This window comes from Sarcophilus harrisii, chromosome 1 (genome assembly GCF_902635505.1).
Source record: "Sarcophilus harrisii chromosome 1, mSarHar1.11, whole genome shotgun sequence".
In the NCBI taxonomy this organism is placed as follows: Eukaryota; Metazoa; Chordata; class Mammalia; order Dasyuromorphia; family Dasyuridae; genus Sarcophilus; species Sarcophilus harrisii.
In genome coordinates this window covers 462,611,611-462,755,789 of record NC_045426.1, presented here as the reverse complement: position 1 = coordinate 462,755,789, position 144,179 = coordinate 462,611,611, and positions in this window count along the sequence as shown.

Here is a 144,179-nt window from a genome sequence, read left to right as displayed (position 1 = left end):
TCCTTAAGCTTTACTCCCTTCATTGCATTCTATAATCTAGTGACATTGGCTTTTTTCCTGTTCCTCAAATACCATACTCCATCTATCTATTTTCACTGACCATCCCTCATGTATTTCATTTCTACCCACTTCTTCATGACACTTCAAATCCCACTTTCTACAAGAGACCTTTTCCACCCCTCCTGTTTTCACTGGCAGTTGTTTGTATGTTGTTTCTCCCTGTAGAATATAAGTTCCTTGAAGGCAGGGATCATGTTAATTGCCTTTTCTTGTATCTCTAACAGAAAACACCATGGCTGGCACCTACTAAGGGACTTAATAAATGCTGACTGACTTACTGTTATCTTAATCTTGTCTCCTTATCCAGTAATCCTGTTCCTGTACAAGGACTGGCAGTCCCTGCTCATCTTATCTCCTTCAATTTCAAAAGCTTATCTGGGAGAAAAACACCATTTGTTCTTTTAAGTTGTCCCCTTTGACTTTAATTCCCTTTTCTGAATCCTATGGTGTTCTTTTCCTACCCAATATTGTGGCAGCTAATTTCTAAGTCTTTATTTTCCTCATCTATTTGAGAAAATACTCTGACTTGCCAAACCTCCAGACCATTCTCGTTAATATGTGTACATATGATTGGACAGAAACTAAACTACAGAGTACACAGCCTGAACTATACTCTAATTTGTACTCTCATAAAAGGAACACATGGCTTTCTCCAGAATGTAACTTTTGGAAAAACATTCAAACAGAACATAAAAAGGTTGTTTTGTTTTGTTTTAACAAGTTATCAAGTGATTTCTCCACAGAGTTATTTTGAGTAGTCTCTTATTCAATGGACACATTAAAATCAACAACCCAATATATGGATTATAAAGATACAGTTTTTTTCCATTTTGGTTAGGTAACATACTTTGAACAGCATTGGTAAGTAAGGATATGAAATAGTCCCAAGCAACCCTTTAAAATAGGAGAAATGGAAAATTGGGGGAATTCTATAGAACAATGGCTTTATTTCAAGTATTTCAAAAATGAACAAAAAATACTTTATTTTATTCATTTCCAGTAAAATTACTTGTAAAATTAATTTTAAAATATAAATTAGTAAAAATGGAAAGAAATGATGCCATTTTGCTGAAGCTAAAAAAAATCATAGAATCCTAGTTTATCAGAGAAAGGACCTCAACTGTTGATTAGTAGGGTTCATTCCAGAACAAATAACACACACATACACACACACACACACACACACACACACATTTCCTTTGTTCTATAATTTTTACAATGCAGCAAAATTCCATTACATTCACATTCCAATATTGTTTAATTTAATTTCCAATTTCTATGTATATTTTCTTTTTGCGGTTCAGTTATTTTGGATCATTCATGACTCCAATTGGGATTTTCTTGACAAAGATACTAGAGTGGTTTGCTATTCTCTTCTTCAGTGGAGGAAACTGAGTCAGACAGGGTTAAATGACTTGTCCATGGTCGCACAGCTAGTAACAGGTCACATTTGAACTCTGGTTCTGACTCCAGCCTTGGTTCTCTGTCCATTGCACCATTTAGCTTTTTTGTAGCTCTTTACTTTTACAAATAACGCTATTGTAAATATTGTGGTATAATTCTGGCAGTGGTATTACTTTTTTTTTTTTTTTGCATTTCCTCAACTATGTTATTTCATAAATATTTGTTGATTGATTTATAGTTAATAAGTTATGGTTAATCATGTTTTAGAATGTTTAGAATAATCCAGAACTTCACAACCTTTATATTAGTATTCCTAATTCCTATTTTCTCACAATCTCTCCAAAATAGTTGATTCTCACAATAAAGAAGCCAGTAGAAAAACTACTTTTAATTGTCACAAGGAATGATTGAACCAAAAACCATTTATTAAGCATTCACCATGGGCTGAACATTGTGCTAAGTGCTGGGGAAAAAAAGAACAGTAAAAATATTCCCTTAAGACACATATATTCTAATGGAATGGAAGGAAGAAAGGAATAAAAGAAAGAAAGAAGCATTTAATAAGAACTTACTATATGTTAGGCACTGTGGTAGCCATTTAAAAAATACCTACTTTGTGAAAACAACCTTGGGAACTAGATGCCATTGTTATCTCCATTTTAGAGTTGGGAAAATTGAGGTAAATAGAGGTTAAGTAATTTGCTTAGCTTTATATAGCTATTAAATCTTATAGCATGTAAATAACAAGGTATGTACAAAATAAATGGGAATTTATTTCAGCGGAGCAGACATTAGCAGTGAGGGGAACTGAAAAATTTTCCTTACAGAAGGTAATATTTGAGCTGAGACTAGAAGAAAGCCAGGGAAAACAAGAAGTGAAGGTAAGGAAAGAGAGAATAAATATGTAAAAGTTATCTTTGAAGGAATCTGTGAATGAATGAAAAAATATTTAATGAGCACTTATTGTATACAAAGCAGTGTTTTTGAATATGAATTAAAGGAATCCCTTTCCAATAAAGATTTTACAGAATAAATTTTCACAAAGTTCTCAAAAGGCATCTTGTGAAAAACAACAACAACAACCACCAAGAACCTTTAAACAACATTGACTTCTAAACATGTTGCATCTGACTGAATCCTACAAAACTTGCTCTTGTACCTTTGGCAGGTGATTCCCTGCCTTCCCCTTTCATTAAGATCTATAACTTCTTTGGTTTGGCAAATTCCAGTTGAGGAAATGCATACAAGCAGCTATTCTGCAACTTAGAATTTGAGAACACTAGTTCTCAAAGGGTACAACATGAGTCCTTATTATGTCATACATTTCACTAGGTATGTTGTGGAATTTTGGACATTAACTCTTAGAAATAAAAAAAAAAAACAAAGAATGTTTGTTTGATGCAAATTTTATTTACCCAGTATTCTGGTATGCTATATGTAGTCATCATAAAATAAATATTTAGCTTTTACACACATGTATAATCTCAAAGCACATTAGACCTTATGCTCCCAAAGAACTCACCAATAATAGCTGCTGTTATTTGAAAAGAAATTGACTACAAATCTCTCAACTCTCCCTTAGTGATATCAGCTTAAATGTTCAATGTGCTACATGTAGTTCCTTAGAGCAAAGTGTATCCTGCCATGATGTTTTTTTCCATTGGTTTGTAGAGTTGCTTACGACACTGAGAAGTAACATGCTTTTCTCTGGCTTACATAACTATTATGTGTCTCAGAGGTGAATCTTGAATTCCAGTTCTTCCCAACCAAAGGTGACTCATCAGTCATACCATGCTGTTTCTCATAACAGACAATATCACTTGAAAAGAACAAAATCACTGTAAAAATACATGACTATAAGAACTAGCATGAGTATGACAGCCAATATATCACCATGGAGACAAAGCTATTGGAATATAACTGAATGTATATATATATATATATATATATATATATATATATATATATATATGTACCTATAAAGTTAGAAAAAATTTACTTATGCAAAAGAAGAAAGTATTTATATTCTATAGGACTATTTAAAGTTAGGACAAATATAGGGAAGCATATGCATGTATCTATCTGGTCGTATTACTCATTTGCTTTAAACCCTTCAATAGTACCCCATTATCTGCTAGATAAAGTTTAGATCCCTTTGCTCGGCAAATAGGATCTTCATAATTTTGGTACTTCTCTGATTTTTCTAGCTTAATCTCCTCTTAATGCATTCCATGAAATCTATTTTCCAGACAAATTAGATCACTCTTTATTCCTTGTATCTACTCTTCAATTTCTCACCTATGTGCCCTTGATCATACTGGTCCCCATGCCTGTAATGCCTTCTATCCAAGCTTCAGAAACAAATGTAAATGTCTTCCACATTAGAAAGCTTCTTTTAATTTTGCTAATCAGTAATTGCCTTCCCTATGCACCCCTCAACCTTAGACCTCATGTAACATTTTGTTTTCACCTCTCCTTTACTGGATTTCCCTATGTGATATTGAGCAAATCACTGTACATCATTGGAGCACATTTTATTGCTCTGTAAAGTGAGGAAGTTTAATTAGATGATAAGAAAATTCTCTTCCAGTTTTACATTGTTTCAATCCTCTTTAGCACTATCAAATACTATGTGACTTTCAGTAAATTACTTAACTTTAATATCTTTAATTCAATTAATCAAAGTTATTAAGTTCTTCCAATGGATGAGGTATCATGGTTCATACAAGGAATTGTACTTGTTTTATGTAAGGTGTGATGGAGGGGATAGAGATGGCAACCAATGAAATCTCATTGGTTTGCCTTACTTGTTTGAAGTATAAAAACACAGAAAATGAGTAGTTAGTATCTAAGATTTTAGCAGAATTCTCATTGCTCTGGGAGAACACCGTTGTGACATAGAGTTGCTAATTTCAGAATGAATGTGGAAATGGGGAGGGTAGACATTTTACCTGAATTATTCAATTTTTTTAGTTTTGGGAATTATATATATTTTTCTTTGTCATTAGCATGGTGATGTTGTCTTCCTCATGTAGCATGAGGGATGTTGTTGTGTGTCTCAAAGGAAGGTTCAATAGATGTCCCCTTCCAGGAGGGGAAGCAGGAGGTTAGGAACAGAAGCTTGACCACTTTGCTCTCCTTAGAGAGAGGTGATATTGGACTAAAATTATATTTATCTTCTCCTATAAATATAATTAGTATAGGGGTTGTGGTTTTCAGATTGAGCTAAAGTTCTGATTTTTGTTCATTAATGGGAAAAGGACTCCAAGTTTTATAACCTATTGACTGTCTATCCACCAAATAATAGTTCTACAATGAACATATAAAGGAGATAGAAAAGAAACTCATTTATTGAAGTCAATAGAAAAACAAAAACCAAATAAAGTATATGTAGAATAATATGTACTATACAGAACGAAGGAATTCTCCTAATGGCAGCAAAGTAACTAAGCTCAACCACAACATTCCCAAATCCCACTCAAAGGGTAATTCCCTAAAAGTTTAGCAAACTGAGAATAAGGACATGATGGAGACTGGCAGATTCTCCACTATCAGCTCCTTATCAAAGTCCTTTTCTTCAGCAACCTGAAATACTATTGACATCTTCCATTATCTCTAATGAAGTTGGAGTCTAGGAGCTCTAAAATGACTGAAAAGACTTGGAAAAATTGCTAATACCAAGAGACAGAAGAGAGACTGGAGTTCTCCTTTATCCCATTCTCAAACAAATATGCACTTTCCTACCTGTAGTTATGGGATATTGATCTCCACTAAAGAAGACAGAGTCCCATCTTTGGAGTTATAATAGTAGCTATTCTGCAAATATCTTATTTCACTATAACAACGAACCTGAATCATAAGGCTGGCCTGAGTTAGGCCTGTCCTATAATAATATATAAGGACAGAATTGAAAAACGGTTCATGTTCTCAAGTAGCTTCTTTGAATATTTAGCTATAAAATGGTGGTGATGAGATATCAAATCTACATAAAAGCAGAATCCTGGGTCACTCATTTTTCTTGAGATTCTTTCTGGCTTTATGAGTAATTATTTACCACATTACATATTATCATTACAAATTACAATTGTAAATTATACTTTATAAAAATAATTATATATTATAAATAATTATAAATTGTACTTTTTGGTATATGTGTCAATTTTCCTAAACTATCTAAGGGGAGATATATATATACTGTCTAGATTTCTTTTTTATAAGCCTAATGATCTTCCACAGGATATACTTTTTTCAATGACTATTTGAATTCAATTCAGCTATCTATTGCAAATGTGTTGTAACACATGCAATGCACAAGATGACTTCTAGTTTGTCTCACCTTCATGAGAAAGTATAAAAAAGAATTTATTAAATGATGCTAATTCAGTTGCTCCAGTGTGATCTAATAATTAAAATGGGATTTTATAAGCATAGCAATAAAAAAAATCAAGTGAAAATATATAAAGATTTGTTTTGCATATTGCGAGACAGACTGGTACATAAAATAATTTCCTTTATGGATATGTCAGTCATGAATGCATCCATTCATTAGGATACCATCATAATTATGTACTCAGGGGTTCATGCTGTGAGACTACCTGACAGGTAAGAGGATCTTCTTTTAGCAGTCTAATAACTTTTATTATTTAATAGATTCATAGGTCATTAGAGCTCTAATGGACTCACAATTCAATTCAATTCAATGCATCTTTATTAAGTGCCTAATAAAAATAATGACTAACATTTATATGACAGTAAAAAATTTGCAAAGTACTTTACATGCACTATCTCATTTGATCCTTAAAATATTCCTGGTAGGTTTTACAAATGAAGAAACTGAGTATATAGAAAGCTTCAGTATTAAATTTCATCTTATTACATTTAACACAATGTTTTAGCTAAGGGAGGTCCCTCTAAGGGAACTCAGAAAAAAAAAAAAAAAACGTCTCGTCTCAACTATCTTGGCTCTATCCTCAGCTTTCCCCTTTTTTTGCCATGTATCAGAGTTTTAATATATTTAGAGTATGTGTTTGTATTTCAATCTATCATATAACTGGAATGACCTCCATCTTCGTTCTTTAGGCATTTGATCTAAGATACTTATGAAGACACATTTCCACATAGACTTTAATTTGAATAGTAAAATAATGGAAATGATTTAAAGTCTCATTTCTAAAATATATAGAGAATTTACTCAAATTTATAAGAATTCAAGCCATTCTCCAACTGACAAATGGTCAAAGAATATGAACAGACAATTTTCAGATGAAGAAATTGAAGCCATTTTAGTCATATGAAAAAATTCTCTGAATAATTATTGATCAGAGAAATTAAGACAACTCTGAGGTACCATTACACACCAGTCAGATTGCTAAAATGACAGGAAAAGATAATGACAAATGTTGATGGGGATGTGGAAAAACTGGGACACTAATACACTGGTGGAGTTGTGAATGGACCCAACCATTCTGGAGAACAATTTGGAACTATGCCCAAAGGATTATCAAACTGTGCATAACCTTTAACCCAGCAGTATTTCTAGTGAGCTTATATCCCAAAGAGATCTTAAAGGAGGGAAAGGGACCCACATGTGAAAAAATGTTTGTGGCAGCCCTTTTTGTAATTTCAAGAACTGGAAACTGAATGGATGCCCATCAGTTGGAGAATGGTTGCATAAGTTATGGTATATAAATGTTATGTATTCTTCTTCTTCTATAAGAACAATTAGTAGGATGATTTCAAAGAGACCAGGAGAGAGCAACATGGACTAGTGCTAAGTGGAGTGAAGAGAACCAGGAGATTATTATGCAAGTCAATAGCAAGATTATACAATGATCAATTCTGATGGACATGTTTTTTTTCAACAATGAAATGATTCAGGCCAGTTCCAATGATCTTGTGATGAAGAGAGCCATATGCAACCAGACAAAAGACTGTGGGAAGTGAGTATGGATCACAACACAGTATTTTCACTTTTTTTGTTATTTGCTTGCATTTTCTTTCTTTTTTTTTTTTTTCAGTTTTTCCTTTTTGATCTGATTTTTCTTGTGCACCATTATAATTGTGGAACTATGTATAGAAGAATTGCCCATATTTAACATAGAGTACTTTCCATCTAGGGGAGGGAATGGAGGGAAAGAGTTTGGAACCCATCGTTTTGCAAAGATGAATGTTGAAAATTATATATGCATATGTTTTGAAAATAAAAAGCTTTAATAAAAAAGAAAATAAAAGAATAAATAAATACTTCTATATATTTGTACAATAAATGTTAAATTTAATAAGAATGAAAACCAAATTTAAAAAGTGAGTGCTGAAACCTTATTAAACAATCATAACCAGACTGATTTCAGAAAAACCGAGAAAGACTTACATGAATTGATGCTGAGTAAAACCAGCAGAATCAGGAGAATGTTGCACATAGTAACAGCAAACTTGTGTGAAGATTAATTATGATAGATTTAGCTCTTCTCAGGAATAAATTGATTAAAGAGAGTTCCAATAGACTTATGATGTGAATTGACATCTGCAGCTAAAGAAAAACTATGGAGACTGAATGCCGATCAAAGCATATTGTTTTCATCTTTGTTTTCCTTTCTAGTGATTTTTCTCTTTTGTTCTGATTTTTCTTTTATCATATGAATAATATGGAAATATATTTAAAATGATTTCACATGTATAAACTGTATCATATTGTTTGCTATCTTGGAGAGGAGGGAGGTAAAGAGAGGAGTGAGAAAAAAAATTGAAACTTACAAAAAATATTGTTAAAAACTATATTTAATTGGAAAAAACACTATTAAGTGGGAAAAAAAAATGAAATTTATTTCCTTTCCCTCACCCCTTTGGTAATGGCTGAGTTTGTTCAACCAAAATCTTTTATGACAACATCTCTATAGTAGATCAGTATTCATGGGTAAGATACAGGAATTCCTAGAAATATCTGGCCTCTTTTTTATTTATTTAATTTATTTAATTTAATGTTTACTATGTGCCAAGCACTATGTTAAGTTGGCATGGAGTATGTAACCAGGATGTTGTTGGATCTGTTTTCATTTTCAGGTAGCCCCACATACACTTCCCTATTTAATAGCATCAGCACTAGCAAGGTAGGCAGAAAGAAATGGCACTGAGTTCATAAGCACATTGGCATTTTCTGAATCCAACTACTGATATCAGAGTTGAGTCTTTGAAATCTTCTCATCATTGGCTTTCTTCAACAATCAAACACACATGCATAAGTTTTATGCTTTGTGTTAGTGGGGCACTAATATTTTAAATTTAACTCTAATATGACATTAAATCATTAATGACTATTCTTTAAGTTCAGATATACAACTGATTCATCTATTCATCCATCAAGACAAGAATAGCATCAGAATCTTTGTCAAATGCTTGAATAAAATCTATGTAAACTTCATCTACTTCTGATCTACCATTTTTAATGCTTTGAAAAAAGAAAATGGCATCAATTTAACATATCCTGTAGTTGATGAAGGATATGAATACTGCATATTTTTAAAATATTCACTTATTATCCCTTTGATATATTCTAAAATTTTACCAGCAAGTGAAATCATATTCACTGACAGATACTTTTAGGTTTATATTTTCTTCTTTTTTTTGAGAACTCTGGCAAGAATTCTCTTCTGTTGTCTCTCACTCATCCTTTTATGTGATCAGAGATTATAAACGGTGGTTCAGCAATGAACTTTGTCAGTTGTTTTAATATCTTAGCAGGTAGTTCATCTGGAATTAGTGACTTGAATTCATTAAAGGGCCTCAGAGTATTCTCTTATAATTTCCTTATTTATTTTGACTATTATTTCTCAATGAGCCATTATTATGCCATTTTCCCCATGGTAAATGACATTCTTCTTTCTCAAGATAATAAGCAAAATAAAAGTTGAAAAGCATCACTTTTGTAGGTTATATATTATCATCCTACCATCCTTCTTGTGCAGCTACCTTATTCTGCCTTTTATCTGACCCTTTCTCCCAATATTACTTAACCATCCCCTCCTCCAATTACTTTTGTTATCCTCAGTTTTCTCTTTAGTCTAAGTTTATTCTGAACTTTTATGTTCCAGACAGTATTCTTTAAAAAGATATTTTACACAAGTATTTATTATATTTTAATTTTCCTTTTTTTTGATCCTGTAATAAACTTTATTTTTTTTATTTTTTTATTTTTTTATTTTTTTATTTAATAGCCTTTTATTTACAGGATATATACATGGGTAACTCTACAGCATTAACAATTGCCAAACCTCTTGTTCCAATTTTTCACCTCTTACCCCCCCACCCCCTCCCCTAGATGGCAGGATGACCAGTAGATGTTAAATATATTAAAATAGAACTTAGATACACAATAAGTATACATGACCAAAACATTATTTTGCTGTACAAAAAGAATCAGGCTCTGAATTATTGTACAATTAGCTTGTGAAGGAAATCAAAGATACAGGTGTGCATAAATATAGGGATTGGGAATTTAATGTAATGGTTTTTAGTCATCTCCCAGAGTTCTTTTTCTGGGCATAGCTAGTTCAGTTCATTACTGCTCCATTAGAAATGATTTGGTTGATCTCGTTGCTGAGGATGGCCTGATCCATCAGAACTGGTCATCATCTAGTATTGTTGTTGAAGTATATAATGATCTCCTGGTCCTGCTCATTTCACTCAGCATCAGTTCGTGTAAGTCTCTCCAGGCCTTTCTGAAATCATCCTGTTGGTCATTTCTTACAGAACAGTAATATTCCATAATTTTCATATACCACAATTTATTCAGCCATTCTCCAACTGATGGACATCCATTCAGTTTCCAGTTTCTAGCCACTACAAAAAGGGCTGCCACAAACATTCGTGCACATACAGGTCCCTTTCCCTTCTTTGTAATCTCTTTGGGATATAATCCCAGTAGTAACACTGCTGGATCAAAGGGTATCTGTAATAAACTTTAAAAAATTCATGTTGGTTTATGGGTTTCTTATGCTTCCATAGGAACCTCCTTGGCTGCCTTTTCCCTTTTTCTTCCTTTTCTTCCTCACTGTAATTATTTTTCTTTGAATTATCAGAGTTTCTTTGTAGTGCCTTTTACATACTTTCTTCGCTGACTTCTCTCAAAGAATGTCATGTCATTGGATGCTGTTTATACTTTTTATAAACCCTTTAAAATTTACTTCTCCAAAATCTAAGGTGCAAGACATTCTCCTGATTTTCTAATCCTTCTCTGTCATACATTCTAAGATGGAATGGTCACTTCTTAAAGTTTTCATTATTTTTACCTTTAGCAAGCAGTGCCTCATTGGAAAATGAGTGTTAAATCTGAAATATAAATTCACTCTATGGATTCCTTCACATTTTTTGAATGACAACATTATAATTAATGTAAGTAAAAACATTCTAGTCATTCTGCTTTTTGAACATAGAAAGAGAGTCTGAGATGTGGGATGACCAAGCCCTTTCAAGACTATTCATGAAGTTTTGATATTCATTTGTAACCTAACTCCCACCTGTGATTCCAAAAAGTTGAAACATGTGCAGTAGTCACACTCTGGTAAAACCATCTCAGGAGTTGGGGTAAACCAGGTTGAGGTTAATTGACATCTCAAATCCATAAGTTGTGTGTGTGTGTGTGTGTGGGGGGGTTCTACCCCAGCAAGGTAAAGACTTCCTTTAGGTAGATTGGGCAAGTGTGGATAATTTGTTACAATGGCCATGTAGGGTGCAAAAGCAGGTACCATTGAGTACTCAAAGCTTGGTCAAACATCAAAGATGCCAAGATTATCCACCTTCCTGGTCCATTGTTGGTTATCTTGAGTTCTGTCTTGTCACTAGACTTTGATGTTTCTGGAAAACAATGAAGCTGATGACTTGCTTCACTTAATTCAATTCATATGCAATTTAGTTCCCCAAGATGTCATTATTCCTTTTTAAAAATGAAGGATGAAAACAGAATAGAATTACAATGGTGATAGTAATGGTAGTAGCGGTAGTGGAGGGTGGTGGTGGTGGTAATTGTAGTAGTAGTAGTAAAAATAATAACTGTACATTCATCAAAACCATAAGAATAGCATCAATATTTGTTAAATGCTTAAATAAAAGTTACATAAATTCTATAACAATCCTCTGATCTATCATTTTAACACCTCAAAAATAAAATGGCATTAGTATAACAAATTATATAGTAAAGCATAATCCAGGGGTCCTCAAACTTTTTAAATAGGGGGCCAGTTCACTGTCCCTCAGACTGTTGGAGGGCTGGACTATAGTAAAAACAAAAACTTTGTTTTGTGGGCCTTTAAATAAAGAAACTTCATAGCCCTGGGTGAGGGGGATAAATGTCCTCAGCTGCTGCATCTGGCCCCCCAGGCTGTAGTTTGAGGACCCCTGACATAATCTTTATATATTACTAGTATAACATAACTTTATAACAATGATTAATTTTGTAATTCTCATAATGATTTGAATATATAGATGCTTTTATTATACCCATTTTATAGATGAGGAAACTGAGGCTTAGGAAGGATAAGTGATTTTCCCTGAATCATAAAGATAGTAAAGTATCTGAAGCCATATTTGAACTCAGGTCTTCTTGATTCCACATTGACTATGCCATCTAAGTGTCAATTAAGGAAAAGACAGATGGCTAAAAAAATCATCATATCACAATCAAGTCACATCCCATATTAGGAGATGATTCTTTTTAAATAGAGCTACCTAAACCTTGAATAATTAACCTACATCATTTCATCAATTTTATACTCAATGATGTTCTGATATGACCTGCCAGATCATCTGCTTCATTGATATTACCATTGATAATCCAGGATCATCTTTCTATATCTTGAAGAAACAAAATGGAAGATGGCTTCAAAGCCAAATACTAGGGGCTATTAAACTGATCCAGAAACTCTAGGGATTGGGTTGGAGTGATGGGGAGAGTGGTATTTAATGCTCACAAATACCTGAGGGAAGTGGAAATTTCAGAGACTAGATTGGAGGTGATCAAGTAGGTGAAGCAGCTTAGAAGAGGAATATGAAGGACCAGTATCTAGTCTAATACTTGCTCAGCATGATCCCTATGCTATGGGTCCTTCCTTCAGAACTTCTAATTGATGTTATGAGGGTCTTAAAATGACAGAAGGCAAATCATTCTGGATAAATTTTTATGTTGAGTGTTTTTATGTTGAATGTTAATAAATGAGGCATCAGCTGTATGGTGAAGATATATAATATTTAGAAATTATAAAATATTATCCTTAGCAATGATAGAATTCCACATTATTAGAATAGAAAAAATCTAGATATCATCTAGTTCAATCACTTCCATTTAGATCATAAGATTGAGAGCAAGAAAATTTTGTGTAGTGATTTGCTTAACATCCAATAATAATATGGCAGTTAAGCTGACACTCAAACCTGGGTCCTGATTCCTAACCTGAGGCTTCTTCTATGTTTCCTTTTATGATTACCAAAGATATACATTCTACACTTATAACTTAATTTAATAATTTATATTTGTGACTTTACTTTATTCATATGAATGAGAGAGTCCCCTCTTGAACCAGGTATTTAAACCTCAGTTCTTGAATGGAAAAATTGAGAAATCCTTCAAAATGAAGAGCAAACCTGGGAGATTATGTTGTATACATATTACAAAAGAGGAAAACCACTACACAGAATGGAGATGCAATAAACCCAAGATTTTCATAATTGTTTCTAAACTAAAAATAAAGACTTAAAATATGATACCTAGGCGCTCTCTCTCTCTCTCTCTCTCTCTTTCTCTCTCTCTCTCTTTCTCTCATTTTGTCTCTCTGTCTGTATCTCAGCCTGCAATTATTTATGAAAGTTATGCCATTAATGATGAGTTTGTTATGAAGCAGTCTAGAGCAATCACTACATCTGAATCAAATGTGGTCATTTTGCCTCATGTTTTAAAGGAGGGGAACTGAGGCTCACTTTTGGGCAGGTCACTACACTTGTCTGGTCTTAGTTTCCATCTTCTGTGAAATGAAGATGTTGGACAAAATTCTAGGCTTTAAGTGTTTGATAGGTACTTACAGTGTACTCTTGGGCAAATACTTCATTTCTCTGCCCTCAGTTCCACACCTAAAAAAATGGAATTGTACTAAATGAATTGTAGCTTGTATATATATTATTGGTACATAGTTGTTCATATATTATCTCTGAAATTGAATTGTGGATTACTTGAGGGTAGGAACTTAAAAAAAAATTCTTTATATCTCTAGCTCAGTCATTTTCCAGTCATGTCTGACTCTTCATGTTGACAAAGATACTAGAATAGTTTGCCATTTCCTACTCTAGCTCATTTTACAGATGAGAAATTGGGGCAGAGTTAAATGACTTGGCCAGAGTAATACAACTAGTAAGTGTCTGAGGCTAGACTTGAATTTAGGAATATGAATCTTCCTTATTCTAGATCCAACACTTACAGATAAGAATACACCATGCTGCTTGGCAAGACTCAGAAATCTTGCATAAAAAGGTACTAGAATAGGGGAAGATCCTTAGTAGCAACTTTTTGCTAAATACAACAAAGAATTATTTCAATGACATATTTTACTAAAACAAACAAACAAACAGACAAACAACCCTTCCTCCCCCCCCACCCCCCTGCAATCTTACTTTTCAGGCTAAACCATATTCAGTTAGGCAGAGAAATTTTTTTAAAAAATGATAAAAGTAGGATTTTTTTCTACAAGTTCTCCCTTTACTTTTCTTGATTTCCACCTTTGCTTGAATCACAATTCTTTGAACCTTGATCTCTGCTACCAGTTTAAATCAACCCCAAAGGTTGTTAGCTGATAATCGTTTAAGGAATTATTCTAATCAAAGGTATTTACATTTGAATAGCAAATTCTTAGAGACCTCACAGTCATTTGGAAAAGTATAGGAAAAATATATTAGGAACAGATAGATTGTAAAATGAATACTATTGGGCTTGAAGTCAAGAAGACTTGAATTTAAATATGTTCTCAGAGAATAGATAATGTGACTCTAGGCAAATCATTTGATCTCTACCTCAGTTTCCTCATCTGCAAAATGGGGAAGAAGACTTGAATTTAAATACATTCTCAGAGAACAGATAATGTGACTCTAGGCAAGTCATTTGATCTTTACCTCAGTTTCCTCATCTGCAAAAGGGGATAATAATAGAACCTACTTCCAGGGATTATTGTGAGTATCAAATAAGATAATATTTGGAAAGTACTAGCTACCCAGCACATTCATAGGTACTTAACAAATGCTTATTCTCCATTATAAATCATATTAAAATTATTTACTTGTAAAGCTAGCTTGGCTATTAGAAAATGACTGTATGTGAATTTGTGTATCATGCCTTTGTGCCTCCCTAAGGTGGGGGCTTGATGTCAGGAGCTGGCTCATTTTCCACCTTTCTATTTTTGATGCCAAGAATAAGGTATCATGTATTGTAAGTGTTGAAGGAGTATTAGTTAAATTGATTTAGAATTAATATCATTTTAGACACAGAATAAGCATGACTAAGAGCATTGAGCTTTCAGGAGCCTTATTCCAAAGCCCTGAACAATCTTACACTTTCATGGCCAGGGGATATATTGTCAGATTTCTGATTATAGCCATGCTATAGGCTACTTTTACAAAGTTATATGGTAATTGCAATAGATGATTGCCAACCTCTCCATATGTAAGCGTGTGAAGAAGGAAGCCCAGAGGGCTGAGTCATTCATTTATAAAGCAGCTCTGTTAAAAATATCCAAGGGGAAATCTGGTTTTTCCCCTCTGTTGTAACCTGGACTGTAACTGAAGACCAGTGTATATCCCAATATGCATGTCATAGGAAAAACAAATCATCTAACAAAATAAAGGCATGCCTTAGTAGAAGAATGAATAGACCAAAGGGGAAATGAAGAGAGACATTTGAAGAGAAAACAATCAAGACAAGCTGATATTTTCCACAAAAGAAAAATTTCCCTATGCGTAAGAAAGAGGAATGAGAAAAATTTGGATTGACAAAGTCTTGGGCCAATATACTTGAAACCCCCAAAAGAATCAATATCCCAAATAGAGAGTACTTCAAGAGTTTCAACATAAGGTAGTAACTCAGCCGAATATAGATGGAAGCAAAACTGAGATGTATGTTCTACATAAGACTCAGAGTATTAAAAAAAAACAAACTATCCTATAAATATGTCAGACATGATATCTGGAACTGGATTCAAAATACAGTGGTGTAGCAAATGTTATCACTTAGACTCAGAGGCTAATTTGCAAATGATCTTTTGAAGTCATTGAGTCAGCTCCACCACAACTGCATTTTTTATAGACAAGGAAAAGATGGTACTGAGAAGTTAAGCTATTTGCCTAAAGTCATACAGAAAGCAAGTGGTAGAGCCAGGGTTCAAATTAAGTCTTCTGACTTCAACTCTAGCATCCTTTGTATACACTCTCCATATCATGGGATCTCAGAGTTATACCTCCATTGCTTAGTGAATGGTTAATAGAGACAGTTATATAAATGCTAGCTAGTATTGCCAAAAGTTATTTAATATTAATGATATTAACACTGAAGAATATTAATGAATAAATATTAATCATAAATGATATTGAAATCATATTTAAAAATAAGTATCATTTTAGCTAGTATTTATTTAATATATTATATTAAAGTTCTAATCAATGGAGATTCAATGGTACATATAGTGTGAGATCCAATAATATGTATAATGTGGGATGTGGATACATGCCACATATAATATACACACACATATGCATACATATGTATATATGTGTTTTTATATATTCCACAATACCTAGCACAGTATATGGCACACAATAGGTGATTAATAAAAGCTTATTGATTAATGGATTTATATGATAACAAAAAGTTTAGAATGTCTTTTCCTCCTCCTTCTCTTCTTTCTTCTCTTTCTCTTCTTCCTCCTCTACCTCCTCCTTCTCTTTCTTCCTCTTCCTCCTCACTCTTCCTCTTCCTCTTCCTCCGCCTCCTCCTTTTTCTTCTTGTGCTTGTTCTTTTTTGATCTATTTATTGCCTTCTATGATCATAGAAAATTATCATTGGAAGAAGATCTAATTTATAGATGGTAATTTTCAGGTAATTGAGGAGAAAACTGAAACCAAACAAATAATAATAGCATATTTATAGCTCTTCAAGGAAGGAGAGTTGCTTATCATAGATAGGTGAGAGAGAGTCAGGATCTTAGAGTATAGGCTAGGAACGAGTTGAACTTTCTCAATGTTGCTGTTAAACACCTTTAAAATAATTTTGAAGTCAAATTTTGAAGAATCAGAGTCAACAAAAGTTTGGAGGGAAACTTTTTTCCAGCCTGAGACAATTTAAGGATACTCACAGGAGAGGTCTGTAACACTGAGGTGGATGTAGGCCCAGAATATGACAAGAACATAAGCAGGTGGTCTTGGAGGTATAGTAGCTACAGCAGCATTTTAGAAATGCTTATTTGAGAGATATTAAAAGAACTGTATAAGTCGTCAGAAAGGGATTATAGGGGTCTTTTTGCTCCAGCTGGTACTGTTAACCAATTCTGTTGCCCATAAACAGTGTGGATCACAGTTCTAGCACCAAAAGGAGCAATGGTACTTGTGGCTGCAAGGGAACAGGGCCCTTTCTGGATAAAAATCAGAGCATGGATCAGGAGAGCAGTGACCACACTTCTCCCACAATAATACTACCTTGTAAAGACTGAAAACTTGCAAACTCTTAGAACTTATTCTGAAAACAGCAGCACAACAAACCCCTAGGTGAGCAGAGCCCAATTTTAACATAAAATTCAAAGTAAAAAATAACCTAAGCAAAAGGAGCAAGCAACAGAAAAGAAACTTGGTCATAAAAAGCTGCTATGGCATGAGGAACATCATAACATAAATTTAGAGGAAGATAGCAGTGTTAATTGGACCCAAGTCCAAAAAGAATTCCTGGAACACTTAAAAAAGAAGAGTTATGAGGAAAAAATGGGAAAAGAAATGAGAGTGATGCAAGTGAATTATGAAAAGAGAATTAAAGCTTGGTAATGAAGATACAGGAGCAACTAGGGAGTGCAGTGGATAGATTGCTGAGCTTAGGAAGACATCTTCCTGACTTCAAATATGGCTTTAGACATTAGGTATGTGATCTAGCCAAGTCACTTAACTCTGTTTACCTTGAGAGGAATGAGTTTGAAAAGGAAATGATAAACCTTTTCAGTATCTGTACCAAGAAATCCCCAAATGAGGCAACAAAGGGTCAGACAAAACCGAAAAACAATTCAATAATAATGACAACAAAAGAACCACAAAACAGAGAAAACACCTTTAAAAACGTAATTGGCTTACTGGTAAATGAAGTCCAAAAATTCGTTGAAGGAAAGTACTCCTTTATAAGCAGAATAGACCAAATAGAAAAAAAAAAGTATAAAAACTTATTGAAGAAAAGAGGTTTTTTTTTTTCCTTTTTGCTTTTTTTGCTGATGCAATTGAGGTAAAGTGCTTTGCTCAGGGTCACACAGCTAGGAAATGTTAAAGAAAAAAATCTTAAAAAACAGAATTGATAAAATGGAAAAAGAGATACAAAATTTCATTGAAGAAAATAATTCCTTAAAAATTAGAAGCTAATAACTACATGAGATTTAACATGTAATAAAACAATAAAACAAAGTTGAAAGAATTAAAAATAATAGAAGAAAATGTGAAATATCTTATTAGAAAATTCATTGGCTTGGAAAATAGTTCAAGGAGAGATAATTAAGAATTATTAAATTACTTGAAAGCTTTTTTTTTTTTTTCTGAGAGCCTTGGCATCATATTATAAGAAATCATTAAGGAAAATTGTCCCAGTGTCTTAGATCCAAAGCGTAAAATAAAAATGGAAAAAAACCTACCAATTACCTCCTGAAAAAGATTGCAAAATGAAAACTCCCGGGAATATTATAATCAAATTCCAGAGCTCCCAGGTCAAGGAGAAAATATTGCAAGCAACCAGGTAGAAAAGATTCAAATATAAACCCCAGTCATGATGACACAAGATTTATCAGTTTCCACATTGAAGGAGTGAAAGTTTGGGATTTGGTATTCTGGAGGGTAATAAAGGAGAGGTACAATAAAGAATAATATAGGAAAACTAATATAAGACTTAAGAGAAAAATAGATATTTAATAAATAGAGAACTTACAAGAATTACTTGACCAGAAAACCAGGGCTCAATAGAAAAGCTGACATTCAAACAAAAGACTCAAGAAAATCATAAAAGGTAAACATTAAAGAGAAATCATAAGGGACTCAGGAGAGTTAAACTGTTTATATTTCTATATGGGAAAAATATTCATGTAATTCCTAAGAACTTTATCATTATTAGGGCAGTTAAAAGAAGTGTATAGATAGAAGGGCATGAGTATGAGGCAATTATGTTGAAATGATCTTCAAAAAATAATGTAGGAGAAAGGAGGAGGAAAAAACTGGGAGAAGGGGAAAATGAGAATATAGGATGAGACTAATTTTCTTACATAAAGAAGGAGCACAAAGAATATCTTTTATAGTGGAGGGGAAGATGAGGAGTGGTGGGGGTCAATGCTTGAACCTCACTCATTCTTATTGGAATTGGTTCAGAGGGAAGAATACACACATCTGTTATATGTAAATACATGCATATGCGTGTATATCTATTTACAAGTGTGTGTTTCTACCCAGTTATCTCTTCCATGTCATGGGGATTAGAGACATGGAATTCTGTTGATCTGGAAATCTATGTAAAATTTCTGGGCCTTCCCTTCATACCAGAGAAGAAGTCTTAATTATTATGATATTAAAAGATAAAATGTGTTGATATTATACAATGCTATCCATATATTTTGTATGTTTCTGAGTTTCTAAACTTTTTCTGTGTTGTCTGATAGTTTTTACATGTTATCTGTGGTTTTTGAAAAACTCCCTAAAAATTTCCATTTAATCTCTTATGATGACATGTGATATATTGAAACAGTGATGGAGAAAGTCATGATGTGGAAGAGATAATTGTATATACTCAGTTGGGTATAGAAATCTATTGACAGGGAAGTGGAAAAGAGCCATGAGAGGCAGATCATAAGTGGAATAAGAAGGAGGGCAGTTTTGGGGAGGCAGCAGTCAGAAGTAATATAGCTTTTAGGGGAGGGCCAGAAGTGGGGGGAAATGGGATGGAGAGAAATACACAGTTCGTGATCCTAACTGAATGTGAATGAGATGAGCTAGCCCATAGAATGGAAACAGATAGCCAATAAATAGGAAACTAGAGTCCAATATAATGTGTACAAGAGACACAACTGGAACTGAAAAACACATAGAGTTGAAAAAAAGGGCAGGAGCAGTGTCTAATATGCTTCAGCTGAGGTGAACAAGTCATGGGTGACAATCATGACCTTAGTCAAAGCAAAAGCAAAAATAGGCTCAATTGAAAAAGATAATCAGGGAAACTACATTTTGTTAAAAGTTATCATAGACAATAAAATAATATAAAAAATACAGCAAGTTTCTTTGATAAAGGCCTCATTCCAAAAATACATAGGGAACTGATTTAAATTTATAAAAATAAGAACTATTGCCTAATTGATAAATGGTCAAAAATTATGAACAGGCATTTTTCAGAAGAAGAAATCAAAGCTATCTCTAGTTAAATGAAAAAATATTCAAAATCACTATTAATTAGAGGAAGACAAATGAAAACAACTTTCAAGTACCACCTCTCATCTATCAGAAATGGAAAAATGCTGGAGGGAATGAAGGGAAATAGATATATAAATAACTTGGTAGAAGAGCAAACTGGACCAAGCTCAAAGGACTATAAAACTGTATATACATTTTGATTCAGCTACACCACTATTAGGTCAATACTCCAAAGAGATCAAAGAAAAAAGGGGAATTTTTTTTCTTTGTGATGACATAGAATTAGAAATCAAGGGAGAAAGCCAATTAGCTGGTTCCTGAAGTCAGGAGGACCAGAGTTCAAAACTGGTCTCATACACTTAACACTTCCTGGCTATGTGACCCTGGGCAAGTCACATAACCCTAATTGCCTCAGGAAAAAAAAAAAAAAAAAGAAATCAAGGGGATGCTCATGAGTTCCAGAATGGCTGAAGAAGCCATTGAAGAAGACTGGGATGGAGTACTATTGTTCCATAAGAAGTGATAAGTGGGGAGGTGGTTTCAGAAAAAAACCCAAACAAACAAACAAACAAAAACTTCTACATGTGCTGATGCAAAGTGAAGGGAGAAAAATCAAGAAGTCATTGTGCACAGTAAAAACAATGTTTTCCTTCCTTCCTTCTTTCCTTCCTTCCTTCCTTCCTTCATTCCTTCCTTTCTTCCTTCCTTCTTTCTTTCACTCAGAGAGTCAAATTTAGAATTAAAGTTTATTTCTATTATTTCTTGTCTTTTAAATTTATTTTTAAATATGGCTCTTACAAAGCTATAGAATTGTCATTGATCAGAGGTTCCAGAAAATAAGACTAGATTCTTGTTCCATGCACACTTAATCGGTAAAAGAAATCTAGTAAAAATGAACAATAGGGAAAGCATTAAAGGGAAGAAGATACCCAGGTTAACATGAAGTTTGGAATTTTCTCTAAAGCTAGATGGTATACTAGGAAAAACTAGGTGGTATACTCTTATTGGGAAACAAGTTTTTTGCCTAAATAAAAATCACTCATATTTTTATTGTTCTTTAAGCTCTTTTTTTTCAAAATATAATTCAAGTATGGCTATCTCCATTTTATAAGTGAGGAAATGAATGCTTTGAGAGGTCAAGCTCCTGGTAATAAGCTACTGAGTGTCTGAAATAGAACTGGAACTCTTTTGGAGGAAGTATAATTATCTACTATTCTACTGAATATAATTGTAGTTTTGTTTCTGTTTTGTTTTGCTTTGTCCTATGCAAAAAGTCTGTATTTTATTAACCTTATCTCCCCCAAATCTGACTCATGGAATAATACTACTGAAAGTATGTTAGGGCCATTTCTTCTAGTTGAGAGGTTTCTGAGGTGAATAAAACCTGTCATGTGATGTGAAAATTTGTTTAAAAACTTAAAACTTTCCTTAGGTAAGAAGTCAGAGGAAGATTCTCAACTGTTGTCGAATCCTTGATGACCCATTCCCTTCCAATAATTATTGGTTAACCATCTAAATGTAATCCAATCTGTTTCTTGACTTAATTTATCTATAGAGATTGTTTGATGAGATTTATTTCTTTGTGAGATATATGAGATTATTCCTCTATTTAACTAAGTTTGTCCAATTTTTATAACTGTGAAGGAAGTATGTTAACTTATGGCCTGAGAGGAATGTTCACGATTGCAATGTGTAAAAGAATTATTTCCCTGTCACTTTGATATAATTTTGCCTATAAGAAGTCTGGGGGAAAGAGGGTTGGGGGAGACAAGAATAAGTAAAGCATAATCCAGGGTTATTAGGATGGCAGGAAATACAGATTTAGTAATTCTAACTGTAAATGTGAATGGGATGAACTCCCCCATAAAGAGGAGGCAGATAGCAGACTATCAAAAGTCAGAACCCTACAATATGTTGTTTACAAGAAACACATTTAAAGCAGGGGGATACATATAGAGTAAAGGTAAAAGGCTGGAGCAAAATCTATTATGCTTCAGGTGAAGTCAAAAAAGCAGGGGTAGCCATCCTTATCTCAGATCAAGCAAAAGTAAAAATTGATCTAATTAAAAGAGATAAGGAAGGAAACTACATCCTGCTAAAGGGTAGCATAAACAACGAAGCAATATCAATATTAAACATATATGCACCAAGTGGTATGGCACTCAACTTCCTAAAGGAGAAGTTAAGAGAGTTGCAAGAAGAAATAGACAACAAAACTGTAATAGTAGGAGATCTCAACCTTGCACTCTCAGAATTAGACAAATCAAACCACAAAACAAATAAGAAAGAAATTAAAGAAGTAAATAGAATATTAGAAAAATTAGGTATGTTGGATCTTTGGAGAAAATTGAATGGAGATAGAAGGGAATATACTTTCTTCTCAGCAGTTCATGGAACCTATTCAAAAATTGACCATATATTAGGACATAAAGACCTCAAAATTAAATGCAAGAAAGCAGAAATAGTAAATGCTTTCTTTTCAGATCATGATGCAATAAAAACTACATTCAACAAAAAGTTAGGGGGAAATAGACCAAAAAGTAATTGGAAACTAAACAATCTCATCTTAAAGAATGATTGGGTGAAGCAGCAAATTATAGATACAATTAATAATTTCACTCAAGATAATGACAATGATGAGACATCATACCAAAATTTGTGGGATGCAGCCAAAGCGGTAATAAGAGGGAATTTTATATCCTTAGAGGCTTACTTGAATAAAACAGAGAAAGAAAAGATTAATGAATTGGGCTTGCAACTAAAAAAACTAAAAAAAGACCAAATTAAAAACCCCCAATCAAATACTAAATTGGAAATTCTAAAATTAAAAGGAGAAATTAAAAATATTGAAAGTAAAAAAACTATTGAACTAATTAATAAAACTAAGAGTTGGTTCTATGAAAAAGCCAATAAAATAGATAAGCCTTTGGTAAATCTGATTAGAAAAAGGAGGGAGGAAAATGAAATTAGTAGTCTTAAAAATGAAAAGGGAGAACTTTCCACCAATGAAGAGGAAATTAGAGAAATAATAAGGAGTTATTTTGCTCAACTTTATGCCAATAAATTTGATAACCTAAGTGAAATGGATGACTACCTCCAAAAATATAGACTTCCCAGACTAACAGAGGAGGAAGTAAATTGCTTGAATAGTCCCATTTCAGAAAAAGAAATAGAACAGGCAATTAAACAACTCCCTAAGAAAAAATCCCCAGGACCAGATGGATTTACATGTGAATTTTACCAAACATTTAAAGAACAATTGGCCCCAATGCTATATAAATTATTTGATAAAATAGGGAATGAAGGAGTCCTACCAAATTCCTTCTATGACACAGACATGGTACTGATACCTAAACCAGGTAGGCTGAAAACAGAGAAAGAAAATTATAGACCAATCTCCCTAATGAATATTGATGCTAAAATCTTCAATAAGATATTAGCAAAAAGACTACAGAAAATCATCTCCAAGATAATACACTATGATCAAGTAGGATTTATACCAGGAATGCAGGGCTGGTTCAATATTAGGAAAACTATCAATATAATTGGCCATGTTAATAACCAAATTAACAAAAACCATATGATCATCTCAATAGATGCAGAAAAAGCATTTGATAAAATCCAAGTTGAGTTGATAAAAACACTTGAGAGTATAGGAATAAATGGACTTTTCCTTAAAATAATCAGCAGCATCTATTTAAAACCATCAGTAAGCATCATATGTAATGGAGACAAACTGCAACCATTCCCAATAAGATCTGGAGTGAAACAAGGTTGCCCACTATCACCGTTACTATTTAATATTGTATTAGAAACGCTAGCTATAGCAATAAGAGCTGAGAAAGAGATTAAAGGAATAAGAATAGGCAATGAGGAAGCCAAATTATCACTCTTTGCCGATGACATGATGGTATACTTAGAGAACCCCAGAGATTCTGCTAAAAAGTTATTAGAAATAATCCACAACTTTAGCAAAGTTGCTGGTTATAAAATAAACCCACATAAGTCATCAGCATTCTTATATATCACTAACAAAATCCAACAGTCAGAGTTACAAAGAGAAATTCCATTTAAAGTAACTACTGATAATATAAAATATTTAGGAATCTATCTGCCAAGGGAAAATCAGAAACTTTATGAGCAAAATTACAGACCACTTTTCACACAAATTAAGTCTGATCTAACCAATTGGAAAAATATTAAATGCTCTTGGATAGGGCGAGCAAATATAATAAAGATGACAATATTACCTAAACTAATCTATTTATTTAGCGCTATACCAATCAGACTCCCAAAAAACTATTTTAATGACCTAGAAAAAATAACAACAAAGTTCATATGGAAAAACAAAAGGTCAAGAATTTCAAGGGAATTAATGAAAAAAAAATCAAATGAAGGTGGCTTAGCGGTACCAGATCTAAAATTATATTATAGAGCAGCAGTTACCAAAACTATTTGGTATTGGCTAAGGAATAGATTAGTTGATCAGTGGAATAGATTAGGTTCAAGGGATAAAACAGTCAACAAATATAGCAACCTAGTCTTTGACAAACCCAAAGATCCCAGCTTTTGGGATAAGAACTTACTGTTTGATAAAAATTGCTGGGAAAATTGGAAACTAATATGGCAGAAACTAGGCATTGATCCATACTTAACGCCGTACACCAAGATAAGGTCAAAATGGGTTCATGACCTAGGCATAAAGAATGAAATTATTAATAAATTAGAGGAACATAGGATAGTTTACCTCTCAGACCTGTGGAAGGGGAAGGTCTTTATGACCAAAGCAGAACTAGAGATCATTACTGATCACAAAATAGAAAATTTCGATTATACCAAACTGAAAAGTTTTTGTACAAACAAAACTAATGCAGACAAGATTAGAAGGGAAGCAATAAACTGGGAAAATATTTTTACAGTCAAAGGTTCTGATAAAGGCCTCATTTCCAAAATATATAGAGAATTAACTCTAATTTATAAAAAATCAAGCCATTCTCCAATTGAAAAATGGTCAAAGGATATGAACAGACAATTCTCAGATGAAGAAATTGAAACTATTTCTAGTCATATGAAAAGATGCTCCAAGTCATTATTAATCAGAGAAATGCAAATTAAGACAACTCTAAGATACCACTACACACCTGTCAGATTGGCTAAGATGACAGGAAAAAATAATGATGATTGTTGGAGGGGATGCGGGAAAACTGGGACATTGATGCATTGTTGGTGGAGTTGTGAACGAATCCAACCATTTTGGAGAGTAGTTTGGAACTATGCTCAAAAAGTTATCAAACTGTGCATACCCTTTGATCCAGCAGTGTTACTACTGGGATTATATCCCAAAGAGATTATAAAGAAGGGAAAGGGACCTGTATGTGCACGAATGTTTGTGGCAGCCCTTTTTGTAGTGGCTAAAAACTGGAAACTGAATGGATGTCCATCAGTTGGAGAATGGCTGAATAAATTGTGGTATATGAATATTATGGAATATTACTGTTCTGTAAGAAATGACCAACAGGATGATTTCAGAAAGGCCTGGAGAGACTTACATGAACTGATGCTGAGTGAAATGAGCAGGACCAGGAGATCATTATATACTTCAACAACAATACTATATGATGACCAGTTCTGATGGACCAGGCCATCCTCAGCAATGAGATCAACCAAATCATTTCCAATGGAGCAGTAATGAACTGAACTAACTATGCCCAGAAAAAGAACTCTGGGAGATGACTAAAAACCATTACATTGAATTCCCAATCCCTATATTTATGCACACCTGCATTTTTGATTTCCTTCACAAGCTAATTGTACAATATTTCAGAGTCTGATTCTTTTTGTACAGCAAAATAACATTTTGGTCATGTATACTTATTGTGTATCTAATTTATATTTTAATATATTTAACATCTATTGGTCATCCTGCCATCTAGGGGAGGGGGTGGGGGGGTAAGAGGTAAAACATTGGAACAAGAGGTTTGGCAATTGTTAATGCTGTAAAGTTACCCATGCATATATCCTGTAAATAAAAGGTATTAAATAAAAACCAAAAAAAAAAAAAAAGTCTGGTTAGAATCCTAATGATAAAGTTTTCTCTGAAATCTGAACCTGTGCTTGAGCACAGTAATAAAAGGAAAGTTTTTCCCTTTAGAATTTTTGCATTATGATAAATATATTTTGGCAGCAGCAGTAGAATTGCTGAAACTCAGGCCTTGATACATTAACAGATTTACTTTGGAATGTAAATACTCAAAAATTAAAAAAAAAAGTTTTGAAAGTTTTTACATGTAATTGAGAAAAAATAAAATATTTAAGAAACTAGAAATATATTTTGCATGATTGCATATGGATATTTGATATCAAATTGCTGACTCAGGGTCTGGGGAGAGAAAGGAAGGGGAGAGAGAATTTGCAAGTCAAAATTAAAAAACAAAGTTCAAATAGCAAATAGCAGAGTCAAGATTCACATTCAAGTCCCCTGCTTCTAAATCTGATACTCTTTGCACAACATCTTCAGTTTACTGTGCTTTAAATGCTAATGAATTTGCTTTTTGTATACCTTGCTGTTTCCTACACTTTTCCCCTTTTACTTTTAAGAATATTATTTTCCATTCCTGGATGCAATCTCCTACTTGTACCTTTTACAATCCATAACTTCCTTCAAAGACTAATTTATTATTTGCATACCAGAAGTCTTTTCTGACCCTCTTCTTAATAAATGTTTTCTCCCTCCTCTGATGAGCCTTGAGATTAAGAAGCATTAAAAAAAAATTATATCCCTAGAACAAAGGGATACTGACTTATATATAGAAAACATTAATGACAGTTGATTAGATTGGATTCAGGATCCATTTTCCCATCCATGTCCCATTAGTCTTGTTTAACCTATTTAGCCCTGAAAGCAAAGCAGAACGATATGAAATAGTTGTGCAAATGGTTAAGTAAGCCTCGGATCGCTAACAGAGTGGGAGCCTCAGTAATATAGTGTGGATACCTAGTAATTGATTTAGAATTAAAGAATCTGGACTCAACTCTTGCTTCTGTCACTTCCTATGTGGGTTTGAGTTTTCTTAATGGAAAAATGAAGGGGGTTTCACTAGATGACCCCTAAGGTCCCTTCCTGTCTAAATCTAAATCTAATAACCATTGTTTTACTGGGTCATATGAGAATTGATTGAAGGACTTGGGGATGTTGGCCAAGAGAAGACCTAGGGGAAATAAAATTGATTTGAAAGATTCTAAATGAATGGCTATCTCATGGTAAACAGTAAGTTACTTCCCTCCTTATCACTTATTGCTTCTTCTCTCATATCTGTCTACCTCACCCTTCTCTCACAAATGTTCTACCACACATTTTGCTGCTCATTCTCCTAGACCCTGTACTTGATAACTAATCGTATTCCCTTCATCTTAGACTTCTTCCTCTTGTCATCCTTCTATCTTCAAATACTCATGGAAATGTGTATTTCTGATTATTCTTTTCAATACTTATCATACTTGCTTTTACACCAATATTTCCAAATACCTTAGTGACTCAATTACTTAGTCTACCTAATTCTGCCTCTTAGAATTCCTGATTTCTGTCAAGACTGAGGTAAAAGTTTCTCCTATATGAAGTCTTTCATAACTGTCCCCTCTCCCATCAGCTGCTAGTACTTTCACCTCTAAGACTGCCTTGTTTCTGTTTTGTATAGATTTTGTATATGTCTTTAAATATATATTGTTTTTCCCCATTATAAAGTAATTTTCCTGAGGGCAAGAATTATTTCTCCCTGTCTTAATGTCTGTAGTATCTACCTTAGTGCTTTTGTTGTTATTCAATCATGTTTGACTCTTTGTGAGTCCACTTGGGGTTTTCTTGGTAAAGATTCTAGAGTGGTTTGTCATTTTCTTCTCTGGGTCATTTTATAGATGAGGTAACTAAGGTAAAAATAATTAAGTGGGTTGCCCAGGCTCTGAGGCCAGATTTAAACTGAATTTTCTGAGTCTTAAGAAGAAACTCTTAAACTGAGTCTTCCTAACTTCAGGTCCAATGCTCTATTCATTGTGTCACCTAACTATCCTATAGTAGTACTTATTTATTGACTAATAATAACTTATTTATTGGAAGAATGATAAGTTTTATTTTTTCACTATTTCTGTGATTTATGATGGAATTCTCCCCTTTCCCTCCACCCTACCCTTAAAGATAGGGTATTCAGAATTGTTTTCATTTTCCTTGCTTATGTACTAGGTAAAGTCATTTGTAGTATTAACCCTTTTCTCCTTCCTCTAAGCTTTTTATTTATTTATTTATCCATCTGTTATTTCCTTTGTTGGTTTGTTTATTTATTTATTTAGTTATTCCGGGAAAGGAAGGAAAGTCTGAATTCCAGCCATCTCTGTAAAAGCTATAGCTATTTGTAGACATCTCTTGACATTGTGCTCAAGGTTATTCTCATTGGTGAATCATCAGGCATTATTTCTTATGGAAATTCCATGGGTATAATTTCAATGTGAGCTCACAATGTGAGTATGAGAAAGTGGAAGAAAATGTAATGGTGGTTTTAACTTTCCCTTAATCTATCTTTTAAGAAAATTGAGAGATAAAAGAACAAATAAAATTAAGTGGTTGAGATATGGCACTTTGGATACATTAGTTAAATTACCATCATCTATTCTGTATAAATCTAGTATAAACTTATTTATTTACATATTGTCTCTCTCCATTCTCCTCACCATTAGAATTATAAAGCCCTTGATGTCAGAGACTAGTTTCTGCATTTTTGTGTGTGTGTGTGTGTATTCTTCAGGATTAGCACAGTGCTTGGCACATAGGGATATCTATATCTATCTATATCTATCTATATATACATATACATACACATACATATATATTTCTTTTAAAAACTGATTACCTCAGTTGATTGTTATAAGAATTCTGAGAGAGTACAAGCATTATTTTATCTTTATTTTTTAAATGAAAGGACTAGGATAAATGAAAACACCTAGATAGATTAGTAGATCTCCAGAGTTGGAGTCATCAAGATCTGACGCCAGACACTTCCTAGCTGTGTGACATTAGTCATTTAACCTCTCTCAATCTTAGTTTTTTCACCTATAAATCTGGGAGAATAATAGTATTCATCTCCCAAGATTGTTGTGAAAATATAATATTATTTATAAATTGCTTTGTGAGTATTAAACCATTATATAAACACTAGATATTATTATTAATCTACTCTACTTTTTTATATTCCGGTCAATTAAATTGTCAAAGATTGTGGAAGTGGGGAGTGTCAGAGGCAGCATTTAAATTCAGGTCTTCTAGTTCTATCTATTGTTTTTCTGTTAAACCAAATAAGTCATATAATTAGCAGATTGTGATACTAGATTTGGAATCTAGGCTTTTTTCTCCTAATTCCAAGTCCATTATCTTTTCCGAATGCATCATGCTACTTCTATAAGCAAGGATAAGTTAATTAAATTCAATGAACACTTATTAAATGTCTAATATGTTGAATATATGATACAAATAGAGATGTGATACCATGCTCGCTCTTTAAGTGATTACATTCTGTTAGGGAGAAATGTTCACACAGATGACTACAGAGAGAGTGAGATACACAAGAAGTCCAGACAGTGTTAAAGAAAATTTAAGGAGAGACCATTCTTAGCAAGAAAGTTAGGGAAGATTTCATGGAGGGGATGCCATCTAAGCATTGTATTAAAGTAAGGGAGAACTTGAATAAGCAGGGGAGGTTAAGAGGAGTCCATTCCAGACATCCCACCCCAGTAAATAACATAAGCAGAAGCACTGAGAAAGGGGTGGGGGCAGGGCTATGTGAACTAAGAATGGATGAAAGGAGAGTAGGATAGTTTAGTTGTGAAATAGTTTGTAAAGCTGAGTAGTATGAGACAAAGCTGGAAATAAAAGCTGAAACCAGATTGTAGAGGGCTTTGTATTCCAGCCTAAGGAGTTTATAATTTATTTGGTAGACAATGGGGAGTTCCTGAAGATTTCTGAGGAAAGGAATGACATAGTCTGATTAGAACTTTGGAAAGATTGTGTGAGCAAAAATATAAGGGATTAGAAAAGGGATAGAAAGGTGGAAGGAAAAGAAATACAGTTCCAACAATTGAGAGAAGAGGGATGAGAGCAATGGAATTAGAGTCAAAAGATCTTAATTAAAATCCAATTTTTGCTACTTTCTGTGGACCTTAATTTTCTCATCAGTAATGTGAGGTGTTAGGCTTGCTATTCTTTTGGGCCCATTTTAACTTGAAATTCTGTGATCCTGTAAACCTAATGGAAAGAACTTGTCACAGGATATGGTGGGAGGGAAAAGGCAGAGATAAATATTAATTGATGGTTTTGAGCCTGGTTGTGAAGAAGATAATATCATACATGGAAATAGAAAAGTTATGCAGAGGATCAGTTTTGTGTTAAAAGAAAAACAAAGCAGAACATTTACTTTTGAACATATCAGATTTGAGGTGGCCACAACCAAAAACATCTGTGTATGGAGAGTTACACTGATCATTTATGAGTATTAAAAAAAAAATAGTGTTCATGTTTACCAGTGGTGTGGATGGTGACATGCTGATCCAATTTTTAGATATTTAGCTGAAAGGAAAAGTTAACATAATGAGTGATAGAATCAGGGTCTAAAAAGGTCTTGATGAATTGGGACATTGGATGAGGTTTAAAAAGTTAACATTTAGTAGAGAAAAATGTAAAGTCACATATTATTTTAAAAAAATTCTTAAAATTTAAAGATGCAATTTAAGGAAGTGGAAAGTATGGCTAGATTGCATTTCATATGCAAAATATATGTGCATCAGAGGTTTTCACATTTATTTTGAGTTAACAATGTGATATGACAATCAAAAAAGATAATATGATTTACTGAACTGTGAGATAAAATGCTTGAAATGAGAAAGTTGATCATCAGAATGTACTCAGTCAGTGTTATAACATATCTAGAATAGTTTGTCTAGTTTTAGGTATCACCTTTTAAGAAAACCAGAAATATGCAACATTTTGACAAGAATAATAGTAAGATTAAAGATCATGCTGTAGAAGGGTTAGTTAAAGGAGTTAGGAATATTTATCTTAGATAAAAAGTCTTGGTAGGGGAGGCATTACATCTGACCAGGTATTTGAAGAGTAATCATGTAGTAGAGAGAGTGCGTCCATTTTGCTGGGTGCAAAGTGAATAATTAGGTGAAATTAGCAGAAATGTCAGAAAAAAAACAGCTTAGTATGGTTCATGGACAAAATTCCCAAGAATTACAATTGTCTAAAAGCACAGTGATACTAAACAAAGTAGCATGAGATCACAGATATAGAAGTAGAAAGGATTTTTGATGTCTTCAGATTAAACTCTTTCATTTTATAGAAGAAGAAACTGGAGTACTGAGGTTAAGTGATTTGCTTAAGATCACACAAATAATAAGTGGCAGAATCTTGATTCAGAGTTAAGTTCTTGACCCCAGTTCTCCACTATATCGTGCTAGCTCTATGGTGGAAAGACAACAACAACAACAGCAACAACAAACATTTGTATTGTGATTTAAGGTTTGCAAAATACTTTCCACATATTATTTCATTTGATCCTCACAACAACCTTATAAGGTAAATATTAGTATTATTTCTACTTTATAGATAAAGAGACAGTTATCTGAGACGGTCACAGTAACTTGACCCAGATCAACTAGCAGTCAGAGAAAAGATTCAAATTCAGATCCCTGCTGGATCCAAGTTCAGTGCTTTCCTCACTATATTCCCTTCCTTGTTGATGAATGTTCAATACATAGGATGATAAATTTAGAGCTGAAAAGGAACTTAGAAGCCATTTGATTCAACTTTATTTTTTTTTCTAAACAGATTTGGTAACTGAGGTCCAAGAGAACTTGGACAAGTTCTTGTCCAAGAAGTAGATGATAGATGAGGGATTTGATTTGAAGTCTTCCCAATTCAAATTCAGTGTTCTTCATCTACTCCTCAGTATACTACATTGAAAGCAGAATTGTGGTTGTGGTAAAGATTTCAATTCAGGTCTGGGTTTGGACAAAGGCATTTGAAGTCCCTTCTAGCTCTGAGATTCTGTGGGAATATAATAGAAAGTGAACCATCTGGGGGGGTGGTGAGTATGATGGGATAACAGTGAGAGCCCTCTTGAGGTTTGGCACACAGTCAGCAAGGCTTTGTGGTTTTCTTTAGCAACATGCAGCTACTTAGGAATAGGAGTTGAGGTTTGTGTTACCTGGTAAGTTGGACAAGTTCTGTGTTTAAGATATTGTACCAGGAAGGAAGATAAACTGCCTGTCATGATAGATTAGCCAGTGAATATAATAAAATAATAGAGCTGGTTCAGAATCTGAAAGGGTCTGGAAGGTCATCTAGTCCAGTCATGTACATTTATTTTATAATAAGAAAACTGAAACCAAGAGAGGTTAAATAATTTGCTCAAAATCATATAAATTTTGCATTTCAAGTCTGACACCTGTGCTTATTGTACCACAACATGGAGTTACACTTTTCTTTTACAGTTACGAATATCCAATTAGAGAGCTATCAGTTATTTGAGCCTATAATTTTTCTCCATTGTTGGTTAGTTAGTTAGAATGTAAAAATTTTTTTGAAGTTAGATCCTATTTTGAAATTTTCTTTGTATGTTCAGTTAGTTCTTACATAGTAAGTATTTAGTAGTGTTTGTTGGTTGATTTTTAAAAATTTACTCAAATAGATATTGTCTTTGATTCAGATGATCTTTTCAAATAAAGATCCCCTATCATCAGATCTCCTATCATCCACTGATAAGAGTATATCGATGCCCAAAATGAGTAGGCATGATTAGATCATAATCATTGATCATCATCATTATTATTTTTCCTATAAGACTCTGGAATATTTTCTGTGAAAGCCTTATATTGTTACTACCAAAAGAACATTCACATTTTCACCTGATCATTTAACAGTCCAAACACTGCATCAACACTCATCTAGCTTCAAGGTTTGTGTACTCAAAAAGTTAAGTAGCCTATAAGCACTGCTTGGGGGCTTTCCACTTGGGGTTTTCCTTCACTTATAGGAAAAGAGAGACAGATTTTCAATGTTGTATTTCTACAGCCTAATACATAACATTAAGAGTGGATCTGGAGAGGATGTACTTTGTAGCCCTCCAAGAAGCCACAGACAAACACATTATCCCTTAGAGGAAGAGACAGAGCTGAGGGATAATGTTTAGTTTAACCAGAGTTTTGATGATATCTTTTAAGTCTAGTTTTCACTAAAATGCTAATGTCAACCATTGTGGCAGATTTGAGTCAAGCTGGGTACATAGTGTCAAGTCATAGTGGAGAAAAAATTGGCAAAAATGATTTCCAATATGAAGTCTTTGCATCCATGGGTGCAGATGCTATGTCTCCTGGGAGACTCAAGGAATTAGCTGAATTTACTTCAATTCCATTGCTAGAATTTTTGCAGAATTATCTAATTTGAGTGACATTCTAAAGAAGAAAAAGGGTAAGACCTGGTCTTTAAAATGAGGATAAAGCAAAAATCTAAAAAAAAAAAAATAAAAGCTGAGCAATTGGCTTGATGAGTATAAATAATTCAATGCAATTACAATACTCTGGCTCTGGCCTTTAGTGCTGAAGGGGTTTTCCTTGGGAGAAAAAACACTGTTTATCAATGTTTTAGCAAGGAGAGGTTGTGGATAGGTGGGTCATCTAGTACTGTAGTCTTTTTCATTCTCAGTCAATTTTTAAAATTCTCAGACCAGACTATCTAATTCCCATTACATCTAGCTATTCCTATAACTGCCCCCCCATGTCCAAATAAATACCAAACAAAGCAAAAACATCTTGATCAAGTGGGCAGAGGATGAACAGAAAATTCAATAAATATTTGTTAAGTGCCTACTATGTGCTAGGCACTGTGATGGACTTTGATAATACGAAAATATAGAAGAAAGACTTCTTTCTCAAAAAGGAAACAGGGTTGAGCATCACTTTGGATCATGGATTACTCAACATGAATTCACAAGAACTGGAGTCATAGGACCTAAAACTAAATTCTGGTTCTGTCATTTATATGACCTTAAGCAAGCTCCATAATCTCTTCAGGCCACAGTTAATTTCTGTATTAATTCAGGAAAACTGGGTCAGTTAACTTCAAAGTCGTTTTCTAGTGAGTGCTCTATGGCTCAATAAATGCCCTGGTTAGGTTAAAAAAGTGAACAAAAATAAAAAAAAAAACATTTTTAAAAAAGCTTTTGATGCTTACAATATGATGGAAGCCATCATAGCATAGTAAAAAATGCTTGACTTTGGACTGGTAACACTTACATTCAAATCCCAGTTCTAGGAGTCAGGAAGTGTGAAACAGAATAGCTTTTTCTTTTTTTAAACCAGCTTTTTTTTCCTAGCAGTTTTTATCAAATAAAAGTTCTATGTCAGTAATTAGCAACCTTGGTTCCATTTGTTCCTCAGATGAATTTTGTCTAGTTCAATATGGCTACTCTTGGATTATTTGATTGGCATGGGACTAAAGCTGTTAAAGAATCATCTCTATTGACATGATGTTTGTTGATGATTTATTGTTCCCATTTAATTATTTCAGTCATGCCTGACTCTTCCTGACCCTATTTTAGTTTTTCTTGGAAAAGGTACTAGAGTGGCTTGTCATTTCCTTCTCCAACTCATTTTAGAGATGAGGAAACTGGCAAATAGAGTAAAGTGATATGCTAATGGTCATATAGGCAGTAAACTATATTTGAACTCTCTTCCTAAATCCAGCCTCACTGCTCTTTCTATTGTGCTATCTAGCTGTCTTGTTGTTGATTAAATTCACAATAAAACAGAAAGCTAATAGATAAATAAGTGCACAAGAGAGGCACTCACAGACTTATGGCAGTATACTGCAGCAAGAAGAAGAATCTCAGTTCTGCCACTTATTTTCCTGTAATATTATGAATAGGTCAATGTAATAGAATGGATAGAATGCTGGATTTGAAATTACAAAGTCTTGGGTTCAAATTCTCTCTCAGATACTTTGAACAACTTTTTTTCCTTTTCTCAAGTTCAGTTTCCTTATCTGTAATATGAAATTAATCAAAGGGTTGTTGAGAAGATAAAATGGGATATTTATAAAGCACTTTGTAAACTATAAGTTTATAATAATAATCATTATTGATCATTATCAATAAAGAAAAATCAGTTATTAATTAACTGTCAGTTTTAATAAAAATAAACTCTTGAGAAGGCATAAATCAATTAATGTATTAAAAGTAATGAAAACATTTCAAATATTTTAAGCTAAATAAATACATTAACAAACAAGTTTTACTAAATTACCTGTGTGTCAAATACTATGTATTAAGTGCTAGGAATGCAAACACTCAAAAATGAAACATTTCCTAAATCCTTAATATTACTAGTCCACAACATGCTGATCTAATTTTCTTGTATATTCAAGATCACCAGTCACTTAGACCAGAAACCATAGTCATGAACCATACTCATAAAAAGGTTACTTGTGGTCATAGAGTTTTGATTAATATAATGTTTGTAGAAGACTTTGGGATATTGAATGAAAGGAAGAAGGGACAAACCAAAAAAGAAATATAGTGAGGAAACTTGATCTTAGTATTGTCTTAGAGGGAGAATCAACTCCAAATTGAAAACATTTGAGTTTTAATGAAAGGATGATCTTCATATAACAACAGTATATTTTTGCTTGGATAATTGGAAATATAAGAAGAGAGTGCATATATTCCATATGTTCCTTGTTAGGCTACAACTGAAAAACCAAGCACAATTATTTTGTGGCTAAGGATTTCAACTCAGCACAAGTTATAATGCATCTTTAAAACTGTCTGCTTGCTTGGAAAGCTAACATATTCTAGGGTACAGTCTCGGGTACAATATTGAATCTTAAAACTCCCAGGGGGCAAAGCTTAACTGTCTGTAGATATAAAGTTCCCACTTGTTCAGATTTGTTGTTCTACAGGAATTCAGTGATTTTGTAGCCAATTCCCATAGGCAACAGAAATTTTTTGTGGTCTCCATTTTAGGGTATTAGCATAGATAGGGTTGCTAATAATGGGTTAAAGTTAAGAGCAAACAACTTTATATTGTTTCAGAGAGGTAATAAACTCTGATACATTTTAATGACTAGCTTCTTTAAATATGACAGATTTTAGGACAGCTTAGAATATAGATTTTTAAGTGACTTGATAATTAAAACTAAAGTTGAGTTTAAATTATGAAATATTCTCCCATCATAGGCTCTCATCATTATAAGTGTGGTTGAAAGAATTTTGTTTTGGAAAGCAAAATTCTTTACGTCTTTAGTTTATCATGGCAAGTATAGATATGTAAACAAGGTTATGAAAATAAATTCATAACTTATAAATGGAACTTAGCTAAACAATAGAATATTTCTCTTTACTATACTAAATCACGTGCTTTAGAGTCATCTACTTAAATAACAGATAAGATAATCATAGAATATTTGGCAATATTAGACTAAAAATTAATTTGGAGAGAGAAAGCCAAGAACTTAGCATTATGTCCTGAGATGGTTGTCAGTCATGGGCCACCAAATGAGGTCATGAAGAGTTGGACATAATTAAAGACTACTGAATAACAATAACTATGGTTTTCCAAAGCTTCTTATGTATGGCGTTGAGCTTGCAGAATGACGGTTTGGTTGTGGAGATTATTAGGAAAAGAAGCACAATTTAATTATACATTTCTAAGCTAGATTCTATAAATATTAACAAGGGAAAAATGCAAATTTATTGAACAGCTGCAGTTCATTGACTATCATGACATAGATAGCTATCTTCAAGTTTTGGAAGAACTGTAATTTGGAAATGGGATGAAATTTGTCCTATCAAGAAAGAAGAATTAGGAGCAATTGGTGTGAGTTGTAAAGATGAAAATTTAAACTTTGATGAAAGGGAAAATTCTTCCTATTTAAGATGTTTAAAATGGAACTATCTGCTCTAGATGGTCATAGTTTTCACTTAAGTAGAGTTCTTTATGCAAAGTTTTGATTACTACATGTATATTATAGCTGATATCCTTCGGTTGAACTAAATCATCTCTGAGGATACCTTCCAACTTAGAAATAATGTGATTCCAAATCACAAACTCCAAAATATGGTTTAGAAAGTTCTTGACAAGTTTCTTCTTCCATTCTTTGACCTCTTGACATCTTTCTCTTTCTCTTCCTCTTCCTCTGCCTACTTCACTTTTTTTTTTTCCTAGTGGGGTCTCCATTTTAACTTTTTTGTCATGTCTCTATTGTCCTTAAAACTCTTAAACTCTTCCTTTTCCTGTTTTTTCTTTATGATTCTGAATTTTTTCCTATGATTGAAGATTCAATAGAGCCTACTTTTTCTCAGTTTTTTTCCTGACTTTGTTCATTTGTTTTTCATTTGTGTCTAACTCTTTGTCGTCACAAAGAGTTTCTCCAGCTCATTTTATATATTGGGAAATGGAAGCAAACAGAATTATATTACTTGGTTAGGGTCCCAATCTAATAAATGTCTGAGACCAGATTTGAATTCATGTCTTCCTAACCTGTCTGGCTTTCTATCCTCACTAGATAAAAGGAAACCTAAAAACCAGATCACATTGAACTAGTATTATTCTTCATACCACATATTCATTTCCTGAATATGTGTCATATATGCACACATATGAACACACACAAGTACATACATATATACATATAAATAAGTATACACACATATAATCTTATTTAGATAATTAGTTTCAAGGCATATTATATTAAAAAGGCATGTATTTTATTATTTAGCCAAATTTCTTCTGTAAATTTTGTCTATTTTAATTATCTTCTTATGTATTTATAATTACCCTTATATCTAAAGACATAAAGTAACATAAAGTTACCAAAACAATATTCTTTAGACTATACCCATAATAATTATAGAACATGGGGGGAGTGAGGTAGATAATTACTAATTTAAACTCAGGTTTGGATTCATTTGTCAAAGTACCTAAAAACTTATAATCTTGAGTATGCAAAATTTTATAGTTCCTTCAAGCTCCTGGCAATTATTTGGTGCAGTTGATAGAGTACTGTGCCTGGAGTCCGAAAGAGTTGGACATTACTCAAGACTACTGAACAACAATAACAACAAGAATATCGATATTCTAGCTCTACTAGGATCATTGCCAGCAACCAGAAAATCAGCTCAATTCGGCCTATATCCATGACTACCTTCAGCCATAGAAGGCCCCATCCCTGTATCAGCATTACTCCACTCTAGCACCATGGTTGTTGCAGGCATCTTCCTACTAATCTGATTTAACCCCATTATACAAAACAACCAAACAAGCTCTTTGTAGAAAAAACCTGTCTTTTGCTCATCTTTGTATCTTTCACAGTACCTTATATATAAGAAGCCCTAAGTTAATATCAATATTTGTTAAATGAATGACTAAAGTTATTGTCTTAGATTATATTGCTGTTAAATTTGTATACTACACACGTGTATATATGTATATACACATACATATACACATAAAATGTATATATGTATACATTATAGCCCTCATAAGAATATTGAGTCATTTAATATATGTATTATGTAGGATATGGTATATATATATGGAATATTTATGTATTTCATTGGGTGTAAATATACACATACACACACACACACATATATATATGTACATGTGTATGTTATAAAATTATATGCCGAAGGTTATATAATCTAGATAAATCACTTTAATTTAGTTAACAAATACTTTGGATTTACTATGTATAAGACTATGTGGATGATACAAAGAAGAATTAAATGCAGGCCCTTTCCTCAGAGTTTAAAATCTATGAGACAATTAGCTACATTCAAAAATAACTAGATTACAAATATAAAATATAATCAGTTGGTGTCAAGTCAGCTAGTCCTAGAGGGATGGGAAGGAAATATAGCTGGAGGGAAGAATTAGGAGGTGGAGGTAGAATTAATAATATCTGACAGGAAAAAGAAAACATTTATTGGGGGGGGGGGAGTAGTAATCTTTGCCTGAATCTTAAAGATCCCTGGAAGTATCGACAGGAGAAGTCATTTGAAGCTAACGGGAGCCTTTAAATACTATGCTAAAGTTTTTGAATTTCATTCTGTAAGTATTGTATGCTTTTTTTTCTGAGGGAAGGTGTCACAGTTATCATTTTAGCTCTAGCATCTTGAATTTATAAGATACTTGACAAATGTTATTTGTTGAATTTCAATAGATAATAGGGAATCATTGAAAATGTTTGAGCAGAAGGACACAGATGAATGATTCTTTGAAGATTTCTCTCTCTGATGGCAATTAATATTATAATGTAAAGAACACTAAATTTAAAATTAGATGATTTACAAAGGATATAAATAGACATTTTTCAAAAGATGAAATTAAAGCCATCTATAGTCATATAAAAATGCTCTAAATAACTATTTACTAGAGAAATTCAGATTAAAACAACTCTGAGGTACCACCTCATACTTATTAGATTGGTAAAATGACAGGAAAAGATAATAATATATGTGGGATGGGATATGGGAACACTGGAACACTAATGCTTTGTTGGTGGAGTTACAAACTGATCCAGCCATTTTGGAGAGTAATTTGGAACTATGCCCAAAGGATTATCAAACTGTGTATACGCTTTGATCCAGCAGTGCCACTACTGGTACTATATCCCAAAGAGATTATAAAAGAGGGAGAAGGACCCACTATATTTATAGCAGTTCTTTTTGTGGTGTCAAAGAATTGTAAAATGAGTAGATGCCCATCAATTGGTGAATGATTGACTAAGTTACAGTATATGAAAGTAATGGAATATTATTGTTCTATAAGAAATAATGAACAGGCTAATTTTAGAAAAGCCAAGAAATATTTACATGAAGTAATTAATGCTGAATGAAGCAAACAGAACCAGGAAAACATTATACATAGCAAGAATATTGTATGATGATCATCTATGATAGACTCAATCTTTCTTAGCAATTTGGTGATTGATCTAAGGCAATCCCAGTAAACTTTGGATGGAAAATGCCATCCACATCTAAAAAGAGATCTATAGAGACGGGATGTGAATCAATGCACACTGTTTTCAGTTTTTTTTTCTTTTTTTTTTCTTTCTCATGTTTTTTTTTTCTTTTGTTCTAATTTTTCTTTCCCAATTTGACTCATATGGACATATATAAAAATGAATGTACACGTATAACTTAAAATGTTTTAAATTGAATTAAAAAAAATAGATGACTTATGATTTGCTCCTTATTCTGCTACATCTGTGTCCATGTAAAAACTATTTAATCTCTCTGAGCTTTAGTCTCTTCATCTTTAAAATGAGAGGATTGTACTAAATAAGCTTTAGGTTTAATTATAGCTCTAAGGCCTATGATCTTTTTAAATTTAATACATATTTTTAAGCACTTACATAGTAACAAGGTATTTTGCTAGATGTTAGGAATAGATGAAAAAAAAAACCATAATACATGACCTTAAGTTAACAAAGTTACATTTCATTAAGATCCTTCATACAGCAAAATATTTATAGTCACATTGTTAGTGTTAGCAAAGAATTGGAAAGAAAATAGATACCCATTGATTGGGAAATAATTAGGCAAATTTTGGTAAATGAATATAATGAATATTACTGTGTTGTAAAAATGATTAATATAAAAATAAGAGAAGCATTGGAAGACATAAATTAATAGAAAGAAACAGGAAAACAATATACACAGTTGCAACAATATAAATGGAAAAAACAATAACAAAAAATTGAATTCTTTGAAATCATAAACATCAATCTTAGTTTCCCCAAATACATTAAAAAATGTGCCTCCCTTTTTTCATTGTGCAAGTGAAGATATAATGGATTATAAAACAATGCATATAATGTCAGACTTAGCTAATTTGTTGCTTAGTTTTGTTGAACTGTTCTACTCCCTCCCCTTTTTTATTCTTTGAAATAAGAGCTAGCTCTATTGTACAGGGAAGATATATTTGGAAATATAAAAACAGAACATATGAATAAAAAAAGATTTATATTTCAAAAATTTGACAGTTCAGCAATCTCACTGGTATGGGCTTTTCCTTGTCTATTATGTATCACAATGTATCAATAATTCCTCATCCTGCTTGTTGTTCAATTGTATCTAACTTCGTGACCCTATGGTCATGCTGGGTTCTTCTATTATCTACTATTTCTTTTAACTTAAAATTCATGTAGACTGTTTCCACAACACTATTTATCTTATCCTTTGCTAGCCTCCTTTTTTTTCTTTTAATTTTTACCAACATCATGCATTTTTCAATGAGTCCTGTTTTCTCATTTTGTGGCCAAAGAACTTAAACTTCAGCTTTAATATTTGACCTTCCAATGCATAGTCTGAATAAATTTCTTTTAAATTTTCTGATTTGATCACTTTGATATCCTAAGGACTCTCGAAAGTCTTCTCCAGAAACACAATTTGAAAATGTCAATTCAAATTTCCTTGTAGTCCAACTCTTATAGCCATACGTGGGTACTCAAAAACACCATAAGTTTGACTGTGTGGTCCTTTGTCAGTAAAATGATGTCTCTACTTTTTAGTATTGTGTGGAGATTTGTCAGAATTTTCCTTCCAAAGAGGAAGTGACTTTTAATTTCATGTCTGTAATCACTGTCTGAAGTGATCTTTGAATTCAAGAATATGAAATCTGACAGTTCGCATTTCTTCCTTTATTTGCCAGTAAGTGATGGAACCAGTAGCGAAGATTTTAGTTTTCTTTTAATGTTAAGCTTCAAGACAGCTTTTACACTCTCCTCTTTCACCCCCATCAAGAGACTTAATTCTTTTTCACTTTCTGTCATCAAACTGGTATCAGTTGCATATCAGAGATTGTTGTATTTCTCCTGTCAACCTTTATTCCAGCTTTTGAATCATCCAGCCTAGTATTTCTCATAATGTACTCTTTATATAAGTGAAATCAATAAGATGATAATATAAGCCTTGTAGAATTCCTTTCCCAATCTTGAACCAATCAGTTGCTCCATGCTCAATTCTAACTGTTCTTTCTTGGCCTGAATGCAGGTTTCTTAGGAGACAAATAAGATGATCTGGTATTCCTATTTTTTTTTTTTGAGGACTTGCAACATTTTGTTGTGATCTACACAGTCAAAAACTTTAGTGCAGTCAATGAAGCAGAAGTAGATTTTTTGGGAGGAACTCCCTTGCTTTCTCCATAATTCAATGAATGTTGGCAATTAGTATTCCTACCTCTTTCAAAACTTGCCTGCTCTTTTGGTAATTTTCAACCAGGTTTGGAAGAGGGAGATAATGAGTTCTATTTGTGTATAAAACTGTGTAGTTCCAGGAGTTCTAAAACTGAAGTTCATGAATTTGTTTAAAAATATTTCAATCAATATTTTTAAATATAATTTTGGTTCTTTTTACAATCCTATGTATTTTATTTTATGCATTTAAAAATACAATTCTGTCACAACATAGCATTTTCACTTTTTGTTGCTGTTCGCTTGCTTTTGTTTTCTTACTCATTTTCTTTCCTTTTTGATTTGATTTTTCTTGTGCAGCAAGATAATTGTATAACTATGCTTACATATATTGCATTCAACATGTATTTTAACATGTATAACATATATTAGTTACTTGCCATCTAGGGGAGTGGGTGAGAGAAAGGAGAGAAAATTTGGAGCACAAGGTTTTGCAGAGATCAATGTTGAAAAATTGTCCATGCATATGTTTTGAAAATAGAAAGTTTTACTTAAAAAAAATACTTATGGAAAAAGTTCATAGGCTTCATCAAGTTGCCAGTGATTCCATGACAAATAATATTAAGATCATCTGTTCTAGTCCAAGCTCCTCATTTTACATATAAAGAAATTGAGACTTGAATAATTTATTCAACTTGTCTTAAGTCTTCAGATTTAAGTATAAACACCAAGATTTGAATTCAGGTCATCTGAGTCCAGATTCTGTAATCTTACTACTATTCTAGATTTATAGAAATTATTGGATATATTGAGCTTGGGATGCTGATGAACTGTTCAAATAGAGATATCCAGTAGCCAGTTTATGATTCAGGACTGGAGCTTAGTCTAGAGAGGTCATGAGTAAGTATACAAATTTTGGTGTCATCTGAATAAAAGTAAAAATTTACCCCATGGGGTAGATGAGACACACACACACACACACACACACACACACACACACACACAGAGAGAGAGAGGAGAGGCAGAGAGTGAGAGAATGTATGTGAGAGACAGAGACAGAGATAGAGAGACAGAGACACACACAGACACACACACAGAGACTGAAGCACAGAGAGAGAGATAGAGAGAGACAGAGACAAAGACAGAGAGACAGAGACAGAGACACTGAGAGAGAAAGATAGAGGGAGACAGAAGCAGAGACAGACAGACAAACATTCAGATAGGAGAATATATACAGAAGAGAGTCCTAGACAGGCCCCTAAGGACATCAGGGGGCAGATTATGGATGATAATCCAGGGAAAGAGACTGAACAGTATCAGTTAGATACTTAAAAGGAGAACTAGAAGAAAATGGAATCAGGACAAACCAGTAAGAACACAGTATCCAGAAAGAGTGTTCAACATCATCAAAAGAAATGCAGGTCAAGAAGCCAAGGTCATTAAATTGAACAATGAAAGATAATTAGTAATCCTGGAGACAACAATTTCCTTTATGTAGAACACATTTCCAGGCAGTGTAAAGTAGGTGAGGGAAGCTAAGGAAACAGTAATGCCTTAACCTATGTATACTTGAGAATATAGCCATTGCTTGAGAATTTTAGGTCAGAGAATAAAGATTAGAAGTGGTAGAGATATTTGAAATCTAGAAAGCCTTTTGTCCTAGGACATTGGTATTATTGTCTAGGATTTTAATGCTGAAAATCCCAAGGAAAAAGAAAAAAAAAGGTATTGAATTCTTTAGAGAAGGAACAATTCAAAACACATTTTCCTATTTCAGGGAGTAGGGAAAGAAAAAAATTCTTTTTAGATGCCCCCATTCCAGCAATTGCTTTTCCTCTGGGCCAACTCCCACTTCCTTCTGTGATTTTTTTTTAAAGTACTGAATCTGATAGAATGTGAGACTCTCAATACCTCATGCTTCCTAATTTAAACCTTGCATATATCTCTGAGTAATGGTAGTTACATGTCTAGGTATGAATTCTATGAATATTATATGGGCTAATAAATCCAGTGGAAAACACATTTTAAAAACAAATTTTCTCATAGAAATATTTCACATGGTCACAATGTCCTAGTATCACTTTCTTTTTTAACCTCAAACACCTGGTAGTGAGATTTATTGATACATAAACTTAATAAGCTGCTAATTGAGTAATTATTGATAGAAAGAAATTTTCTTAAAAGTCATATTAACAATTGGCAGAGAGGGAAAAACATAGAAGGCAGCATCTTAACTTGGTTTAGAGCATTACCTTAAAAATGTAAAGAGTTAATCTTATCAGACTACACATAGCTGAATTTATAAAAGATAAAATCACAAAGGAGTAATGCACAGTTACTTGTTACATATTCTTCCCATTACAACTGACAGGTTCATTAATCATACAGTGTATTTTACTATTAGAAGCTATAAAGGAGATCAAATCTCTTGTAATTTTTCTTCTTCTCTTTCATTTGATAAGTGTGTTGTTTCAGTGTGCAGATAAAATATAGTGTCAGTCACAAACAGTCCCTAGAGATTTTCATTTCTCCTGCAAGAAATTTGCAATGTAAAAATTCCACAGAACATGCATCATTTCCCCTCCTCTTGACCGCTAGATTAAGTAAAATGTCTGTGTTTGGGTATTCAGCAGAGTGGTCATCCAGAAGAAGTAGTAGTGTAGATGAACAACGCTGAGATAATAGTGATATTGCTTACTGCATGTTGAAAGCATTAACTATGAATACCTCTATTCATAACACAACATAACATTGATTCATAATTAAAGTTCATGTAAATTATACAGAAAGCTGACAGAATTCATAAGCTGTTCTGGGGCGAGGTGGCAAATTTTACAGTTTGTCACGGATTGCCAACGAAGCACTTGAAAGCCCAAATGAAATACAGGAATATTTGCCAATAAATAAGGGCTGTGGGATAATCGCTTTTCAGTGAGTGCAATGAAGGAGGATGTTGAAAAGACCCCATTATCTACATTGGAAACAAAAGAGTTCATGCAGTTTCCAAAGAGTCTGGAGGTGGAGAATCAGCAGAATGGGGGAGCAGAGAAAGTAAAAGCAATGGAACATAATTAAATTGTAGATTTTAATTAGGAAAGGAACAAGAGAAGAAAGAAAAAGAGATTTTTCTCCCTTCCCTAACCTACAGAGGGAAAGGTCTACCAATGAGAATATTCCCTAGAGATATTATATTTTGATTAAAAAAACACTGAAAAACTATAAACTGTAAAGAAAACTCCTCCTTGGTTCTTCATCTGGGTGATTTGTATGATATGGATGCATTAGAATATATACAAGACTTCATTTTTGGTATGGTCTCAATGTTCCTTTCCAACCTAAGTATTCTAAATATAAACAGTAAAAACAAACAAAACAAAACAAAACAAAACAAAACAAAAACAAACAAACAAAAAAAACTTGCCCTGGCACAAAACAGCTGATGAAATATTCTGGGCTTGTATTCCATTATTTTCCCTTAAGACCAAGGAGAATCAAGAAATGTAACAAAATCTTGATTAAAGTGCAAAAAAATGTGTGCAGTCCCTTGCATGTAGAATGCATTTCAAGTCAAGCTTGTCTAGTGAATGGCCTTTCAAGTCCATCAAATATTGCTTTGTCTCTGGCAGAGGTTGAAGAATAGGCTCAGTGGAGTGGACCCCACAAAAACAATACAGTTTGGTCATATGTGCTCAGAAGCTATATGGTAGATGATACACTGGTAAAACAATGTACTAAGCCTTGACTCACATTTGTTTTCAATCCATCTATTCATTGAATGAAATGACAAATAGAGAAATTATGCAGTAAAACTGATGAGAAGGAATCTCTTCTCCTGTCCCCACTGTAGTGTTTGCTTATATATTTTCAGTACTTTTTTTTGTAATAGCAAAGAATTGGTACCAAAGTAGATATCCATTGATTGGGGAATGGTTAAAAGAAATATGATACATGAATGTAATTGGGATATTATTGTGCTATAAGAAATGATGATTTTGGAAAAGGAAGATATATATATACCAGTTTATATATAAATATATGAACTAATATAGAGAAAAAAAAACTTTCCTAGAGAACTTGATATACTGATTAAAACCATATCCAACTCAAGAGAGAAAAAAGATGATATGGTAAAAATTAAGCTCAGGTGAAGGCAGGTACTAATTTTAAAAAAAAAAATCTTTATTTCCCTAGGGTTTAGAATAGTTCTTTGCACATGGTAGATGCTTAAGAAATGTTTGTTGAATAATCTCGACTCTGTGCCTGTATAATCATAAAAGTTACTGATATACCTATTTAAAGAGATATATATGTATGTATATGCATATATGTGCATATATAAACATTTAAATATTTGTATACATACACATACATATGTATGTATGCATGTATTTCAATCAATTCAGAAAGCATTAATCCCCTAATTAGGTAAAAAGCATTTTTAAGGAGAAGAAGAATTAGCAACTTCTGAGGGTACCAGATTATGTATGGTGCCTCTTGGACTGATACACATTTCTCTCAGTCTGATCTTACATGATTTACTCAGTTACACAAAGAGTTAAACACGGAAGATTAGTTTAAAACTGCAACTCTATGTGAATCACATGAATCACATGATTCATCTGTTCCTATTCACAGAAATCTGAAGCTCTTGCCTCAGGTCAAACTATCATTGAAACTTTGTTCTTTGAGTATGACTTCAGTGCAAATGCTTGTATTCTTGTTGGAACATTTTTGCTTCTGTTACTCCTTGGAAATTGAAATAAAAAAAAAAATGAAGCATTGTTAAAGTTCGGTGATTCTTCAGAATTTAAGATTCCTCCAGGGAACCAATGATCTGTTGAATCATGTGTGTCATGTTGAATGTAAAAATAAAATGGATTTGTTCTACATACATTTTTTTATACAATACTAGTATGCAAATATGGAGATCTAGTTCAGGTAGCAAAGATACTTTTGGATGAATGTATGATTAGGGGAATAAGAGGGGATCTCTAAGGAAAAGATAAAAGACCTATTTCAAATGAATGTCAACCACTTTTCCCCTTACTTCTTTTATGCTCATTTAAAGCTGAACCTGTGGTTTAGAGTGAGACAAAAGGTGCAGGGTAAGACAAATATCATCTTTTGGCTGAGGAGAAAATTGCTTTAATTTGCCACATAAGGAAAGAACATTTTGATTTTTTAATTTAAGCTTAATTTAAAACACAGAATGTTGGAGCTGGAAGCAAATCTAGAAATGATTTCACACCCCCTTAGTTTGGAGTTAAAAGTCATCAAACCTAAATGATTTGTCTAAGGTCACATGTTAAACAAATGTTGCAGGGCTGGTACTAGAACCTGGTTCACCATCTTCAGTTTTATTAAGCGAGCACTCAGATTACTTTCACACTTGATGTTTTGAGTTTTTCAGTATTTTTTGCTTTTTAAAATTGCCCTCCAATAGTCATTTTGACTATAGCACTGTTATTTCTATAAAATAACTTACAGCACTTTTCATGTATCGGTGCAATTCAACAAAAGTTGAATTGAATCAGATTTAGGCTAAAATTATGTCAAATTGAAATAATTCAAGTGAATTTGATTAACTTTACTTAAATCTATTTTCTCCAGTCTTTTTCTGTGAAATAGGCAAAAAAAACGCCAACAAAAACCATTCATCCATCTTATCTATCCAGCAATAATATTGATTTAAAGATAGTGCTGGTCTTGTTAATGGTAACAGTAAGTATTTTTATAGAGCTTTAAGGTCTGCATTGTACAAATATTCTGAAATTTTATTTTTACAACAACTATGCAAGATAGATGGTATTATTATACTCTATTTTAAAATTGAGGAAATTGACGCTCATAAGATTAAGTTATTTGTCCAGGGTCACATAGTAAGTATCTAATTCAGATTTGAACTCAGGAGTCCAAGTCGAGCATTTTACCTACTGTGCCACTTAGTTGAACTTGGAGCTAGGAGTCATCTGAGTTCCAACCTCAGCTTTGGAAATGTCTATGTTATAGGACTCTAGGACAGTCATCTGAGTAATTTAAATTTATGTTTTCTCATATCTAAGATGGGGATAATCAAAGCGTTAATACTTCCCTTACGCAAATGTCATGAGGGTCAAAAGGGTTAATTTATGTAAAATATTTTGTCAACTTTAGATTGCTATACACCTATTGCCCATTATCATTTGTTTCTTGTCTTTCAGTAAGTACTCTGCTATTTAATCATTTAATTTCTATTACCCACCCAATAATGTCTGAAGTTTTTGGAGCAGCTAAGCAAAACTGTAATATCTTTTCTTCAGAGAGCCAGTGAAAATATGTAGCTACAATTTAGCAAATACATTTAGTTCAGTTTTCATTGCAAGTGAAACTATGCCAAGTAATGATTCTCACTCTTCATTTATAAAGAATACACCTTCAAAGAATTCATTTGAAGAAGTTTGAAAAGAATCTAGATTAACTAATAAATTAAGTCCCAACCCTTAACATTTCTAGTTTTGGGAGCTGTTCTTTTAATCGATCCATGAAAGGGGTTACCAAAAGGTGATGATCTGAGCACAGAGACATCTGTGACATGAAGGGGTCAAAAATTTATATTATAATAACAGATGAATATAAATAGTTTAATTAGAATATGTCTATGTAATCAATACCATCAACAGAAAAGAGGGGAGGGGAAAGGATTTTAGATTACAGGATAGTAAATAAGTGGTTTGACTGATTTTTGAGGGCTCTGAATTTACTGTTAGTTTAAAACCTCAGTTTTAGTACATTATCTTTACCTTCCTCATATGTTACTTTCCTCTGGATGTCTTGCTATTATTTCAGATTCAACATAACTAGAATGAAATTTGTTTTCTCCACTTAAAGCAGCTACCTATTCTGATTTCTCTATTGCAGCCAAAAGCACCATCATTTTCCTCACTAGCCAGCTTCAAACCCTTGAAGGACTGTCATTTCCTTCATTCTGCATATCAAATGTTACTAAATCCTATTGATTTTTTCCTTCTAAATGTTTCTTGGCTTCACTCCCTCTTATCCATTTTCATTGCCTCACTGTAGCCTAGGTTTTATTGGCTCATGTTTGAATTATTTCAACAGTCCCCTGGTTTATTTCTGACCTTTCCCCCACTCTGGTATATTCTGCATATTGCTGCCTGACCAAACTTCCTTTTTTCAATTCAATAAATTTGGTTTAATGTCTGTTATATGCAATGCATTGTGCAAAGGATTGGGGATACAAAGAAAAAAAAACAAAAAAAACAACTGCCCCATATCTCAAGAAGCTAACCTTCTGCTGGGACAACCTGTTGTTAAGATGATTAAAATTTACCAACCAATTCAGAACCTAATAACTTTTACCTATCAACTTCCAGGACATTCTCTTTCCTTCCTTAATGAGTTCTGTCTCTCTCTGTCTTCCTTCCTTCCTCCCACTCTCTGTGTCTGTCTGTCTGTCTGTGTCTTCTTCCTTTCCCCCTCCTCCCTGTCTCTCTCCCCATTCTCTTCCCCCTCCTCTGTCTCTTCTCCCTCTCTCCCTCCCTCTCTCCTTCTCTGTCTCTCTCTGTCTTTGTCTCTGTCTCTATCTGTCTGTCTGTCTTTCTCTGTCTCTCTCTGTCTCTGTCTCTCTATCTCTGGTCTCTCTCTCCCCTATCTTGTTTCTATTTAGTTATTAACATGGTTTCTCTCAAATTAGAATGTGACCTTCTTGAAGGCAAGGACTTTTTCCCCCCTTTGTATCCTCAGGACTTAGCACTGATTAAATGCCTATTTAGTGACTTGACTTGAAGATTTAGGATGTCTCATGTATGCCAAAAAATGAATGCTACATAATTTGAGTGGGAGACAATAGTACGAGATAGAGAGTGAAGAGAGAAGGCTCTCCAGGTAGCCTATCCAAAATTACAAAACAAGAGTGAAATGTTGAAGTCTGGAAAGATCTTGAAGACCTCACAATTAGATTTATACTTTTTCCCTAACCTTCTGATCCCTGTCGTTGGTAAGAACAGTACAGCATACATAGTAAGTAGTGAGTGCTTATTATATTGTTCTTTGATTGATAGTACCAGGCATTTTTTTGAATGCACAAATGTTTAATGAATCAAGTTAAGAGACTGTTGTATTTCCTTGTAGAACTGAATGGCATAATTATTATATAGTAAAATTATATAGATAAATTATTAATTTATAAACAAATAATAAATTATATATATTATGTAGTCAAATTAAAGCATTTAGTCAGAGGCTCTCCAAGGTCTCTTCCAGTTTGAAATTCTATGGTCCATGGACATATATGGATACTTCCTTTCTAAGGATGCTTCTAAGGATGATAGGGTACTCCCTTCCTAAACACTGAGCCATAATGTAACAAAAATAAAGTACTGTGTTAATAAAGTCTAAGGTTCTGCTAGGCAGTGTTGGCAATAAGAAACTTAATTTGTGTTACTGGATTATTGGCTTATAGTAAGTGAAATGTCCATTTGACTAAGAATTTCTCCATTTATTTGATAATTCTTAAGATATAGTAAAGTGATTTAAATTTGTAGAGATAAATTGTTTAAGAGAATGAAGCACAAAAAAGCAATGAAGATCATGAAGGGGGTAAAAAAATATATAGCATAAAGCTGAAAATGTCTTTAATACTTTGCTAAGTCTAAAAACATTGTTTTCTGACCCCAAATAGAAATAGGAAGCAGTGAAAACATGGAAATAAAAGTGATCAAACAGGCAACAGTTCCTGTCTAAAGCAATTCTACTCAAATTGACCATCATTAATTAAGTTATTAATATGCCATTACTATGCTAGATGCTTGCATTAGAAAGGCAAAAAATGAAACAGTTCTTGCCCTTAAGATCCTTCCTTTTTCCTTCCTTCTTTCCTTCCTTCCTTCCTTCCTCCCTTCCTTCCTTCCTTCCTTCCTTCCTTCCTTCCTTCCTTCCTTCCTTCCTTCCTTCCTTCCTTCCTTCCTTCCTTCCTTCCTTCCTTCCCTCCCTCCCTCTTTCTCTCCCTTCCTCCCTCTCAGGCTGATAGCAAGTAGAAACCAGCTGTGAGTAGTTCCTGAATTTCTATCCTGGGAGAGATAGAGAACTCTGTCTTTAAAAAAGGAAGAAAGAAATTGGTCTTTTTGGTTGTTCCAAATCTTGCAAATATCACTTCTAGCCAACTCTCTCCAAACGTGAGCATAGGTGAGCACCTATGAGCAAATAGTAACAACTATCAGACTTACTGAAATAATTTGCTTCTGTCAAGACTGATTGCTAAAGATGTTGAAGTGGGAAAGAAATATAAAGTTATTTTAAAACTAAAGATGGAAAAAAGATTGGCCTAAGCCTGAATAACATATGGCAGAACACATTTTTGAACTACATATTGCTAGGCTAAAATATATCCTTCTCCACCCTTAGTTTTTCTTTCCTTTAGTTATGCTGGTAGAAGTTCCAAATATGTAAATCTAAGCAATAAGCTTTAGAAAGGTTATGGATTTTTATGAATGATAAAACCAGGTTAGGGATTCCACATTCATTGATAACAGTTGTCTGCCCTCTAGCATTGTTAGTCTCCTTTCAAATCTTGGACTACTGGACTGAAGGAACTTTTATTTGAAAATAAGCATCAGTTTCTATGAAAAGAATTAACTTTTTCAAGGCCTCAGAGTAGCATTTGATAGCTCTCCTTGTGCAGAGCATTAAGGTAGGGTTCAGAGACATCTGAGTCAAATGTTTCTGCTCTTGTTATGATTATAGACCCCTTGCTCCAGTTTATCCTCTCCTCAGATATGATTGTTTTTAAATGGGAAGGAACTTCCCAGGCTAGAGTTGTGTTTCTAAGAAACTGAACTAATCTCCTTACCCTAGGGCTGTTTTTTTTTTTTTTTTTTTTAATGGAGTTCTACAACCTTGTTTTTCTCTTTCGCATAAACCCCAAAGGAGGAGCCAGAAAAACCAGATAGAAAGAACAAGTTTACTTTTCCATTTAATATAATTTAGTTCTAACAAGTGAAAAGGATACTAAAGTATTCATGGGGGATTTTTCAAAATACAGCACAAGAAAAATAAGAGTATGTCAGAAGACAATATTTATTTCCAAAAATATAAAAAAGAATGACTGACTAAAAGGAACTGCTATGACATTACTTATTGTAATGTCTAGAGGCTATTAACTCTGACACCAGTCAACTATAATAACATGGCTAATTTTATTATATAGCCTTTGAAAAGCTTGAGAGTCTTAAAGCCCAAATGATTTATACAACAGCTGTAAAGATTTAACTTGACCTCTAGCTAGTATAGCAGATTTCCTAGTGTTTGGCCTGTCTAGTTATGGTTGGGGCTTTTGACCTCTCTTGTTGACACTTTCCCAGTGGTACCCCACGGCTTCTAAAATAGACTGAACTGCTGGGATTTACTTATAGAATATTCTTGGAGAAACATATTTGAATGTCATATGCAAGGGAAAACAAAACAACCAAAGTAGGCAAAACACCACAATGGCACCACAATGGATTTTTTTTTTTTTAAATGGTAAACACTTAATGTAGAAACATGATTTTGGCACCTCTATTCAAGGACATGTTGGTGACCATCATTCTAGCAGCTCCCTGAATTAGCCAAAGCAACTGGTTATTGACAGCTTGCTCCAGTGTGCTGGGGGTTTGAGATGAATCCAGCAGTTACTTTGACTGCTTGCCCAGGAAATTAAAACTTTTTTAACATCCTGAAACAAAGGTGGGTTTCTAAAGAGAAATCTGATTGATCCTTAATCTTAGGTATCTTGATTGCTTTTCATCTGTCAGGTCCATTGGTTCATTTAAAAATTACCTAATAGCTTAGCATGAAACACAGATACTGGTATTTTTAATAATATAGGCACATGTCTATAAAATTTTCAAAATAAGTAGTGAACTCAATTAATATTGTCCAAATGTCAGTCAAGCATCAGAAGTTAAGATTTGTGTAATTAGATGACTTAATTGGGACAAATAGTGGTTAATTGATTTGCCCAGGGACATATAGCTAATAAGTGTTTGAAACGGGATTTTAACTTGTCTTCCTGGCACCAAATATGGTATTCTACTTACTGAGTCACCTGGCTGCCAAATATACAAATAGGCTGTACATATACATACAACAGTTATCTCATGTGATACTTAGGGCTACTATAACCTACCTTAAAATATGTGCTGTCTTCCATTCCCACCAGATAGTACAAATTACTAAAACTATGGGCCCAGAGGTCTCAGCAGGGTCTCTGTGAAGTATTCACAAGGAGTCTTTCTAGTACATATGTATGAGCCACTAACCTACATATCTTCAAATAGTTGGGAAAAAGAAAACCCTCACTGATGAGGTTTTCATAAATTATTTTTAAAATTAAAAAGCATTTATTTTATCTACCTTTCATCTCTCCCTCCTCCAAAAAAAAACCGTGTCCATTGATTAGATAATAGCTAAACAAATTGTGTTATACAAATGTAATTAAAAAAAAATTATAGAGTCCTAAGAAATGGCATTGTGGTATTGATCTCTGTAAGAATTGAGAAGACCCGGTTTAAAGTTCTGCCTCTGACACATACTAGCTGTGTAGCCTGCAGGAGTCTCTCAGTGCTTTAGGGAACTCTTTAAAAGTATAAATTGGAGTGAAGGTGTTGATCTTTGGTGGAGCTAATTTTTTCATTTGGAATATTCTATGCTAATGAAATCACAGACCTTGTTAAAAAGCAAAACCAAACCAAATCACCACTACTTAGGATTTAAAGAAACATGGGAATACTTGTATAAACTGATGCAAAATAGAGAAAGCAAATCTGGGACTAACTCTTTTTAGAATACTAAATCCTTTCTAAGGTTAGCCCACCAGTCAATGGCATAATCCCTTGCCAAATTCCTTTTTTTTTTCTTTGAGGAATTTAGCCATTCTTATGAAGTCAAATGTTCATTAGGAATTTGCCATACCTTTGTGGCATCTTCTTCAATAATAACATCTTCCCCCTGGTTAATTGTGAGTTATACTAGGGAATTTAGCTCTTGACATCTCTCTTATTGATTGCTAAAACCCCATATGGATTTAGTTCATTCTTAGCAGTATAATAAAATCTTTGCCTCTTGGAAAACAAAAGAAAGCAAAACTAGGAGAATGACATACGTAATGATTATAATAGTATAAACCAGGAGACCTCTAAAAGAAAGTCAGATTCTCAGTAATTGTAGAGATCAGTTCTGCTCTTGGAGAAATGACGATGAATTAATGTAATTCAAAAGTTTTCAATAGAAAGAAGGGTTACAATAATTTTAGAATGTTATATACAGTTCATAAAGGGTCACTATGAAGGCTGAGTTTCATATAAAGAAGCCCTCATTTGGTCTTAGTTATTGTGATGGTGGTAGAGATACTTGACAAATATATCACTGACAAATATATGTGGTGTCTAAACAGCATAAAGTGAGGAAAAGAGTTGTTGGTAGTAATGTTTAATTTGATTGATATAGACAGCTAATCAAAATCTTTCCAGTCCCCAAATCCAATTTATTCTCCCAATTGATAATCTGTACTAATTAAAATGATCTGAGCACCATCAACATTTTCCTTCTCCTGCCGGCAGCTCAACTATCTGACATTTTTGTTCTAGACTTGTTCAGCCATGATACAGCCCATTAAGAGATGCATAATTATTAACTATTCATGTGAGAGAAAAGCCTAAAGTCTGAACAAATCTATAGTATTTTATTGTGTGATAAAGCTGATACTTTCTTTTTGTATCCTGAATAAGAAGCAAATCATAAACAAACCAAAAGGGCAATAGTGATTATTCAGTAACTGAGTATTGTATGGGCCTTTACTTTTTATTAGTTTCATTTAAATATACCAAGAAAATGTCCTTTTCATAAGAACATCTGGCTACCATCTTCCAGACCAAAGAGATTCCAGTAGGAAGATTCCAAATAGAATGAGTTGTTTGTACCATTTCGTATTCTTATTATAATTATTGTTCCCCCCTTCTCCTTTTGCCATTTTTGACAGAAGAAAAAAACAGCAGAAATTATCTATGGAATATAGTAAACTATTCTGTTTTTGCTTTTCTATAGTGTCTATTTTTATTGACTGGCTTATTCCACTGTTCTCCTAAGTTACCAGTGCTGTTAAAAGAGAAGAAAAATGACTGTCCAATCAAATGGTAGAGTATTAAAAAAGGTCAGAATAGTGCAGTTGGCTGCTGACTTTCACAGCATGGAGGGTGTATGAATGTGTGTGTCTCTTTCAGTGTTCATGTGTATGTGTGTTTTAAAGAATGTGAAAACCTGTTCTTGTGAAAAATATGGCAATGAGAACAGAAAATGTCAGATGAAGAAACTATTCATGTGTCAGAGATTGTGACAGGAAAGAAAACAGAGTACATTTTATCCTTTTATTATTTTGGCTGAGTAATTTCACTGCTTGGATGCTAAACTTGACACTTTTGAAACTGGTTTGTGTGTGTGTATTAATGTGTATATGTATCTGTATATATATGTGGGTGTGTGTGTGAGAGAGAGAGAAAGAGAGAGAGAAAGAGAGAGAGAGAGAGAGAAAGAGAGAGAGAGAGAGAGAGAGAGAGAGAGAGAGAGAGAGAGAGAGAGAGAGAGAGAGAGAGAGAGAGAGAGAGAGACTGAGAGAGACTGAGAGAGTAAAAAGAATTAGTTCCTATGTGACCATTTAAGGAAAGGAAAGCCAAATAACTTGGCTCCTTTGTACTACCAAATGAGTGGAACTGAACTACAGGTTGGACAAGATTGCTCTAGAGACCAAGTAGGGAACTTGTCTTTGGGAGGTGACATTTGAATAATTAAGTTATTTTTGGAGTCTATAATTCCAGAAGAATCTTTGCTATATCAATACAGAAAATTATTTTTCTAAGCCTATGAAAGCCAATAAGTAGATCATGCAAAAGACAAAAGGTTCTCTTTGCTTAGTCAAATGTACTTCAATTGGACTGATGATTTTACTAAAATGATGTCAGTCATTCAATAATATTAATTAAGTGCTTAATATGTTTCAGACATTGTACTAAGAACTGGGAATAGAAAGAAAAGCAAAAGTACGCCCTGCCCTCAAAGAGCTCACATTTATCTAGTTGGGAGAAGGCATGAAAAAAAATGCACATATATAACAGGATAAATAACTAAACCTAGTTCTTGTGGGCATGTGCAGGATACTACTGATATAATTCACCATGTAAAAGAGGGAAAATAGATGTGATAACATAGTAGAAATACCTTGGAGAAAGTTGAACCATGTATAGACATTCGGTGGCTAATTGGGGTCTGCTAACCATGTTATAAAGAAGTACATTTTATATTAGTTGGGGGTGCATTCAAAAGGTACTTTTCTGTTTTTACATCCTTTAGTTTATATCCTTCTATTGTCGGTATTTCAGTAAGAGAAGTAATGCTGTAAGTAGAGGCCTTAGACCCTTTGTAGCTGAGGATGGCATGTAACCTGTCATCATTGGTTTTGTTCCTTTGTTTGCTTCGGACACTGTTGCTGTCCCCCACATGTAGCATAAGAGTCTCTTTGTGTGGCTTAAAAGGAGACAGAGTAGATAGCTCTAGCTTCTTTTCTTTCCTCTTTTTCCAAAGGAGACTTTAATTTCTTCCAGAAGGGGAAGCAGGATATTAGCTTAGGAGCTTGGCCACTCTACTGTTTTTTTGGAAGAGGGTATATGGGACAGAATTCACACATACACACATATACACACACACACACACACATATATATATATATATATATATATATATATATATACACATATATTCACATATAACTATGTATGTATGTGTATATACACATATAAAGATAATTGGTCTAAGGAATGTGCTTTTCAGATTCAATCTAAGTTCCAATTACTGTTCATTAATTTTGCAAGGAAAGAGGATCCTGAGTTTTATATTCAAGGCTCAACTCTCTTCCTATCAAATATTAGTTTCAATGAACACATTTAAGAAGCAACAGAAACCCATTTATTTAAGTCAAATAACAACAGCAACAACAAAAAATAACAGAGAAATTATACGTAGGATAACATATATTAGACAATTCAGGGTGAAGCGGGTCTCCCATTGGGAGAAAGGTAACTTAGTTATAACCAAGAGAGCATCCTAGATCTTGTTTTCTTTTCAGAGTCTTTTGCTTTAGCAATCTGAAATGGAATTGGCATCTTCAATCTTTTGTCCTGAAGCTGGAAGCCACAAGCATCTAAAATGACCACAAAGTTGGAAGAGACTGGAGAAACTCAAAGGTAATCTCAAGTTCCAAAAGGATTCCCACCCTTTATGCAGTCAAGGGACATTGATCTCCACCAAAGTCGAAAGAGTCCCTTAACAATGGGCTTTGGGACTTGGTTTATATTTCTTTTGCTATAGGTTAATAGAGTTGAGGTTATGACACCTTATGAGTTGTGAAAGATTAGGAAAGAGAGCCACTCAAAGTTCAGAAGTCCCTAAGTTGTCAAGTTTTGTAGCCAGCCTAGCAGTGATGTCTTAAGGAGTCATCTTTGGAATCCAGCCCAGCAGCAGATGAAATGAAGACTCATCCAGCAATGATACTGTATTTGGCTATATGCTTGGTTACAAAAAAAACTGCATTAAGTTTAGTGCATTCTCCTCAGAGAGCAAAGTGGTAGAAGGGAGACTGTATCTTTGAAGTTTTAACAAAAAATACTTGTACTTTTATTGCTTTATCTTCAAAATAAATATCAATTTGTAAAAGCTTATTGATGTTAAATGGAACTGACTTGCAGGTTATTGTTGATTAACAGTGGAATTGGGTAGAAAACATTTAGAATGAGGTCTCAAGCTGATAGCATCAGAGAATTAGATGCACTATTTTTAGCTATAAAATCCCAAAACAGAGATGTAATTAGTTTTGCCCTGAGAAAGTGAGATCAGAGGATTACTGGACAGCACATCCAATACTATACTACTCAATAAGTTTTTATTAAATACATATTAAGTCAGGCACTATGCTAAGTGTTGGAGATACTATTAATAATAAAAAAATAGAAGGTCCTTGTACTTAAGGAACTTAAGATCTAAAGGTGGAGGCCAGACACAAAAAGAAGCATGGAAGAGGAGGGAATAGGATACCAGGGTTTACCTGATAAGAAGCATCTTGTTCTATAAAGTTGAAACCAGGCAGGGCTGCAGATATAAAGAAGAGTGAGCTAAGACTAGTTTCTGCCCTCTGTAAAGGACAGTAGTGAGAATTTGGTACTCTGCCTCCACTAACCTTCTAATTAGAGAGGAGAAGAGAGTGGGAGAGATAGTATCAATCAAGGTTTGAATTAGCAGCCTGGGGTGAGTTTAGAAATGATAAACTTATCTTGGAAGTACCATCTTATTCCATAGAGTTGAGACCAGGAAGGGCTTCAGGGACTTCATTAACAGTGGAGAGACTAGAGAAATCAGAATAGACTTCCTAATGAGAGTGGAAATGAACTGAATCTTGAAGTCAGTCAAGAAATGGGAGTTAGGAGAACTTTTGAGGTGCAGAGGACCAACAGTGAAAAGATAGGGAGTTGAGAACTTTAATAAGATCAAGTATTGTTCGATTGTGGAATTTGTGATGGGAACAAAGTGTAAAAAGACTAGAACATCAGGCAGAAGGCAGATTAAGATTGGGTCTTTAAAAGCCCAATGGAAGATTTTATACAGATGATTCCTAACAATTATTTTACATAGTGCCTTGCCCAAACTCACATACTTAGGATACTTTAACACATTTTTAAAAAATTCTGTTTTTCATAATGAGAATCAGGAGGCTTTGGAATTTTGCTTTCACTTTTCTGATGTTGGGATTTCTAGGGGAGTCAGATGCTTATCTAAGCATAGCTCCTTCTCAGGGTCTTCTAAAAAGACTGGTTACTGTATTCAACTTGTTTTCTTTCTCAGTAAAGTAGAAAAGCAGCAAAGTCTCAGTTCAGTTCAGCAAACATTTTTAAAATGTAAGTATATAAGAACTATACTTGTTACAATACTGCATGCTGCATAAGGTTTGGTCCCTGGAGTCATGGAGCTCAGGATAAGAATATGACACATATCCAAATCTTATAATACAAAAAATGCATAATAAAAGCACAAACAAGATAGAGACAAATACTTTATGAGATCGAAAGGACAAAAGACCATTATTGATCCCTATGAGGAAACTGGAGTTTTAGAAAGGGAAAAGAATATAAACTATAGATAGAAACTTGATCTGTGATGGGGTATTTTTTTTTTCAGGCACAAAGAATTCTGTAAGAAAAACATAAAGTTTATTCAAATTAAGTTTAGGAGATCATGATTTTAAATAAGTTTAGAACTGATTTCTTCCTCCCCTCCCTCCCCCAGCCTCTGCTACCCCAGTCTTGTGATTTAATTGATAAAAGACATTTCGAACAAATGCAGCTTGTATACACTTGTGTAATATGAAGTTCTGAAGAGTTCTCTACCAAATATTTGTTAGGAATGGGATGTAAACCTAGAAATTCCTGATTGAATATAGCTCACTATTCAGTACAGCAGGCTATCCTAGAAAATATAAAATGGGGGTAAATTAAATGATTAAATAGAAAGTGTAATGGTGATGTTTCTAAATATTATTACAAGGATATTTAATAATTTGAATATTTAACATTTAATAATCTGAACATTTAGTATTTAATAATCTGAACAAATGAAATAAAAATATTTAATGAACACCTAATTTTTTGTAAGCAAACATCTCCAGAATGTGACAAATTAACTTTCTCCATGGTTTTCTTGATTTTTCATCTCTCTTCACACCGACACACAAACACACACACACACACACACACACACACATACATACATGGCTAGAAGTAGGACAGTTGACTTAGAACCATAGCAGAAGAGAGAAAACAATTGGATTGGACTATTCATATTTAAGCAAAAAGGCCTGCAATTCTTTTTATATATATTAAGCTTCTAAAATTCTTACTACCACCTAGATAAAGTAGATAAAACTTATCTTTAACTCTTCCTCTGTCTACACATACTTTAGGGACACCATTTTGTCAATTTTCTTTTCAAATTTGTGTTTAATATTCATTTTAATTTAATTTAATTTAATTTCTATTAAAAATGTTGAAGGGATAGGAGGAATGAGCAGATTTCTCCCCCACCCCCATCCCATATCCACTCTCTATGCAAGGCATTGAAAAGATTGTATGCATGTAGTTTTTTCAAAGAATGTAAAGAATAGAGCTGTGGTATTATGCCATACTAGAATTTATGGTTCTTATTAGCATTATACATTTTGGAGGCTAATCAACCGCAGATTGAGAATTTCGAACTTCAAAAGAGTAAAGGTTTGATGGATTATTTGAGATCTATGCTTCTAACTATGTATTTTGAATAGGGTACAAAGTACTTATTATCCGTAGTACAATTTATCCCTACTAGAAAATTGGGGGTTGAATTCCATTTGTGGAAAGAACCTTAAATTTTGAGGTAGAATCTTAGCTCTAAGTATAAACTTCAGTTCCAGAATGGTTTTCCATATGCTATATTGGTATTTATGTTGCATGATGTTTTATGTGTAAAAATAGCAAATTCTAAAAGTTCTGGAACACACAGATTTGGGGAAAAAAGAAACCACTAAATTTCAGCTTAAATTGTTGCATGCATCACATTTCTAAGCTGATCATCGTTGTACATGCAAGGATAACGACAGGGTTTATAGATATAGAGTACAGAAAATATCTTAGAAGTAATCCAAACTAAATCTCTTCTCTTACAGATGAGTAAACTGAGTTCCCATGACTTGCCCTAAGTCATACTCATGAGTAACAGTGTTAGATTTTGAAGTGAATATCTCTGATTCCAGATCCAGAACATTTTTCAATGTACCATGAGAACTATATGATTTTTTTTTTTTAGTCTCTGAAACCTTGATAGCTGGCATCATGCTCTAGCATGTAAAGAAGGCAAAGAGAGGAAGGAAGATTCTAATGAACATGGTAGAGCTCATTCTAAGGCAAAAAGGCATAATTAATGCATGAGGGCTAGGACCAGTTGTAGTGTTCATGGTGATGTTTCTGGGACTTCTGGAGACATTTTCTCTGTTCCTCTCCATAAGACTATATATTTCCACTGCCCATTGCTAGTTCCTGAAATTTTCTGCTTTAGGAAATTGGGAAAAAGGATTTATTTCTTTATAAATGCAAAAGTGTCATAGAAAATAACACTTAAAGTTTATCAGATTCTTTCCAGAAAGGAAGATTTCATAGTGGGTAAGCATAAAGCATGAGACAACCTCTGACCTTAGGCAGAATGATAAACTCAGGTTATTTGAGACTAATCCTATCTATTTTGTTATTTTGAAGGAAGGCTACCCTCTGAATCCAGCAGACTTAATTCAACTGCTAAATTTGTTCTGCTATTATATCTGCTTTATATTTGCTTTCACTACTTAATTTTCTTTTTCATTTGTGTCTCACATATTCTTTATGCCTAAACTTCCCACATGAAGCTATCCATATTTTTTATTTGTAACTATTAGCTTTAACAACTTGTTGGAATTTTCCCTTCTCATTAATTGGCCCAGAAAGAATCAACAACTACTGACTTATAAAATAGGAAATCTGATATATGCTTTTATTTTTTATTTTCATTTTCCCTGTTGCAAATGGAAACGACATCTTTTACTTCAACTTTATTAATGGTTGAAAATAGTATTTATATTTGCAATGGATGTTCTAATCCAAGCCACTTTAATCCAACTAAAATTTATTGAGTGCTGACAGTGTCCATGTCTATGTTTTAGGTACATGAAAAAGTAGACAATTTTATTTACCTCTACAAGAGGAAACTGTGAGCCATTCCCATTTATATGCAACTTTTTCTGGTGTCCTGGTTTCATTTATAGCAAGACTATTAAGATTAATATGATTCAGTTTCTCCAGAATTGTGATCACTTGTTGTTTACTGGAAAAACACCTCACATATATAATATCAGTGGTTAAATTAATGTTTTTAACATGGTTTAAAAATGGTATGATTTTGAAGACCATATGCTGCTATCTTTTTTCAATCCAGTCCAATTAAGCATATATTATAGCAAGGCATTATGCTAGGGTAATAAAAGACAAAGTTTATACCCTTTCATTCTATACTCATCTCTACAGGATAGAAAGGGGCTGCACAGCACTGAGGGTCTTTCTCCGTGTGTGTGTGTGTGTGTATGTGTGTATGCATCTATCTATCTATGTACCTACCTACGTACGTACCTACCTACCAACCTACCTATCTCTTCTGTTTGTTTGTTTGTTTGTTTATTTTTGAGTTGCCTTATCCCAAGAGTTCAGCTTATTGGTGAAGAGCCTCTCCACATTTGATCAGGATGGACCTCTGAAAGCAAACTCAGTTTATTTCCAAATCCTTAGTCAAAGCCTTTCTAGGATGCTAAAACTGGTCAGAACTTAGGTCTTCCTGACAAAGCATTCAATAAACTTAGGTTACTTCCAAGGTATTAGAGTAGGAGTTCAGCCCAGGGTCAGGAGGATGGGGTGGGAATTTTAAAATTATTTTAAAGTACTTTTAAAATACTTGGTAAATATCTCAATATGATTGGTTTCAATTCTAATCCTATAAAATTTATAATTTTATGCTTTTAAAAACATTATTCTAAAAAGGAACCTTTATTAGACTCCTAAGAGGTCCAGGACAGAGGAAAAAGGACAAATATTCCTTCATTAGAGGATTACTTTGTTGATGTTTTTTTTGTAAACATGTTACATTTCTTCACATATGCTAGAAGATCACTATGGACTTGTGCCATCTGGATTGACTCAGAGGGCAAAGATTCAAGCTTTGATTCTTTTTAAAGGTATTCCAGGTAGTCTCTGCTCATATTGATTTGACTTAGTGGAGAGCACAAAAAAGGTTCATCCATGTGGAATCAGGGTCCTTCATACTTAGAAAATGTGTTAAGCCATGCATCACACCTTGCCTGCCGTTCTGCCATTTTAGTCAGATTTGTTTCCATTTGAGAGGCTGGGGTGGGGCCAGGTAGACATCCCAACTAAGTAGTATATCATTCTTTTCTATTTTTGTCAAATTTTCAATCTATACTTTAGCTAAGAAAACTTTTTTTTTAAACTGTTGAATGGCCTTTGAATAACTCATTTCATTCTAACATGAACCTAAACTAAAATGATACTGACCTGAATCAGGCTCTCCTATTGTTGTATATGTGTATGCATATGTGCATATGTATATGCACATGTATGTTTATGTATGCATGTATAATCTAACAACTATTTATTAAGCTTTCACTTTAATATATGTTATACTAGACTTTGAGATGCAAATTTAAAAAAAAATGTAACAAATCCTGTTTGCAATGAACTTTAATTGAAGGAGATAAGTAAAATTTAAATATATAGAGAATATAAACAAATGCAAGTGTTGGTATTTATTAATTTTTAATCTTTTTATTTTTATTTGGACCTGTGATTTCATCAGTGTGTACCTTGACAATTTATCTATAATTCAGAGTCTTAGAAAGTTGTCTGGGGTACTGATTGTTTAAATGACTTGCCCACGGATAGACAATTAGTACATGTCAGTTGTTGTTTAGTCATTTTAGTCCTGTCTGATTCTTTGGCATCTTGTGGGATTTTCTGGATAAAGAAGTGGATTGCCATTTCCTTCTTCAGTTCATTTTACAGATGGGGAAATTGAGGCAAACAGGATTAAGTAAATGGCCCAGGGTCATATAGTTAATAAATATCTAAGGCTAGATTTGAATTCAGGTCTTCCTGAAACTAGGCCTAGGACTCCCTCCATTGTACCATCTAGCTGCCCTTTTCATTTCAGAGGCATTACTTAAACCTGGGTCTAACTGACTCCAAAGATATTCAAAGTGTGTTCATTACACTGTGTTGCTTCTCCATTATTGGTGAATCATTGTTAAATATAATTCAAATTAAGACATCTTGTATACTTGGAATGAAAAAAAAAATGAAGTGATGGTTATAGGAGAAATGGGGCATCACCTTTCTGTGTTGGGGGGGGCACAGGATACAAATGAGCAGATTTATGCTATTATCTTCTGAAATCAGCAAAACACTAATAATGTACTTTGGAGATGTATAAGGAGCAAGAATCCCTCTACACACTTTCCGGGTTAATCAGTCAATAAGCATTTATTTAGAATTTATGTACAAGGCAATTTGCTAAGCATTAAAGATACAAAGGAAGGCAAAAGGAAACTCTTTGCTCTTATGGAGATCACAATTGAATCTAGGTTATCAATAGATATGACACAGATGCCCTCTTGGCTGTACAGTGGCTAGATGCAGAATTCCTTCACATATGTCTAGAGTCATGGAATCATTTGACAGGGATTCATGCATTAGGTGAGAGTTGAACTGTATGACCTTAAGATCCTTTCTATCTCTCAAGATAGTACAATTTAACCTCAGAGGCCATTTATTCCAGCCTTTCTCCCCATGAAGAAAGTGGATAGATGCTAGACTTAGAGTCAAATTAAGCTGAATTTCTGTCTGTCTCTGCTTCTCTCTGTATCTGTCTATCTGTCTCTATTTCTGCTTCTGTCTCTTCTGTCTCTTTCTCTCTCTATATATACATGTATGTATACATGTACATATATTTTTCACTAACTAATTATGTGATTAGGGACAAATCATTTAAACTCTCAGAGCATTACTTTTCTCATTTGTAAAGTTGGAATAGCAATACGACAGGATGTACCTCACACTGTATTTTTATTATTCCCAGTAAAGTGTAGCTTTGTACTGAGACCTTTCTTGGCTATTAGGGGAGAGAACTGATTCTTCTATAAATGACTCTTCCTTTGCTCTGTAAGACTATTGTGAATGGTAATATACTCCATTTAGAATCCTTCAAGTAAAAATGTATCTATAGAAACTTATGTGTTTTTTTTTTGTGTGTGTGTGTGTGTGTGTGTGTGTGTGTAAAGGAGTTAAATGATTTGGCCAGGATCACACAGCTAGTGTTAAGTATCTGTGGTCAGATTTGAACTCAGGTAGAATTTGGTCTAGTCCCTTTCTATTCTATATAATTAGAATGTCCTAGAAATCCCATCCAAGAGAACTTAATGCTTTGGTATTTAAAGGGGCCTATAATCTCATCAATGCTAGTTAGTATTTCTGTCACAAGTCATGATTGCAGTCCATCTATTTTTGTTTCTTATTCTGTGAAATCCTCACCTGTGTTCTCTTGTTGATTCTTTACTGAGAATATATTCAACATGCTGGCAAGTTTCCTTTCATAGTTAGGTGATGCAGAGAATAGCATACTGGCCCTGGAGTTAGGAAAACCTGAATTCACATCCAGCCTCAGATACCTGCTAGCTATGTGACATTGGGTAAGTCATTTAACTTCTGTCTGTCTCAATTTTTGCATCTGCAAATGGGGATAATAGCATTGACATAATGGGGTTGGTGTGAGCATAAAATGAGATAATATTTGAAAAGCACTTTATCCTTAAAACATTATCTAAAGGCTCACAATTATTATTGCTAGCTATTATTAATATTTTTTATGTTTATCGATGTTATTGTTGTTGTTATTATTATTATTAATGGTACCAGTGTAGCATTCAGTTTGTCTTTTGATCCTGCTATATGAATGGTCTACCTCTTTTTCTTTGATTATACATTTCCTTGATGATAACCTTATGCCATTTTGAATAATCAGAGATCTCCTGGAGAAAACTTTCTAATATTGTGACCATCTGTATAACATCACCTACAAACAGGAGCACCTACAGAACTATGTCATCTGTAAAAGAATTCTTCTTTCATTTGGACCTTGTGTAGGATAGCTTCAATGACAGAAGAGTATACTTTTGGTGAGCATCTGTATTTCTGGTTCATGCTTCACTTAATTTTAATAAGCAGGACTATTGAACACAATTACTTCTGTGGTAGCATTTATTAAAGAAACTGCTATGATTTTAACATATTAATGAGAGGTTCTTTGTTGAAGGAGGTCCTAGAAAACTGTGTTTTGTTCCAGCTACAAGATCTAATCTGTGAAAAATACCATTGAAGTTGAGTAATCATATATTAATAGCCTAGAAGTTATTGTAATTCATTCATAACTTTGGATTCTAACCAACCAAGACAATCAAGGCTACTGTGGAACAAAAAAAAAAAAACATTTAATATGGATTCAGTCATATTTCTTTGACAAAACTTTAAATATTTTAGAATTATGAAACAATAGGATGTGAGAATTGGAGGTGTCCTTATGCACCAACTTCTTCATTTAGACATATTAGAACTCATGCTTAGAGAGGTTCAATGATGTATCCAAGGTCACATACCTTGTTAGTGACAGAGCTGGGGGCTAAACTCAGGTATTCCATACCAGAAATTACCTTCTAATGGAAATAGTTTCTGAAAAACTCTGTTAATGAGGTAGGAAGTTGAAGGTCTTTAGGTTTTACCAGGGTAACTTAGTTGAAAACCCAATAGTTAGCTAAAATATTTTTATGGAAATTAATTTAAGCAATTTCTATGTGACAAACGTTTTTTACAAAATATCTATTTTGGACAAGGCACTGTGCCAACCACTGTAGACACAAAGATGGACATAACACATCTATTCACAGGTCACTAACCTCTGAAAGTTAAAATCTGATTCTTTTTCCATTATGGAAGGATATACTAAAATTATTTTTAAAATAATGGAAATAACAAGCAATGTAGATGGATTTTTGCCAAATATGTAGAAGTATGGGGAAAATGATATTACATTTATACTTTCTATTTGAATCTTCTATCCAGAGTGGATGGAATTCATTTGTTCTTAGTTGTCTCTAATATCTAAAATATTCTGGTGCCTCTATCCCCTGAGTTTTTTTTTTCTTCCCCTAATTTTCATATTGCTATAAAATTATAATCTGACAATTTTTAGGAAAAAAACTTATCCATAGTAAAATAGTTTTAAAATTCAATTCAGTGATAAAATTCTGTTGTACAGCCTTGCTGGCTGCTCTTCTTGGAAATTCTGATGCCTGAGGCTTTCCAGTCCTTGAGGTTAATCCCAAATTCTGAACTGTTAAATTTATCCATTCTCCAGCTCAGTGGCCTAACTCTTCCTCATTGGTATCAGTGACAATGATGTCACAAGCACCCTATCGAGTTTGACAGCTCCTTTATTTAATACCATTCTTAAAGTATATATTCCTTTTCCACCTTTAAAAATATCCTGTAAAAAGACACATTCAGGTTGTCAGCATTAGCCTCTTCTTCCTCTTCCTCATCATTGAGTCATCTAGTGTAACATTATTTTTTAAAAAAAATAAATGATGAATCTGAAAAACAGAAAGTAACTTGCCCAAGGATATAAGCTTAGTAAGGAGAAGAGTCAGGATTCAAAGAGAAGTCCTCCAATTTACAATCCAAGGCATTTTTCCATTGCTCTAATTTATTAACAACAAAGCAAATGTTATTTAGTGACTACTCTGTGAGGAGAGCATTAGGATGGTTGGTGTCCAGGATTCTAAAGTTCAAATACTATTTTGTCTTTCATGGACCTGGTGGTCTAATAGAAAGGTAAGATACCAATAGAAGTAGATCTAATGTACAGTATTGGATAATAAATGTCCAGGAATGATAAACTAAAGTGCTTGGGACTTCTTAGGGGAAATATGGTCCATGGGAATTGGTAATGGTTCATGGTTTTCTGCTAGCCATTATAAACAGAAAATTACATGGGTCTAATCCCTGAAGTCATTTACCAATTTATCACTAAATATAGATGCTTTGCTAGGGGTAGAGTTAATAGAGAGAATGAATCCATGGATGGAGAAAAGTAGGGTATTTAAAGTAAACATATATTAGAATAATGGGGTCCAAAGTGGATTTTAATAAAATATTTGCTTTTAAATGTTTTTAAATTAAATGTTTCCCTATTACATGTCAAAAAAATTTAAATGTCACTAAAACCATTTTATTTAAAATTTTCCCCCTCCAAATCTCCTTACTCCTTGAGAAGAAAAGAAATTTGATATTGTTAATTATGCATATGAAGTACTACAAAACATATTGCTATATTAGTCATGTTGTAAAAGAAACATACAAAAATATCAAAAAATGAAGATTAAAAATGTTTCAGTGTGCAGAGTTCAACAATTCTTTCTTTGAAAGTAGATAGCATTTTTCATCATTGGTTCTTTTTTTAAATTAAAAGAAATTTTTTTTTTTCATCATTGGTTCTTTAGACTATCCTGGATCATTGTCTTGATCAGAGTAGTTAAGTTTTCACTGTTGATCATCCTTAAAATAATGTTGCTATTACTGTGTACAATGTTCTGTTTTTCCAGAAAGTGCTCCTGATTGATGCCACTTTAGCCCCAGTCTTTTTTTTTTTTTTTTTGGCAGTCTCTCAATACTTATTTGATCTGATATAATGCTTGAGAAAGGGTTATAGAATTTTGTAGTTAGAAAGTATTTCTGAGGGCAACTAGTATAATCCCTTCTGTTATGGGCACAAAATGGAATGTCTTAGAGTGAGCTAACTTGTTCAAGATCACACAACTAATTAATAGCAAAATTTGGACTAGAATCCAGGAATTCAAGGGAGTCTTGCACTTCCCCATTCTAGTACAGCAATAATAGCAACAGCAGTAGCAGCAACAATAGTTTGCATTTATATAGTGCTTTATTATTTCTCAATGACAGTAATCGCTAATTTTTTTTTTGTAAATGCCATTTACTTTTTTTGGTATAAACACAAATAAAATTTTACATCATTGAAGGTAGAGACAGAGTCTCCTCACAGCATCTAGTCTAGGATTTATGCATTGGAATATTCAGAAAAAGTTCATTTTCCTACAGATGGCAAGAAGAGACAGACAATTCTCTTTTCTTCCATGCAGGAAGGCCTTATGGAAGAGAACAATCTGAGGAACTATTTAAAAGATAAGAGAAATGGCTTGGTAGGCAGAAGATAGGGAAGAAGGGAAGGCATGTGGTACTAATTTGGAAAGGTCTGAAGATAGGGATGGCATAGGTTGGCAAAGGATGATTTGAGTAAGTGTACAGGAGATGACTAGACAAAAAGATTGAGGAGGAGGAAGTAGAGGAGAAATAAGGGAAGTGTCCTTCAGTTAAAGGGTTCGAAGTGACTCAATCAAAATGAAAATCAGAGAGGCATCTTTGATAGTGAGGAGAGACTCAATAGGGACTGTCGTAGAAAACAGCATGACTGAAGATGGGGTTTCTGGCAAGAAGGACATATAGTTTATACATGAGATTAGTGGCTGGAATAGGACAGACATGTTCAGTAAACAAGGGAGAGGGTGGACATAACACAATTTAGAATTGGAGTCTGGAGATCTACCAATTGCAGTTTTTGTTCTTTGAGAAGTCAAAGCAAAGTTTTGTTGATGAGGAAGAGAATTCGTTAAGACATTCCTTCACCTTTTAGAATCCTTAGGCAAGACTTTCTACATGAACCTTTTCTTGATCCTGCCTAGTGTTTTTCTCCCACTGCTCTCACAAATTATCTTGTTTTTATTTTACAAAAACATAAATACACATATACTCACATATATGTTATCTGTCTAGACAGAATGTAAGTTCTTTGAGGGCAGGGGCTATGTCTTTCCATTAGCAGAATCTCTCACAATGTCTGATGTTTTCCACTTCCTGTAATAATCAACAGGTAGGAGAAAGTTTCAAGTTTGGATCTCATATTTTTTTGTCCTTCATATTTTAATGATGCTATATCTAGACCTGCAAGCTACCATTTTCAAATGGCAGTGACAGGAATTGAACTCAGAAAATATTATATATTTCATTATTAAAATAAATCAAATCCTCTTGGTCAACAAGATTTGGTGAATGCTATTATTATTTTTAAATTCCCCTCACCTGCTTTAATTGTGAAACCTGCTTTTAAGGGTTATTTTTCAGTTCCAGGCATTCAGTGAAAAGGGTTACTCATCAAAGCCAAACCCATCAAGCCACTAGCTCTAAAAATACTTCTGGTTTCTGTCAGTTTATTTTCTGCTATTTTCACAATTAGTGGTCCTGCCTGAAAACTAACTGCCAACATGCAAATCCTAGCCAAGAGCTGATGGAAATTTGAGACTGTGTTAAGCTGTAGAAGGTCTAAGAGCAATATTATTCATGCATTATTTGAAATATTTAAACAAATGTGAGTCAAAAAGGGAAAAAAATGAAATCTCATTATAAAAAATGAACGACTGCTTTCCACCCTTTATATAATAGAGCCTTGATCTCCATTTACATACCATTTGTAATATTAATATTATTGTAGTGAAATAAATCATATCCTTCATATCCTTCACTTTTACATTTTTAATTACATTTTACTGCATTTGTTCTTTTGTTTATAGTTAACTAATAAAATATTTATTACATCTTACATATATGATGGTGTTTCTGTATTTTAATCAGATTTTACACATAATCTTTTCTCCCTCTTTTAGTATCTTTTTTATGACCCTACACACCACAGGATGTTGTTTTGTAGAAAACCTCATTATTTTTTAATGCAGGGCTATTTATTAATGTATTGTGTATATAACACACTATGCATTTCTTTGAATTGATGAATACATTTACATCCACTTGAGAATAAGAATTCCCTTAAGGGCCAATCTCACATTTCTCAAGCTGTGCTGCCAGAAGCCTATCCTGATTATTTTTCTTGTTTGGTTGAAAAGTGGAAAGAGAAAAGAAGGAAGAGAAAAAGAGAAAGAGAAAAGAATAAAGAGAGGTGGAATAAATAGGGGCCTTTTTATTTTTTCATAAGGTTTCTAAGAAGCCTTTGTACTGAAGTATAAAATTACAGCTTCATTTCAGAACTCAATTTGTAAATGTATGCTAATTCATTTACCTTTTGCAAATTTGATATGAACTTTATGTGGACCCAATGAACTATTGTTTTCTTGGGTTATTTTATTTTGTAATTGTCTGAACTGCTTCTGACTCCACAATGCGATATTTCAATGTTAGATCCTGATGGAATGAAGAATAAATAATACTAATAAATACTGTAACTGATACTCTGTGCTGAATATAAGTTCATAGCTGTGAAAAACAAAATAACTTTCCTAATTTAAAATATTAGGTACTAACAATTAGCCTGACTCTTCAGTTTATAATTGGAGAGTTTGTTTAAATCTGTCAAAGGACATTCTATGGCTTTAATTATCAATCAATCAAAAACCATTTTATTGTGGGTTTACTATGTGGCAAGCACTAGAAATAGAAAGACAATGAAAATGATAATAATAATAGTTTATTTTTTTGTAGAGTTGTAAAGGAGAAAATTACATTTTTGCATTTGAACTTCTTAACAACTTCACAAGGAAAATAGTACTGGTACTATTATGTCCATTTTATGGATGAGGAAATTGAGGTTTTTATATAAGTGGCTTTTCCAAGGTTAATTAATTAGTCCCTAGATACTTTAAGTTCAGGATAAGGCAAACAATAGACATTTTCAGATTATAATAGTGCTAATTATACTTTTCCTGAGAATCATTCAGGAATCAAGAAGACATAATTAAAAAAAAATCAGAACCAGTAGCTCTTGTAGTCAGAACTCCTTGTTTGTCTCTGTCTTCTATAATAGCTTCTTGTGAATCTTTAAAGAAACAGCCTCAGAGAATGAGGAGGGTATCTATAGGTCAGTAGTACCAGATTCTCTTCCAACTTTCCTGTGACTACTTTTAGTCACAAATACTGAATAACACATGAGCCTGGGTGTCATTCTGGCAATTAGTGAAGTCTAGTCTGTAACTCGTCTCTCCCCATTCTCCATTGTTCAATTTTTTTTTTTTGGACTTTCTACCTCTTCACTTTTTGTTTCCTGTTTCTGCATAATTAAATTCTTAATATGCCCACTACTACTGGAACACTTTATTCTAATTCTTTGGAGATTTAGTGGGAATTAGAGCAGAACTTGGATAAAGCTCATTACAAAATTTAGTTGGTTGGTTGGTCTTCAAACTTTGTTCTCAGAGAGGATCAAAATGATATCACTATGTTGGAGTCAAGGTACAGTCTGGTCTACTATGGCTGATCAGACCAATATGAGTTTAGAAGGCTCTATTACAGGTTGAGCACAAATAGTGTGTATAAACATTTGGAGTGGAGATGTCTCCAAATTTGTTCATCTCATGTTTCTTTTGAGTTATTGTAATTCTGCTTTGGTCATAAAGCATAGCACTTTCTTTGACACAGACAAATCATACTGAGTAATTCTTTGCCTGTGTCTCTCATCAAGCAATCAAATCCAAACTTCTCCAGAGAACTTGAAAGTCTCATTGTGCCACTTCTTTGACCTATATGTGAGTGCTTGCATTTTGTGAGTTCATAAAAACAATCTTTTCAGTAAGTGTACATTTAATATTTGAACAATGTGGCCAGCCCATTAGACCTGCTCTCTTTGCAATAGCAGTAAACTGCTAAATACTTGACAGTTTAGTTGGAGAAAGTACCTCAGTGTCTGGTACCTTATCATACCAGATGATTTTCAGAATCTTCTTTAAGACAATTTAAATAGAAGCTATTCAGTTTACTAAAATGGCACTGGTAAACTGTTCAGGTATCACATATAACAATGCGATCAACACAATGGTTCTATAGACCATTAATTTGATAGGTAGTCTAGTAGCTCTTCTCTCCCACTCTTTCCCTTGCAGCCTCCCAAACATTGAGCTAGCTCTGGTAGTATGTGTATTAATCTTATCATCTGTGTACAACCATAGAAAAGATACTGCTAAGACAAGTGATCATATGCACAGCATTCAATATTTCTCTATTTGTTTAAAACCAATGATTCCACATATAGATGGTGTGGTCTGGCTGTGAAGAACCTGTATTTTCATGGTGTTAAATGTTAGGTTAAAATTAGCACAAGAAGTAGAGAATTGATCTTATACTTTGCTGCATCTCAACTTCAAAAGTAGTACTGAGTGCACAATCTTCTATGAACAACAAAAAAAAAAAATCATGCCAAATCTTATTTCATTTTAGTCTTGGAGTGTAGTCTTTTCAAGTTAAATAATTTATTGTCAGTGCAGTAGTTGACATTGATGCCATTTTAGTCCTTTTTGAAGGCATCTGACAACATTGTTTAAAACATCATTCTAAAAAGCATGGGGACAAGCACATACTCTTGCTTCATTCCACTGGTGACTGGGAAAGTGTGAGAGCATTCTTCACCATCCAGCATCTGGGCAAACATGCCATAATGAAACAAAATTTTACACAGCTAGTAAATGGAAAAAAGGAGCTTTAAAATAAGATTTCTAGCTCCAATTCTGATCCTCTACCCACTGCTAGTACTGTCTCTTAACAAGATGACATCCTGTCTTAAAGTGAGGTTTTTTTTTTTTTTTCCCTAAAAGTCTACTACAATTCTTCTTGAGGTCTATTCTTGCCATTTGGAAAGGATGCAAATCATCATATTGCTATTTATGAACAAGAAATCTATTGAACTCTTTCAATAAAAAATCCTTTCATTTTTCTGAAAAATTTTTAGTAGTTTTCAAGCTCAATATGAATCAATAGTGTGATGTAGCAGCTCAAAAATAAATGTAATTTTGGAAGGGAGGCTTCCAAGGACTGAGGACAAGATTATAACTTGTTGGTTTTCATTTGGAATTTCTGTTCAGTTTTAGGCATCCTAATTTTTAAAAAAAGGATAATTGATAAGTTAGAAAACATCCAAAATCATTTTGGATGGAAAGCCTTAAAGATTGCTCTAGTAATGAGGAACTGAACATATTTAATCTGAAGAAGAAAAGACATAAGAAGATTGTAGCTGTTTTTAATTATTTTAAGGAATGTTATGTGGAAGAAGAATTAGCTATGTACCATGTGTACCCTGCCCCTCATCTCTAACCTATGCCTTGCCTTCCACCAGGAGAGAAATAGGGTAAGTTGCAAGACGAGAAAATTAAGAGAAAACAAAATCTTTCTAACAATTAGAACTGTCCCCCCAAAAAGATAATGGATTCTCTCTCTTAGAAAATTCTTCAAGAACAGTCTGGATTACAGCTCATTGTTGTTTTTCCTGGGGATCTCTTTCAAGTGTGAGTGAAATTAGATGATTAAGGAAATCCCCCAAGCTCTCAACTTTTATAGTTCTATAATTTTGCATAAAACATCCTCCTTGATATAGTTGAACACCTTAGGGCCAGGGATTTGTGGTCTAAAGAAGACATACAGTAGCTGCTAACTTTTATAAGGCTTATGAGTTAAGAATGATTTTAAAAATTGTTTTTGGCTTATGAGCCATACATAAAAAGATAATGGGCAGGATTTGGCGCATGGAATATATAGTTTATCCATCCTAATTTTAGGGGAGCATGCTTTCCTGTTGCATGTTTTGCTTCCTTTTAATATATAAAAAATCAATTGGAAATTATATTCTGAGTAATTTCAGTCATGGAGTTTAATGAGATTTTAAAATATGTATGGAAGGCATCTTGTTTGAAAGCTTCTAAGATTGTATTTTGGGATTATCTAATAATAGATGTAGGAGATCTAATATTCTTTTAATTGTGTGATTGTGAAGATGTAGAATTTGAAGCTAATTGTTTTGAGCCTTGTTACTCTACAGGACTTCTTTGATGATAGAAGAAATTGACCTAACTGAAAAATATAAAGGATGAATACCATATATTTCCCAAACTATGACATGAAGTTGTATGGACTACATATACTTCAGATGAACATTGAGCTTGAATCAGATTTGGATAGAAAATGGCTGGGTTATATTTAATAAACTATACAGACTTACACTACAGTAAAAAGATTATATAAAATACCCAATCCAAGCTTCTTACTGTTGAAAAAAAAAACACAGTTTCAAAATTTTATTTGTAATTTTTGCCTTTTATATAGATATAACTATATCTATTCCAATTCCTACTCAGAATATTTTCTTGCAAGAAATATTACAAAGGAAAAGGAAAAAATACAATTCATTAAAATCAGTGCATTAACTGCATCTTTCAGAATGTAAGATATTTACTCATAGTTCTCGTCATCTACAATTACAAAAAAGCTATAGTGTCTTTATTCTGAGCTAGACAGATTATTATAATCATAAAATATTCTATATAAACTTTTTTTCAATTATTATGGTTATAGTTGTGGATTGAGCACTGGGCTTGCAGGCAGGAAGATCCAAGTACAATTTTGGCCTCAGACACTTATTGTGTGATCCTGGGCAAATCATTTAATCTATGCCTGACTCAGTTTTCTCATCTGTAAAACATGGAATGTAAAATAATATCTATTTTTCAGGGTTGTTGGTACACTCAAATGAAATAATAATTGCAAAGTGCTTAGAAAATTGTTTGACACATTTTGTTGATGTTTTTGAGTTAGTTCAATTGTATCCAACTTTTTGGAATGCCATTTGGGATTTTCTTGGCAAAGATACTGGATTTGTTTGTCACTTCCTTCTCCAGATCATTTGACAGATAACAAACCTGAGGCAAACAAGGTGAAGTCACTTATCCAGGGTCCAAGTGTGTGAGGATAGATTTGAATTGTGTGAGGGAGAAAAGATGAGTCTTCTTGATACCAAGCCCAATGCTCTTTCCTCTGTGCCACCTAGCAGGCTTTTTATAAATCTGAGCTACTAATACTATTATTGTTAGCACAATACCTAGAATATAATAAGTACTTAATAGATGTTTTCTTATACAATCATTTATTCTTCCTATATTTCTCCAAATCCTTCATATTTTTAATTTTTATGGTACAAAAATATTCCATTTGTTTCTAAAAATTTAAAAAAACAACAAAAGGAAGTCCTACAAAGATCTTTGAAGTATTTTTAGAAAGACAAGATTAAGAATGAAGTATGTAGGAATTGAATACCCATCCTGATTTAACAGATCTATCCAAGTATTGCAAAATGAGTTTAGTACAGATAGAGCCTGATCACATGCAATACTAGCTATTTTCATTTTATTTGACTATGACATTTTTAGCTTTTCTCTTCTTCCTTTATGAACTCTTTGTCATAACTGCAAAAATATTTAGGGATTGTAGCTTTGCTGAATTCAGGTATTAACTAAATCATTAGCTGAGACTGGGCACAAACCAAACATACTCTTAGTAGAGAACTGATAAGCTGGAGGAAAATAGTATTGAGGAGTGGTTTGGGTTTGCCCTGGTGCAGGAAATTTAGTATTCTTCCTATTTCTTTTATCTTTACCTAAACTAAGATTTTTGGAGGTAGATTCTTCAGTGCCTAACTACATATGATTGCACACAGTAGTAAGTCTCTGGGGCATAAAGATTATTGAGGATCTAAGGTTTTGAATTGTCAGCTACTAATCACCAAAAGATGCATATAAGAAATTAAAATAAACTGTTATTTTGTTTTTTTCTGGATATATTCTCTCATTATTTGAGGATAGACAAAATGAAATAAAAAATTAAATATCTTAGAGTTTTAAATATTCCTGAAGAAAAAGAGGCACTTGGAGAGAGTGGAAAAAAATAGCACTATTCTTTTTTTTTTCCTTTTCATTTCTTAGCTAGACAACCCTCAATTAAGGATTTAATATTAGTATATCTGAGTTTCTTTTATAATGGCTTACCATATTCTAAATGTTTCTCTGTTTACTAGAAATAGGAAACATCTTGGCATAGTATGAATTGTATGCTGAGCATGCTATTTATTGTTTGACCTCAAACTTAAATGCAAAAGAAAATTTAAAATACACATAGGTGCCTGTTTATTCAGCAGAGTGAATATTAAACTCTCTCTCTCTCTCTCTCTCTCTCTCTCTCTCTCTCTCTCTCTCTCTCTCTTTAAAAACTGTATTTGTGGGAAAGGATGCTTGTCTCCTCACCAAGAGATGCAGGACTTGAAAATCTCTAAATTTTTTTAATGAACAGAATTCTCATTGATGCACAAGGCCTTTATGTAGACTATAGACAGGACCTCTGCTGCAGTTAGAGAAACACATGTTATTCTCTTACAGCCATAGGCGATATTTCAAGTGAGCTATAACTAGGCAGGGATAATGTTCTTGCACCAATATCTTAGGGAAGTTTCCATGTATCAGCAGTTTCTCAGTATGCTCTGTCGGCATATCAGTGGTTTAGAAATACAGTTACAACTTCAGCATGGAAGACACTCATCATCCTACTGGCACCTTAGGGCCAAAGCAATTTAAACATAGTTTTAGAAAATAGGGGCTGAGATGCATCTGAGAACAAGTGGCCATGGAATTCTAGAAATATATAATGGTTCCAGAAGACTGTACAAGACTGTGGCCCCAAATATGTTAATATGATGTATGTTATTTTATACCACAATGACCTTACTTTTTTGACTTCTACTTTGTAAATGAGGTTCCATTTTATAAAATAATTTTAAATCCACTATATCATTTAATTCTCACATTTAATCCTATTTTATGAAGAGGGTTTAGGATATCTATTCTACAGATGAGAAAACTGAGAGTTTAACTGAGCTAATAAGTAGTGAAACTGGAATGAACTCTTGTCTGTTATCTTTTTTTTTTTTCATTTTGTTACATTGTCTTAACAATCTTGAAGGAAAGGGATGACAAGCTTGGATAATCCATTTTAAGAGGGCTCTTTTAAGTCAGCAAGCAACAAAAGAAGATATAAAATTGGAAAGAGGTAAAGGTATGGGATATAGAATTTACTCTTGGCTTAGTAACAATCCTGCCAAGAAAGTAATTGATTCTAATGTATTCTATAGCTCAGAGTATATACCTGTAGATAATATTTTAAGTCAAAAGAATAAATTTAGTGGAAGGAATTACAGACATTATGTCAAGTTTTGAAGAAGACATTTTAGATAAATATTTTTTAAAAAAATATCTTTAACTAGGACACTGATACATTGTTGGTGGAATTGCGAATACGTCCAGCCATTCTGGAGAGTAATTTGGAACTATGCTCAAAAAGCTATCAAACTGTGCATACCCTTTGACCCAGCAGTGTTACTACTGGACTTATATCCCAAAGAGATTTTAAAGAAGGGGAAGGGACCTTTATGTGCAACAATGTTTGTGGCAGCCCTCCTTGTAGTGGCCAGAAACTGCAAACTGAGTGGATGCCCATCAATTGGAGAATGGTTGAATAAACTGTGGTATATGAATATTATGGAATATTATTGTTCAGTAAGAAATGACCAACAGTATGATTTCAGAAAGGTCTAGAGAGACTTACATGAACTGATGTTGAGTGAAATGAGCAGGACCAGAAGATCGTTATATACTTCAACAACAATACTACATGATCATCAATTCTGATGGACATGGCCCTCTTCAACAATGAAATGAAACAAATCAGTTCCAATAGAGCAGTAATGAACTGAACCAGCTACATCCAGGGAAAGAACTCTGGGAGATGACTATGAACCACTACATAGAATTCCCAATCCCTCTATTTTTGTCCGCCTGCATTTTTGATTTCCTTCACAGGCTAATTGTACGCTATTTCAAAGTCTGACTCTTTTTATACAGCAAAATAACCTATTGGACATGTATACATATATTGTATTTAACTTATACTTTAACATATTTAATATGTATTGGTCAACCTGCCATCTGGGGGAAGGGGTGGGGAGAAGGCAGGAAAACGTTAGAACAAAAGGATTTGCAACTGTCATTGCTGAAAAATTACCTATGTATATATCTTGTAAATAAAAAGCTATAATAAAAAATATCTTTGAAATCACACTATGCCAAGATCTTTGTCCTTCATCCTGTGATGGATAACTTTTCTCCTTGGCATTGAATGGAAACAACCTAATAACCTTAGCAAACTCATCTTGACACTGTGCAACTATAATCATTCCCCCAACAGAAAGAATATTGAATTTCAGAGTTCTTGGGTTCAGATCTAGCATCTGAAACACATTAGATGGGTCACTTGGGAAAATCATCTAATTGTCCTATGCCTCGATGTTTTCATCTCTAATATATTAGGATAAGAGTAGATGTCCTTTGAGTTCTCTTCCAGCTCTAAATTCATGTTCCTAGGATTCATGTGGGAAATGTTGAAGAATATCTTCCTTCCTTCCTCCTCTTCATCTATCCCACAATAGCAATGCAAAGTATAAACACAAACTAAAATAAAGATAGTCCTTGCCCTCAATGAGCTTACATTCTAATGAGGAAAAATCAACACACAAAATAGACAGAGAGAAAAGGGAAGAGAAAGAGTCACACAAAACATAGTGTTGAAATCTTGAAAACTTAGAAGTGAAACTAGGAAAAAAAAGTTGGATGGCTAAGTACCCTCTCTAAATTGGAACAACCAGGAGGAACTCAGTATTAAGTGGATGGGGTTGACAGGATGGAGGGATTTCAGGGTGAGAAGGTGACAAATGATGAAGAATATTCCCAAATAGTAGCTATGATGGCAAATTCTAGAAAGGCAGAAGTAGAGCCAGGAGACAAAAGAAAGCAAACAAATAAACAAGCAAATCAACAAATAAAAATTAGATAGTTGGAATAGTGCTAGTTGGATAGAATGTTAGACCTTGAATCAGAAAGATTACTTCAAATCCAGCTTCATTATTTACTAGAAGTATAACCCCACCAAAGTGACAACCTTTTCCTCAATTTCTTTACCATAGCATCTACCTCCCAGGGTCATTGTGAGGATAAAATGAGAATCATTTGCAAAATATTTTGCACACTATAAGGTGCTATATGTTTTCCAGTCATTATTATTATATAAAATAACATGTTTTAATAAAATTAAAACAATTTTATTAAAGCATTCTATTTTTGTCTAAATAGTATTTAAAAGAAGGAGAGAAAAAGGAAGAATTCATTTGAACTTTGAAAAAATTTAGTCCATTCAAGTGATGGTATGTTTAGACAAAACTTTTCTTTTCCTGACATTATTTTTTTAACTACAGAAAATGAAAGATAATTACTTTTGAAGATCAAAAGAACAATGACATTTGCCAAATAGTCTTATTTCAAAATTTAATGGGAATATTTTAATAATGTTGCTTACCAGCCCTTGGGCTATTAACATCAATGACCATCCCTTTAATCCACTGTCCCCATTTGAACTACCTATACTGTATGACAGCTATCTTTCTCAACAATTCAAATAAACTAATGTCTTTGTAATTATGCAAAAGATATTCTGAAGCAGAAGATATATTTAACTTGATGAGGAATCCAATTTTTTTTCACTTTCCAAATTGACTGAGTATGGCACTTATCTGATTGTAGCAAAGCTAACCAAAGGGTTAAAACTTCAAACAACTCTTTTCATGTATATGACAACAACAATCAGCTTGACTTTTTAATTTTTGAAATACATAAAAGACAGTGATGTTTTATAATTTGAAAAGCTATGTGTTTATACAGGTTGGATTAAGCCTGAAGCAGACTAGGTAATAATAATAATGGTAACAATGATAATTATTATTATAATAATGATGATGTAGTGGGCTATCTGACTCAATGTTTTGTGGAAGCTTAGTTCTCACTTTGGAATGAAATAAGACACTTTTGGGTCAACTAAAAGAAGCTAATTTAGTCATAAAATAGAAAGAATACTCAAAAAAGGATACAGTAGTATTTAGCTCTTGGTAAGTGGCATCTCTTGTTTACAGAAGGGAAACTCATCTGTTTATTGGAAAAGAGTGTAACTGACTCTGCCTAGAGCACATCTGCCAAGTCTGAAGGGACAGACTCCACAAAGGCAGGTATTTTTATGCCTTTAGGTAACCAGGAAGCCAATGCAATAGTGCCTGAGGCCATCAGGAAACTTGTCAACAGTTAGACAACTTTAGCTTTAGTCCCCTTTGCTAATCAAGATTTAGAGACAATTTTCTTGGCTGTTAGGAAAAGAACTTGCTTAGTCCATGTGGAGTATAGAATAAGGGAACAGTGACCTATCAATAAAAATAATGGTAATAAAAGTAAAATAACTTGTCTGTTTAAAGATTTACAAAGAGCTTTTCTTGCCATAAGCTTATAAGTAGATAGCAAAAACATTAATAATATTACATTTTTTCAGAAAAGGATTCCATGGTTCAGAAAGAATACATTCATTAGTTTAGGTTTTGAAGTTCGGATTCAAATTCAAATTCTGACTTCTCTTCCAGTTGTTTTCTTACTATACTATCCCACCTTACACTGTAGCTATTTAGAGAGACTCATCAACAGATAGCTGATTACAAGGTTCTGATATTTTGAAGGGATGGAAGAGCAATTTAGGAAACTACCTAATGAGGGCTATAATATGAATTGATGAAGGAATTACTCCTTTTGTTGAAATTCCAGATACTGGAAAAAAGCACATTGAAATATAAATGGGTACAGGCTATGGGCATTTGGAATTTGCCTTTGGGAATATAGATCATACTCTATAATAGAGTTGTTTTATTCTAGGACTTAAGGGACAGCTCAGGCTGGGGATTTGTAAAAAAAAGTTCTTTACAATTCTTTCAGTTCTATCAGAGTGGTCTGATCACTGCACCTCTGACTAGCTCTGCCCATTACTTACCTGGGTTTGGATATGAACAATATCTATAGTTGGAGTTGCAGTTTCTACTTGTCAGCTAGAAAATTCTGTAAATTCAATATATAGAGGCTTTTTTTTGGGGGGGGGTTTAGGAGTCTGCCCATGATTTTTTTCTGTACAACTTTCACAGTGGGCTGTGGGCTGGAATAAAGACCTAACTCTGCTTCTGGTTCTAGAGCTCAACAAATGCTGCTTTCTTCTGAACTTTCTCTTTACTCAGAAGAAGACCAAGGCCTACAACTACTTGTCACCCTATATACCACCCTTAGGTATGGGTCTCCTCCACAATGAAATGTGACTTGGAATTGTGTAGCAAGCAACAGAATTACTAATTAGTCCTTGATTCTATATCCTGCATAAAGCTAGACCTCTTTGTGTGAATCTGGGACCTTTTGCTGTTCTGTTACATGATGAAGGTCATTTTTCATTTGCTGTACTAGGACTCTGTGCAATGTGCTCCTGGCAACCCACCAATCACAGTATTTGTAGACCTCTTTTTTAGTCTCTCTCTGCCAACCTAAGCTGGAAAAACAACTCAGTGATTTTTTCCCCCTATATTTCCCGATAATGATTTAGATGTGTGTTTGATATTTGTGGAGGAGTTGTGATGTGGAGGTGTACTGTACTACTTATTACAGCTATGTTAGGTCCTAATCCATTTATTCAAAGACTGAGCTGCATTAATTGGTGAATAAGCAAAAACTGCTAGCCCATTATATTATTTCCCTAGATCTTGTTTTAAATCCTACCCACGCATCTATTGTCATCTACCTTCTTGCCATTTGCCCTAAAGATTAAGTATGTACTCCATTTCTGTTGATGTCCTTTACATTTCTTGTTTTAGGAAAAATCATCATATTAGCTTAGGTTAGAATCCCAATGTTAACTCAATGGAATTGATAGAAATGGTGCTTATGTGCTTGGGTTTACACCTTTGGAGTTTACACCTTTAAGAGTTTACACATTAGAGCTCTCACCTTTAAGAGAGTTTACACATTAGAGATCACACATTGGAGTTCACAAGTACAGGAGATTCACAAAAGTTAACTTTGCAACTTTGTGAATTCACACCTCCCATAATCCCACTCTTGGAAGAAGAGTCAACCTTTGAGTTTACACTTCTAAAAGAGCATAAAAGGAGCTGAGTTAGTGAACTGAGTTCAGTTTGGGAGACTGACAAACTAGAGACTGCAGTCGGGCAGAACAAAGGATTTGGAGGAGTAGAACCAAGATTCAGAGAGAGCTGGAGGCAAAAGACTAGTAACAAGAGCTCTCGGAACCAAGGAAAGCTTACTGGGATATTTTGGAAGAAAAAAAAATAAAAAACTGGATTTTAACTCCTGGTTGCATTTGAGGTGATTATTACTCTGAACTGAAAGTAAGACTGCCTCCAGAAAACCTTCCCAAGAAACCTGCTCCTAGAGAACCATCATATTTTAGAAAAGAAGAGACCACCACAGCATTACCTTTCCTTTTGGAATAGGGCATATTAATCTACTGCTTGATGACTCCATTCATCACTCCTTTGATTTCTCAGATCAAAGCTATATTCATCTTTGCTACTATTCTCATATTGATATTTCTTTCAATTAGAATTTAAGTTCCTTAAGGATAGGGGCTTTATTCCTTGTATATTTAGTACTTAAAATTTAGTACACTCAGTGCCTGGAGTATAGTAGTCATGCAATAAGTGCTTTTCATTCTTTTATTCATTTAAGGGGAAGTTTTGGAGCAATAAAAGTCAAAATTATTGATAGATCAAAAACTATTCCAAGGAATAAAATGAAAGTATTCATTCAATCCATACCTCAGTATTTCATTTTTAGGACATAGTGAATAAAGCATTATAGATGTAGAATTTAAAAATAAATTTAAAAATTACATATGCAAATGATTAACTAAATTGGGAAACACAATTTCATGATAAATTACAGTTGAAAATCTCAATTATGTACTAAAATAGATTATGTAGTTCATTAGTTTCACTCTCCTTGCTTTGGTGAGATTCCAGAGGTTCACCTCTCTATCAAGGTACCAAAGTCCTTATCTAGTAAGAGGAAAGAAATACCTTACTCCACTTACATCCTGGATCAGCAGCTTCAGTGGTCATAAGCAAAGCAGTTCTGTCACTTTTACAAGCTGATATTCCACTGAGTGAAAAAATCTGAGCTGATTATGAAAGGAGACATTTTTTTTCTCCTGCATCATGGTAAGAAACAGGATGAGAGGTTGAGAGACAGTATCATTTAAGACCTTCTAAAAGAAGATGACAAATTAAATTCATTGTATCGTTAATTTTTTATTTGCTCAAGGGATACAATTTATAGAAGAATTTCCAAGGAGCTCGACTTGTAGTTGTTAGGTACATATGTTATTTAGATGTAAAGGACATATAGGGAATGGTTAGAATATAAATCCTTAATTTTATTGCTCTGAAGGTTTGTTCTGCGATTGAGCTAATGTCCTTAAGATCAGTCTGTGGTTATTTGACCATAAGTTATTTCTGAGGCTTATTTTAAGGGAGAAATCCCAGGGAGAACAGACTGCTTTCAAATAAATCATTGCAAATTATGTATGTAAATGTATTGACTAAATTTGGACACACAATTAGATGAAGTATAATCCATCAAGGCTTCCAGAAGTGTCGGTGAGTTACTTAGGAGAAAGAAAACTCAAGAAAAGATCTTATGTCTTTATCTACATTTTGCATTCTAACTATGCTTTTCCTCTGAGAAGCTCCAGATCTTCATGAAGACAAAACAAATCAAAAATAACAATCAACTCCTTCTGGAGAACATCTGGGAAGGGAGATATTAATAGTAGTAGGTTAGGTAGAAATTTGGAAGGAAAGTCAAGAGAGAAAAATTTAAAAAGCTGTTTTATGGTATATTATTATTCCTTATCAGTTTTCTTTCTTGCTCTTGTCAGTTTTCCAAAGTGTTGTGATTTCTTCAGATTAAAAAAAAGTTCTTATTATAGGGAGACTTTTGCTGGCCTGAAGTTATACACTGACTCAAAATAAAAAGATAAAGCAAAGGATGATTATGATGCGCTGAACTACATTATTTAAGACTTTAGGAATAACCCTCAGAAACCTTGGTTAAATTTTAATGTAGAAATTCTTGAGTTTGGCAGGTTTCTCAAATTATTGAACCCCAAAGGCATTTGCAAAATATTTCTCTTTCAATTTTAAACCCCAATGAAGGAAAATACATTATAATTTCATATCCCTTTGATTAACTTAAAATTATTTAATAAGAACTATTGGATAAGAATTCATAAAAATATGAAATTAACAGATGTTATCATGGCAAGAAGTGCTGCTATGCAAGCATAATTTTGTAAATGAATGTTTCCAACAAAAGTACATATTTCTCTAGATTATTTCATTATTTCAATATCTTTAATAGGTTAATATACTCAAACATATTGTCAGAGCAGTCTCAAGAATAATATACTAATGGGAATACATAGATAGTTGAGGGAGATAGGAAGAATTTAGAAATCTAGAAGTGATGCTGAATGCCTTTGTGCAAACTTTCTTAAACTGTGGATTGTAACTCTATATGGAGTCACAACTGAATGTGGGGATTACAAAATTATAATTTATTATTAATAAATGTTAGATTTACATACTTGTTTTATATACTTATATATCAGGGTGCTTTCTCTAGACCAATTTATTTTTTTTTTTACTTTTATTTTTTCCACTTAAAACAAATTTTCACATTCTTTTAAAATTTTTTTTGAGTTCCAAATTCTGTCCCTTGAGAAAGCAAGGAATTTGATATAGATTATACATATGTACACATGCAAAACATATTTATATATTAACCATGTGGCAAAAGAAAATACAGCCCTCATCCCACCCCTGCTCCCCCCAAAAAATAAAGGAAGAAAAAGGGAGCAAAACAATTCTTTAATCTGCATTCAGACTCTATCAGTTCTTTCTCTGGAAGTGGATAGCATTTTTCATAAGTCTTTCAGGATTATCTTGGATCATTGTATTGTTGAATGTTGCTAAATCATTCATAGTTGACCATCTTATCTATCATATTGCTGTTATTATGTACAACATTCTGATTTTGCTCACTTCACCTTTCATCAGTTCAAAAAGTCTTTTCCAGTTTTTCAAAAAACATCTTGTTCATCATTTCTTTTTAGCACAAAAGTATTTCATCACAGTCCTATATCATAACTTTTCCAGGTATCTGCCAATTGATGGGCATCCCCTCAATTTTCAATTCTTTGCTGCCACTGAAAGAGATATTATTGAATTACTATATATTGTATAAATAGATACTTTTCCTTTTTTGATCTATTTGAGATACTAACCTAGCAGAAGTGTTGTTGGGTCACAGTTTGATAGTCCTTTGAGTATAGTTCCAAATTGCTCTCTAAAATGGTTGAGTCAGTTCACAACTTCACCAGTAATGTATTCATGTCCCAATTTTCTCATATCTCCTCCAATATTTGTATTTTCTGTGATTAAATTAGTCAATCTGACACACGTGAGGCAGTATTTAGAAATGTTTTGATTTGCATTTTTTAATCAATAATAATTTAGAACATTTTTTATGACTATAGAAAACTTTGATTTCTTCATCTGAAAACTATATGTTTATATCCTTTAACCAAATATCAATCAGGGAATGACTTGCATTCTTATAAATGTGACACTGTTTGTTATATATTTAATAAATGAGGCTTTTCAGTGATCAGCAAAACCATTTGGTATTGGCTAAGAAATAGAATAGCTGATCAGTGGAGCAGGTTAAATTCCCAGGACAAAATAATCAATGACTATAAGTAATGTAGTGTTTGAGAAACCCAAAGATCCCGGTTTTTGGATTAGGAACTCATTCTTTGACAAAAATTCCTGGGAGAACTGGAAACTATTATTCCAGAAACAAGGTATTGACCCACAGATAATACTATATATCAAGAGAAGGTCAAAATGGGTTCATGATCTAGACATAAAGAATGATATTTTAAACAAATTAGAAGAATATAGGATAGTTTACCTCTCAGATCTCTGGAGGAGAAAGGAATTTGTGACAAAAAAAGAACCAGATAACATTATTGATTACAAAATAGATAATTTTTATTATATTAAATTAAAAAGTTTTTATATAAACAAAACTAATGCAGACAAGATTAGAAGAGAAGCAATAAACTGGTAAAATATCTTTACATTCAAAGGTTCTGATAAAGGCCTCATTTCTAAAATATATAGAGAATTGACTCAAATTTGTAATAGTTCAAGCCATTTTCCAATTGATAAATGGTTAAAGGATATGAACAGACCAATGAAGAAATAGAAACCATTTCTAATCATATAAAAAGTGCTCTAAATCACTATTGATCTGAGAAATGAAAATTTAGTCAATTCTGAGATACCACTACATACCTCTCAGATTGGCTTGGATGACAGAAAAAGAGAATAACAAATGCTGGAGAGGATATGGGAAAACTGGGACACTAATACAGTTTTGGTGGAATTGTGAACTGATCCAACCATTCTAGAGAACAATTTGGAACTATGCTCAAAGGATTATCAAACTCTCCATAACCTTTGATTAAGCAATGTTTCTCCTGGGTTTATATCCCAAAGATATCTTAAATGAAGGAAAAGGACCAACATGTGCAAAAATGTTTGTGGCAGGCCTTTTTGTAGTGGCAAAATACTGGAAACTTGAGTGGATACTCCTCAGTTGGAGAATGATTGAATAAGTTATGGTATATGAATAGTATGGAATATTATTGTTCTATAAGAAACAATCAGCAGTATGATTTCAGAGAGGCCTGGTGAAACCTACATGAACTGATGCTGAATAAAGTGAGCAGAACCAGAGGATCATTATACATGGCAATAGCAAAATTATATGATAATCAGTTCTAATGGTCATGGCTCCTCTCAGCAATGGGATGATTCAGGCCATTTCCAATGATCTTGTGATGATGAGAGCCATCTACACTCAGAGAGTGGGAACTGAGTCTGAATCATAACACAGCATTTTCACTTTTTTGTTGTTGTTGTTGTTGTTTGCTTGAATTTTATTTTCTTTCTCATTTCTTTTTTCTTTTTGTTGTGATTTCGCTTGTGCAGCAAGATAATTGTATAAATATGCATGCCTATATTGGATCTACATATATTTTTTATCATGTTTTACACATATTGTATTACTTGCTATCTAGGGAAAGGAGTAAGGGTGGGGGGAGTGTCATAAAAGATTTTGCAAGGGGTCAATGTTGAAAAATTATTTTTATATATGTTTTGAAAATAGATGTTTTAAAAGAGAAAAAAAGAAATGAGGCTTTTATCAGATAAATTTATTGTAAAGAATTTTCCTCAGTTTTCTGATCTAGGCAGCATTTGGGCTTTATTTGTGCAAAGCCTTATTAATTTGATGTGATCAAAATTTCCCATTTTATTTCCCATAATACTCTATATCTTGTGTTGTCATAAGGGCTTCCATTATCTATAAATCCAACAGGTAAGATATTCCATGCTCATCTAATTTGCTCATGATATCACTCTTTATATCTAAACCATGTATCCATTTTGACCTTATCTTGGTATATGGTGTAAGGTGTTAAACCAAATATTTTTCTGAATTTCTTAATTCTGACTTCCTAGACTATCAAGAAAAAAAAAGTGCAAAGGGCTGCTCTTTTCATAGGACAAACATCTAATGTTAGAAGGATTCTGAGAGACCATTTAGTTTAATGGTCTGATTTTATAGACAATTAATTTGAGAACCTGGAAAGTTAAGTAACTTTGCCAATATAATACTGCTATCAAGTGCCAGGGGAAATATTTGAACCCAGGACCTAGGAGCAAGCATATTTTCTATTCTATTATGTTTAGATATCCTTAAGAGTGAAATATTAAGTTACATTTAGGACCTTTATAAGAATCATAAAACTTATCTACTTTTCCAAAGCTAGCCAAGGATATATTTATTATGTTTAACCACTTTTACCACACCCACATTCTTTGAAATTGGCCAGGGACCAACCCTGAAGCTAAGCAGGTCAATCTTCTCAGAATCTCTTCTTTCTGGATTTTGCTCAGGTAAACAAGAGGCCGTTGAGGAGACTGGACTGGAATGGAACTTTAGAAATTGGACTAGAAAGGAATTTCAGATCCCAAGAAGGTGGGAGAATTAGAACTAATAGCTCATTGAACTACAATTATAACTTCTGTTGACATTTAGTTATCTATGTAACTCATAAGTGGTGATGTGGCATATTAGACAGAAGGTTGGTCTTGGAGTGAGAAAGATCTGGATTCAGAAGTTGTCTTTGCCATTTATAAATTTTGTGACCGTGGACAAGTCCCTCAACCTCTCACTTGTCTAGTCAACTCTCTAAGACTACTAGAAAAGTTGACCTCTGTCCATGCAGGGAGTTTTGCACACCAATGATATCACATATTCTATCTATATAGAGGAAAAGAAAACAGCTCAAAATATCTGAAATGATCTAAAAATATCTGAGTGAACTTAAATTTTCTAGTACTTATACTTAAATTTGTTAAATCTGAATCTCGTGAATGTCTATTTAATTTAAACTATTATTACATTGTTTACTTAACCATTTGTAACACCTCACAAATCTCTCAGTATATAGAAAAAGAAAATGTGTCCTAGAGATTGCAACTTGCCTAAGGACATGCAGACATAGATTGGGATTTGAACCAATGTCTTCAAATTTCAAATTCAGTGTTCTTTGTATTTTATCATACTGCAAATAAAATAAAGACTTTTTTTTCTTTATTAATTGTAAGAAGGTTATTGAAGGATTTTCTTTTTGAAGGAGAGGAAGTACCCTGTTGGTTAAAGTAAGAGTGGAGGAGGTCATGGTGTAAGGTTTGTGGGCTTCTATTTATAGTATAACCATTACCTCAGTGACCAAGTCTTTAACTTCTCTATCAGTTTTCAGGGTAAAATATTAAAATAGTCATTTCATGGAAAATTTAAAGAGATAATTAAAAATGTTAGTGAAGCACATTAAGATTCTGAATGAGTCCTCTGATGAGGACTCACACCATTACTTCAGGGTAGAGTAGATAGAACATTGGTCTTGAAGTCAGAAAACTTGGGTTCCAAGTGTGATTCTTTTCAGTTACTACCTGAGTGATTTTGGTATAGGCCTTTTCTTCTCAGGATTTCAGCTTCCTCATTTCTAAAAAAGAATAGTGAAAACTATTCTACCTATCTTATAGAGCTGTTGTAAATAAAAGATCCTTCTAGAATGAATTATCTGCTTAAATGTTACCCATAAATTAAAAATAAAATAAATAAAATAAAAATAGATTCTATTTGTTAGTAGTCAAGACTTATTGTTCCTTTGCAAAGCTAAAATAAGCAGCAGGAAATCCCTTAAAATTAAATACTTTCTTAACCTCTTTTTTGAAGAGACAATAATTTTACAATAGTATATTATATCAGAGGTTGCTATGAACACTTGAAGGGTTTGCAAAGTAATTTCAAAGATGTCTTAAATCATTATGTAAGTCTCCCTTATTTTGTCCATATATATGTCTTTCTTTCCTATTAAATTATAAGTTTTTTGAGAGCAGTCTATATTATTTCACACTATCCCCAGCACCTAACATTATAATTTGATACCTGAGTTTCAGAGAATTAATATGATTTCTTCTTTTCCTTGTTAGAAATTTAATATTAAAATGTTTGCAGAAAGACTTTTTATGGGGGGGCTTGTGAAGAGAAAAAATTACTTATCTAAAATAATGAATTGGAATATAGTACTTTAAAAAATGTGATTCCTAGATTATTCTGTTCTTTTTTCTGTCACCCTGCCATCATCATTGCCAAAGTGGGAAGAATAGGGTGGCAAATTGTATTTTTATCTACTTCATATATCCTCATGTCCAAAATAATACATTATATATTGTTCATTATGGAGATTTGCGCCTATGTATTTAAGTTAGGTGGTCCTTGGATAATAGACATAATCTGAGGCCATGCCCATATTTGAAGATTGCCTTCCTTGGTGAAGCCTATCTACATTGCATGTTCTGGTTTCTCTTTTGAGCCTTCAGAATCTCCTTAGTACAATTTAGTATTACTACTATGAATTTTGGAATTTATGCTATCTATATAATTGTTGAAAGTCTTTAATTCACATGATATGCATGATTTAAAAAAATAATAATCATACAAATCTTGTGATGGCAAGGTAGGGAAAATTTATTTTTATTCACATTTCTCTCTCAAATCTCAAAAACAAAAATATGAATCATTAAAGCTTAAATACAAGTTAAGAAGGCAGAAACACAAGGTAAAAACATCAGGAAATAATATTAAATAATTTAAATACTAAGAGCTCTCATTATTTCCACCAATTTACCCATTCCATACCAGGTATAGGCAGTACATTCTTTCATGCTTATAATTTAGGATTATTCAGTCCTTTGCTAGTAATAACATAGGCATGGCTTCTCTTACCTATAAAGTGCTGGCAGACATTAATTTTACATAGTCATGAGAATGAAAAAGAAGATCAAATGGATGGGGAGGAGTGGAAGAAACAAAGAGGACAAGTGACAAAGAGCAAGATAGTGCATAATCTGCTTGAGGGAAATGAGCTTTCATGCCTTTTGGGAAAAAATGACTAGAAAATCAGCTGGAACAAATATTTAATCTCTAGAATTTATTCTGAGTGAGGACCCTGGTTGTGTCCTTTTATATGCCTCAATGAGAAAAGACTGGGGTATCAAATTAGGTGGAAATCCAAAATGCAAGGAAAGAAGGAAAAGATGAAAGCATAAGAAGAGAAATCAGAGAAAAATTATTGGGAATACAAGAAGGCTGGTTTCCAAGAATATCAAATAACAAAAAAAAATTCATAAAGACTGAAAGAAGAATGACCAAAAATTCAAGGAGGCCAGAATAAATTGAACAAGGATTGTATTATGAAGGAAAATGCAACAGAATTCCACAATTAATGATAAAATCCTGTAGAACTCCAAGAGCTCTGAAACAATCATAAGAAATTCAAGAATGGTTTCCATTAAAATTAAAATCTTAAGAGAAAAAATATATATATTTACTTTGGGAATAATATGTTTCAATGTGGAAATAATTTTGTTGTTGAGGCAATTGGGGTTAAGTGACTTGCCTAGGGTCACACAACTAGGAAGTGTTAAGTGTCTGAGGCCACATTTGAACTCAGGTCTTCCTGAGTTCAGGGCTAGTGCTCTATCCATTGTGCCACCTAGATGCCCTGGAATTATTTTTTTAAAAGAGTATAGCATATAGAAAATATGGGAGGGAGTATATGTAAAGAAATAGATCATTTGATGGAAAGAATGCCAGTTTTAGAATACAAAAACAGAAAGGGGAAAATTACCTGAAGAGAAATAAAAAGCATAAAAAAATGCATGTATTATACACACATCAAAGTAACTGACCTTTGAAAATGGGATATGCCAAAAAAAAATAAGGCAAATTAGTTTCATGGAAAAAATGAGAACCGTCAAAAATCTTGACTAATATACTCTAGAAGACAATTTAAGACAACTTTTTAGAACTCTCGAATACAGACAAATCAGAGACTGTTTGAATCCACAAATTGGTGCTAAAGGGAAACTTTGAAATTTATGATATGTAGTAGATTAAGTCCATGATTTCAATGACAGAAAAAGAAATTTTGCAAACATTGATAGAAAAAAAATTCACAAATGGAGGAATAACAATTCAAATAAGTTAGAATTACTCTGAAGCCACAAGAAACAGAAAATGAGAATGGAACAATATCTTCAAAGTGCAAATAACTAAAAAAATAAACATTTTTAAAGCTGAGACTAATTATCTATTAAAAATGTGGAATTCTAAAAAAGAAAAATATCTGAGGATTTCCTGAAAAACCACCACCACCTCAAGAACAACATCAAAACAAATTGGGGACTGGGAGATTATTTGATTTTCAAATATATCACAAAATATTTAAGGTAAATAAGCATAATTGCCAATGATTGGTTAAGTAATGAAATAAAATATCTCATGTTTATAGAATATTATTATTATTATTTAAAAATTTAATTATAAAATAAAAAGAAAGATCTTCAAAGGACAAAATATTCTTAGAATTTTTTTTTCTTAGTTCTTAGTTCTTAGAGAGAGCTTCAAGAACCAGAAGATGGAAAAGAGGGCAAATTAAATCATGGACAAGATTCCAATATTACGGTTGAGTTTTTTTTTTTTATTGGAGAACCATTGGAGTAGAATATTGTTTGAATGGAGAGAGGGGAAATTAGAGACAGAAGGGAGTTGGAGATGCTCCTCATTACAATCTATAGAAGAACAGAGAAAAAATAGAAATAATTTTAATTGCTTAATGCATGAGGGATATGGGAGAAAAGGATAAAATTATGAATGGACGTATTGGAATGGTAGAAGTGAAAAAAAAAAAGGAAACTTATCCTGGAAGGGGAAGAGTAATCGTAAAAACATTCTCATTGTGAGAGGAGTATATGTGTATGGTAAGAGATCTAGATCTTTCAATGGGTTTTATGAGAAGAATTTGCACCTTGGGAAAGGACTATAATTTTAAGGATTACTTCATACAAGAGGAGAAGTGACCTGAGTTTTCCAAGGTAGATAGCCAGCATACAGTAGAAACAGAGAGCCAGAGACAGGACAACCCAGATTTCATAATGGTGAGTGAACATAGTAATACCACAGTATAGAACAGGGATCACTAGATATGGGAGGAAGAAAGGATAAATGAAAAAATGAATATAATATATTACTAAAAGGAATCTATTTTTAAAAGATTAAAATTGATCAAACAAAATGTTGAATTTAATGACATTTCACCTGCATTGTATCAAAATGGCCAATGAGCTTTCTCTAATGGAATAGTAATTATAACAGTAAAAGATAGAATCTATGAACTATGATCTGTATTCTTTGTTCTGTTAACTCTCCACACTAAACTCATATTCCAGGCTATAGAAATCTGCCTTTTTATTTATCCATTTGGTTAAATTACCTATATTAAATAATCCTGGATAAGGCTTGCACTACTTTGATCTCTGTTTTGATAAGTTTTCTGTTACTTTGTTTGCTGACATAACTTTAATCTACTATTTGGATTGGTTTTTATCTGTACTGCCTCAGATAAGTTATCAATACTGTGCTTTTTTTTTTCCTGATGCAAGTCCTTATATTTTTCACAGATTAGGAAAGGACATTTTTGTCTAACATCACTATGTCTTTGTGTGATATGTCCCTCCATTTTTGTATTTTCAGGAGGGTATAAGAAAATAGAGCTACTGGCAAGGGTCTTACCTATATTGCATCAAGAGAGTGCTATCCAGCAATCACATATAACTATCCTTCAGCAGCACTTGGCCCATCTAATTAACAAAAATGACCAGTTGGCAACTGAGAATTATCCTCTCTAGGGTATGATCATATCCCCATGAGCCGAAAACAAGTGGCTTTGAGGCCAAGTGGAGACAAGCCAAATCCCTTTAGTCATCATAATGAGCCCAGTAGAATTTTTTCTGGTCAGTCGACTGAGCCAAAATGATTTTTGTTGTCTTCCAACTGGCAGAATGTTCAACATTTTGGTCTATAAAATATCTGATGGAGAATAGCTCCTCCCAATGGGCCATTTGAAACAGTTTTGTATAAGAATTCTATTATGTTTTTGATAAATTGTCTATGAGAAGAGGATGCCAACTAGTAAATTAATAAACTGTCATAAGGGATGTGGATTAATCCTGTAATAGAATACTTTCTTGTAGACCTCAGCTTAGACCTTCTTAATAAACCTACTAATATTTTTTAATTGTTTTTTTAATTTATTTTTTATTTTTAATAGTTTTTTATTTACAAGTTATATGCGTGGGTAATTTTACAGCTTTGACAATTGCCAAACCTTTTGTTCCAATTTTCCCCCTACTTCCCCCCACCCCCTCCCCTAGATGGCAGGATGACCAGTAGATGATAAGTATATTAAAGTCATAAATTAAATACAAAATAAGTATACATGACCAAACCATTATTTTGCTGCACAAAAAGAATCAGACTCTGAAATATTGTACAATTAGCCTGTGTAGGCAATCCAAAATGCTGACAGATAAAAAATATAGGGATTGGGAATTCAGTGTAATGGTTCTTAGTCATCTCCCAGAGTTCTTTCGCTGCGTGTAGCTGGTTCAGTTCATTACTGCTCCATTGGAACTGATTTGATTCATCTCATTGCTGAAGGTGGCCAGGTCCATCAGAAATGATCATCATATAGTATTGTTGTTGAAGTATATAATGATCTCCTGGCCTTGCTCGTTTCACTCAGCATCAGTTTGTGTAAGTCTCTTCAGACCCTTCTGAAATCATCCTGTTGGTCATTTCTTACTGAACAATAATATTTCATAATATTCATATACCACAATTTATTCAGCCATTCTCCAATTGATGGGCATCTACTCAGTTTCCAGTTTCTGGCCACTACAAAGAGGGCTGCCACAAACATTCGTGCACATACAGGTCCCTTTCCCTTTATGATCTCTTTGAGCTATAAGCCCAGTAGTAACACTGCTGGATCAAAGGGTATGTATAGTTTGATAACTTTTTGAGCATAGTTCCAAATTGCTCTCCAGAATGGTTGGATGTATTCACAATTCCACCAACAATGTATTAGTGTCCCTGTTTTCCCACATCCTCTCCAACATTCCACATTATCTTTCCCTGTCATTCTAGCCAGTCTGACAGGTGTGCAGTGGTATCTCAGAGTTGTCTTAATTTGCATTTCTCTGATTAATAATGACTTGGAGCATCTTTTCATATGGCTAGAAATAGTTTCAATTTCTTCATCTGAGAATTGTCTATTCATATCCTTTGACCATTTATCAATTGGAGAATGGCTTGATTTCTTATAGAGTCAATTCTCTATATATTTTGGAAATGAGTCTTTTATCAGAACCTTTGATTGTAAAAATGTTTTCCCAGTTTATTGCTTCCCTTCTAATCTTGTCTGCATTAGTTTTGTTTGTACAAAAACACTTTTCAATTTGATATAATCAAATTTTTTCTATTTTGTGATCAGTAATGACCTCTAGTTCTTTTTTTGGTCATAAATTCTTTCCTTTTCCACAGGTCTGAGAGGTAAACTATCCTGTGTTCCTCTAATTTATTTATAATCTCATTCTTTATGCCTAAGTCATGAACCCATTTTGACCTTATCTTTGTGTACAGTGTTAAGTGTGGGTCAATGCCTAGTTTCTGCCATACTACTTCCCAATTTTCCCAGCAATTTTTGTCAAACATTAAGTTTTTATCCCAAAAGCTGGGGTCTCTGGGTTTGTCAAACACTAGATTGCTATAGTTATTGACTGTTTTGTCCTTTGAATCTTTACCACTGATCAACTAATCTATTTCTTAGCCAATACCAAATGGTTTTGGTAACTGCTGCTTTATAATATCATTTTAGATCTGCTACAGCTAGGCCACCTTCATTTTTTTTTTCATTAATTTCCTTGAAATTCTTTGTGAAGACGGTGTATTTTAAAATCAGCCAGAGTCAGGAATTCAGGTTAGGGGAAAATCGTCAATCTTTATTCTCAGTGAAGAAAGAGCGGAGGTGAAAGAGAATGGGCAATAGCAATGTGTGCAGCTGAGTCAAGAAGCTAGCTAGACCAGCAGCCACACGACCAGCAGCTACCAGCATAGAACCGAGGCCAATCTCTCCCAGCCTCTCTTCCTGTTTCTCTGCCTCCCCCCACCAAAATTGTCATTTCCTATACAACACATCAGTACTTGCACAGAGAGTGGGCAGGGGCCATTCTTTATTCAAGCATGTATATTATAGAGTATAGTCCAATTACTATTTAGCCTCACATGCTCGGGAATTCAGTGCATCAACTCAAGCTTCAGCCCATTACAATTCTTGACCTTTTGTTTTTCCATATGAACTTTATTGTTATTTTTTCTAGGCCATTAAAATAGTTTTTGGGGAGTCTGATTGGTAAAACGCTAAACAAATAGATTAATTTAGGTAGTATTGTCATCTTTATTATATTTGCTGGCCCTATCCAAGAACATTTAATATTTTTCCAATTGGTTAGATCAGACTTAATTTGTGTGAAAAGTGTTTTGTAGTTTTGCTCATAAAGTTTCTGATTTTCCCTTAGCAGATAGATTTTATACTATCACCTACTAATATTTATACTCTCAGCTACTAATATTTCTTGACAAGTTCTTAAGAGTCATTGGATGAAGCTACTTAAGATAAATAGATTCATATAGAAAGCTAACTAAAACTGTTCTAGCATTTACCCAGTAGTATACTAAATGTAAAGATTCAGGTTAATTGTCAACCACAGCTGTTCACTTCTCTTTACTTTTCACAATGGAGCTTGATAAATTCATTAAATCTTTTGGGGAGTATGAACCCACATTTTTTAATCTAAATGAGTCTGATATATTGCCAATGGATCCTTTGTACTGTGACCTACAAGGACATTTCATCATCAAAGACCATTCTACTAGATGAGAAAATCCAGAAAAAATAATTTAAAAAATGTATAATGAGTAAAATTTTACCTTCATTTTGGCTTATTAGCCAGAAACCACAGGCTCTGACAACAAAATTTCCAGAGAATATCAAACTTCTTACTTTAAATTTAGCATAATCCTTGCTGCTTTTCATGGTATTAGAAATGAAGTGGTCAGCCAAACATGAATTATCAATTGATAATGCTTACAAACTTTTATTTTGTCATCGGGTGTCATTATTTTCTGTTAAAGATTTGGTTCATGAGTTTAATTAGTTGTCCTTTCATACTCTAAGGAGATATCTTAGGAGAAATAGATGTCATAGAGAGTTATCTATAGCTGCCTTACTGAAATGGGAGAAGTTGTGAGAATGTAAACTTTTTTTTTCTGATTTAATAAGATATTTCCAAATGTATAAAGTTGGCGAAAAAATCCCTAACAATAAAGTGTTGATTAATTACTACAACAAGACTGCACCATACTATAGGTAGTTAAGGTTTCTACCTTGTAATTTCTAATATTATTATTCTAACTTTCCCAGGAAAACTACTAAGAATTTAGAATTTTTTTTTTGAATTTTCATAGGAGTAAAAAGAACACTGGACATGTTAGAAGACTTGAATTCAAATACTGACTCCCTCCCTCACTAACGACTTTAGGCATATATTTTCTGAACATCAATGTTCCTATCTCTAAAGTGATGATCAAAATAATTCCATTCTCTCTCTTGAGGGTCCTTGTAAGGAAAACTATGAAGTATTATATTAAAGTAAGTTATTATTTTCCACTCCTTTGGTTGATTTGTCTGTGACAAATACTCCTTGTTGTCTTCCTATATCAAAGACTCTGTCTTTAACTGATCCTTTCTTGTAAGTAAACTGACATCATGGATTTCATTCTCACTATGAGTTATGCTACCATCCAAACTATTCAGACATGGTAGGTTTTCCAGTTTCACTCACAGCATAGCCATCATTCAGAAAAAAAGTACAAGTTTCTCTAATCATTAAGGAAATCTTTTGTTTAAGATCCAGATACAGCTAGGTGGTATAGTGGATAGAGCTTTGGACCTCAAACCTGGAAGCCCAGAGTTCAAATTCAATATTAGATAATTACTATCCGTAATACCTTGAAGAAGTAATTTAATCTTTTTTTTCTTCAAGTACTGGACTATTAAATCAAGTAACAATAACACCTACCTCATAGGATTGTCATGAGGATTAAATAAAATAATATTTGTAAAGTACTCCTCACAATGCTTGGCACATACCTATTTCCTTCCTACTAAATTCCTAAATTATAAACCATTAATTGCGTCAACTGTACTGTTAGAACAAAGGAATATTGTGGACATTTCAGGAAATTTTCAAAAAAGAGAATTCTAACAAAAAATTTCTAAACTATGGAAGAGTGATCTTGACTTCAATTCCAGAGAAAATTCTGGAAAGGATAATTAAGGCATTTCATTAGTAAGCAAATGGAAAGGGAAGCAGTGATTAAGAAAATCAGTATGGCTTCAACAAGAAAAGATCAGACTAGATTAATCTCATTTTTGTTGTGTGTCAGTATGGCTCCAGCAATGGATTGAATCTGTTTTCTGAGGATCAATATCACTAAATATGGGGAGGTGTATGACCAGTAGGCTTGGTAATGAATATATTTGGCTTTGACAATCCATGATATAAAAAGGTAAAAAAATAAATCAAACCTGTGGGGCTCCTCCATACTTCTTCAGGGACAGGGGAAGAGAAACAGGAGAGGGTGCTAATAATTTAGACCATGAATTACATTTAGACATGAATTTATTTGACCATTGCTATTCAAAATGTAAGATCCCTGTCTAGAGACCAACAACTAAACACATAGTTGGAGAATCTGAATCACATCAGTCTTTACATCTTTGTTTTAAATGAAATCCAAAGAGAGTTCACAGGTATTCTTTACAAAGGCAAAGAAAGAAATTTGCAGAGTGTTTTATGCTACACCCAAAAGCAACAAGAAACACAATTTCATGGTACATTTGGTCATTTTTATTTTGTAGTACTGATGATATATATTTGCAAAAAAGACTATTATGAAAATAATTACATCTTTTGTATCATTGGTTACTGAGAATGAAGTGATAGAGAAAATTTATGAAGAAATAGGACATTCCAAATTTAATTAACACAATTTGATACTTGTTGACTTCAAGTGGGAAAAAATGAGACTAGGTACAAATATTTGGAAAAGCATAGTTCAAGAAGAATAAATGAATGAGAACAATGTTTTATATATTACATAGGCCTTGTGCTTTTAAATCATGAATATTTTCTGTTAGAAAATATCTGGTGGCACTTGACATAATGGTATCAAAGGTGTTGGAAATCCTAGTGTTAACTCAACTTGATACAAGGTGATAACTCAAGAGAGATGTTAGAATTCTAGTGTTAACTCAATGTAATTGATACAATGCTTGTGTTCATTCCTTTAGAGAGCTCATATAATCAAGAAGTATTTAAGTACTCATTTGAGTTCACAAGTATGGGAGATTTACAAAGTTAACTTTGTAACTTTGTGAATTCACACCTCCCTTAATCCCTGCCTGCAGAAGGAGGAGTCAATCTTTGGGAGATCATATATATATATAGAAGCTCTTAGAGCTTCAAGTTAGTGAGTTTGGAACATTGCCAAAAGTAAGAGAGGAGCACCCTGGGAGATTGAGAGCCAGGAGCACTCTGGGAGATACAGAAGCCCACAAGTCCTCTCTCGGAGGCAAGACAGATTCATTCCAACTTTCACTTTGGTGCTGGCTGGAGACATTTGGAGTTGAGCTAGAGGAGTCAGATCCATTCCATCTTCCACCTTTGTGCTGGCTGGAGCCTGAAGAAAGCAGAGGCAAAGGACAACTGCAAGAGCTCTTGGAACCAAGCAGAAAGATAGGCCTCTAAGAAAAAACTAACCAGGCTATTTTGGAAGGAGAAAATAAACGTTTGAACTTTCATCACCTGGCTGTGTTTGAGGTGATTATTACTTTTAACTGAAACTAAGGCTGCCTCCAGAAAACTTGCCCAAGAAACCTGCTCCCACAGAGAATGATTATATTATCATTTTAAAGAAAAAGAACACCACAAAAGGAGACACCTAAACACCATGAAGGAAAAAAAAAGATTATATATTAACCAATAGAAAAAGACTTGTTATTGATGTAACAGTTATTCTTGAGTCAGCTATCTATGTAGTCAGTCTATGGACTCATCATAATTAGCTAAAAACAAGCAAAAAGAAAATACAATGAGAAGCAGCTATGAAATACTTAGATTATTTAAATAAGTAATTAAAATAAAAATGGTCAATGGAAAATAGAAACATGTTAGTTACATAACAATTTTACCCAGAAGTTTAACCAATGAAAATTAAAGTCATAAAAGTCCCAAATCTAGAAAACACCTTAGTCAACAAACATCTGACTTACTTTAAAAATGGAAAGAGATGACTGTCAAAGGCAACACTAGATTAAAATGTAAACACATTTGTAATGTATTATGAAGAAGCATGATGAATGATTATGAACAATATCATCTCATTAAACAAGTGAAGCAGTGGAGGGTAAAACCAGTCTAAAGAAAGCATGATAAAGTATCCAACTAACCAAAATCATCTGCAGGAAATTTAAAAGTAAAATTGTAAAGAGGACTACAAACTGAAGAAAAATGAAAAAGATTTGCAAAGATTATTAAAAGTTTTTTTCTCCATCAAAGAAAGCAGAACCATGACTGTAGTTATGTTAGACTGTAATATCATAGAGTGTATATATATATATATATATATATATATATATATATAGAGAGAGAGAGAGAGAGAGAGAGAGAGAGAGAGAGATGAGTAAGTAGACATGGAACCAAAAAGATGAAAGATGTGAAAATGTAGCCTAAGGTGCCCTTTATATAAGGCATCTGAAATAGAAGAAGATGCCAAAAGAAAAAAAAAATCCTGGATCTAATTAATATCAAAAAAGGTAACTGTGAGAAAATCAATGACTACTGATATTTTGGGGTATGTTGCTGTATATATGAAATCTTTATGAGAATCATGAATCATAGACAGCCTTGATTAGGACATCCAAAGTGATGATAATGAATTATACTTTATTACTGAAAAAGTAAAGGAAAGATGTAGAGAATATGATCTGATTCTGCTCATTTACAGAAAGATGAGTTGAATCTGATCCTTCTGGTGATAGTCAATCATAGGGCTTGTCTCCAAAATAACTACATTTTCCCATAATGCTTCAACACTATTCCAATGTGCCTTTCCTTACGTTGTGGAGTCAGAATAAGGCATGGATGGATTTTGATCAGCATTGTGGAACTTGATACATTATCTTTCTTTCCAAACCCACAATTTCCCCAAACTCCTGATTGTTCTCAAGGACACTAATATACTTCTAATCATATAGGTCCACAAGTTCTATGTAATCTTCTATTATTTAATCTTTTCATTGACATGTCTAATTAGATTTCTTTCCATTTTTATATTTATCTCCCTCTTTTTGTTCATGCAGCCACCAGTCTAGACCAGTCTTTCATAGCTTTTGATCTGGACTTTTCTAGTAGCCTCCTGATTGGCATCCTTGCTTTATCTCTCTCCCCTATTCAATCCATTCTTCATATACTTGCCAAATTGGTTTTCCTTAGGAGTTGTCTGACCTAGAGATTGTATGAAGCTGAAACAAGACAATCGATATATAATGCTTTAGCATTTTACAAACTTTCAAATGCTATATAAATTCCACCAATTATTATTAGCCTCTAGTTACTAAGTCTTCAATGCAGAGATGATTTAATTTCCTTAGCTTTTTACTTCACTTTTGCTGAATGTAAGTAATATTTATAGTGAGGAATGCACTAGTGAATGTTTAATAAATGACTCTTGAAGAAAAAAAATTAAACATATACTTTAAAGTTAAATCTATATTGTTGACACTTTCTTAAGTCTAGACAATCAACAAAACAAAACATTGAGATATAGCAATTGACAATTTTTAATGTAAAAATGCTGACCCTGAAAATTTGACAATTAGCCAAGTCACTACTCTATTCAGTTAAATGTCAGTAATTTCCTATTAACCCTATTGACAAATACTGTTTTAGTTTTTACCTGTCTTTCTAAATTTTCTTTTTTAGTTGTTTTGTAATGCACTTTTTTGCATCAGTTTTATTTAATAAAATAATATGTGTTTATAATTTATAAAGAAGTAAATATATAAGAGAACAATGATATAAAGTCATACAAATTCAATTTGTAGAGGATAACAATCTGAGAACAATAAAAGAATTAGGATTAAAAAAAAGTCTTAGATATTCCTATTCATCTCCCTCCCATAATAACAACAGCAAATGTCCTTTCAAAGACAATAGCCACAACAAACTGGGATTAAAATCAATCACATATATAATTAAAAATTCAATCAACAAGGACTGTGGAAATTTGTTGTTGTTCTGTCTTGTTTTATCCCTTTGTGATCCTGTGAACCACACCAACACTGACTGTGAGGTTTTCGTGGTAAAGATACCTATGTGGTTTGCCAATTTTTTCCTCCAGTGGATTAGAGCAAATAATTTCATGTAATTTCTCCAGTTTAGGAAATATCTGAAGCTGAATTTGAATTCAGGTCTTCTTGATTCCAGGATCAGTGCTCTCTATACAGTAAGCCATCTAGTTGCCTAATATAAGATAATGTTTTTTTCAGTATTGAATAGTGATATAAGCAACAATTACTTTAGGAATTCAACAAAGGGAGTGATCACTGTGGACTAAGATAACCAGGAAAGACTTCTTTTAGAAGTAAGACCAAAGCTGGATTTGTTCCTGACTCCAAATTTAATCTTAATTATTGTAATCATGTGTTTTCTACAGGTTCTAGCTTTGGGAATTCCAGATTGGTTTTAGGGTGGAAGGGTAGAGTTGCTGAGAAAACTGTCTTGGCAATTTTGTATATAACTTTACCCTCTATGCTTAATAACATTTCTTTTTTGGTCTATAGCCAAGCTACAGGTAGATGTGGAGTAGATAAGTGGAAGTGATTCACCCTTTTAAATTAGAGTGATTAAATGAATGAAAGCATAGCACAGAATCTCCAAGAAAATGCATTCCCCTTTGTATATCAGAAGGCCCATAGTGATTGAGCCTCTTTACCCTGCACACAGGAGGAAGGATGTGGCCTAACATGTTCTGCACCATTGGAGATAGTAGAAGGAAAAAGAGGGGCACATATAGATTAGAAACACAAATTCCTCATTTCATTATGCAGAACAGTAAATTTATATATTATAGTATTAACCTTCTTGACTAGTGAACTGTTGCACTCTTGGTTTTAATTGGCCCCCAGGACAATAAAAAGACAAACTTTACTCATTTTCATACCAATAATAATGCTAATTAAAATATTTTGCATTTTAAAGCTTTCTACATCATCTATTAATAAACATTAACAAATGAGAGAATTACTGTATTTGGTAATTGTTTTAATATGCAGCTGCTTTGATCTGTGAGTCTTGAATAGACTACTAGAGTACCTTGGAGATTCAAAGAATTAGGCAAAGGGTGTTTTGAATATAGGCAGGATCTAGAATTAGGCAGTCAAGGCAGCTAAGTGCAACACACAGGGAGGCTGGAATGAGGGACATTAAAAATCACTTTTTGCAAATGCATGTATTTTGAATGCCAGAAAATTCTGTCTGTGGTGTCTAGGAATTAGATCTGAGATAAGTCAGGTTACATGTATTGTGTGCAGCAGTGTCAGATATTCTATTGAGGAATAATACAAATTTTTCAAATAATTTTTCAGAATTTTTCAGAAATTTCACAAATTTTATAGATACCTCATCCTAGTCTTAGCCTCCATTCCTTTTTTTATTCATGGTAAATTCCTACTTTCTTATTGATTGGCTGATAAGGCAGAGATAACCAGAAAGAGTTGTTTCAGAGGACTGAACAAAGGAAGGGAGTTGGACTGCTTCAAAGGTAAAGTTGGCCTATTTCATAATTTTGCCTGAGGCCCAGCCATCTTCCTCAATCATCTGGCCACCTGGTGGCTGGAAGAAGGATTTCTAAAGTCAATTTTGCAAACTTGTGAAATGGAATGTATTCATGATTTCTGACAATTTAAAAATTGTAGGGACCTGTAGGGTACTTCACTCTGAGTTTAAAAAGCACTATATTTTGAGTGATTCTGTGTTTTTTCTCCTTTTTTCCCTTGAAATCCCAGGGTCTATTGAAAATTTTGCTATTCAAAACACTGTTTTTGATGTGTCTCCACTGTACAGAGGACACTTCTTTGAAACAAAGTCCAACAGTGGGTTGAACTTAAAAAAGTATTCTTTGCTAAGCCTGTGTTTTTATAAAATCAAGAAAAATGTTTTTAAAAATGAATCATTTTACACTCTCTCCCCTCTTCCAAGATTGTCTGAATTTTATCCTTCTTTTGTTCTTCTGTGAAATCTATTCAGATTAATGCTAAAACATGGTCAGACATTTAGAACTAGAAGAAATCTCAGAGATCATCTCTGCCAGCTCTTTCATTTTACAATTGAAGAAACTGAGGGTCATATAAATTAAGTTACTTGCCCAAGACTAGTGTCAATGGCAGAATTTGAATGCAGTTCTTCTTTCAATATATTATACTAACTTCCTCCTAATTAAATTTATAAGAGCAGAGAATACTTTCAGATCTTTTCTCATTTTTCCCATACTATACTTTTAAATTCTTAAATCAAATGTGCTATAAGACATTGTGGGTGAGTAGAACAATGTAAAACATTGATGGGAAAATCGATTCAGCCAGATCCATCCTTTGTTCCCTGAGGCCCACTAGTCTATCAGTTTTGAAAAAGATAACTTGTTTTCCTAGATATTTCTTTAACATGTAACACAGAATCTTACCTTACCTTTGGCTACCATTCTACTCTTCTACTCCAAGAATATGGTTGATCTCTTAGGAAAAGTTATGGTAATTAGGAAAAGAAAAGGGCCATCTAGAGTAATAGCTTTTAGATATTGCCCTAGAGAAGAATGGAGAAAGAAGGATTTAGGCCTTTAGGCTGGCAAAAGCCATTTTCATTTTCTAAGTGTTTGCTATTATCCTGTCACATTTGTTTTTCCACTCATGGGCACTTAGTGTTCACTTTTAAATGAGCACACATAGCTTTTCATGTGATGTCATGCAGGAACTTTCATTTACTCTTTCCCACCAAGTAGCAACACACCTGACTGAATCTTCAAATGTGGACAAAGCAGATGAAGCACGGACTTCCCCCATATCAAAATGTCATTATCATGTCAGTCAAATGTGCCAATGTAAGGGTTTGGATCCCTGAGGATTTTCCTTCATTTTTTAACAAGCCTTTAGCATAATATTTAATGGAGCACTTGGGTGCTTAAAGTTTAGAACTAGGGCTATCATCCTTACTAGAATGACTGATTTGATGAGTATTATTACCAAATGTTCTTCAAGTAGGAGGTTTGTTATACTTTTTTAACTCCAGGAGATTTGAAAGAGGACAAACTCAACAATTTGATGCAAACCTCACAATTAAATTATTGGATCCTGAGCTATCCAGATAGGCATTAAATCTGCATGACTGAATTAAAATAACACAAAGCAATACACTCATGATTTATATCAATTTCCTGTGACTAATATTTGCATCATTACAGAACTCAAATTCTAAAGCTATTTGAACTACATATCTTCCTTGATGTTTCACTCAATATTTAAAAAAAAATTTACATCATTTTTTATCACCCATATCTTCATCATTTCTCAGCTTCCATAGCACATGACTGCTTGCACAAGCATACAGAATAGATAAAGGAACCAATCTTTGTCCTTTAATGGAACTTTGTATATAAGATAAAGTTGGATATCAAGACCTAGAGTTGGAAGACTAGGCCATCCTACCACTGTTTGGATTTATTGCATCATTCTAAGTCTTATTTCATGTCCTGCTGTTGAATTCTGTCTCCTTTCAGGCAAGGTTTAGCTGAAGTAATGCAAAGTGCTTTGTCATCCATGATATATGCTAAAATCACAGGTGGGGAGGTGTGAAAAAGTTCTATTCTTGCAGCCTTTATGATGTAAATGATTCACTCGACAAAACCACTTTATTTTGTGTTAAATTAAAAATTCATAACCTGCAAAATCCTTAAGGACTTTGGGGCAGAAAACCAGCCGCTAGTTGTCCAAGTGTGTCTCCTCAATTCTGTCTGTACTTTTATAGACAAACAGGGGGTAGAAAGAAAAACAACCAACCCTTTAAAAAATTCTTTGACCCTGCTTTTTGCCATCTGAATGGTCATGGTTGAGTGGAAAATCAATGAAGTACTGTGAGAATTGCAGCTCACTGTTGCAGACAAACCACACAAAAATCCAACTTTTCACATGAGATGAAGATTGCCTTTGGTTCATTTACTCTCTTAAGACACATTAAAATCAAATCTATCACCCCATTTGGCCATCTGTCAATTCTCACTGCACAGTAAACGGGACGACTTTGTTCCTTGATCACCAGAATGGGAGGATGTTTTGTTGCTGTAATAAATGGTTTTAGGCCGAAGAGACAGAAATAAATCAATGCAATTTATAAAGTTGGGGTGAAAATGTTAGATGCAGTTTTAGAAACTACAGAGAATTATGTATGGATGAGTTGCAATAAATAAAGCACAGCTTTAGCAGTTTAGGAAAATAAATAATGAAGATGAAAGAAATTAATGCATAGTCTTTTATTGGGAATCTCTTTTTCCTTCCACAGAATTCTTAGAAAGAGTATTTTGCACATCAAAGGTGCGACTACTTTGTAAATTTCATTTTAAATGTGAATACACCAAACAACAGGATCCAATTTTCCCTCTAAGGCAGTGGGTGATTTTGGACTAACAACCTGAAAACCCAGGTTCTGGCAGTATCCAGATAATTGTTCTGCTGTTTATTAACAATGCAATGCCTTTCAACAATAGCTTGTAGTTTTAGATGGAACATTGGGAGTCTAATGTGCTGACCCTAGGCTCTGTTAGCTACGAGTGCCGGCCCTGCAGGTGCTGATTAAGGAAACTTGTGTGGCCAACATCTTCCCAGCTTTCCCAGCAACAGTGGTACCCGTGGGCCTTGTTAGCAGCCCCATGAAGTCTCTTATTCTCACCACTCATGAACATCTAAATTCTGTTTCCTAGGGAGGCAGCATGGTGTAGCCAAAGGGGTGTTGGACTTAAAGACAGAAGTTCTGCCTCTTCCACTTAGTAGCTGTGTGATCTTAAGTAAATTATTTAAGCTCTTTGAGCATCAGTTTCTTCATTTATAAAATCAGAATCAAAATTATATCATGTTGAGAGAATTACATGAAAATATGTGTACCTTATGAATATAGATGTATAAGAATCAAAGCTATTATTTATTTAAATTATATTTCTATTGGTTCTTTTATTTTATTTTACATTATCAGATTTTTCTCCCAGTATCTCCTTCCTTTTTCCCTCCCAGAAAATATTTCATATAACAATTTTTAAGAAAGAAAAGAAAAAGAAGAGAAAAAATCAGCAAAATGGATTTTTATATAAATTTGCTACTATTCTTAGTAGACTATCCTAATATAGGTAGATTTTACTAACTGTAATTTGAAAAAAAAGGTAGGAATTATGGATAAGGAACTGATAATGAATCAATCAGTCTTCTGAGATGAAAACTTTCTACAGATATCACACATGTGCATAAATCTGTATCTCTATCTTTGTATCTATCTATATTTATTAGCTATTGATATTGTTATTTAAAAGTTTAGAAATGACAATTGCTGACACGGCATATTGGGAAAATATTAGTCTTGTTTAACTGGGTTTCAAATATTTCTTCACAGCAAAGATAGATTTTATAAATTAAAATTAGCACTACTTTATTTTAAATCCCATAAAATCCTCCTCTGATGCTTCATTATGACTTACAGGTGATCCTGGATTGTCAAAACTGTGTGTGAAAAACACAAGTTCTGTCTAGTTTCATTAACCTGGAAAGGCTTTGAGCATAGATACAACATGTTCAAATATTTGTCTTTGTCCAATGCTCAGTCTAAGTAAGTTTAGAAAGATTCATCTAATAAGTTAGTGGTATTGATGACACTTTATCTAAAACAACTCTTAAGGAAAGTCACCAAATTATGGTGGTGGTGGTAGGATGCTGCATTCCTTGAAGGATTGAATAAACATTTTATTTCTTAGATCCTTTAATGAGAGGGGACCATTAAAATCATCTAGCCCAGAAGTGCTTAATCTTTTTATGCCATGGAGACATTTGGTAGTCTGATAAAAACTATGGACACAGAATTCCTTTAAGTTACAGCAAAATGTTGCAATTTTTTTGAAGAAGACATTTCCTGTTCCTCTTAATTTTAATGCTTTTCCTCTGACATGATTAGAGTAGCTAAATGACTCAATGGAGACATTATTGTTCTTCTTCCTTTGTTCCCTGAAGAAAACCAATGGCTTGGTCTTGACTTGCAAGTGAATTAGATTTAAGTGAAGAAGAGATGTGTAACATCATGTCTCACTCTCTCCTCTGGAATCATCAGAGTCCAGTGGCAAGATATAAGTCAAGATGATTGATAACAGGATTTTACTCTAAAGACTTTCCTAGGTTTCAGTTTGACTGAGTCAATGCCCATTCAGTTATTAAAGGCTGGGTAAGAATTAAGACAAAAAATGGCCTAATTTGTCTTCCCAAGGAATCAATTTTGGAGGGGAGGACTGTTCTAGTTTCTGACCAGAACAGAAAATGCTACTTGTAATCTTTAAGCCATCAGTAATTTGGGTTTAAAAAATTCTATTTTTTCCAGGGTTAAATTTTAAGAAATCATAATTGAAACTACATTAGACAAAAGAGTTAATTGCCTTGCCTTTTTGAAAATTATTGAATAAATAGGGAATATTGAATAAATAGGGAACCAAACCCAAGATGCTTTGCAAAGGATAAGTGACAAAACTTATAATCCTTTGGACACACTACTCATACTTAAGGGTATAATTTCTTATGTGGACAGAGGGGCAGAAAGAGAAGGAGGAGGAAGAAAAACAAGGAAAAGGAGGAAGAGGAGGAAAAGCAAGAAAGAAACACCAGCATTTTTCAACTTGACCTGCCTTGTTTGGTATCCTCAATTACTCAGTTACTACTATTCTCAGGTTGTTGTTTGTTCTTAGTTCTCAAAGGATGAATTGGCTCAGTTGACCGAGATATGTTTAAGGTAGCACAAAGATTTTGATTCAAATCTGGCCATAACTTTGTGATGTTAGATCAATAACTTAATCAATTCATTCTTCATCTGCAAAATGAGCTAGAGAAGGAAAGGGTAAATCACTCTAGCATCTTTGCTAGAAAAACCCAAATGGAGTCATGAAGATCTGGATATATCCCCTCTCCCCAAAAAGACTAAATAGCAACAACTGAGATGATTCCCAATTTACTCTGTATATATTTTGCTTTACATAAATTATTTTCATGTTGATTTCATCTTTAGACCCTAGACTCCTTGAATGTAGAAACTGTTTTTACTTTTCTTTATATGCCCAGTATTATCAGAATGTCTGGCACATAGTAAGTACTTAATAAATATGAGGTGACACTGACTCGACCTTTTCTCAGCACAATGTTCTTAAATACATAAAATGATTTAATTTCATTTTTAGTTTGAAATTCTTTTCACCTCTTCCTAACCTACCCACTGAAAAAAAGATTTTGGAAGTCACAGGAAGGAGTGTATATTTTTCTCAGTTATGTATGGCACGTTCACAAAAATTGACCATGACATTATTTGCTGGTAAAGATGACAATTTAAGTGAAAAGATGAATATTTACAAAAATATAAATTGCTCAGATTAACAGAAGAGGAACTAGCTTTAAATAATCTTATCTTAAAGGGAAAAATAATTGAACCAGCCATAAATGATCTCCCTAAGAAAAACTTTCTAGGACCAGTTAGATTTATAATTGAATTCTTCCAAATGTTCAAGGAACAATTAATCTCAAACTATAATAAACTTTTTGAAAAAAAAATAGGGAAAGATAATGGCCTATAAAAGTCTTATTATCACAATAATATGTTTTAATACACAATATCGAAACCAGAGAAAGCAAAAACTAAGATGATAACAAACTGATTTTTTCTAATGAATAAGAATACAAATTTTTAAAATAAAATGCCAGCAAAGAGATTATAGCAATATATCCCAAAGATCATATACTAAGTCAAGGGTAGGGAACTTTTTTTTTTGTCAAGGGCCATTTGGATATTTATAACATCATTTGTGAGACATACCAAACTATCAATTTACAGAACTCAAGCATGGAAGGTTGTTGTATCTAGCTTTCAACACATCATTTCCTGTTGTTGCCTTAGAAAATGATTTCTCTGACCTAGTATGGCCTGTGGACTAGATGTTCTTCACCCCATACAGTCAATGTGGAATTTATATCAACAAGGAGCATTATGAGCATAACTGACCATATTAATGACAAAAATAAAAATCATATCATTAGATTAATATAGAAAAAGTTTTTGACAAAATATAGCACTCATTTCTATTAAAAAAACAATAGGAAGTCTAATAATAAATCAACCTTTTCTCAATATGATAATTAGTGTCTAAATCAGGGTAAGAATTATCTGTAATGAGAATAAACTTGAAAGTTTTCTATTAAGATCAGAGATGAAACAGGAATATACCTTATTACTATTATAATTCAAGATTGTATTAGAAAACAGCTATAGCAATAAGACAAGAAAAGGAATTGGAGGAATAAGAATAGAAATGATAAAGCAAAAATAATGCTCTTCACACATGGTATGTTGGTATACTTAAAGAATTTAGAGAATTATCTAAAAAAATCAAAACCATTATCAACTTTGACAAGTTCATAGGATGTAAACTCCCCAACATAAATCATTAGCATTTCTATATATTACCAATAAAATCTAGGAAGAAGAGATAGAAAAAGAAATTTCATTTAAAATGACCACAGATAGCATAAAATATGTGAGAATCTAGATGCTAAGACAAATCCAGGGACTATACAAATACAATTACAAAACACTTTCTACACTGATAAAGTAAGATGTAAACAATACGAAAAATATATTGTTTGTGGAGAGCCCAAGCTTATATAACAAAAATGACAATGCTGCCTATATTAATTGCTTATTCAATGGCATACCAATTTAAAAACATCAAAGAATTAGTTTGCAAAGCAAAAAAGAAATAACAGAATTCATTTGCAAGAATAAAAGATCAGTTATATCAAGGGAATCCATGAAAAAATGATAAGGAAGGTCGCATAGATTTATCAGATTTCAAAATATATCACAAAGCAGTAACCATGGAAACAATATGGCACTAAGAAACAGAGGGGTGGAAATGGATTAGGTAGCCAATCTATAGTTGTAACTGACTACAGTAACATAATGTCTGATAAACCCAAAGACCCAAACTTTTTGGGAAATAAATCACCATATAAGAACTATGGTAGAGAAGACTGGAACATATTTTAGAAAAAACTGAGCATAGACCAACATCTCACATCCTATTGTGAAATAAGATCAAAATGGATCAATTATTTGGCTAAAGGGTGAAATAGATTTTAATTAGGGGAGTATGGAAAATGTAATGATCAGATATCTGGATAAGGGTAGAATTTATGAATAATTAAGACACAGAGAGGTTTTTGGAAAATAAAATGGATAATTTTGGTTATATAAGATTCAAAACTTTTTGCACAAACAAAAGCAATGCAGCCCAAGTTAGAAGGAAAGAAGAAATGTGGCGATTTTTTAAAATAGCAACTATAGAGAAGAATAAATTTATAAGCATATATGTTATTCCCCAATTGACAGATAAATGGTAAAAAGGATACAAATAGGCATTTTTCAGAAAAAGAAATCACAGTTACTGATAGTCACATTAAAAATGATTGGAGAGCTGCAAATTAAAATAACTCTTAAGATATCACCTCATACCTAGAAAATTAATTAATATGATGGAAAGGGAAAATTATAAATGATGGAAAGAATATGGAAAAATAGGGATATTCTGACACAATTTGTGAAGTTGTGAATTGTTCCAACTATTTGGGAAAACAATTTCTAAGTATGCTCAAAGGACTAAAATACTGTGTATACTCTTTGACCTATCCATTCCATTGCTAGATTTATATACCAAAGAGATCAAAGAAAAGGGAAAAGAACCTATTAAGTATATTAAATAATAAATACATTAAATATTTATGATAATTCCTTTCATGGTGGGAAAGAATTGGAATCAAGGGAATGTTCATAATTTATAAATGGGTGAACAAATTATGGTATGTAATTGTGGTGGAATATTATTGTGACATGATGAGGATGGTTTCAGAAAATCCTGGGAAATCCTTTTATGAACTGTTACAAAGTGAAGTACATAGAACTAGGGAAATATTGCACATAGGAACAGTAATATGATGATAATCAACTATAAAATATTTATATTCTCTAATCAAGACAATGATTCAAAACAATCCAAAAGGATCCATGATGAAAAATGATATCCACCTTCAAAGAGAAAATTGATGAAATCTGAATGTATATTAAAACATAATATTTTCACTTTTTCTCTTTTTGTGTGTGTTCACTTTCTTTTGGAACATGACTAATAAGGAAATAGGTTTTGTATGACTTTATATGTATGATTAATATTATGTAACTTGCTATCTCAAAGAATGGAGAAAATAGAGGGAGGAAGAAGGGAATTTTAACACAAAATTTAAAAAAAACTAATGTTACAAATTTTATAACATGTAATTGGTAAGCATTTAATGAAAAAAATTTAAAACTCAAGTTAATAGCTTATTTATTTTATTGCATTCTCAATATTAAATTTTAAATTACTTTTATTAATTAGACTTTCTTGCTTTCAATTTTTTAATCTTTAATTTGATTTTAAAGATTTTAATTTTTATATTTTGTTTGGGATTTTAAAATGGTGGTTTTACTTTTTTTAATCTGCATGCTCTTACTGATAAATTTATTTATTGATTATTGATCTTCTCTTTCTCTGTTTCATTAAAAAAATCATTTACAGATATATTTCCCCCCAAATACTCCTTTGGTAGCATAGTAATAATTTCAGTATGTTGCCTTATTTTTGTTACTATATTTAACAAAACTATTATTTTTTTCTCTAAATTGTTCTTTGACATTCTTTTTTATTAGACTTAATTAATTTAATTTTTGGGGGGTGAGGGAGGCAATTGGGGTTAAATGACTTGCTCAGAGTCACAGACCTAGTAAGTATCTAAAACCATATTTGAACTCAGATATTCCTGACTCCAGATGAGTTCTCTATTCACTACATCACCTAGTTGCCCTAAGTTATTTTATTTACAATTAACTTTTAAATGTTGCTAAAAACCCTGTTATTGGATGTGAGTTTAATTATATTATGGTTAGTAAAATGCATTTAATATCTCTGTCTTTGAATTTGTGATGTTTTTATGTCTAGTACGTGGCCAATTTGGGGGGAAATGTCATGCATATTTTCTTCTATTAAGAGTACTTCTTATTCATTCTCCATAGGTTTATTCTATCTCTCTTTTCTAAGATTTTTAGCTTTTTATTCTTTTGTTATTTTTTGGTTTAGATTGAGGTTTCTCACAATAACAGTTGATTTTTCTTTTGAGGGCTCTACTTTTTGGACTCCTATGGAATTGTCTTGAGTAACTGCATGATTAGAATAGCCCATTTTCATAGTTGATTATCATTATACCATTGCTGTTACTGTGCACAATGATTTACTGATTTTGCTCACTTCACTTTGTATCAATTCATGTAAGTCCTACCTTGTTTTTTCTGAACCTCGCTCCTGGTTCTTTCTTGTAGAACAATAGTACCCTATTACAATCATATGCTACAATTTGTTCAGCCATTCCCCCAACTGATGAATATTACCTCAATGTTCAATTCTTTGCTAGCACAAAGAAGTTTCTATATTTTGTATATATAAATATTTTTTTCTTTGCATATGTTTTGTATTGATATCAATTCACTGTCTATGATAGATCTTACAATACAGTTTGTTTCTGTTTATCTCTTTCAATTAAGCTTATTTTTGTTTTTCTTTTGTCTGAGATCATGATGACTATACCTTTTTTACTTCAATTAAGCTTAAGAAATTTTGCCCCAGATCTTTATTTGATCTCTGTGTATATATTCCAGTTTCATGTATGTTTGTTGTAATCAACATATTACTGGAATCTGGTTTCTAATTCATTTTGCCATATTCTTTTATTTTATAGGTGAATTCATTCTTATAATATTCACATTTATGATTGCTTGTTATGGGCCAGAACTCTGAACTTGAAACAAAGGATTCTTACAAGGTACTAAGTCAGTGGAATTGATAGACAATAGTTAACAATTCTCTAGTTCAGTACATGTACTTAGTACTTACAATAGTTCTATAAGATTCACACCTTTGATAAGAGAGCATATAAACTCGGACAAACTCAGCTAGGATGAGAACTAGGTAAGACAGAGAAGTGATACCAGGCTCTCCTCCTTTGCTTCTCCACTGAAACCAAGATCCAGAAGGCCTCCAGAAAACTAGCCGAGCCCCAAGTGAAGGAGACAAGACTTTGAAGGAGACAATAAAGGTTTGGACTTTAATCCTTGGCTACTTGTGTGGTAATTACTGAACTGAAATGAAGGCTTCTTCCAGAGACCCCCAAGAAAAACCTCAACAGACAACATTACATTTTAGGGAGAATATTACAATTGCTAATTGTTTGTTTTCCTTCTTCATATTCTCTTATACTTTTCCTTCTCTTTTCCCTACCTCCTTTTTAATGTTTTGTTTTGAGTCTGATTAATCCCACTCTTGATAAGTCTTTTGTCATAATCACTTTTCATTTTTTTCCTTCAGTTCCCTTCCATCCTGATTTTTTTTTTTCATTCATTGAAAGTGGTTGCTATCCCCAATTTTCTGTGTGTGTATATGTGTGTACAATCTTTACATTTGTGGTGAATTCAGATGAGTGTGGTGTTCAGATATCTTTAATTCTCTCAATCTCTCTTCCTCATTGAATAGATTATTTTCACCCCTCGTTTGTGGGAGATGATTTCATGATTTCATCTATTTTCTCCTTTCTTCTCTCTCCCAGTGAATTAGTCTTCCTTATTTTTCTCTAGTATCATCAAAAGACAGGATCTTATGTTCACTCTGATCATTGATGAAGATAAAATTCTGAGAGGCTATACATACATATTATCTCTCCATAATAAGAAGATAAAAAATTTAATCTTATTAAGCTTATGCTTGCTTTCTCATATTTATCTTTTTATACTTCTCCTGGGTTTCTATATCAAATTCTCTTCTCAGTATTGGTTTTTTCATCAGGAATTCTTGAAAATCCTATATTACATTTAAATTTTCTACCTCTGCTCCCTGACCCTCAGCCTATCATTTTTGTTTGTAGCATTTTTGTGAGCCTGGGAGCTCAGAATTTTGGCTATAATATTTCTGGAAATTTTCATTTTGAAGTTTCCTTCAGAGAATAGTCAGTATACTCTTTCAATTTCTACTTTAACTTTTTGTTCTAAAGCTCTGGGCAATTTTCTTTCATGGTTTCTTGAAATAGATTATCTGAGTGCTTTTTTGATCATGGCTTTCAGGTAGTTCAAATTATTTCACATGATTCATCTCCCATATTTTTATTTGCTATGAAAGATTTCACATTTTCTTCTATTTTCTTATTGTTCTGATTTAGAGAATTTTTGATGTTTAAAGAAATAATATAGCTTTTAATTAGTTAATCTGAAATTTTCTGGAAGTTATTTCTTGAGTAAAGTTTTATACCTCTTTTTTCAAGCTACCAACTCTATTTTCATATCTTTCTTCCATAACTCATTTCCCTCCTCATTTTTCTATTGTTCTGATTTGGTTTTTAAAATCATTTTAAAGTTTTTTTTTTAAACTTTCACTTTAACACTTCTTGGAATTCTATTTGAACTTAGATTCACATTGTGTGTATGTGTGTGTGTTTTAAAAGTTTTTGCTTGTAGATGTTTCCAGGTTCTAGATTTACATCTTGAATTTTCAAGTCACCATAATAGCTTTGTATGGTGAAATGCTTGTTTTATTTGTTTATTTTCCTAGATTATTTTCTGATTTTGGATTATTGGTTAATGTTGAACTCTGCACATTGTATGTGTGTGTGTGTGTGTGTGTCTGTGTGTGTGTGTGTGTGTGTGAGAGAGAGAGAGAGAGAGAGAGAGAGAAAATATGTCCTGAACTTTGTCTTCTTGTATTCTGCTGCTTTCATAGATTATACTGGCAGCCTGCAAGATGTCACTACTCTTAAAGAAGTATTATATTGGGAATGGTCTGCTTACTGTCCTCCTGGCATTAGATCTGCTAATTCCTGAGCCAAGTTTAAGTCAGTTGGCTTCTTCCTATTTGAGAGTTTCAATAGGACACTGCTAGAATAGTTAACATTAGCTAACTTGAAGGCTCAGAAAATTCAAGGAAAGTAAACTAAAATTCAAGAAAATCCTGCCTTGATTATTCTTCTATTGGCTTCCATCTTGGGCTGAAGGCTAGATGGATTCCCCACTTAACTCTTGGGATCACAATCATATAGCTATTGTTTGCATCCAACCTTATTTTCTGTTAAATATTCAAATAGAACCAGTTAATGACATTCATATGTAAAGATCCCTCACTTCAGTCTTATCTATAACTGGGTAGTAGGAAATAGAACTGCACATTCTTATCCTTTCTGGTTATAGAATCCCTTGGAGTATTTTATTACCCTTATCCATCTTGTCCAGCCTAGTTCTCTTTCAATTCCTGAGCACTGGAGAAGTTTATATGCTGCTGTGTGCTCTTAGAAAAATCTCATGCCCAGCGTCCATAGATCTTTTCTGTCTGTCTTCCTAAACATTCCTGGGCTGGAAAAATGACTTATTGTGACTTTTGGATTTCTGGATCAGAATTCAGTTTAATTCAGTTTCTAAATCTTTATGGACTCTATTGGGGGGTTAATTTATACTTCCTGATACTTCTTCTAGATTGAGTCTCATGAGTTTTCTATATCAACTGTTATCTCATCTGAAAATAAAAATTCATTTGCCTCCTCTTGGCCTACAACTATTCTATTCACTCCTTTAATTTTATTCTTATAACTATATTTTATAGTATTATATAAAACTAGAAATACTGAGCATTGCTGATTTTACTGGTTAAGCTTCCATTACAAATATTGCTGTTCTTTATTTTGAGTTAATTATTTGATTTTGATAATATTAAAGAAAGATCCTTAAAATGTTTTTCTAATATAAATAAGTATTATATGTTGTCAAAATCTTTTAAAAATTTATTGCTATTATCCTCTCATTTGGATAATTTTTGTACATAACGTAATCAATTGTGATATTAATTTGCTTAGAGTTGAATGATCCTTTGATTTCTGACAAAATCAGTTTAGTCATAATAACTAATTTTTAATATTTTGCTATAGACTGCTATTATTATTATTATTTTGCACTCAAAGTGTTGGGTTCAAAGTGTTAGTGCATTGTTATTCTATATTATTTCTCCCTGTTTTGAAATGTCCACCATATTTTTCTCATTTAAGGAAGTCAGTAGAAAATTATTTTATCTATTTTTAATGAAAAAAAAAATAGTATTGAAGTTATTTTTTTCTCCTTGGATGTTCAAGCAGAATAGATGAATTGACTGGGATATTCAAAAGGCAGAAAATATATTTTTTATTAATTTTTCAGTTTTCATTTGAAAAAAAATTTAAGTTAACATCAACTTTTTTCGGTCTTTCTGGGTCTTCCTTGAGCCTTTGTCTTCATCTCCAGTTTATACTCTATATTTCTTCTTTGTATACTGTCTTCCCTATTATACTCATTGAGAGAAAAAATTGAAATTTTCCCTCCTTTTTGTCTTTCTTTGTATCTTCAGGGCTAAGCATGATAGTCCTAACATATAGAAAGTTCTTAATAATTTTTGGGGGTTATGCCTAACTTTATTCTCAGTTTTTTCTTTCGCTAATTTGGATATTTCATATTTGTGCACATATTTACAAACTTATTGAAGTTTTCAGGGTTTTTTGTTTGTTTGTTTGTTTATAAGTGAACACAATAGTTTTCCTTCTTTATTTTTATTGTGAATTCCTCTCTGGTCATTTGTTATTCAGTATTTTTTTCTTTGTTCTCATTTCTCTTTCTCCCAAATCAAATTACCAAATAGTTTACATATTTTGTAACTCTTTTGCAAAATAACTGTTTTGTTTATCAATCTTTTTATTTTTAATTGTTTACTTCTCTTTATATTTCCAAAATGTAATTTAAAAAATTATCAAAATTATTATTTTTTTTTTGTCTTCTGGATTTTTGCAAATTTTGCTAATGCAATTAGGCTCTGTCAATGAGACTAACCACAGTCATGGGATCACTCCACTGGAGGAGACTCTAAGCAATTTCAATTTTGCCAAGAACGACTCAATTGCCATCACTATTTCTTCTTAGTGTTTAATCTTATGTCCTGGGATGTGACTGTCACTATCATTGTACCTGCTTACAACCTCTTCTGTACTGCTCCCCTCTGGGAGTCAGTATTATCCAGTGCAGTTCTTTTTCCTTAAGAACAAGGGAGCAAGGCTTTGGTTTAGAGCATCATCACTTCCCTTCCCTTCCCTTCCCTTCTTCCTCTATACATGATTTATTTCTTTTACCGCATCCCTTACATTCCCTGGAGTGTTCATGGAGGACAAACATTTTTAATAAAAAGGCTTTTGAAACCTTTTTCAGGGCTGCTCATCTACCTTTCATGTCCATCTTTGACTTTACTCTTACTTGTGACTCTAAGATACTGCAGAATGCACGGCAGCCACACCCTGGTAAAACTTGAATCAGCAGATGGCTAAACCAGGTCAATGTTAATGAACAAGTCTCAAATCATTGATGAGTTAAGTGTATGTCTACTCCAATCATGATCTTTGAAATCTTTTAGTTACCTTATTTTTTTTTGTTGGTTTATTTTTAAAAAATCTTTCCTTTTAAAATACTAGAGAACAGTGTAACTCAGGATCTTCCATTCTGATCATTTTTATTGAATGATTTTCACTTCTGATTACTTGATTCTAAAATATTGTAATGAACTTTCCTTTTTCTTCCTTGGCCTTTCTTTTATTATTTTACACACACACACATACATATATACATGCATAAATTATATATGTATATTTCTGTGTGTGTAACATATATATACATATATATATATATATATATATATATATATATATATATATAGGCTTTTATGAAATTAATCTTCCTGAAATATTAGGAGCTTACCAAAAGTTCAGTAAAGGCAAGTAGGTCACAAAACAAAATTACTTTTGTTTGATTGGAAAAGGAGTACAACAAGGCTTTATGTTTTACCTTATTTATTTAACTTAAATTCAGAGTACATCTTGAGAAATGCCAAATGGATGAATCAAAAGTCAGAATTAAAGTTACCAGGAGAAATATCAACAATCTCACATATGCAGAAGATAGCACTCTGATAGTGAAAAGTGAAGAGGAATTTAAAAATCTCTTGATAAGGGTGAAAGAAGAGAATTCAAAAGCTGCCTTGAAGCTTAACATAAAAAAATAAACAACACATAACTAAGATCATGACAACTGGTTCCATCACTTCCTGGGAAATAGAGGGAGAAGAAATGGAAGCAGTATCTGATTTTATATTCTTGGATTCAAAGATCACTGCAGACAGTGACTGCCACCATGAAATTAAAAGACACTTGTTCCTTGGAAGGAAAGTTATGGTAAATCTGCACAATATACTAAAAAGCAGAGATATCTCTTAGACAAAAGTTCATATAGTTAAATCTGTTTTTTTTTTTTCCAATAGCAATGCAAAGCTGTGAGATTTGGAATATAAAGAAAGCTGAGTGTGGTAGAATTGATTTATATTGTGGTGATGAAGATTTTTGAGAGTCCTTTGAACAGCAAGATCAAACCAATCAATGCTTAAAGAAATTAAAATAGACTTTTCCATAGAAGGTCAAATACTAAGGCTGACAATGAAATATTTGGTTATATAATGAATGAGAAGAGTGGATTCATTGGGGAAAAAACCCTGATATTCTGAAAAATTGAAGGCAAAAAGAGGACAGCAGAAGATGAAATTGATTTAAAAAAAAAAAGTATTACGAAAACAATGAACATGAACTTATACTTTGAAAGACAGTGGAGGATAGAAGGGCCTGGCTTTCAAGAGGTTTTGAAGAGTCAGACACAATCGAATGGTTTAACCACAACTTTTGTTTGAAAATAAAATCTCATCTCTGTGTATCTCTGTTGGAATGACTGAAAGATTCTGTCAAATTTCTATATTCTCCTATGAGAAAGATGTTTAATTTTGCTAGATATACTATTTTTAGATACAGACCAATTTTATTGCCTTTTCTGAATTTTATATTCCAACATTTATTTTTATTTCACATGTCTCACTGAGTTAAATAATACCACAGCAAATTGTCCAAGATGATCTGAACTCTACTGAAAAAGATTTAAAAAACTAATAATAGCAATAACTGAAATTTACATAGCACTTTAGATTCATGAAGTATTTTTTATTTTTTCATAATTACAATAATGTAATAATTATTTCAAAATTAATATTTAATAAAAGTCCTCAAAATATTTCATAATTATCATTTGTTATTAACTTTTTCCTTTCACTTCAGGATTAATAATTAACATTTTTGATTGTTGTACAGATAAATAAAATAATTGCTTTTTTTGCAGTAATTATATGTTGAGATTTAATCTTATCTTCTATTGGCTCATTTATAGTACTTTCATGACTACTCTAGTGACAGAGAAGATTATGAGGATGATAGAAACCTCATCCTATTCCCATAGTTTTGATTTCTTCTATGTCTCTGTATTTTTTTAATTCTCCAAAAAAACCTTTTAAAACAATATTTTATTTTTACAAGTACAAGCAAAGAAAGTTTTGCAAAATCTTGTCTTAACAATATTCTTCCTTCTTTCCTTTATCCCCACCTCCACAAGATAGCAAGCAATATGACATAGGATAAACATGTGCAATTCTTTTTCTTCTTTTTTTTTTTTAAATTAGAGCTTTTTATTTCAAAATACATGCATGGATAAATTTCAACACTCATCCTTGTAAAATCTTGTGATCCAAATTCCTTCCTTAACTTTCCCCTATGCCCCTCCCCAGATGGCAAATAATCCATTATATGCTAAATATGTGCAATTCTTCTATACATATTTACACAATTATCATGCTGCACAAAAAAATTAGTTCAAAAAGGAAAAAAAATGAGAAAGAAAACAAAATGTAACAATATCAAAAAGAGCAAAAAAAAAAAAAAAAACAAAAAAACCTATATTGTGATCCACACTCAATTCCTATAGTACTCTCTGTAGGTGCACTTCATCACAAGACCATTGGAATTGGCCTGAATCATTTTTGAAAATATCTATGTCCATCAGAATTGATCCCATTGTATAACTTGCTCCTGGTTCTGCACACTTCACATAGCAACAGTTCATATAAGTCTCTCCAGGTCTTTCTCAAATTATCCTGCTCATCATTTCTTATAAAACACTAATAGTTCATAGCACTCATATACCATAATTGATTCAGCCATTTTCCAACTGAGGGGCATGCACTCAGTTTCCAGTTTTTTGCCACTACAAAAATGACTGCTACAAACTTTTCTGCACATTTGAATCCCTTTCCCATCTTTATGATCTCTTTGGGATACAAGCCCACTAGAAACTACTGTATCAAAGGGTATGCATCCTTTGATAGTCCTTTGGATTTTCCCATATCTCCTCCAACATTAGTCTTTATCTTTTCATCATCTTAGCCATTCTAAAGTAGTGGTACCTCAGAATTGTCTTAATTTGTATTTCTCTGATCAATAGTGACTTAGAATACCTTTTCATATGACCAGAAATAGTTTTAATTTATTCATCTTGAAAATTGGCTATTCATATCCTTTGACCATTTGTCAGAGAGTGGTTTGAATTCTTATAAATCTGAGTCTATCTCTGTATATTTTTAAAATGAAGCCTTTATCAGAATCCTTGAATATAAAATTTCCCCCCAGTTTATTGCTTCCCTTCTAATTTTGTCTGCATTGGATTTGTTTTGTACAAAATCTTTTTGATTTATATAATCAAAATTATCTATTTTAGATTCAATAATGTATTTCAGTTTTTCTTTGGCCACAACTTCCTTCCTTCTTTACAGATCTAAGAAGTAAACTGTCATATGTTCTTCTAATTTGTTTATAATATCATACTTTCTGTCTAAATCATGAGCCTATTTTGACCTTATATTAGTGTAGGGTGTTAGGTGTGGGTCAATGCCTAATTTCTGCTATACTAACTTCCAGTTTTCTCAGCAGTTTTGTCAAATAAGGAGTTCATATTCCAAAAGCTAGGGTCTTTGTCTTTGTCAAACACTAAATTACTGTATTTATTGATCATTTGTCCTGTGAATCCAGTCTATTCCACTGATTAACTATTTTTAAGCCAGTACCAAATGATTTTGATGACCACTGCTTTAGAGTATAGTTTTAGATCTGGTACAGCTAAATCACTTTCATTTGGATTTTTTTCATTAATTCCCTTGAAATTCTTGACCTTTTATTTTTCCAGATGAGCTTTGAAATTATTTTTTTAGCTCTGTAAAATAATTTCTTGGGAGTTTGAGTGGTATGGCACTGAATAAATATATTAATTTACTTAGTATTGTCATTTCTAGTATATTAGCTCAGCCTACCCATGAACCCTTGATATTTTTGTAATTGATTAGGTCTGACTATTTGTGTGGAAAGTTTTTTGTAATTGTGTTCACATAGTTTTTGACTCTGCCTTGGTAGGTAGTCAAAATATTTTATATTTTATATTATCTACAGTTATTTTAAGGGGAATTTCTCTTTGTATCTCTTAATACTAGCTTACGTTGGTAATGTCTAAAAATGCTGATAGTGTAAGTGGATTTATTCTGTATCCTGAAAATTTGCTAAAGTTGTAAATTGTTTTTAAATTTTTTTTAGTAGATTCTGTAGGATTCTCCCTCATATCACCTGTAAACCATGATAATTTGATTTCTTCATTACCTACTCTAATTCTTTTAATCTCTTTTTCTTCTCTTATTCCTACAGCTAACATTTCTAATACAATGGTAATAGTGGGCAACCTTGTTTCACCCCTGATCTTATTGGGAATGTTTCTAGTTTATCCTCATTACACATGATCCTTTTTGATAGTTTTAAACATATGTTACTGATCATTTTAAGGAAAACTCAATTTATTCCTATATTATTTAGTGTTTTTAAAAATAGGAATGGGAATTAGGTTTGGTCAAATTTTTTTGTGTATGTATCTATTGAGATAATCATATGATTTTTGTTAGTTTAATTTTTGATATACTCAGTTAAGCTAATAGTTTTCCTAATATTGGACCAGCCCTGCATTCCTAGTATGAATTCTACTTGGTCATGACGCATTATCCTGGGGATAATTTGCCTGTAATCTTTTTGCCAATATTTCATTTAAGACTTTTGCATCAATATTCTTAGGGAAATTGGTCTATAAATTTCTTTTTCTGTGTTGAACCTTACCTGGTTTAGATATTGGCATCATATCTGTGTCATAAAAGGAATTAGAGAGGACTTCTTCTTTCCCTATGTTTCCAAATAGTTTTCATAGTATTAGAATCAATTGTTCTTTAAATGTTTCATTAGAATTCATGTAAATCCATATGGCACTAGAGATTTTTTCTTAGGGAATTGATTAATAGCTTGTTCAATTTTGTTTTCTAAAATGAGACTCTTTAAGTAATTTATTTCCTCTTCTATTCATCTGGAAAATCTATATTTTTGTAAATAAATAAATAAATAAAATCTGTAAATACATTTTTTCAAATAAATAAATATTCCTCCATTATCAGATTTATTGACATATAATTGGGTAAAATGACTCCTAATTATTGCTTTAATTTACTCTTCATTTGAGGAAAGTTCTCCCTTTTCATTTTTCATGGTAATAATTTGATTTTCTTTTTTCCTTTTCTGAATGAAATTAACTAAAGGTTTATCTATTTTGTTTTTTTTTTCATAAAACCAACTCTTAAATTTATTTCTTAATTAGTTTTTTTATTTTTAATTTTATTAATGTCTTTTTTATTTCCAGAATTTTAAATTTAATATTTATTTGGGGTTTTTAATGTGTTCTTTATCTAGCTTTTTTAGTTGCATGCCCAATTCATTGATCTTCTATTTTTCTATTTTATGTAAGTAATCATCTAGAGATATAAAACTTTCCCTAAGAACTGATTTGGGTGTATCCCATAATTTTTGGTATGTTGTCTCATTATTGTAATTCTCTTGGGTGAAATTATCCATTGTGTCTATGATTTGTTGTTTTACTTACTCGTTTTTTAGGATTATATTATTTATTTTCTAATTTTTTTTTCTATTTCTCCTGGCCTTTTATTGAATGTAATTTCTATTGCATCATGATCTAAAAAATGCTTTTACTATTTCTGTCCTTTTGCATTTGATTTTGAGGATTTTATGCTCTATTACATGGTCAACTTTTGTATACATTCCATGTGCTGCTGAGAAAAAATAATATATATTCCTTTCAGTCTCTATTCATTTTTCTCCAAAGGTCTATAACATCTAATTTTTCTAGATTTCTATTTGCCTTTTTAGCTTCTTTCTTGTTTATTTTCTGGTTTGATTTATCTGGTTCTGAGAGATCAAGTTTGAGACCTCCCAGTAGTATAGTTTTGCTGTCTAATTCTTTCAGCTCTCTTAACTTCTTCTCTAGGAATGTGGATACTCTATCACTTGGTACATATACGTTTAGTATTGACATTACTTCATTATCCATGGTACCCTTTAGCAAGGTGTATTTTCCTTCCTAATCTCTTTTAATTGCATCTATTTTTCTTTTGCTTGATCTGAGATCAGGATTGCTTTACTTGCTTTTTTAAAAATTTCAGTTAAAGCACAATAGATTCTGCTCCGGTTGTTTACCTTTACTGTGAATGTACCATTCTGCTGTAAATTTGCTTCTTTGTAATTGTAGAATATTGTAGGATTCTGACTTTTGATCCCATCTGCTATCTGCTTTCATTTTATGAGAGTCCATCCTATTCACATTAACAGTTAAAATTACTAACTCTGTATTTTCGGACTCTTGTTTTTTTCTCATTATACTTTTCTCTTTCCTTTGTCCCTTTCTCTTATCCTCAATATTTTGCTTCTAACTACGACCTACCTCAAACAGCCCTCCTCTTTTACAGCCCTTCCCTCTTTCTTAAACCTTTCCCCTTCTACTGTTTTCCCTTCTATTAGATCTCCCCTTTCCTTTTCCCTTTCACATTCTACTTCCTTATAGGGTGAGAAGTTTCTTTATGAAGTTAAATGTGTATGATAGTCTCTCTTTGAAACAAATCTGATGAGATTTAGATTCACACAATGTTCATTCCCCTCTCTTCTTTTCTTCAATTGTAATGTCTTTTTTTGTCTCTTAATGACATGTAATTTGTCCCTTTTAACTCCATTTTGCTCTTCGTCCAGTAGAATCCTCTTTCCTTCTCTAGTTTCTTTTTTATATCATCAAAATAAAATCAAATTATACCTTCACCCTTTAAGTATACCCATAACAGAGATAGAGATCTCAAGAGTTAAACATATCATCTTCTCATATAGGGACATAAGCTTTTCAACTTTTAAAAGAAAGTTGTATTTTCTTTCAGTTTTACCTTTTTATGCTTCTCTTGAATTCTGTATTTGAAGATCAAATTTTCTGCTCAGCTCTGGTCTTTTCATCAGAAATGAATGAAATTACTTGTTTCAATGAATACCTCTCCTTTTTTCATCAAAAATAATGATAAACTTTCCTAGATAGTTGATTCTTGGCTGCAATTCAAGTTCCTTTACCTTTTGGAATGTCAGGTTCCAGGCCCTTTTTTAATATGAAAGCTGTTAGGTCCTGGGTAATCCTGATTGTGGCTCCTCAATATATGCATTGTTTCTTTTTGGCTGCTTGCAATATTTTCTCCTTGATCTGATATTCTGAAATTTACCTATGCTGTTTCTTGGAGTTCCCATTTTGGGTTCTCTTTCAGGAGGTGATTGGTGAATTCTTTCAATGGCTATTTAACCTCTGGTTCTAGGACATTGGTGCAATTTTCCTTAATGATTTCCTGAAAAATGATGTCTAGGCTCCTTTTTATCATGGTTTTCAGGTAGTCTGATATTTCTTATATTGTCGCTCCTGGATCTATTTTCCAGGTCAGTTGTTTTCCAATGAGGTATTTTACATTTTCTTCTATTTTTTTCATTTTTTTTTTGTTTTGTTTGACTGATTCTTGAAGTCTCATTGAGTCATTCACTTCCATTTATTCAATTCTAATTTTTATTGAATTATTTTCTTCAGTTAGCTCTTTTATCTCCTTCTGCATTTGCCCAACTGAATTTTTAAGCGAGGTATTTTGTTCATTGATTTTTTTTTTCATTTAACAAATTGTGTTTTTTCAATGAATTGCTTTCTTTTTCAAATCTGTTTTGTAAGGAGTTATTTACTTTTACCATTCCACCAAATCTGTTTTGTAAGGAGATGATTTTTCCATTTCACTAAATCTCTTTTGTAAGGAGTTTTTTTTCCAGATATTTCTTTTTCCTTTTCCAAACTCTCTTGCAACTTCTCATTTCATTTCTCTATGTTTTTCTAACTTTGTTTTTAGATCCTTTTTAAGTCTTCTAAGAGACTTCTGGCCAAGATGGCAGAGAAGAGGCACACAGCTGTGTAAGCTCTGCGTTTTCTCTCAGAATTCATTTCATGACAAGCCTCTGAATTAATGCTTGACTAAAAAAAACCCACACGATTTGATTTTGTGTTACCAAGAGAAGACATTCTTGAGATTCGCCAGGAAAAATCTGTTTTTCCTCAAGGGTGAGGATGGTTTTAGATTGAGCACAGGCTGAGGGCAGGGGCAGCAAGAGCATGGGAGGCAGCTCACAGCCAAGCCGACCGGTGGGGGGTGGGATGTGATCTCAGCTATCTCTGTGGGGAGAGCTTTGCTACAGGATTTGATACTTTGCCCTGGCAGCAAGTCAGTAGCCCAGCAGAAAAGCTAAAAACACCGGGGGTGAAGAATACAACCCCAAACAGCTGCAGTATCTTGGGACCTGGCCACCCCTCCCCCACAGCATCTCAGCACACTCTCAGAGTCTCAGAGCACAGGTGCAGCACAGTCCTGCTAGTGCCTCGCTGCTGCCCCCCACAGACTATAGAGGAAGCTTGGTAACACCACCCATCCCCTCCCCCCAAAAAAGCAGATTCCATTTGGGGTTTTTTCTATTTTTCTTTGCTAGTTTGTCTCTGATTCTTCTTTGACAAAATGAGCAAAAAAATGAAAAGGACCTTAACCATTGACAGCTTCTATATGGATAGAGAGCAGACTCTAAACCCTGAGGAGACTAAAAACATTCTGTCTCCAGGTGAATCCCCAAAGGAGGAGATCATCTGTACCTCAACACATATGAATCTCATAGAAGAAATTAAAAAGGCTCTCACAAGAGAGCTAGAAGAAAAATGGGAAAAGGAAAGGGAGGCTTGGCAAAAGAGTCTGGAGAAGTCATCCCACTCATTTAAAGACAGAGTGGATAAAGAAATCAAATCATTGAAAAATAGGATTAGTGAACTGGAAACAGAAAACAGTTATCTAAAACATAAAATTGGTGAAATGGAAAAAAATTCCATAGAACAAAACAACGCAATTGGACAATTAGAAAAAGATATAAAAAAAGTAAGTGAAGAAAATACTTCATTGAAAATCAGAATCGAACAAATGGGATTGAATGACTTGAGGAGACAACAAAAATCAGTCAAGCAAAACCAAAAAAATCAAACAATGGAGAAAAATGTGAAATATTTTCTTGGGAAAACAACAGACTTGGAAAATGGGTCTAGGAGAGACAATCTGAGAATTATTGGACTCCCAGAAAAATATGATGAAAAAAAGAGCCTGAACACTATTTTCCAGGAAATTATCAAAGAGAACTGCCCATAAGTCATAGAAACAGAGGGTAAAATAGACATTGAAAGAATTCATCGATCATCTACTGAAAGGGATCCTAAAATCAAAACACCAAGAAATACAGTGGCCAAATGCCAGAACCCTCAGACGAAGGAAACAATTCTGCAAGTGGATAGAAAAAACCAATTCAAATATTAGAGGAGCCACAATAAGGATCACCCAGGACCTAGCAGCATCCACATTAAAAGATTGAAGGGCCTGGAATATGATATTCTGAAAGGCTAAGGAACTCGATATGCAACCAAAAATAACTTACCCAGCCAGAATGAGCATCTTTTTCCAGGGATGAAGATGATCATTCAACAAAATAAGCGAATTTCACCTATTTTTGATGAAAAAAACAGAACTTAACAAAAAGTTTGATCTACAAATACAGAACTCAAGAGAAACCTAAAAAGGTAAAAAGAAATCTTGGGAACTATATTTCTGCTGTAAAGATATATACATGATACATGTATACCTTGTTCTAGAAACTAGATGTGGAAAGGACATTATACCAGGAAAAAGGTAAAGTGGGGCTACTACATCTCACGAAGAGGCAAAGGAAACCTATTATATCTGAAAGAAAGAATGGAGGGGAATGAATATAGTGGGTATCTTACTGCCAACAGAATTGGCTTTAAGAGAAACATTTTAGACATATTCAATTTATGGTGAAACTTCTACCACCTCATTGAAAAGTGAGAAGGGAAAAGTGAAAAGGGAAGGAATAAGTTAAGCAGAAGGGAATACAGAAATTGTGAGGGAAAGGAGTAAGATAGGGGGAGGAACTCTAAGGTGGGGGGAGGTATACTAAAAAGGAAGGGCTGTGAGAAGCAAGTAGCACTCACAAGTTTAATACTGGGAAGGGGGGGTAAGGGGAAAAGAAGGGAGAAAAGCATAAACAGGGGTTAACAAGATGGCAAGTAATACAGAATTGGTCATTTTAACCATAAATGTGAACGGGATAAACTCCCCCATAAAGAGGAAGTATTTAGCAGAATGGATAAAAGCCAGAATCCTACAATATGTTGTATTTCCCTCTTTTCTCTAAGTATTTCTTGTAAGGATTTCTTTACTTTCCCCTTTTTTCTTGATTTTGTTTTACTTTATTTGGTGCTCATTTTTTCTTTCTTTGGTGTGATAGCATGTTTTGGACTTTGTCATAGATGCTCTTTTGGATATTCTCCTGAAAATCCCATCCCACTTTTGAGCAGCTCTAATACTTAAGAAGTTTTCCTTCTGGATTCATTGCTCCTAATACAGCTCTCTCAGGACAAGTTTAGCAAGTTAGATATTTTTCCTTCCACATGATAATTATTTATATATTTAAAGACAGTTATCCGTAGTTTGTTATTACAAATTAACACTAAGGAACCCTAATCTTGAATATGTTAGATAATAATCTTCCTCACTTCAATTTTAACTCATTGGATCTCATTTTCTCCTTTGCCAATATTCTATCATTTAGCATTCAACAAGTATTTACTATTGGCCAGGAAGTTCAAATTGGAGACATTGGAGGAGATACAAAAAAAAAAAAAACAATAGGAGAGTGATTCTGTCCTTAAGCATTTTGTTTTTGGTTTAATAAGCGCAGAATGAATTTGAATATTCCTCCCCATGCCAGCCATTAAAAAATGAAGGTAGCTAGAAAGTGCAGTGGTCACTGTGCTAAAATTAGAATCAGAATTTCTGTATTCATGTTTAGCACCGTCATATTATATTACTATAATATGATATTATATTATACATATTATATTACTATAATATGATCTTCCATTAAATTTTGATGAGCCACAGTTTATCATTCTCCTATAAAATGAGAGGAGCAGCCAGGTGCCCTACTCAATAGAACAGAGGGGCTGGAGTCAGGAAAACCTGAGTTCAAATTCAGTCTCAGATATTTATTAGCTGTGTGACTCTGGGCAAGTCATTTGCTCTCTGCCTTTATCCACTAGGGAAAGGAATGGCAAACCACTCTCGTATCTTTGTCAAGAAACTCCATGGCTATTTACTCCAGAAAATCATGATGAGTTGAAGACAATTGAACAACAAATACAATAAGGGAATTCATCCATTAAGATCTCTTCTAGCCCTTTTATTTCTTCTAAGTATTTTATAGAGTGAATATTTCTAGTTGTTTAAACTTATATGCAAAGTTTTAAGGGTCCTTACCATACTGGTTATCCACTTTTGGATGTATTCCAGTTTATCAATATGTTTTAAAAATTTGGTGCCAATTTTTACATTGTCCATGTCTAAAAATGTGCCTCATTCTACATATTTAATCTATTTTTCCTAACTCCATATATTTCTTATGAGGATTTTCCTCTTTTTATTTTTATTTTTTCAGTGAGGAAAAACTGGTAAGGATAAATATGTTTGTTAAATGACAAAAACAAACATTAGTTTTAAGAAATAAGTACAATATTCCATTTATATTTTGATCAGACAAAGTCAAGTGAGATTATTGCCTCCTTCATTCTGATCATTAGGCTTCTATTAAAGCAATTTAAGATTGAGTTGGGCGGCAAAGCCAAGATGGCAGAGAGGACACAAACTGCTTTCTGATCTTCTCCCACAGCCCTCAACTAATTAGCAAATTCAGCCTCTGAATTAGTTCTGGCCATAATCCACAAATATTGAGAGTTCAGCAAATTACCAGCAGAAGATTATTTCCAAGATCACCACAAAAGGTCTGTTTCAGTTGGGCACAAAGGGAAGTGGCCAGGCACAGGTAGGCAGAGCATGGATAGTACAAGCTGTGCAGACCTGGGGTGGGGGGGCTACTCTGCCCTGGTTGCAAGGCAGTAGATCAGCAGAGAAATTATAAAACATCCAACACAAACACAAAAGGTAAATACTTAACCCCAAAATGCTAGAATCTCACAGAACCTGGCCATGCCCACAAGCACTGGGAGTGAGTCAGCATGATCCCAGCACAGCTGCAGCTGCTTTGCCATTTGTTGAAGAAGTTTGGAAAACCTCCCTTTCCCTAAAAGTAGATCCCAACTTAAAAAAAATAAAGAGTAAAAAGGCAAAGAGAATTGTAACTATAGATAGTTTTTATGGTAAAAGAGAAGAACAGATTTCAAACCCTGAAGAGACTAAAAGGAGATTGTCCCCAGATGAAGTCTCAAAAGGTGATATAACCAGTCCCCAACACACAAGGCTCTCCTAGAAGAAAATGAAAAGGATCTTAAAAGAGACCTAGAAATAAAATGGGGAAAGGAAAGGAAAACTTTCTAACAGGGTTTGGAAAAGGCATATAACTCATTAAAAGATAGATTTGACAAAATGGAAAAAGAAAACAACTCTATGAAAAACAAAATTTGTGAAATGGAAAAGGGAAATAACTCCTTTTTTTATTTAATAGGCTTTTATTTACGGGTTATATGTATAGGTAACTTTACAGCATTAACAATTGCCAAACCTCTTGTTCCAATTTTTCACCTCTTACCCCCTACCCCTCCCCCAGATGGCAGGATGACCAGTAGATGTTAAATATATTAAAATATAAATTAGATACACAATAAGTATACATGGCCAAACTATTATTTTGCTGTACAAAAAGAATCAGACTCTGAAATATTGTACAATTAGCTTGTGAAGGAAATCAAAAATGCAGGTGGGCAAAAATATAGGGATTGGGAATTCAATGTAATGGTTTTAGTCATCTCCCAGAGTTCTTTCTCTGGGCATAGCTGGTTCAGTTCATTACTGCTCCATTGGAAATGATTTGGTTGATCTCATTGCTGAGCATGGCCAGGTTCATCAGAACTGGTCATCATATAGTATTGTTGTTGAAGTATATAATGATCTCCTGGTCCTGTTCATTTCACTCAGCATCAGTTCGTGTAAGTCTCTCCAGGCCTTTCTGAAATCATCCTGTTTGTCATTTCTTACAGAACAATAATATTCCATAATATTCATATACCACAATTTATTCAGCCATTCTCCAACTGATGGGCATCCACTAAATGGGAAACAACTCCTTAAAAAAAACAAAATTTGTGAAATGGAAAAAATTCCATAGAACAAAACAACTAATTTAAAAACTCAATTGGACAAAAAAAAGAAGTAAAAAAAGTAAATGAAGAAAATAATTCACTTAAAATTAGAACTGAGCAAATGGAAATGGATGACTCAATGAGACATCAAGAATCATTCAAACAAAACCATAAAAATGAAACAATAGAAAAAATGTAAAATACCTACTTGGGAAAGCAACTTACCTGGAAATTAGATCTAGGAGACACATTCTAAGCATTGTTGGACTCCCTAAAAACCATGATGAAAAAATAGCCTAGACTTTATTTTCCAGGAAATCATCAAAGAGAACTGCCTTGATGTCATAGAATCAGAAGGTAAAATAGCCATTGAAAGAATTCACCCAACATCTCCTCAATAAGACCCCAAAATTAAAACTCCAAGGAATATTGTGGCTAAATTTCAGAAGTATTACACCAAGGAAAACAATATTACAAGCAGCTGGAAAAAAAATCAATTCAAATACAGAGGAACCACAATAAGGATTACCTAGGATCTAGCAGCTTCCATCTTAAAGGATTGAAGGGCCTGGAATCTGATATTGTTTTTTCTTTTTTTTTGCTGAGGCAATTGGGGTTAAGTGACTTGCCCAGGGTCACACAACTAGGATGTGTTGAGTGTCTGAGACCAGATTTGAACTCACATCCTCCTGACTTCAGGGCTGGTGCTCTATCCACTGCACCACCTAAAGGAGAAGTTGAGAGCTGCAAGAAGAAATAGACAGCAAAAGTATAATAGTGGGAGATCTCAACCTTGCTCTCTCAGAACTAGATATATCAAACCACAAAATAAATAAGAAAGAAGTTAAAGAGGTAAATAGATTACTAGAAAAGTTAGGTATGATAGATCTTTGGAGAAAATTGAATGGAGACAGAAAGGAGTGGATTTCTTCTTGGCAGTTCACGGAACTTATACAAAAATTGACCATATATTAGGACACAAAGTCCTCAAAATCAAATGCAGAAGGCAGAAATAATAAATGCATTTTTTTCCAGAACCCTATGAAATAAAAATTACATTCACTAAAAAGCCAGGGGAAAATAGACCAAAAAGTAATTAGAAACTAAATAATCTCATCCTGAAGAATGAATGGGTAAAACAGCAAATCATACACACAATCAATAACTTCATCCAAGAGAATGACAATAATGAGAAAGCATTTAAAATTTTATGGGATCTAGCTAAAGTAGTAATCAGAGGAAAATTTATATTTCTAGATGCTTACTTGAGAAGATCAATGAATTGGACTTGCAGCTAAAAAACCTAGAAAAAGAGCAAATTAAAAACCCCCAATCAAATACCAAACTTGAAATTCTAAAAATAAAAGAAAAAATTAATAAAATTGAAATAAAAAACTATTGAATTAATAAATAAAACTAAGAGTTAGTTTTAAAAAAACCCAGCAAAATAGATAAACATTTAGTTAATTTGATTAGAAAAAAGGAAAGAGGAAAATCAAATTGTTAGTTTAAAAATGAAAAGGGAGAACTTTCCACCAACGAAGAGAAAATTAAAGCAAGAATTAGTTATTACTTTGCCCAACTTTATGCCAATAACCCAACCAATTTGATAACCCAAGTGAAATGGAGGAATACCTACAAAAATATAGATTGCTCAGATTAACAGAGAAGGAAGTAAATTGCTCAAATAGTCTCATTTTAGAAAAAGAAATAGAATAATAGATGCAGAAAAAGCATTTGATAAAATCCAATATCCAATTCTATTAAAAACACTTGAGAGTATAGGAATGAATGGACTTTTCCTTAAAATAGTCAGGAGTATCTATTTAAAACTATATGTAAGCATCATATGTAATGGGAATAAACTTGTACCATTCCCAATATACCCCTGATGTAAAAAGGTTGCCTATTATCACTATTACTATTCAATATTGTATTAGAAATGCTAGCTTCGGCAATAAGAGATGAAAAGGAGATTAAAAGGATTAGAGTAGATAATGAGGAAACCAAATTATCACTCTTTGCAAATGATATGATGGTATACTTAGAGAACCCTAGAAAAGCAACTTAAAAAGCTATTAGAAAAAATCCACAACTTTAGAAAAGTTGCTGGATACAAAATAAATCCACACAAATCATCAGCATGTTTATACATCATTAACAAAATCCTATAGCAAGAGATACAAAGAGAAATTCTATTTAAAATAACTGTTGATTGTATAAAATATTTGGGAATTTATCTGCCTAGGGAAAGTCAGGAACTATATGAGCAAAACTAAAAAAAACATTTTCTGCACAAATAAAATCAGATATGAATAATTTGAAAACATATCAATTGTTCTTGGATAGGTTGAGCAATAGATGGATAGATTGTTCTTGGATAGATTGAAAGTATATTAAAGATGACAATACTATCTAAACTAATCTATTTATTGACTTCTTTATCAATCAAACTCCCAAGAAGCTATTTTACCCATCTAGAAAAAAACAACAACAAAATTCATCTGGAAGAACAAAAGTAAAGAATTTAAGAAAAAAAAAAATCAGCTGAAGGTGGCCTACTCATACCAGATCTAAAAACTATATTATGAAGCAGCGGTCATCAAAACCATTTGGTACTGGCCAAGTAGTAGACTAGTTGATCAGTGTAATAGGTTAGGTTCACAGGACAAAATAGTCAATAACTATAGCATTCTAGTGTTTGACCAACCCAAAGACCCCACCTTTTGGGATAAGAATTCACTATTTGACAAAAACTGCTGGGATAATTGGAAACTAGTATGGCAGAAACTTGGCCATGACTCACGCTTAACATCGTATACCAATATAAGGTCAAAATGGGTTGATGATCTAGACATAAAGAATCATATTATAAATAAATTAGAAGAACATAGGATAGTTTACCTCTCAGACCTGTGGGGAAGGAAGTAATTTGTGGCCAAAGAAGAAGTAGACATCATTACTGATCACAAAATTGATAATGTTGATTATATTAGGTTAAAGAGTTTTTCTACAAACAAAACTAATGCAGACAATATTAGAACAGAAGCAATAAACTGGGAAAACTTTTTTTTTTTTACATTCAAAGATTTTGATAAAGGTCTCATTTCCAAAATATATAGAGAATTGACCCACATTAATAAGAAACTAATCCATTTTTCAATTAATAAATGATCAAAGGATATGAACAAACAATTTCTAGTCATATGAAAAGATGCTCCAAGTCATTATTGATCAGAGAAATGCAAATTAAGACAACTCTGAAATACCACCACACACCTCTCAGATTGACTGAGATGACAGGAAAATATAATGATAAATTTTGGAGGGGATGTGGGAAAACTGGGACACTGATGCATTGTTAGTGGAGTTGTGAATGGATCCACCCGGTCTGTAGAGTAATTTGGAATTATGCTCAAAAAGTTACCAAATTGTACATATCCTTTGACCTAGCAGTGTTACTACTGGGCTTATTTATATCCAAAAGAGATCTTAAAGTATGGAAAGGGTCCCATATGTGCAAAAATATTTGTGGCATCCCTTTTTGTAATGGCTAGAAACTGGAAACTGAATGGATACCATCAATTGGAAAATGGCTAAATAAATTATGGTATATGGATGTTATAGAATATTATTGTTCTGAAAGAAATGACCAGCAGGATGATTTCAGAGAGGCCTGGAGAGACTTACATGAGTTGATACTAAATGAAATGAGCAGAACCAGGAGATCATTATACATGGCAACAACAAGACTATACAATGATTAATTCTGATGGATGTGATTCTCTTCAGCCATGAGGTGATTCAAAACAATTCCAATTGTTCAATAATGAAGAGATCCTGAATGGACCACAACATTGCATTTTCACTCTTTCTGTTATTGTTTGCTTGCCTTTTAGTTTTTCTGATCATGTTTTTTTTTTCTTTCCAGATCTGATTTTTCTTGTGTAGCAAGATAACTGTATAAATATGTACACATATATTGGATTTAACATATATTTTAACATATTTAATATATATTGGACTACTTGCCATTTAGGTGAGGGGGTAGGGGAAAGGCAGGGAAAATTTGGAACAGAAGGTTTTGCAAGGGTCAGTGTTGAAAAAATTACCCATGTATATGTTTAATAAATAAAAAGTTATAAAAAATAAAAATAAAAAATAAACAAAATAAGATTGAGTTGTCAGTTTTTGTTTGCAATCTCATCCTGTTGATTCTTATGGAGTTTATGTTACTAAAACTCCCAAGTCCTTTTACGTTAACTATTATCTTGCCATATCTAAAAGGAATGGATGTAGGAGTCATTTGGTGGTTTGGCATCCACTAGATAAATAATCTAGTTGAGTTAAAATTTAAATTTCTTTTCTTTGATTATTGGGATATGTAACTATTTTGATTTATAATTGTATGAAGAACCAAATTGTTCCTTACATAACATTTCTGTGGTCTGCACTGGTGAATCTATTTATAAATAGAAGTTATTTTTTAAATAAAGTTTAATTTTTTTCAATGAGAAAACACAAAATTTCTCTCCCCTACATTACCTCATTGGAATAAACAAAAACTAAAACCTTGTAACAAATATGCATAAACAAAAAATAAATCCTACACTAGCCATTTCAAATATATATATAGGTCTCAATTTGTTTCCTGACTCCATAATCTATTTTTTTTCAGGAGGCAAATAACATTTTGTTATGTGTCTTCTGCACTGATTATCATTCTTAAATCTTTTGAAGTTTTTAACAAAGTTATAGTGCAATGTGAGTGTTTGTTGTCCCCAAAAGATTAATTCTGTTGTCTATCATATCACTGACATAACTTCATAGAAGGCCTGGAAGATAAAATATATCTTTAAGAAACTCCTTAAAATACAAATAATTCATGGAAGTGTTAAGTCTTCAACAACAATGCAATACAATTTATTAAGCCTCTAATATCTACTATGTTGAAGTCACTGTGCTAGATATTAAAGATGAATAGTAAAAAGATGAATAAGGTATAATGTGGTTTATTCTCTCAATGAAATTACAATGTAGCAAAAATATAGATATCTATATGTGTCTGAATATATTAACAATGTTTAAGAGGCCTATGAATATATTACTATGGGAGTTCATTGATAGAGAATTTGTATTCAAATGGAAGAAGTCAGGGAAGGCTTCATATAGGAGATGACTTTTGATCAGAAGATTGGTAATAATAATAGTTAGCATTTATATAGCATGCTAGAGTTTATAAAATACTTGGCAAACATCACATTTAGGTATTTTTATTATCCCAATTTTATAGGTGAGTCAACATGTTAAATGACTACCAAGTACTAAATAACACAATGAACAATTTGAATCCAGTTCTTCCTGATTCCAAGTCCAAGTATTATTTGAGGTAGAAGAGGCTTTTTTTTTTATTTAATTGTCCTTCTTTGAAGATAAATCTTGATCTTCCCTATTCCCACATTAAGTTTTTATAATTGGGTTGGTTCTTCTTTGCCTGTTCATTTTTTTTTTTTAATGAGAACCATTAATGTTAGCACCTCCACTCCTGGAGTGAGTGGGGAGTGCTTCTAGCTTCATTTCAACTCTCTCCCCCCTGACCTGGAACTCCAAATCAAAAGCTTTCCCCTCCTGCAAGTTCCTGCAGCCAACAGCAGTCCCAGCTCCGCTACTTCTGTACCAATTGTATTGGTTTCTTGTGTCAAGAACCTTAATCTGCAACATACCTCAGCCTGGTCTTCCTAATCAGCAAAGGTTCTTTCAATCTTCCCGAACTCAAACCCAAGGCTCTCCAAGCTATCCAGGGGGTGGAAGTTCCCAGGAGTTTAGGCTGATGCATCCTCCAAACCCAGGTAGCTACAGGGCTCCCCACCTGCTGTTTCTGCAGAGAATAGCCTGGAAGTATTTATATTTCAAACCAGTTAAAACTGCATTCTGAGGTCTTTCTTCTTGTCTTCTCAGATTGTCCCAGGAGTTTTCCTGTTTTACCCCAAGTCTTATTTGTTTTTCATATATTTATTTGCTCTGAAGCTCAACTTTGTTGTTGTTTTTGTGGTGAAATCTGGGGAGCTGGTAAGTTTTTTGATCTACTCTGTCATATTCCCAGAATTCTCCCCAGCCTAATATAATTCTGAAGAAATTTTTTTTGGTCACTATTAAGTTCAAATTTGCCTCTTTCAAACTTCCATCTACTGCTCCAGGTTTTGTCCTTTAGGGGCCAAGCAGAACAAACTCCATTCTTCTAAATTTCCTCAAATATTTGAAGACAATTATATTATCTCATTAATTCATCTTAAACTTATATAGCTGACTGTTGAACTCAGTTGTAAATCTTTGTTTTATTCCTATTAAATCTGAGTTTAGAAGATTTGGTCCAATTCTGAGTCTGTCAAGATATTTTTGAATCTTTACTATTATCAAGTTTTTTTTTTTAGTTATCTTTCCCAGTCCTGTGTCATCATGACATGTTTTTTTTCATGCTTTCCCTTCCTCATTAGTATTTTATTTGTCCAAAAGAAATATAGTTTTCAACATTTATTTTTGTAAAACTGTGTTTTCCAAATTTTCTTGCTCCTTCCTTCATTTCTCTTTTCCTCAAGATAGCAAGCAATCTGATAGAGGTAAACTATGCGCTATACTTTTAAACACATTTCTACATTTGCCATATTGTGTGAGAAAAATAATACCAAAAGGGAAAAACATGAGAAAATAAACAAGCAAGCAGACAAAAAGGTGAAAATACTATGTTTCAATCCACATTCAGGCTCCATAGTTCTCTTGGGGATGTTATTGGTGTTTTCCTTTCCCCATTTATTAGAAATGCCTTCAGTCACTGTATTGTTGGGGAGAGTCAAGTCAAGCACAGTTGATCATCACATAACCTTGCTGCTACTTTGTATAATGTTTTTTTCTTCTGCTTACTTCATTAATGTGTCTTTCTAAAAATCATTTCATAAAAATGCTGAAAGGCACAAGGGCCTATACAGATCTCTAGGAGATGCCACACTGTATTTGGTTAGCTGACATTTTAAACATGAAATTATGAAAGTAGTACTCTGATTATAATGTATGAATGGGCCATGTTCAGTTTCCTTAGCTAATCTGTTTCTTCAATAGTCTCCATATTAAATGTTAAAGAATGTTAAAAAATGTTTAAGAAATGTTAAAGAAAAGTACTAAAGTTTGTTATATGTAGTTTCTATTCTGAAGCTGGGTTTAGCAATACCAAAAAGAGGACCAAAGGCTTTGGGCATGATCTTATAGTGAATATGTGCATTCTTAGGACTTTAAAGTCAACTAAAGAGGTGATGAAAGTTAATCCTTTCCAAGGTAAAAGTGACAGTGATGGCAAGAGTCAGCTCATTTTTTGCAGTTGGTGAAGACACAAATCAAAACAAAAGCAAAAGCAGCAGAGGGTGGAAAGGGCCATCAGTGCTTTTCATGCTGGCAGAGGGAGAAGAATGATAGTCACATCCAAACATTTAGGAGACTGAAGTAACTTTCATTTCATCCATTCTTCTGCTGGAGAAATTGACATTATAGTGATGAAAAACAAGTCAGATAGGTGAGATGTGAATGGAGTGAGCACATTTGTTAGCCTTTCTCCTTGCTGCTTGGGTACTTTTGTTGATGAAATGAAGTGCTCTATAATATTAAATCATTATTTCATGCCACTTATATTAAATGCTGAAGGGCATTGAAAATTATATTATTCTTTTGTTTATAATTGATTAACATCATCATGGGCTATTTCCTCTGTAAAGAACTTGACTTTTTTTGGAGAGAAAGAGACTTCATGAATTATATTTATCTTGTCTCATACATTATTATTTGATGTAGAATATTATTATAAGCCAAACAAGCTGAAGAGAAAACAAAGAGAAAGAAAAAAGAGGACATGGACAGAAATTGAAAAGGGGGGAAAAAAGGAAGATGACAACCAGAAAGTAAGAAATAGAAGGATGAAAGGGAAGAAAAGATAAAAATAAGCGTTTAATTTTTTCACAAGTGATATTTTTATTTATTATTTCTATGTGTATGTATGATGCTATCCCCAGAAGTCAACAAAAAGCAGAGGACTGAAGACTAAGGTGCTTTGGTTACTCTTAGGTGCAAAATCTTCAAGATCTTAGTGTCTCATTAGAATGTTGAATTCTCATATAGAAGCCAGAGTGATCACATCATAGGATTCCATCCTATTTGAGTGAGTGGGAATCAGAGGAGTAGCAGATCTCCATTGTTTGTCAATTATCCATGAACAGAGTATATTGGGGCTGATAAGAATTAAGGGAACTATTTCAGAAAATATGTGTAACAGCAAACTGATTGAGGATTGGCTGGATATTACCAAGAACTGATGTGTAAAAGCCAGGAATATATTGTGATGAGAATCAGCAATGTGGTGAAGTGAATAGAGTACTGGACTTGAATTCAAGAAGATTTTATTTCAAATCCCATTTAAGACACTTATTAAATTCTTAATAAGCCATTTAATCTTACTAGGCCTCAGTGTTCTCATCTGTAAAATGAGGTAATTGGACTCTATGGTCCTTTCAGCATTAAATCCATGATCCTGAGATGTATTTACCTTTTGTTCCTTACCTGAACTAAACCTCATTTAACTATCTGATTACTTTCTCATTAGGGTTCCAAGAGTCTGAGATGGGTGTGGAGTGTAGGAAAAATTATAAAAGCGATGCAGTGTCTTCCTGGATAATTGCAGTGCAATTGCAGCCTGCAACTAAGACCCTGGTCCTTTTAAGATACTCAAATGTCTTTGTCACTTAAAGCTACTAATTAAACTATTTATTTTTACAGTGATCTGTGTCCAAGATTTTGAATGCAGTAGCCTGAGAACAAAATCGAACCCAACCCTAAATGGAGATTTTAACTTTTTTTCCTTAGGGGAAAATATTAGCTTGTAGTAAGCAAAGTAGAGAGAGAATTTATTGGGTATGTATGCACACACATGTATATGTATGTATGTAAACACAACAACATGTATATACTTGTAAGTACACATGAATGTATCATATATGATACAACACAATATAATGTAACATGACATGATATAATGAAAAATATATACACACATATATATTATATGCTGTTTAGTCATTTTTTTTTCAGTCATGTGTGACCCTTTATAACCCCATTTGAGTTTTTCTTGGTAAAGATTCTGGAATGATTTGCCATTTTCTTCTCAAGATTTTGTGTGTGTATGTAAATATATAATCACATACACACACACTCCACTTTATTTTACACTGGATTCCCCCCCCCCTCTTTTTTTAATGAACCTAGTATGAGAAAAAATGGAAAAGAAATAGTAGTGGAAAAACTCATATGATATGTATATATGTATGTTATATGTGGAATGTTGTTTTTCTGTGAAGGTATCACAACTACAACTGGGCTTTACTGCCACTTGATCTATGGTACAAAGTCTCTAGTAGCAGCTGAGGCTTTCTGTTATGCTGACTTTGCTGTGAATCTTAAAACAAACATGTACTTAATACAAACAGGTAGTCCTTTTCTTGAAGGTACCACATCATTTAGAAGCTACTCCTCTTCTTCTCCAATCAAAATATGTCTTTGGTACTGAGGTTTGAAGACTTGTACATGAAATGGAGGCAGAAAATATATGAAACTAAAAAATGTTATCCATTTTTATTAAAAAACACAATTTTTTTGACTCAATAATTTTTTTTGTTTTTCCAAATACAGATAAAAATAGTTTCCAACATTAATTTTTGTAAGATTTTGTGTAAAGGGCTGAAACTCTGAAAAAGGTGTGCTTGAATCAGACAACTGAGCACTTAAGGCTAATTATCTATTCAATATGAGACAATGACTCTATTTAGCATATGTTTGGATAAATGGTTCCTCTCACAGTTGATGCCAGGTGAATGATTGGTGTTAATATAATCATAGGCAAGAATTAGGGGGTGGAGGGACAGAGGCCAGAGACTGACTTTGTGGCAGGAGAAGGAGGAGGAGAAAAGTTGGTGACTTTGGCCTCGAGAATTGAGGATATATTTTTGGCGAGCCTGTGGCAGTTTGCCTGATTCTTTCACTTCTCCTCTTAAAGACCAAGGACTTTTATTTATCCTGACTCTGGCTGATCCTGAGGCCTTCAGGGAGCTAGCCTGAACTTAAGAATTTTGTATTCCATATTTTTCTCCCTTCTTTCCTTACCTTCCTCTTTCCAAGACAGTTAGTAATCTGATATAGGTTAAAGAAGTATAATCCTTTAAACATACTACTATATTTGTCATGTTGCACAAGAAAAAAAAAAAAAAACAGATCAAAAGAGAAAAAAAAAATAAGAAAAAACAATTAAAAGGTGAAAATTTTCACCTTTTAAAATACTATGCTTTAATCTACCTTCATTCTACATAATTCTCTTTCTGATTATGGATGGCAATTTCCATCCTAAATCTATTGGAATTGTCTTGAATGACTGCATTGCTCAGATGATACAAGTGTTTCAAAGTTATCACATAATCTTGTTGTTACTTTGCACAATGTTCTATTGGTTTTGCTCATTATCATCAGTTCACATAAATTTCTCCAGTTTTTTTTTTTTTTGAAATCAGCCTGCCATTATTTCTTACAAAATATTTTCTTACAAAAAATGTAATATTCCATTACATTCATATACCATCACTTATTCAGCCATTCCCCAACTGATGGACATTTGCTCTGTTTTCATTTTTTTTCTACTACAAAAAGAGCTGCTCCAAACATTTTTGCACATGTGGTCCTTTTCTCCATTTTACTAGATCTAGGAGTAACATTACTGTATTAAAGGGTATAAACAGTTTGATAGCCATTTAGCTATAGTTCCAAATTTTTTTCACAAATAGTTGGATCATTTCATAACTCCACCAACAATGCATTTGTGTCCCAGTTTTCCCACATCCCTTCTGATGTTTATTATTATCTTTATTATTTTTTTTTCTGTCACCTTAACCAATCTGACAGGTGTGAAGTTGTTCCTCAGAGTTGTCTTAATTTGAATTTATCTAATCAATAGTAATCAATATCTAATCAATATTTTTCATATGACTAGAAATTGCTTTAATTTCTTCATCTGAAAATTGTCTTTTCATATACTTTGACTTTATCAATTGGGGAAATATATGTATATGTATATATATATATATATATATATATATATATGCTATATGTGTGTGTATGTGTATTAGAAATTAGAGCTTTATTAGAAAAAATGTTTCCCAACTTTCTGCTTCACTTTTAATCTTGGTTGGATTGGTTTTGAATCCCACAAAATTTAAAAATTATTACTTCCATGTCACATAGAAAGAAAAAAAAATTGGTATTTTGCCCATTGTTATGGAGCAAATTTTATATAGATCACTTTTATAGCTTTCATCCAGGGAATTTTTGCTTTTAGAAATATAACGCAGAATCTATTAAATATTTCATCCCACCATCAGCATTCACATATTTTTACATTGTTACCTTTATCACTTTAACGGTTTTTAAA